At 42.8% G+C, this 144,179-nt stretch overlaps 2 protein-coding genes and 3 non-coding genes across 9 annotated transcripts; 3 read left to right on the forward strand and 2 right to left on the reverse strand.

Annotated features, from left to right (window-relative positions):
- Window positions 1–7,306: 7,306 nt before the first annotated feature.
- Window positions 7,307–7,455, forward strand: LOC150009789 (small nucleolar RNA SNORA57). Its single transcript, XR_016511542.1, has one exon. It is a non-coding gene; the product is annotated as a small nucleolar RNA SNORA57 (small nucleolar RNA).
- A 7,933-nt stretch (window positions 7,456–15,388) lies between these two features.
- On the forward strand, window positions 15,389–15,495 carry LOC150009790 (U6 spliceosomal RNA). Its single transcript, XR_016511452.1, has one exon. It is a non-coding gene; the product is annotated as a U6 spliceosomal RNA (small nuclear RNA).
- A 10,166-nt stretch (window positions 15,496–25,661) lies between these two features.
- On the forward strand, window positions 25,662–67,524 carry CDR2 (cerebellar degeneration related protein 2). Of its 5 annotated transcripts, none has more exons than XM_090277776.1 (5): window positions 25,662–25,961; window positions 36,091–36,236; window positions 58,011–58,159; window positions 58,681–58,842; window positions 65,709–67,524. In XM_090277776.1, the coding sequence occupies exons 1-5, from the start codon at window positions 25,883–25,885 to the stop codon at window positions 66,526–66,528; spliced, it is 1,356 nt and encodes a 451-aa protein (XP_090133902.1). In that variant the 5' UTR covers window positions 25,662–25,882; the 3' UTR covers window positions 66,529–67,524. The 5 variants fall into 5 exon arrangements, with proteins under 5 accessions (XP_090133902.1, XP_090133903.1, XP_090133900.1 ...); XM_090277777.1 differs by having other exon boundaries at window positions 36,091–36,203; XM_090277773.1 differs by lacking the exon at window positions 25,662–25,961 and adding an exon at window positions 53,937–54,143 and having other exon boundaries at window positions 36,144–36,203.
- A 23,674-nt stretch (window positions 67,525–91,198) lies between these two features.
- POLR3E (RNA polymerase III subunit E) lies at window positions 91,199–127,796 on the reverse strand. Its single transcript, XM_090277778.1, has 21 exons — window positions 127,648–127,796; window positions 112,799–112,872; window positions 111,508–111,558; window positions 109,802–109,879; window positions 108,988–109,103; window positions 108,507–108,589; window positions 106,696–106,803; window positions 106,300–106,349; window positions 104,441–104,560; window positions 103,331–103,416; window positions 103,011–103,055; window positions 102,844–102,935; window positions 101,836–101,956; window positions 99,019–99,100; window positions 97,783–97,842; window positions 97,544–97,701; window positions 97,166–97,227; window positions 95,838–96,346; window positions 93,718–93,795; window positions 92,361–92,486; window positions 91,199–91,262 (listed from the first exon to the last, which is right to left on the reverse strand). Exons 2-21 carry the CDS (start codon window positions 112,832–112,834, stop codon window positions 91,206–91,208), a joined length of 2,118 nt encoding a protein of 705 aa, XP_090133904.1. The 5' UTR covers window positions 112,835–112,872; window positions 127,648–127,796; the 3' UTR covers window positions 91,199–91,205.
- A 166-nt stretch (window positions 127,797–127,962) lies between these two features.
- On the reverse strand, window positions 127,963–128,044 carry TRNAL-AAG (transfer RNA leucine (anticodon AAG)). The gene has a single exon. It is a non-coding gene; the product is annotated as a tRNA-Leu (tRNA).
- Between the last annotated feature and the right edge of the window lie 16,135 nt (window positions 128,045–144,179).

The raw sequence follows: 144,179 nt of genomic DNA on the forward strand, positions 1-144,179 counted from the left end.
TGTAAACTCTGGACTTTGGTGATGATGATGTGTTAGTGTGGATTCATCAGTTGTAACAAATGTGTCACTCGGGGCGGGGTGTTGATAATGGGGGAAGCTGTACATTTGGAAGGGCGGAGAATATATGGGAACTCTGTGTACTTAATGCTCAATTTTGTTGTGACCCTAAAACTCCTCTAAAAAATAAAATCAAACAAACAAACCATCCACTGCCTCACTATCACCACTTACCACACCATGAAGCTAAAATAATAACAGAACAGGGCTGCAGAGATCTGAGATCCGGCCTCCCTCTTGTGTACCCTTCTCTGGCCACACTGGTGGTCCTCCACAGACCGAAAACGCCAGGCACACTGCACTTCAGTGCATTTGCACTTGCTTTCTGCCAGGAACCCTGCTCCCCCAGGGAGCTGCCGTGGTTCCCTCCCATCTTCTTTCCATCCTTTATTCAAATGTCATCTCCTCGACAGCCCTTCCTATTCTCTTTCTTGTTTTATTTTTCACCAGAAGACTTATCACCATTTAATATATTATGTATTATACTTATTTAATTACTTGTCTGTATCCCTGTCATTAGAACATAAGCTCTATAAGGGCTGAGATTTCACTGCTTTTCATGGTCCTGTCTCAGAGTGTAGGATGTGGGAGGCTCTAAATAACATCTGTCAAGTGAAGAAATGAATAGCTTATTGAGAGTTCTCTCCTGCTTACCATAATGTTTTCTCTATTGGAATGACATTCCTCGATGTTCAGGAGGGAAATCCAACTCAGCCTCCAATACTCATCTAAAGAGAACTCCTCTGTGATGTGCTCCCTGGCCCTAGGCAGACCTAAGAGCTCTTCTCTGGATTGCCACAGTGCCACATTATGCTTCTGGGGGACCCTCACTACACTCATTGGTAATTTGTGGGGCTCCCTATTCATCTGGAATCCCCTACACCTTTGAACCTGGAAGATAATAATAGCAGGCCTTAAGAAAAATTTGTGAAATAAAATAAGAAATGAATGAACAATTTAAAATAAAGCCATCAATATATAGCTTAGGAGACTTCTGGCCAAGATGGAGGCTTAGACGGACACGCTTGGTCTCCCTCTACAACTAAAGAGGATTACAACTACTTCAAAACAAAAGATAACTAGAAATTCCAGAAAATAAAGCTACACGGAAGCCCAACGTATGAAGTTATAAACCAGCGGCGCTCTTTGGGCAGGTAAGAGCGAAAGTAGGCGGTACTGTTTGCTGTCGCACCAGGAACAGCGGCAGGGAGGACAATCCCGGCTGCAGTCGAACCCCGGCAGCTCGCGACCCCAACGCTGGGGAAAGCAGCCACCACATCGCCTTGAACATTGAGGCACAGGGGGGCGGGAGGACGGATCCCGGTCTCCTAGCAGAATAACTGTGTGAATCCATCTTGGACCCCCGCCCCCAAAGAAAGCACCACAGGGCTGCGAAATAGGTTGCGGACAGGCGCCTGTCGCTGGGTTGTGACGACAAAGCACCACGGCGCAGCGAGAAAGGTTGCGGATTGCCTCCGGTCGCTGGGTCGAGAAGAGTACACAGGCACTGCCCCCTATAGCCGGCCCAAGAAAACAAAACGCATCTGTCAGAATGAGGCAGACAACTATAGAAATCCTGGTGGCGCAGCTCACCAGGCAACAGATGAGGAATCTGACAGATGAACAAATAAAAAACCTGTCAGAGGCTCAGTTCAGGGCCATTGTTATCAGGTGGCTTACAGAATTAACAAAAGATCTGGAAAAAGATGAGAAAGAAGCGAAAAACACTCATAACGAAAGGAACAAAACCACATACGAGACAGATTGTGAGGGAAAAAAATCCAGAGTTCATTTCAACAAACCAGAATATAGAGAAGGAACGGGAAGCAATGATGAGAGGATCAGAAACCTCTGGGACAGCTATAAAAGGCCCAACATAAGAATCATTGGCTTGCCAGAGAACGAAGAAGACGAACTAGAACTTGAAAAATTGAGTGAAAATATAATAAAGGAGAACTTCCCAGACTTGGGGAAGGAAATAGACTTGCAGGTCCAGGAAGCACAGAGAATTCCAAAAAAACTGGACCCAGGGAGAACCACTCCAAGACACATTATAATCAAAATGTCAAAAATTAAAGATAAAGAGAGAATCTTAAAAGCAGCAAGAGAGAAGAAAAGAATCATGTACAAAGGGGTCCCAATTAGACTCTCAGCTGAATTCTCAAGGGAGACCCTGCTGGCAAGAAGGGACTGGCAAGAAATATTCAAAGTAATGAAAAGCAAAAACCTACAACCACGAATACTCTATCCAGCGAAATTGTCATTCAGAATAGAAGGGCAGAGAAAGTGTTTCCAGGACAAAACAAAACTGAAAGAGTTCATTAGATCCAAACCACTGTTATATGAGATGTTAAAGGGACTGGTTTAGAAAAAGGAGGATCAAAACTATGAAATCTAAAATGAAAACTGCATCACAAGAAACAACAGAAGCTAGGGAATTGAAACAAAGGCGAACTAAACAGGCAATGAGAGTGGAAAAAGAACTATAGGTACGGGGAGCATATTGGGGGGAGGTCAACAGGGAGGGGGAACGGGGAGAGGGAGGGAGACGATATAGGAATTAAGGATCATGGTAGGAGGGAATGGAATAGACAGAGAGAGGTTGAGAAAAACTATATGCACAACTAATGGACATGGTCTAAAAGGGGGGGACAACTGGAGGGAGGGGGACCACAAGGTGGAGGGGAGCAGAGGGAAGGGAAATTGGGACAAATTAATATTATAATCAATAAAACACATTAAAAAATAATAAAAAAATAAAGCAGTCTGTAGAAGACAAAATATATATATATATATATAGCTTAGGGTGAATTACATAGACATTTGCAGTATACATAATTTAAAGAATACCCTTAAAGATACTCTTATTAAAGTTCCTTTGACACTAATAGTTTTTACTCTAGCTTACTCAAGATCTATGTGTTAATGACTAATAATACCAAAGTCCAAGACAATTGTTTATTAAGGTAAAAGGCTGAGTTTGCATTCATATTTCTTTCACATTATTTCAAAGGTTTCTTTACCTTTTGTTTGGGTTTCCATATCCATACTGGTTTAGCCTACAGCGTATTACCATGGGAGCTAAAGACTGATCAAGTTTGGTAAACAAAGCATTGGTGCCAAGAAAACATTGAGGAAAAGGGTGACCTAGAACAGAAAAAGTAACATGGATCTGTATCACACATAAATGACATGTCTGTGTATATATATGCATATACATATATATGTATCAAGGCCCTTAATGTCTATTAAGCACACCTTGACTCTATACTATTTCTATTATTGTCTAGTTAGGTTCAAGGGGGACTTAATAATACCTTTGTTATCTATTCATTATATATTTATTAACCCCTGAGTCATAAGAGGTTATAGAACTAGAACCTAACTCTTTAAATGAAACTAAGATCTAAAAATGATCTCTTAAATGCTGAGTGAGAGCTACCTGTGCCCAGCAGTGCAGAAAGTGTGCCACATGTATTATTAGGTTGGCCAAAAAGTCCATTACATTTTTAGGTAAAATAAAAGACACATTTTAAATTTTCACCAATAACTTCATTGATTTGGATATTTTGAGTATGCCGGCTATCTCTCACTAATGGCTTCTAGCTGTAGAGACCAGAGGTGTTGCTAAACATCTTCCAATGGAAAAGACAGCTCCACAGCACAGAATTATGTGGCCAAAATGTCAATGGTACCAAGAAACTTCACAAACAACCTTTTTAATGTATATTTTATTGATTATGCTATTACAGTTGCCTCAATGTTTTTCCCTTTCCTCCCTTCATACTGTACCCTCCTTCCCTCCAACATCTCCCCATTTAGTTCATGTCCATGGGTCATGCATATAAGTTCTTTGGCTTCTCCATTTTCTTTACTATTCTTAACTTCCCCCTGTCTATTTTGTACCAATTATGCTTCTTAATCCATGCACCATTTCCCCATTTCTCCTCCTTCCCCCTCCCAGCTGATAACCCTCCACATGATCCCCATACCTGTGATTCTGTTCCCATTCTGGTTTGCTTAGTTGGATTTTGTTTTTATTTTAGATGCAGTTATTGATAGTTGTGAGTTTGTTATCATTTTAATGTTAAGAGTTTTGATCTTCTTTTTCTTAAATAAGTCCCTTTAACATTTCACATAATAATGGCTTAGTGATGATGAACTCCTTTAGTTTTACCTTGTCTGGGAAGCACTTTATCTGCCCTTCCATTCTTCTAAGTGATAGATTCACTGGATAAAGTAATTTTGGTTGTAAGTCCTTGCTTTTCAGCTCATTAAATACTTCTTGCCAGTCCCTTCTTGTCTGCAAAATTTCTTTTGAGAAATCAGCTGATAGTCTTATAGACACCCCTCTGTAGGTAACTCTCTGCTTTTCTCCTGCTCCTTTTAAGGGTCTCTCTTTATCTTTAACTTTTGATATTTTAATTATGATGTGTCTTGGTGTGGTCCTCTTTGAGTCTAGCCTGATTGGGACTCTCTGTGCTTCCTGGACTTGTATGTCTATTTCCTTCACCAAATTTGGGAAGTTTTCCTTCATTATTTTTTCACATAAGCTTTCAGTTTCTTGCTTTTCCTCTTCTCCTTCTCGCACCCCTATAATTCAGTTGTTGGCACATTTAAAATTGTCCCAGAGGTTCCTAAGCCTCTCCTCATTTTTTTCAATTTCTGTTTTTTCCTTCTATATTGGTTGACGGTTTATTTCTTCCTTATGTTCCAAATCGTTGATTGAACCCCGTTTTCCTTTCCTTCACCATTGGTTTCATGTGCATTTGCCATTATTTCACTTAGCTTAGCCTTCATGTCTTCCCTTCTGCATTTGCCCTCTAGCATATCTGTCATGTCTGTGAGCATCTTTATCACCAGTGTTTTGAACTCTGCATTTGTTAGGTTGGCTATCTCCTTATCTATTAGGTTGCCTATCTCCTTGTAGCTTAGTTCTCCCAGTGGAACCTTGATCTGTTCCCTCTTTTGGGCCATACTTATCTTTCTCCTCAACTTGACAGCCTCCTGTGTTTACCTCTGTGTATTAGGTAGAGCTGTCACACCTGTTACATTTTAAGGGGTTGAGCCTTAGGTATTAGTGCAGGTCAACTGGCTTCACCACCTTGTGGCGCTGTATGTGAGGAAGGGGTCTGAGAGGAAACAATGCCACTTGCTCAGCACTTGCCTCTTTTCCAGGCACTTCTCCCACTTCCCATATGGGACTGGAGCCTCTCTAGCTGTTGTTTTGGCTGTGGTTCTCAGAGTAAGTGGGTCTGCAGACATTCTGGGACCAAGGGGGCCCTCTAAAAAAGCAAACTCTGCTGAGTGACTGACAGTTTCTTCCTCCACCCCAACCCCTATTGGTTTTCACAGTCTGAAGCAATGAGACTTTTGTTTTCCCCAGTGCTGGAACCATGAGTTGTGTGGTCTGGTGTGGTGCTGGGAGTGCTCCCCAGGTGTCCCTCCTGACTTTTTAAAATGTGTTAATTAATGCACCTTCCACCAGCCTGCCTCAACCGTTGCCACACCATGTCTTCTCTGCCCCAGCTCCACCCCTCCTACCTGTCTGGATGAATATTTCCTCTTTACATTTTAGTTTGTTGGACTTCCGTGCAACTCGATTTTCTGGAATTTCCAGTTGCCTCCAGTTTTAAGGTAGTTGTATTCCTTCTTAGTTGTGCAGGTGGACACAGCATGTCTACCTATACCTCCATCTTGGCAAGAAGTCCTCTAGGCACTATTCTTATTCTCATTTTATAGATGAGAAAACTGAGGCAGAGAGGCTGAATAATTACCCAGGGTCTCACAGCTAGTTAGAAGAGAGTCAGACTCCTTCCTCCCCAGCAGGCGCTACACTCTCTACCCATTTACTAATCTGCCTCGCTGAGGGGAGTGGGAGGTGGAAGAATCACAGATCTATTTAAACAGTTATTCGGAAGAGCACTTGTTCATTCTTTTCTCCTTTCATTTATTCATCTCCTCAAAAAGAAAGCTACTGAGAAGACAGACTGAGAATGAAAATACAGTGCTTACCCTTCAATACTATCCACAATTAAATAACATCAACAACATATTCCATGTTATTTTTCCCTAATAATTTATATGTGTCACTTCTCTAGAAATTAAAAATAAACTTCAAGTAACTTTGAATTTCCACTTTATAATGATTTTTTAAATTGAGATAAACAGATATCTATATGCTAGTGGGGGGCTTGAGAAAAAGGATGATTGAAATCTTTTGGCCATACTTCCCTTAAAATTTAATAGTCAAGAGAGACTGGAAGAAAATATTTGCTGAACATACAACCAACAAAGAACTGGTATCTACAATAAATAAAAAATTCTTACAACTCAAAAATATGAGGACATAAAACTATGAAAAAATAGTAAAAAATTTGAACAAATAATTCACAAAAATATGCGGATGGCAAGTAAGCACATCTAAAGTTGTTCAACATCATTAGTAGTCATTAGGAAAATGCAAATCAAAACCACAGTAAACCACTACCACTTCACATTTACTATTATGCTAAAACTAAAAAGACTGATCATAAGTACTGGTGAGAATGTGGAGCAACTTGAACACATACAATAATAGTAGGAATGTAAAATGGCTCAACCACTTTGGAAAACAATTTGGCCTCATCTTTAAAAGTTAAACATACACCTACCATGCAATCCAGCCAATCCACTCTTAGACACTTAGCTAAGAGAAAGGAAAACATATGTCCCTACAACAACACAAATGTTCATAGCAGCTTGCTTTGCAATAGCTGTAATACTGGAAACAATCCAAATGTTCATCTCAAAGTGGATAGCCAATTGTCTTATATCCATACAGTGGAATACTATTCAGAAACAACAAGGAATGAAATATTGATACTCACAACAACACAACTGAAAGAATCCAGACCAAAAAAATTACATATTGTATTATTTCATTTATATAAGAATCTAGAAAATACAAACTGTAGTGACAGAAAGCAGGTAGATGGTTCCCCGGGGATGAGGGAGGTTGGGAAAAGGCTAAAGAAGGAATTACCAAGGGGCACAAAGAAACTTTGAGGAGTGATAGGTTTGTTAACTATCTTGATTGTGGTGATGGCTTCATGGTGCATATATATGTCAAAATGTTTAATGTTGTACAGTTTCAATACATAACTCAATAAAACTATAACCAAAAAACTGCCTTTTTTCAACTATTATATTTTTTCCAAGTAGTTAATAAAGCATGAAAAACAAGACCAGGAGCCTTGTCAGCATTGACCCTCCTCTTCTTGGCGGGGGTCGGGCGTGCGGTCCTGGTCCCCGTAATGTACGGAGGCAGAGGGAAAGGGCTCTGGCCCCTTCGGCGTCATGTCCTCGGTGCCGATGGTTTCCAGTCCGCCAGTTCTATCCTCAAGCGCTGGGTTACAAGGAAAAACAAAAAAACAAAAAACTGTCAGCATTGCCCTAACTAGTGTGGCTCAGTTGGTTGGGCATAATCACATAAATTCAAAGGTCTCCAGTTTGACTCCTAGTCAGGGCACATGTCTGAGTTGCAGGTTTGGATCCCAGTCAGGGGACATATGAGAGGCAACTGATTAATGTTTCTCTCCCTCTTTTCTTCCTCTCTTCCCATCTCTCTAAAAATAAATAAATAATTTTTAAAAATACCTGTCAGCATTGTATGTAATAGAAAACTACTGGAAATAACCTCAGATTCATCAGTAAAATTCAGTTATAAAACACTGATATAATTTATCCCCAACACAACTATTTTTAAGAAGTAGATTTAGACATGGCATGGGAGTTCCATAACCTATTAAGTAGCAGTACTACCCCAAATGATTCACAGATTCAGTGCTGTCTCTATCAGTATCTTGGCTGTCATTTTTGTAGACATTGACAAGATAATTCTGAAATGCACATGGAAACACAAGGGACCCAGAATAGCCAAAACAATCTTGAAAAACAAGAACAAAGTAGTAGGGCACACATTTTCCAATTTCATCAAAAAAAAAAAAAGATAAAAAAGAAAGAAAGAAAGACAGCCCACAGAATAGAAAAAAAATTTGCCAATAATATATCTGATAACAAATTGTATCAAAATATGCAAAGAACTATTACAACTGAACAGTGAAAAGACAAATAACCCAATTAAAAACAGGACAAATGTAATGAATAGATATTTCTCCAGAGAACATATACAAAGCCCTGGCTGCTGTGGCTCAGTGGATTGAGCGTCGGCCTGTGAGCCAAGTGTCGCTGGTTCAATTCCCAGTCAGGGCACATTACCAGGTTGCACGTCATGTCCCCAGTTGGGGGCGCAAGTGAGAGGCAACCAGTGATGTTTCTTTCCCTCTTTTTCTCCTTTCCCCTCTCTCTAAAAATAAAATAAACAAACAATTAAATAAATAAATAAATTATACATATACAAATGGGCCATAGCATAAAAAAAGATGCTCAACAACATCATTAATCATTAAGGAAATGCAAATCGAAGCCACAATGGATGTTTTTCATGCACATAAGAATGGCTATTATCGGAGATCAAAGATGGCGGAGGAGTAAGTGGAAGCTACACTAACCTCCTCCCAGGACCAGTCTGGATTTGCAACTTAATTTTGAAGAAATCATCTGGAATAACCAACTGAACACTAGCTGGAGAGAAGTCCTATAACCACAGAGAGACAGAAAAGGCCGCTACATCACAATGTGACCGGAAGGGAGTGTGGAGATGCAGAAGGGCTGACTAGACTCCCACGAGTGGCAGCTGAAGAGACTGAGAAACAGCTCAGCAGCCAGGGGTTCCCCCTGAGAAGGGCAGGGTCTAGACCCTCAGCTGGGCTTCCCAGCCTACAGCAACAGAGTGGAAAGTAAAATAGTATCCAGCTGTGAAAAGAGAAAAGCCACAGGGTTTCTTGCTAGCTGGAGAGATACAGTGTCAGAAAAAAAGCTCTTAAGTGGATCACATACAAAAATATTTTGGCCCCCACTTACCCTGGGCTCAAGCAGAGGGAAGGCAGAGAGGACTGGAGACACTTGGGGAGAGTTTGGCGAGGTGGCTTTGAGGGGAGAACTGGGGGAGCAGCTGACCAGGTCCCAGTGCTGACTCATCCCCAGTGCTGCAGGCAGACCATTCCCCTCCAAGTGGCATCAGCCTGAGGGGAAGCAAAAGCCCTACCTACAGGAATTAAGCTGCCACACCCACGGTCCTTAAGCCTGACGGCTAATCACAGATTGAATAGACTAATAACTAAAGAAGACAGACAAAGGCAGTAGATCCCTAGAAGTCTCCAACAGGCTGCCTAGGGCCAGACTGGTACACGATCTGATGCCACCAGGAGCAGATCCAGGAAGTGCAGATCATTCTAAGAAGCACCAACAAACAATAGGAGTCACAAAAATGGGAAGACAGAGAAACAATCCCCCATCGAAAGGAAAGGTAGAATCCCCAGAAAGAGTGCTAAATGAAATAGAGAGGAGAAAACTATCAGATATGAAATTCAAAACATGGATTATGGAGAAGCTCAATGAACTCAGCGGAAACTACAAAGAACTCCAGGGAAACTACAAGGAACTTACTGAGAATTACACCAGCATGAAAAAGGACATAGAAGCTATCGATAAGAGCCAGGAAGAAATGAAGAATACAATCTCTGAATTGAAGAACACAGTAGAAGGAATTAAAAGCAGGCTAGAGGAAGCAGAAGATCAGATCAGTGAGCTGGAAGACAATGTAGACAAAACTCCCAGACAGTGCAACAAAATGAAAAAAGACTGAACAAACTGAAGAGGTTCTAAGACAGCTGCAGGACAACATGAAACCTAATAATATCCGTATCATAGGAATTCCAGAAGGAGAAGAAGAAGAGCAAGGGATAGAAAACCTCTTTGAGAAACTAATGACAGAAAACTTCCCTAATATGAGGACAGAAAGAGTCACGCAAGTCAAGGAAGCACAGAGGGTCCCAATGAAGATGAACCCCAACAGGCCCACTTCAAGACACATCATTATTAAAATGGCAACATTCAAAGACAAAGAGAGAATCCTAAAAGCAGCAAGAGAGAAACAACTAATAACATACAAGGGAGCTACAAAAAGGCTTTCACCAGGTTTCTCAGCAGAAACACTACAAGCCAGAAGGGAATGGTCAAAAATATTTCAAGCAATGAAAAACAAAGGCCTACAACCAAGAATACTCTACCCAGCAAGGCTCTCATTCAAAATGGAAGGTGAAATAAGGAGTTTCCAAGACAAAAGAAGGCTAAAAGAATACATCTCAACCAAACCAGCACTGCAAGAGATGCTAAAGGGTCTGTTTTAAGAAAATGAAGAAACAGAGAAAGACAGAGAGGAACACAGGTTCAAAGGGGGAAAATGACAATGAATAAGTACTTATTGGTAATAACCTTAAATGTAAATGGATTAAATGCTCCAATCAAAAGTCATAGGTTAGCTGAATGGATTAGAAAGTATGACCCACATATATGCTGTCTACAAGAGATCCACCTTAGAACAAACGATCTACACAGACTGAAAGTAAAGGGATGGAAAAAAGTATTTCAAGCAAATGGACATGAAAAAAAAGCTGGGGTAGCAATACTTATATCAGATAAAACAGATTTCACAGCAAAGGCCATAAAAAGAGACAAAGAAGGACATTTCATAATACTTAAGGGAAAAATCTATCAAGAAGATATAACCCTTATAAATATATATGCACTCAACTTAGGAGTGCCCAAATATGTAAGGAAATTTTTGAAAGACTCCAAGAAAGATATAGACAGCACACACTCATGGTAGAAGCCTGTAACACCCCATTGTCAACAATGGACAGATCTTCGAAGCAAAGAAACACCAAAGAAATTGAGGCACTGAACAACACTCTAGATCAAATGGACTTAGTCAATATATATAGAACTTTTCACCACAAAGAAGCAAAATATACATTCTTCTCAAGTGCACATGGAACATTTTCAAGGCTAGACCACATGGTAGGACACAAAACAAGCCTCAACAAATTCAAAAAAGTTGAAATTATATCAAGCATCTTCTTAGATCACAATGGCTTAAAATTGGAAATCAACCTCAAGGAAAAAACTCAAAAACATTCAAACTCATGGAGAATGTATAACATGCTATTAAATAATGAATGGGTTAACAATGACATCAAGGAAGAAATCAAAAGTTTCTGGAAACTAATGATAATGAACACACAACAACCCAAAACCTATGGGATACAGCGAAAGCAGTCCTGAGAGGAAAGTTCATAGCAATACAGGCCTACCTAAAAATGCTAGAAGAATCTCTAATAAAAATTTTAACCGTACAGCTACAAGAACTAGAGAAAGAACAACAAGCAATGCCTAGATCAAGTAGAAGGAAGGAAATCATCAAGATCAGAGCAGAATTAAATGACATAGAGACTAAACTAACAATTCAAAAGATCAACATAAATAGAAGCTGGCTCTTTGAAAAGACAAACAAAATTGATAAGCCCTTAACCAGGCTCATCAAGGAAAAAAGAGAGAGGACCCAAATAAATAAAATTAGAAACAAAAGAGGAGAAATCACAACCAATAACACAGAAATACAAAGGATTGTAAGAAATTATTATGGCAAGAAATTTGACAACCTAGAGGAAATGGACAAATTCCTGGAAACATATGGTCTTCCGAAACTGAATCAAGAAGAAGCAGAAATCCTTGAATAGACCAATAACAAAGAGTGAAATGAAACAGTAATAAAAAAACTCCCGGCACCAAAGCCCTGGACCGGATGGCTTCACAGGTGAATTCTACAAAACATTTAGGGAAGAACTAACTCCTATCCTCCTCAGACTATTCCAAAAGATCCAAGAAGAGGGAAGACTCCCAAACTCGTTCTATGAAGCCAGTATTACCCTAATTCCAAAACCAGGTCAAGACACAACAAAGAAAGAAAACTACAGGCCAATATCACTGATGAACATAGATGCTAAAATCCTCAACAAAATATTGACAATCTGCATCCAGCAACACATTAAAAAGATTATACACCATGATCAAGTGGGATTCATCCCAGGGGTGCAAGGATGGTTTAATATTCGCAAATCAATAAATGTAATACACCACATAGACAAAATGAAAGACAAAAACCACATGATCATATCAATAGATGCAGAAAAAGCATTTGATAAAGTACAACACCCATTTGTGATGAAAACTCTCAGCAAAATGGGAATAGAGGGGGCATACCTCATCATAGTAAAGGCCATATATGAGAAATCTGAAACCAACATCATACTCAATGGGCAAAAACTGAGAGCATTCCCCCTGAGGTCAGGAACAAGACAAGGATGTCCACTCTCTACACTCCTATTCAACATAGTCTTGGAAGTTCTAGCCACAGCAATCAGACAAGAAAGAGAAATAAAAGGCATCCAAATTGGAAAAGAGGAAGTAAAACTGTCATTATTTGCAGATGACATGATAGTGTACATAGAAAATCCTATAGACTCCACAAAAAAACTACTCGACCTAATAAGTGAATTTGGCAAAATAGCAGAGTACAAAGTCAATATTCAGAAATTGAAGGCATTTATGTACACCAACAATAAAATCTCAGAGACAGAAACTAAAAGAAAAATCCCATTTACCATAGCAACAAGAAAAATAAAGTACCTAGGAATAAACTTAACCAAGGAGGTAAAAGACCGGTACTCAGAAAACTACATAACACTGAAGAAAGAAATTAAGGAAGATACAAATAAATGGAAGCATATATCATGCTCATGGATGGGAAGAATCAACACCATTCAAATGTCCATACTACCCAAAGCAATTGATAGATTCAATGCAATCCCTATTAAAATACCAATGACATTTTTCACAGACCTAGAACAAATACTTCAAAAATTTATACAGAACCAAAAAAGAGCCCGAATAGCCATAGTAATTTTGAGGAAGAAGAACACAGTAGGAGAAATCACAATACCTTTTGAAGGTAATAAAAGCCCATGAGATGAAAGGCCTGGTACCGTGGTTGGTTGTGCGGTCCACAGCAATCTTTCCAGGGAAGGAATGGAGGTTGTTTTCCTAAAAGATGGCTAGAAGGGACCTTAAGGCACAATGGAAAACCAGAAGGACTTGGAAAAGACAGGTGTGTACAGGCAAGGCTGAATGCCAAGTATGTGGCTCAGCTTCTGTGCCCTGAAGGGCAGACTGAAGGTAACCCTAAATGTTCCTTGCATAAGTTCCAGCAAAGCAGAACTAAAGATCATAAGTGATCATTTGCTGCTCTTATGTTTATGCAAATGAACAGTATAAATTAAAAATGGGCTTAATGTAGTCCCTTTAATGACAAGGGGGGTAATCTTAGGGAGAAAAATCATTATTCAAGGAAAATCACAATGATCAGTGGCAGACTATAAAGTAGTGCAGCTAATCATCTTTAAAATTTCTTTTCATTTAAAATATGTTTTCATTTGAAAGTTAAACTATGTCTGTGGTATCATCAAAGATGTTTAATTTATAGACAAGAAGAATGTCAAATGCCTTGCAACTGGATGTCTTTCCAATAAGACAGTCTTACAGATTTAGAGACTTGTTTGTGGGTTATGTTACAGAAATTAACATGTGTTTTCTGTTTTCAGAGGGCATAAGCCTATGATCTCATTACCTGAGTGATTGTCTGTATGTATAGGCCTCACTTAATCCTGTCTGCATTGCTGCCTCCTGAGACTCAATGGTTTGGCTGAACTAAGTGGCTGGGTTGGTGAAGTATGGTGTGGTCTGTGGGCTTCACTTTAAAACTGGTTTCTCTTTTCTATCCTAATGGCTTGGACAGAAAGGGCCCAGAGGTCTGAGAGGGGGGAAACCTAAAATGTTTCCCTCAGCCCAAACTAAGCATAATGGGCAAAAGGGTTTTGGACAAGTGAGATGTGCCTGGCACACCTTCCTCCAAAGAAGCCCCTTTTTTCCCTAATGTGGGACATTGAAAAATTAATCCCTGCCTTCTGTCATCTAGTGGTTATGGATTGAATGATGTCTTTTAAACCTGTCGCCAAATCTGTTGCCCCCAGAATACAGGAAGGACACCAGCCTGTTAAACCAAGCACGCCGTAGTCCGGGGACAGCCAACTGACCTGGAGTCTGCACGATCCTTCCCCATGTGGGAAGGCCACCCTCCTCTCCACACCCCCACTCTTATTAGGGATTTCTGGACCCAAGGGTAGGTAGGACGACGACCATGTCCAGCTTGAAGCAGCTAGAGGAGCTCGAGACCTTCGCCCATTGTCCTTTATAAGATTATAAAGGGTCTTAAGTCTGAGAGGGTGGGATTGTTATTTTTTATTGTTAAAATGATTAATTAATCATTTACTTATTTTTAAAAAAAGAACAAGAATATATGAAAGGGTGAAGTGGAAGAGCTTGTATGTACAACCCATGGGCATAGACTTGGGACAGGATTGCTGGGGGCGGTGCTGGGTGGAGGGGAGCAAAGGGGAAAAAATTGGAACTATTGTAACAATATAATCAATAAAATATAATTAAAAAAACAATAAAAAATAAAATTTTAAAAAATGGCTGTTATCAAAAAGAGAGCTAATAGCAAGTGTTGGTAAAGATTTGAAGAAACTGGAACTTTTGTCACAGTGGGAATGTACAGTGGTGCAGTCACTTTGGAAAAGAGTCTGTTTCAAAATGTGAAAAATTTACCATATGACACAGATATTATACTCCTAGGTGGACCTCCAAAAGAAATAAAAATACATGTCCATGCAAAAACTTGTATGTTAAGGTTCACAGAAGCATTATTCCTTAATAGTCAAGAGGTGTAAACAACACAAATGTTCAACAAATGAATGGATAAACAAAATGTATATATCCATACAATGGATGACTATTTGGCTGTAAAAGGAATAAAGTACTGACACATGTAACATGCGTGAACCTTAAAAACATTATACTAAGTAAAAGAAGGCAGTCACAAAAGGCCACATATATATGATTCCACTCATATTAAAGTCCAGAATAGGGAATTCTATAAAGAAAAAAAAAAGTAGAAATGGTTGCTTAGAGCTGAGGGAGGGGATAGGGAAATAGTAGGGCAATAGTTAAAGGGCATGGTATTATTTTTAGGTGAGTAAAATGTTTTTAAATTGACTGTAGTGATGACTGCACATATATGTAAATATACTAAGAACCACTGAATTGTACACTTAAATGGGTGAATTGTATGGTATGTAAATTATATCTCAATGAAGCTGTTTAAAAATTTCTATTTTTTTAACATTCTTTTATATATCATTTTAACAAACTTACTTTGCCTGGAGAAGAGGAGATACTATATGCAAGTATGTGATTAAAAAGTGGGAAGATAGTGCTCACTTCGCCAGCACATGTACTAAAATTGGAATGATACAGAGAATATTAGCATAGTCCCTGCACAAGGATGGCCCACAAATTCATGAAGCATTCAATTTATTTTGAAAGAATGCTTAACATCACTAGCCATCAGGGAGATGCAAATTAAAACCACAATGAGATACAGTACCACCTCACACCCATCAGAATAGCCATCATTAATAAATCACAAACAAGTGTTGGTGAGGATGTGGAGAAAAGGGAACCCTAGTGCACTGATGTTGGGAACCAGACTGGTGAAGCCACTGTGGAAAACAGTATGGAATTTCCTCAAAAAACTAAAAATGGAACTGCGTTTTAATCCAGCTATTCCACTGCTAGGATTATATCCAAAGAATCCTGAAAAACCAATTCAGAAGAACCTATGCACCCCTATGTTCATAGCAGTACTATTTACAATAGCCAAGCATTGCAAACAGCCTAAGTGCCCATCAGTGGATGAGTGGATCAAAAAACTGTGGTACATTTACACAATGGAATACTATGTAGCAGAAAGAAAGAAGGAACTCCTGCATTCTGCAACAACATGGATGGAACTGAAGAGTGTTATGCTTAGTGAAATAAGCCAGGCAATGAAAGACAAACACCATATGCTCTCACCTGATACAGAGGCCTAATGGACAACACAAATGAGCAAAATAGAACCAGAGGCATGGAAACAAGGAACAGACTGACAGTGACCAGAGAGTGGGGGGAGAGGGAAAGGGGGGAAAGAAGGGGAAGGGTCTAGTCAAGGTACTAGTGTAAATGACCCATGGACCTGGACAACAGGGTGGAGATTGGCTGTGGTAGAAAGGGGAGGTGGGCAGGGCAGGGGAAATCAATGGGGGGGGGAGTGGGAAGATACAGCCTAGAATCTGATTGTAACAAGCAGAGATAGGAACTCAAACCTTCTATTCTGAGTCATTGAACACAGAAGCAAAGAGCTTCACAAACCTCAAACTGCCCTGAAGTGAGAGCATCACTTTCTTACACACACAGTGTACCTGGGACTATACAGCTAAGCCAAAAATGATATTCTACTTGGTATATTCTGTGAAATAAACCACATAAACACAGTGCTTTAGAGACAGAATCTTAAAGTACACAGCTCTGAAGGCAGATACCTAAAAGCCTCCCTTTTTCATCTGTAAGGATAAGAAAAAAGAGACTATTTGAGATTATGTGTACAATCCACTTGGCACAGTATGTGGCACATAATAAGCACTCAATACATGTGAGTTATCACTATTAAGGTATATATGGTAACGACACTATGATAAAGGGCCCAAACTAATGGAAGAAAAGCAAATTCTGTCCTGTACACTTTGCCTCAGAAAGTGTGGCAACACTTATATTTTAGAAATATTATTATCCTATAGGGTTTAAATATTTTTGAGGTTAATAAACAGTAAAAATCCTTCAATCTAGAATGACTTATTCTTAAGAGTATATATTACAGATTTTACTTATTTAATTATGAAAATATAAAAAACTCATATCATAGGTAGGTTAATAGTTTTGGGGGACTTAGGTTAAGGGGAGCAATTTGATTCACTTACTCTCCAGTGTAATAAACAGCAAGCTGGTATAATCTTTGAAGGTGGGCACACTGTCTACCATATAGTAATGACCATGGAATTTTAATAACATTCTGAAATTCCAGGACTCAGTCTTTGAGCCAAGTGTTTTGAACTTTAAGAATTCTTCATTGTAAAGGTCATAAAAATCTTAAATGCCAAAGCAAAGCAAGACTAAACTACACACTCACAGAAAGCCACTTATTTTCTCCCATAGCTCTGCTGAGGCTTAGATGAGAAAAGGTACAAAACTCAAAAGCTCAAATGTTTAAAATATCAAGTTGCTCAGCTCTCACTTTTTCCCTTTCATCTCTTATTTCATTATGTTTCTGCTGAATCTTTTATACTGTCTAGGACTCTAAATCTTTGTCTCTCTTAATAAATGGTGTCTTTTTCTTTTTTAACTACTGATATAGTCACGGTCTTCATTTCCTCATCCAGGAAAAAATTAAATCTTCAATCACTGCAGAGAACTATGGAGAACAATCACATACTTATGGGTAGATAAAGCCTGCCCTACACATGACACTCCTCATGAAAGAAGAAAGAAGATCCTTGGGAATGAGATCCTCTACAAAGGTCATCATGAAGTTACTGAAGAAGGTTAACTCAAAGACTTGGAAGAAATTCATTATCACAAAGAGACAAAAGTTCTTCTGGATCAAGATTTGTCTCATCAGTGAGATGACAGAGGTCCAAGGGGGATCCAGTTCACTTTCTGAAAAAAGGTTTTCCTTCTTCCGGCCAAGATGGAGGCTTAGACGGACACGCTCGGTCTCCCTCTACAACTAGAGAGGAATACAACTACTTCAAAACAAAAGATAACTAGAAATTCCAGAAAATAAAACTACACGGAAGCCCAACGTAAGAAGTTATAAACCAGCGGTGCCATTTGGGCAGGTAAGAGCGAAAGGGGGCGGAGCTGTTTGCGGTCGCACCAGGGACAGCGGCAGGGAGAGCAATCCCAGCAGCAGGGAGAACAATCCCAGCGGCAGGGAGAACCATCCCGGCTGCAGTCAAACCCCCGGCAGCTTGCAACCCCAACGCTGGGGAAAGCAGCCACCACATCGCCTTGAACAGTGAGGCCCAGAGGGCGGGAGGACGGATCCCGGTCTCCTAGCGGAATAACTGTGTGAATCCATCTTGGACCCCCGCCCCCAAAGAAAGCACCACAGCGCGGTGAGAAAGGCTGCAGAACGGCGCCGGTCGCTGGGTTGTGACGACAAAGGGCCACAGCGCAGTGAAAAAGGTTGCGGATTGCCTCCGGTCACTGGGTCGTGAGGAGTACACAGGCACTGCCCCCTATAGCCGGCCCAAGAAAACAAAACGCATCTGTCAAAATGAGGCAGACAACTATAGAAATCCCGGTGGCGCAGCTCACCAGGCAACAGATGAAGAATCTGACAGATGAACAAATAAAAAACCTGTCAGAGGCTCAGTTCAGGGCCATTGTTATCAGGTGGCTTACAGAATTAACAAAAGATCTGGAAAAAGATGAGAAAGAATCGAAAAACACTCATAATGAAAGGAACAAAACCACATACGAGACAGATGGTGAGGAAAAAAAATCCAGAGTTCATTTCAACAAACCAGAATATAGAGAAGGAACGGGAAGCAACGATGAGAGGATCAGAAACCTCTGGGACAGCTATAAAAGGCCCAACATAAGAATCATTGCTTTGCCAGAGGGCGAAGAAGATGAACTAGAAATTGAAAAATTACGTGAAAATATAATAAAGCAGAACTTCCCTACTTGGGGAATGAAATAGACGTACAGGTCCAGGAAGCACAGAGAGTTCCAAAAAAACTGGACCCAGGGAGAACCACTCCAAGACACATTATAATCAAAATGTCAAAAGTTAAAGATAAAGAGAGAATCTTAAAAGCAGCAAGAGAGAAGAAAAGAATCATGTACAAAGGGGTCCCAATTAGACTCTCAGCTGACTTCTCAAGGGAGACCCTGCTGGCAAGAAGGGACTGGCAAGAAATATTCAAAGTAATGAAAAGCAAAAACCTACAACCACGAATACTCTATCCAGCGAAATTGTCATTCAGAATAGAAGGGCAGAGAAAGTGTTTCCAGGACAAAACAAAACTGAAAGAGTTCATTAGATCCAAACCACTGTTATATGAGATGTTAAAGGGACTGGTTTAGAAAAAGGAGGATCAAAACTATGAAATCTAAAATGAAAACTGCATCACAAGAAACAACAACAGAAGCTAGGGAATTGAAACAAAGGCAAACTAAACAGGCAATGAGAGTGGAAAAAGAACTATAGGTATGGGGAACATACTGGGGGGAGGTCAACAGGGAGGGGGAATGGGGAGAGGGAGGGAGATGATATAGGAATTAAGGATCATGGTAGGAGGGAATGGAATAGACAGAGAGAGGCGGAGAAGAACTATATGCACAACTAATGGACATGGTCTAAAAGTGGGGGACAACTGGAGGGAGGGGGGCCACCGGGTGGAGGGGAGCAGAGGGAAGGGAAATTGGGACAAATGTAACATTATAATCAATAAAACACATTTAAAAAAAAAAAAAGGTTTTCCTTGGGGCTTCCTTTAGGTTTGAAGCAATACATCTGGTACATGCCAGTGTAAAGGCTGGCAGTGGAAAGGATGGGAAGGACAACAGCAATGGCTTGATAATTGAGCAAAATTTCCATGTTATCAGAAATGAGGCCACAGAAAAAGATGCTGGTAGATCCTACCAGTGCGGCCACTGGTTAATTTTAATAAGCTGAAGTCGACTTTCATGTTTAGTGAAAATCTCAACAAACAGGGTACACTAGGCTTGCTGAACAAAGGTAAGCATGCTACTAAAAGCACATAACGATACCACCAAGTGAAGTCCACTGAGCCAGTCACCTTCCTGATAGTATTTCCAAGGGAACCAAGGAAGCAGGAAGGCTATTGCATATAAAGCAGCACCACACAAAACACAAATGTGACGACTAAACAGCAGTTGATCTTCGAGTCATTGTGAAAATATGCAGTCAGGCCATTAAGAGTGTTCAAGATCATTGGCATTATCTAGAAGGAAAAAAACCACAGGATTATTTTAGGACCCCTGGATGTTTACTTTATGTGAAAAAACCAAAGCTGATCATTAAAGAAAGCTTATTGCTATAAAAATTAGCAGGGGGCACATCTGCTGACATAATAATGATTGTTAATACCACTCAAACAGCCAGTGTGCATTCACTTTGTGTTTAGGTACCATTGGACCAGTGTCTACATGAATTATTTTATTAAACCCTTAAAACAATCCTAAGGAGCAGTTACAATTATTATTCCTACAGAGAAGTTAGGCAACTTGCCTAGCGAATAAGTGACAGAGCTGGGTTTGAGCCACGGCAGATGGAAAGCACCCAGAGTCTATATTTCAGTGGCTATGCTAGACGGCCTCTCCACAAGGCACACAAGGCCATGCCTCAGCAGAGTGATGGCCTGTGTATATACTGTGGTATAGCTTCGCATAAGTTCATTAAGAAAGATTAAAATACCATTGTTGCTATCCAAGACCACGAACCATCTTATAGTACAATTTGTGGATACCATGGGACTTTCCAAGACATAGAATATCTTAACAATGATTATATAATTATTATACATAAGTGAATTTTCCAGGTGGCCAAAGCTTACCCTTTATACTCTATAGCTTCTGCACTAGCTGGTGTGTCTCATTGGATTGAGTGCCAGCCTACAAACTAAAGGGTCGCCAGTTTGATTCCCAGTCAGGGCACATGCCTGGGTTGTGGGCCAGATCCCCAGTTGGGGGGCATGCAAGAGGCAACCACACATTGATGTTTCTCTCCCCCTCTTTCTCCCTCTCTCTAAAAACAAATAAGTAAAATCTTAAAACAAACAAACAAACAAACTCTACAGCTTTTATGTTTTAAATGGCAATCCTTTACAAGTCTCTCTCTGCCCTCACACAAAGGAACTTGGACCTGGATAACCTTGACCTAGAATGTCTTTCAGATGCATAAGGAATCAACTCTTTGGAGAATCACAATAATGAACACCTGTGAGGAAGAGAAACTGTCCTAGTTGAAGGGACAGGAAGGGCTCCATCCTACCTGGGCTTGGTAATAGGCTACTTCTGAAATCTTGTGCAGATGTAAAAAAACTTCACATAGTAGAAACTGAAGACAGAATTTAGCATTTCAGTTCCTAATGTTATCATAGAATATGCCCAAGCAATGGACTTGGTACTTAAAAAGTGTCATTTTTCCATGCAGATTTCTTCTTCCTTTTGTTAAAAAAAAAAAAAAAGAAGGGTTAAAACTCACTGTCTGCATACAACAGCTGATGGGTGGCGCAATTCCACCTGACACTGGTTAATTAGGGTCCAACCACCTTAGCTGTGAATACAAAACCAGATTTAACACTTTACCCCTATTCACTAACTCAACAGTTTTTTGAGATGTTGCCAGGAATCCTAATTTACATACAGTATGACTCTCCTTGAATATATTTTTAATCTATCTTCTAATTTATAAAAGTAAGTTTTCTCCAAGAGTTCAGACATGCTTATCTTGTGGCCACAGAGAGGCATTTATGGCATTATTATTCTCCCTACTCTGGAGAGTGCAACAGAAAAGGAATAATGAGTTGACATCCTTTAGATAAAGTCAAAAAGAAGGAAATAGAAGCAAGCCCTTCATTTTAGTATAAAGTTCTCCATTCAGTAGTATAGACTTGCACTGGAAAATTTATCCTTTATTTTCTGACAGACTATATAACTTTGGCCCAAAGGACATACCTAAGATGGATATAGAAAAAACACTTTCTGGTCCTTACTGTAATTAATGTCTCCTATTAAATCTGGCCTATCTTCTTACCCTTTCAGTGACTTGATTTACCCAACTGGGAAACAGGAAAAGGTTGACCAAGCTAGAGGTAGGTGTAGATTCATCTTCCTTTTAATTTTGATGATAGTTTTAAGAGAACACCATGACTTTCCTATCTTATTCCTGTCTTAGTGGGATATTGGCCAGGTCTCCATACTATTTATTGAATCAGAAAACAGACAAAATATTCAGATCGCTTGAGAGCTGTAACTTGCTGGAATGAACTTTGGGAAATAAGACACTACAGTCTGTATTGGCCACTTTTTTAGGGAAAGTTCAAAGTGGGGAGAGGGCATTTGGCTCAAATGATCAAATACCTAAGTCCCTGAGCTTCACTTTGCATTAAGTTGATCCAAGAATGATTCCAATGCTATAGAAAGTAGGGCCCTCTAATTATCAAAAGAGGCTGTTAAACCCATATGCAGCTCTGACTGGTATGGCTCAGTTGTTTGGGCATTGTTCCACTAAGCAGAAGTTCACTAGTTTGATTCCTGGTCAGGACACATGCCTGGGTTTTGGATTCAGTCCTCAGATGTGGCATGTATGAGATGCAACTAATCAATGTTTCTCTCCCTCTCTTTTGCCCTCCCTTCCCCTCTAAAAATAAATAAAATCTTTTTTTAAAAACAAATATGCAGACCATGCATTGTCTGCAGACTGAATAAAGAATATTTTGCTCATATGTGGGCTAATATTCTTACAATGTTTGTAGATTTGGCAGTAATGAAAAAATACAAATCTGATTTTTTTTGTCACTAGGCAGTGTCAAACACTTGAAATACACAAGTACTATTATGTGGACATCAGCTGACATTTTTTGCTTTCAAGATAAATTTTCAATTTCTAAAAGATGGAAACTACTGAAGACCTCACACTTGGGAGTTACATATATAAGTGAGAAGAAAGATTGAGGTTAGAGGTTACTGGATTACTAAGAAGGCCAGAAACAAGGGAGTCAGAAAAAACAAAAGCCAAGATACAAGTTTAGCCCACCAAAATCTAGACTCTTCCTTAGTTTCACTTCAGGCATGCTAAAACAAGAACACCAGAACCTCTCAACAGATCTATCATTAAGTCAGAAGGCACGGATTTAGAAACTCTAAATTTTGTAAAGGGACATAAGCTTACTAAATCGAGATCAATTTTTTTAAAAAAGAATTTAAGCACCCATCCTGTCTGAAACATGTGAATATAAGGTTTTAATATTATGAAAACTCCACAATCTGAACTTCTCTTTGTTTTTATACGTTGAGAGAAGTAAAACCTTCCTTATTTCAACCTGCAAAAAAAACTATCAATATTTTGCTTTAAATTGTCATTCTAATAAATATTGTTCCTGTAAGTATCTAACTGAAAATCACCACTTACAATTTTTTAAAAACTACCACTGCTATCTAAAGACTCTCCTTACCTGATTTTACTATAGCAACAAAACAAAAAACAATAATATTTTATCTTTACAACCAAGGACAAAGGACTTCTGGTTCTTCTTTACCACAGTTTATCTTTTTTTTTTTTTTTTTAACGCTCACGCAAGGATATGTTTATTGATTTCAGAGAGAGAGAAACATCGATGGGTTGCCTCCCATATATGCCCCAACTGGAGATCGAACCCACAACCTAGGTATGTGCCCTGACAGGGGATTGAACCTGCCACCTTTTGGTGCATGGGAGGATGCTCCAACCAACTGAGCCACTCGGCCAGGGACACAAAGAGTTTAAAAGTAGCAAAATGGTGCCATGATTAGGCTGGACAGGGACACTAAATACCATCAGGGTTGTTATTCACTAACCTATTAGTAAAGCAAATATTTATGTTGCTGAAGAGGCTGCTCATGATTACTTCTAAGCTGTACCTGAGTAGACTCCAAAAGAATGCTAGTGATCCCTCCAAGGAAGGGTTTTTCTTTTAGCATTGAAAGTTAACATTTTTTTTCAATGCAGTTTTTGTTCACGCTTTTCTAGGAAAAAAACAAATAATCAAACTTTCCCTAAGTAGTGTCCTCTAAAAAGAACTAACACCAAAAGGCAGGAGAACTCACTAACACCAAAAGGCAGGAGAGAGAGAGAGAGAGAGAGAGAGAGAGAGAGAGAGAGAGAGAGAGAGAGAGAGAGAGAGAGAGAGAGAGAGAGAGAGAGAGAGAGAGAGAGAGAGAGAGAGAGAGATCCATTTGTTGTTACACTTATTTATGCATTTATTGGTTGCTCCTTGTGTGCCCTGACCGGAGATGGAACCTGCAACCTTGGTGCAGCGAATGATGCTCTAAACAACTGAGCGATCCAGGTCTTTCTTTCTTTTTGATAGAGAATGCTAAAGGATGTTTCAATACACTTTCCCATTTGATTTGGGGTCAAAATGAGCTATTTGCCATGAAGAAAAAAGCAGCACTTTCAGTTTTGCAGATCAGTGGTTATGGAAGATGAGTCTCTTGAAGATCAGATTCATGATTTTAGCCCTTCAGCTTCCACAAATCACCATCAGCAAATCCTACATCCAATCATCTTTTTCCAAAGAGCACTATCTCTAGTAACTTTGAAATTAAGATGGTTTTATTTTCTCTTGGTTCTGGACTAATATCTCTACCAGAATATTGACAATAGGGCAGCAAAGGCTTTACACGGGATCTAGCTTTCTTATTTTTCAACCTAACAATAAAAAGTAGATCGGCCCTGGCTGGTGTGGTCCAGTGTATTGAGTGCTGGCCTGCCAAGCAAAAGGTTGCCGGTTAGATTACCTGGTTAGATTCCTGTCAGGGCACAGAGCCAGGTCCCCAGTTTGGGGTGTTCAACAGGCAACTAATCAATGTATCTCTCGCACATCGAAATTTCTTTCTCCCTCCCTTCCCTTCTAAAAATAAATAAATAAAATCTTTAAAAATATATATATTTTTTAAGTAGATCAGTAATATGTTGCCTTTCAGAATACCTGGATTCAGAAGGAAGGGATTTGTGAGTTTACTATTCCTCTTTTATGATTATTACCTTCTAACACCCTTATTCCTTCCGCATGTATTTGTTCGCATTCTGCTCTAAAAAAGAGAGCACTGAATTCTCTTCTCTCCAGGTGCAATGTCGTGATCACACAGGTTTAACTTGGGGGGCTTCTGGACCTTTTAAAACTCGCATGCAACGTTGCTTACAATTTCTTCCTAAGCAGATAGCTTCTACTGCACTCCCACCGCCCCCGGGTTCCAAAGCGGGTCCGGGGCCCGCCGTTTTAACGGAAGTGAGTACAAGTCCCAGACGATAAGGAGAAAATGTGTGCCGGCCCTAAATTCCTGACCCCCCTTAATTTCCCCGTGTCAGGGAAAGAGAATCTGGGAGTCAGAAGACCAGAGGGCCTACGGAGACGCGGACTTCGGGTTTCCGGAACCCTCGGCGCCCCCGCCCGCACTAAGGACACCCCAAAACAACAGCCACGCTCAAGGCACGATCCCCGCCTTCCTGTCCACGAAGCCTGACTGCTGGCTGGCTGTCCCCCAAACCAGACAACCACCGTAGCGGCCGCGGAAGCCCCAACTCCACAGCGGGTCAACCGAGGGCGTTCCCGCCCGAGGGGACGGGGCCTCGGGCGTCATTCTTCGCTTTTCCCCGCCTTCTTTGTTTCCTTCAGAATTTCCACTGGCTGCTTGCCTTTGAGACCGGGCAACCCGCGGACCTTCACTGAAAATCTATTGGACAATCTAGGTGCCGCTCGGCCAGCGGCCCGCTCGCGATTGGTCAAGGGACCGCCGGGGTTTGAATAGCTGCCCTGGTCTGGGAGGGCTCGGCCGAAGTGCCACGTTGGGTCCCGCTGCGGCTTGAGGAGCCGCTTCCCGCCGCTGGCTGGGGCGTTCGGGCCAGGTTGCCGAGGTTGGGGCCGTTGGGACGCGCGAGGCGAGCCAGCAGGCGACTGTGGACAGGCGACGTGGCCGCGTGTCCCGCCCGAGGGCGGCTCTGGCTGAGGGCGGAGGGGCCGGCGGAGCGCCCGGGGCAGTGGGTGCGGAGGGACGGCGGCGGCGAGGGTCGCTGCCCCTGGGCGAACCGGCCGAGATGCTGGCGGAAAACCTGGTGGAGGAGTTCGAGGTAAAGGAAGACGAGTCGTGGTACGACCACCAGGACCTCCAGCAAGGTGAGGTCGTAGGCGGCGGGCTGGCGGCCTGGCCAGGGAGGCTCCGGGCGACGAAGCTGTTGACAGATTGCGTTTGCTTGCGACCCAGGGACGCCGGGTGCTGGAGTGCGCCGGGCTCACCTGACTTGGGGACCGGCCGCACCTGCCCATCCCTCCGCAGGATTCTCCGCGCCGGCTGGGCGGCTGCGCAGTCGTTACCATCATCACTTAGCGCGTGTGGACCGCTAGCTCTGCGCCCAGCCCCGTCTGCCGGGCTGTCCCGGGTCAGCCCTCCCCGCATTCCTCCAGGTTCTAAACTCTGGCGGGATCGCAGCGGCACGGGGAGGAGCAGCACTGCTGGTGCGGGCGGCGGTGCGCTGTGCGGGACCTGTGCCAAGCCCTAGGCACGCATGGGATCCGCACAATAACTGTGGGGGAGGGGTCCCTTTTTTGTGGTTAGCCTCATTTTCCAAGTGAGGAAAGCGGGGGCCAGAGCAACTAAGTGACTTCCCTCGAGTTAAGAGAGGAAACACGCTCAGAATGAGGAGTCGCACCGCACAGGCGCTGTCCAAACCCTGTCTCTTCGTTACCATCGGTATACAGCTTCTTTAGTGACAGGTTAGACTGTTGGGGGAAAAATTGCTTAGGCACAGTTGACCAGATGCCCGGAGATTACTTGAGGGTATTTCTCCCTCTGCCTTTTTTCACTATGAACTCTAGCTTGTTAGTTAAAAACTTGCAGATGGTGTGTTTCCAGAGAAGAACCTTGGTCCTCAATTTGGAACCAGCCCCCCACACCACCCCATCCTTTGCATATTAATGGCAGGAACCTGCGAGTGGGAGACGATTTTTTTGTGCCAGGTACTGACTGGCCCTTAAACTGGTGTCATTTAATCCTCCCAACAATTGTGGGGTAGAAGTAGATAATGTTATTAGGGGAGCTTAGATTCCACTCCAAACTCCAGAACAAACTTTCTTAACCACTGTACTGAATAATCCAAAGAAATTTATTTCAGGCATCTTCCTTTTCTGCAATTCTGTGTAAATCAACTTTTTCAACTTTAACTTGCATTGAAGATTAACATTTCATTTAGGTGGATATTAAATGACCATGCTAACCATTGAACTTGGTGGAGGGAGGGAATGTAGGCTTGAATGATTCATACTTAAGTAAAGTAAAATAAAACAAACATGGCTTCGGGGGAAGGTGATTTCTTAAATCAATAGGCTGTGGACAATCACTTAAACCAAAGTGGTTCACCATTACACTTGTGTCATAGAAGCCATTTAATGGCTGCAGTGCAGTATTGGCCATCATGTTCTCTTTGTCCACAAGACAAATTTGTCTTACATTTTAACAAGCCTGCTTTCAGAATTCCCCGTAAGGATTGATGGCCTAGTTTGGTACTTTCTCCAGAATTAATGTGACAACCACTGTGAAATTGCAACATTTCCTTATAATAAACTAAGCGGTTCGTATAATCAAAGCTGACTATTTTGCTTCCCTGCCTCTAAGAGGCACAGATCTGTGCAGGATTGTTTTTTGTTTTGTTTTGTTTTGTTTTGAATCTAGCATAATATGTAGCACATAATAAAAGCTCAATTTTAATATTTGTTGGACTGAACTGAGACACTCATCTAGGATTACTGTTTTCATGGCTCTCTCCTATCAGGTACCTTAGTCCACACAGCACTTCTTCTGTGGAAGGTTGTTAGGAACAACCATTTGTAATATTTTAATCTACTTGAGAAGCAAATGCAACTTGTTGCAGTTACATGTAGAACTCTAACCTCTGATCAGAAGGAAGTCATCAGGTGTTCAAGTTAATGAAACCTTAAAGAACATAGATCTGAACCTCCTTAATGCCATTTTGCATTTGGAATTTGTTCTGTGCTTCTCAAAGGACTTTTACATCCATTATCACAGTGGACTTTGACATAACCCTGTATATGTCATAACCAAGGGTGTGGGGATAAATGTGAAATTCCAATGATCATAACTTGTGAATATGCCTGTCCTGTTAAACAGATTGATAAGCAAATGTAGTGGGATTTTATCAAGGGCAGACATCTGTCTGTTCTTCTGTTAACATCCTCACTATCAGCAGACCTTGTTTTATCGCACGTGTTCACTTTAGTGCATTACACAAGTGTTGCATTTTTTAATGGGAGGCAAGACTTGCCACCAGCAAAAAGATTATGACTTGCTTTACTGTGATACCCACTTTATTACAGTGGTCTGGAACCAAACCCATATCTTTGAGGTCTGCCTGTATTAACGTTACTGAGCAAGCCTTGTTTGGAGAGAGCTACTAAAACAATTTTTTAAATTCCTATTCTCAGAGTCATAGAACTATAAGTTATTTTTTCCTTTAGCAATAGAAGCATTATTTAGGTAGATTTTTTTTTTTTTTTCCTATCAAGGTTTGCTGGGCATTCTTTTTTAAATTAAAATTATTGAGAAAAATTTAACATCAGAAGGCTCTGGGCTACTATTCATACCTTTTTAGAAACATGTAAAGCTGTGTGCAGGCAGGAGAAAACCCTTTGCTTTTACAAAACACTTTGATGAAGAGATTGTCTTTGTCAGAGGGCTGAGTTGGCACAGGATGAATACTGACAATGGTCTCTGTGGGTATTATCCTTTCTGGGACAGCAGGAGCTTTCTATACAGGTAATGGCGGTGCTTGCTTTGAAATGTGGCCCTCAGAGCAAGGTGAAAAGACTTCAGAGGCTGGTTTTTCTTTTAGACCAGTTGCTATTGTAATTGTCGTTTGGTGAGCTCTGGAAGCTTAGAATAAGGATTCAGGTTTCTACTGCATGGATCAGCAAATGAAAGCTTAGTTTAAAGGAATCCTAAGATTCCTACTTCTTTTCAAGATGAGTACATTTTTCTGGTGTGTAACTAACTTGCTGAATCACTGTTTGGAGGGTCATTAAAACTGACATCGTCGTTTTTCTTGATGTTTATATTCAATTTTTTGCTTTCCCAATAATAATAATGTTGGCAACAGGAGTTACACAGAAGCATCACCAAATGATGCATTTGACTTTGTAATAGGAAAAGCTTTCAACCTTAATATTATTGAATTACTGCTGCAGACCACAGCTAACATGGGATTATTTTGTCCTCATATGGTTTTGAAAAAACTGAGAAAACAAGAAGAATACAAGAGCAGTGAAATTTAAAGGCTTCCAAATTATGGAAGAAAGATCCTTTTTAAAAATTCACTCTGGCTGCTGGAGCTAATTTTTTTCTGCCTAGGCATAGGGCTGAGTGAAGTATATGTTTAAAACTAAGAGTGTACAGTGTTAAAATGAATAATTATCACTTGCAAAGGCTGATTAGTGAAAGACTATTAAACATGAAGGTATTGCTAGGCTGTGGTTCTCAAGCCTACAGTAAATCTGTGGTATTTTTAGTGCTGTCTAGGCCAATTCAATAGGATTTAGAAAAGATAACCTCTGAACGAAAATCCTTATTGGAAAATAGATGAACAGGTGCATACAGCTTCAAAACTGTATTGTTTCCTTTCCTTTTGTGCTTTACTTAAAAACAATAATAAAGAACATTGAATACTCTCCCATTTCCCCCACTAATTATTTAGAAAACCTTCTTGGGCTGACTGCCAGCTTTTGGCTCCATTTGGTTATGGAAGCCATGTGCTACTCGACAGGAAATGAAACCAAAAAGAGACCCTCCTCCTTAAACTAACAGATGAAGTAATCTTCCCCGTATACAGTGTGACTTCACAGGTGCTTTCTTGTAGTTGATATTTGTCTAGCTAGCACTTTATCCTAAACAAATTATGAAATATGTAGGAGACTGAGTCTTGAGGCTTGAGGTTACTGAGCGAGGTTGGGCTTTGTTTAACTGGAAATAAGGGCTGAGAGAGGACAAGTCTCAAGTTCTTTCTGGTTGCTGTTGACTAAGAGAGTGCTTTACTTGGCATCCCTCTTTCTGAAGCAACAGGAGAGCTCCTCCTGGCTGTGTATGAAGTAGCACAGGCGGTTCCATAACAGAACAGAAATAGGTGAGGGAAATGAAGTTAGTCTTGATTCAGGTTTTGACTTCTAGTTAAGACAGTCTTTGGTGAGCCTCTAGTCCTTCCCAGAGAGAAATGACTCAACTCCAAAACCAGGAGAGACTTAGTAATGTCTAGGTCATATTTGTAGGCTTTCAAATATAGTGTGGTGGCTTCTATGTAGCACTGTGTATACACATTACATACCCTATGAGTACAAAATAAGTATTTCTGGAGCATCTTTAGCTGTACATAGTTCTGTTTTCTCTTAGTGAGAACAAGATATTAATTTGTGTAGGGTTGTATGTACTTTCTATGTCAGAGCAGGCAGTATAAGCCAGATAGCTCAACTCTAGTTTCTCATTGGCATCTGTGCAAACAAGCAGAAAGATTAAGTACCAACTAGGGAAATTTGTACTCTTTACCTTGAAGTGCGTGGACACCCCTGTCAATAGTCTTAAAGCTGTGTAGATATGGATAATAAAGTAGAGAATGGTGATGAGAGTGAGAGTTAGAACCTGGAGACAGGAGTTCCTGTTTTACCTGTGACTTACATAGATTCAACCAGGTCAGTTAGCATCTTTGTGCTTAAAGTTGTCTCATCTGAAAAACTGGGCTAAATACCTTGAAAACATATACATATGAATGTCTCTTACATAATTTGAGCTGTTTGTAAAGGTTCTATGTCTTCTGAATACAAAATGTTATTTCATAGACTTGTTCTCTGAAGTCTTTAGTACATTAATAGGCATTATTAATATTTAAATCATGAGAGATTGTATTTTAACACCTGTCTACCAACAGTATACTGATTTATTTTAAATGGGAGTAAAATGTGTAATATGAGTTGGAGTGGTGTAAGGTCGATTTTGCTGCTGTGTGTTTTTTCCTAACGAGGGAAAACCAACCAGATAGAATACTAATTATACACTGGAATGAACAGTATCAAGTGGTAAAATGTATTGCTTTTCTGTTACCACTTATTCTAGGTTAAGTTTTAATTTTGGTAGTAATGAATACATGTAAGCCTTATTCGTCAACCTCTAAAAATTAAGTTTAAAAATCATATAATATGGTTTCCTGTTTTTATAACAAATGCTTTTTCATATTTTTATGATATTTATTTTATGATAATTAAGTAAAATTAATTCCCGTCATACGCAGAATTAAAGTAAAACTTTCTTTACCATGGCCTATAAAATCCTGTCATGATCTGATCCCTCCCTGCTTCTCCAGCTTCATCCCACACCATTCTTCCCCTCATGCTTCTGTCATACTGGTTTTTTATCAAGTTGTAGGATATGCCAAGTTCTCTCCTGTTGCAGTGCCTCTGCCTGGCTTTTACATGGTGAGATCCTCATCCTTCAAGCTTTAACTAAAATGTCTCCTCAGAGTGATTTTCCTTGTGACTGCCCTTTCTAAAGTAGATCCTTTATTTATTATCATCAAATCCAGTTTTTCTTTTTTCTCTCACGCTATATGCAGTTGGGTTAGCACATCCTTTTAGCTCTACTTTCGAAACATATCCAGAATCCTATCCCTTCTCTCCCTTTCCATCTCTGTCACCCTAGTCCAAGCCACCATAATCTCTCACCCAGATGACTGCAGTATCCATTTGTTACCTTGCTTTTACCTTTGTCCCTTTCAATCTATTTACATAGCAGCCAGGGTGATCCTGTCACTGAGTTACATTGCACTCAGTAAAAGTGAAAATCTTGACCTCCTTAGCTGGTTTCTACACAAGCTGGCCAATCTTAGAGCCCTCTGATTTGTCTCCTACTTCCCCCATCATCTCCCCCATTACACACAGACACACGCACACACACACACACACACACACTCTCTCTCACTCACTCACTTTGCTACAGCCTCATTGATGTCCTTCTTAGCTCTAGTGATGCTTCCTCCCAGGGTCTTTATACCTTTTTTGCCTCTGCCTGGAATGTAGGTAGATCTACATGTGTTATTTATTCTGTTTCTTCATATCTTAACCTGTCACCCTAGTTACATTATTAAATTTCAACCTCCCACGTGCATGCGCTTTCTGTCCCCCTTCCTTGTTTTATGTTTTCCTCTTTAGCACTTCCTACTGTCATACGTGTTATGCTATTTCTCCCTATAGAATATAAGCTCCATGAGGACAGGGAATTTTTAAGCTAAGTTCATTCTTATATCCTCTGTGTCCAGAATGGTACCTGGTGTCAAATGAACTCAAAAAGAGTATAGACCCATTGTTAGAAATAAATGATAAAGATTTTGACAGCTTTGGTTCCCACACCATTCCCCCGTCCCCCGCCTGCTTGCAGCTGCCTGGCAGATTCCCATGATAGTGGGGTGCATCAACCTGAGCTCCATTTGGCCTTGATCAGCCCTCAGATTCATAGCTGCGAGATAATGACTGAATTCAATAGTTTCTTTTTTCTTCCCCCCATCAAACCGACCCCTCCTTCCCTAGGGCCCTGGAGTCAGGCCATTCGCCGCATGGCTTCCTCCCTGCTTTTTAAATCCCTCAAATAAACTTCTTTTCTTCCGCTCGCTGCGTCCTCATGGTTCTCTGAGCGACACTGTTCTTACAGATTTATTCAAATGTCTTAGGGTTCACAAATGGAAAACATAACTACGCAAAACCCCAGAATGTTCTGAAGATGAAAGAAACACTAACAATTCTTATAGTAAAAAAACACATTCTTGAGAAAAATCAGTCTTGCATTCTTAACTTTTGGATTAGTCCAGGATGGTGGTCTGGATAATGGATGTCAGGTGGTCTGGATATGTGAACACTGTTTCAACCAGTGAGATCCAGGGAGTAATCAGCCCGTGAGACCCAGGCATTGACACAGGACTGGAAAGGTCAAAAGTTTAAGTTTCTACTGTGGTTTAAAAAGAATAGAATTGTTTTTCCTGGGGCCTCAGCCTAGTGGACTGTAGTAATTTGGCAGCTTGACTGTAGTGACTCCATATTTTCCTCACTATATCCCTCACTGGTATTATTGAATGTATGTATGCATGCATGCATGTATGAAGAGTGTTTATCAGCTTGCAAGTTTATCTACTTGCTTGCTGTCTGGTTAGTCTAGAGAAGCAGGAACTTCATCCATTGTATTAGCAATCCGTAGCCAAAGCTTAGTGTAGTGCCTAGCAATAAACACATTCATTCTTTGCCTTTGTATTGCAGTTTAGTTTGTAAAGTACTTCCTTCTGTGTTATTTCATTTGGTTTTACAGTCATTGTCTCTAGAAAAGAATACTAAGTGTAGGAACCTTTAAAGCCCCTTATTGTACCCAGTTGAGTGCATTTCCCACTATATTAAAGGACCTCTATGAAGTTTACTCTGCAGATAGTGACTTCAGTTAATTAACTATGTTAGAACTAGTGTCATTTTTGGAATCATTAAATTTTTATTTCTGGGATTGTGTATAATACAAACAAATCCTGTCTTATGTGCATATATGCCTAAGAAGAGAGTTGTAAAATTAGGTTTAAAATAGAAATATGATTCTGTGCTATATCGAAGTACTGTATGATCTACTGACATGTGATTACCTCAAAAACTGTAGCTGTGCTGCTTGTCTGGTTTGCTCATCTTGGAGAATGACATGAAAGAAGTAGGCAATATGAGAGACCTGGGGCAATGTTCATCTTACTGATGTAGTTTTTTGAGTTAATAATTTTTAGTCCCCTTTCAAGGCCAGGACCTGTAAAATCAAACTTTGCTTTGACAGTTGCAATAATACATTATTAACACATTTACAGCAGCCAGATTCTTTCTTTTTTTTTTTTTTTTTTTTTGAGTATATTTTATTGATGATGCTGTTACAGTTTTCCCAATTTCTTTTTTCCCTATGCACCCCTCTTCCTAATACCCCTCTTCCCTCTACTGGTACCACCCCATGTAGTTCATGTTCATGGGTCATGCATATAAGTCCTTTGGCTTCTCCTTTTCCTATACTGTTCTTAACATCCTTGTCTATCTTGTACCCACAAATTATGCTTCTTAATCCCTGCACCATTTCCCCATTTCTCCCCTTTCTCTCTCCCAGCTGATAACCCTCCAAATGATCCCCATTCCTGTGATTCTTTTTTGTTTTTTCAATTCTGTTGTTGATAGTTCTGAGTTTATTGTCATTTTAATGTTCATAGTTTTGATTTTCTTCTTTTTCTTAAATAAGTCCCTTTAACATTTCATATAATAAAGGCTTGGTGATGATGAACTCCCTTAGCTTTACCTTGTCTGGGAAGCACTTCATCTGCCCTTCCATTCTAAATGATAGCTTTGCTGGACAGAGTAATCTTGATTGTAGGTCCTTGCTTTTCATCATGTTAAATACTTCTTGCCAGTCCCTTCTTGCCTACAGAGGTTCTTTTGAGAAATCAGCTGACAGTCTTATAGGCATCCATTTGTAGGTAACTCTCTTCTTTTCTCTTGCTGCATTTAAGATTCTCTCTTTATCTTGTACCTTTGGCATTTTAATGATGATGTGTCTTGGTATGGTCCTCCTTGAGTCTAGCTTGTTTGGGACTCTCTGTGCTTCCTTGACTTGTATGTCTGTTTCCTTTGCCAAATTAGGGAAGTTTTCCTTTATTATTTTTGCACATAAGTTTTCAATTTCTTGCTCTTCCTCTTCTACTTCTGGCACTCCTTTGAGTTGGCTGTTGGTATATATAAAGTTGTCCCAGAGGTTCCTAAGCCTCTCCTTGTTTTTTTCAATTCTTGTTTCCGCCTCCTGTACTTGTTGACTGTTGTTCCAAATCATTGATTTGAACACTGGTTTCCTTCCCTTTACCACTGGTTTCATGTGGATTTTATTTCTTTTCACTTAGCATACACTTCATTTCTTCCCTTATGTATTTGTCATACTTAATCTTGTCTATCAAGTCTGTGAGCATTGTTATCAACAGTGTTTTGAACTCTGCATCTGTTAGGTTGGCTATCTCCTTGTAGCTTAGTTCTCCCACTAGAACCTTGATCTGCTCCCTCTTTTGGGCTATACTTCTCTGTCTCCTCAACTTGACAGCCTCCTGTGTCTGCCTGTGTCTTAGGTAGAGCCATCGCACCTATTATGTTGTAAGGGGCAGAGCCTTAGGTATTTGTCTGTGCAGGGCAACCTGTTTCACCACGTTGTGGTGCTGTATGTGGGGAAGGGATCTGAGAGAGAACAGTGTCAGTTCCTCAGCACTCCCCCTTTTCCAGGCAGTTCTCCCACTTCCTGTATGTGACTGGTGCCCCTCTAGCTGTTGCCCTGGTGAGAGTTCCCAGAGTGGGTGGGTCTGGGACCCTGGGGGCCTCTAAACAAGTGGACTCTGCTGAGAGACCAGCAGTTTTTTCCACTGCCCCAACCCCCACTCATTTTCACAGTCAGAAGCAATGAGGCTTTATTTTCCCTGGCACTGGAGCTGTGAGCTGTGCAATCTGGTCTGGGCCTGGATCGCTCCCCAGTGTCCCTCCAAACTTTTATAATGTATGACTGCTCTTTCCGCTGGCCAGCCACAGACACTGTCTTGCTGCCACCACCGCCGTCACGTCATGTTTTTTCCACTCCTTATCCATCCTTCCTACCTATCTGGATGAGTATTTCTTCTTTATCTCTTTGTTTGTTGGACTTCCATGCAGTTCAATTTTCTGGTAGTTCTGGTTATTTTTAGTTTTGAGGTAGTTGTATTTCTTCTTAGTGTTGTGGAGGGAGACGAAATGTGTCTACCTATGCCTCCATCTTGGCCAAAGTCAACTTTATGTGTGTCAGTGGCCAGATTTCTGAGGAACTTTAGAGACTTTAAATATCTGTCTGTACTTTGGTCAAGGCTTTGTCCAAAAACATTAATGATCAAGATATGAATAAGTTCAGTTCATTAGCAAACAGTTATAATATTGGAAATCACAATGCTAAATGATCATTCCTAGATTAATGAGTACATCTCCATAAAGTTCATCAGTCTTCTTCACATCTTACAAGTAGGGTTTTATAAGAGAGCACATTATAAGTAGAGGGCCCCAGTTCAACTGTATCTTAAGTATGACTCAGGTTTCATACTAGGCCATTGGGTTGGGTCGTGGTTCATTTTTATTTTAAGGATTGGGTTATATAAAATGTTGAAGTGAGATCATTTGCATTCTTCACTTGTTCTAGATCTCCAACTTGCTGCTGAGCTTGGGAAGACATTACTGGATCGGAACACAGAGTTGGAGGATTCTCTTCAGCAGATGTACACAACCAATCAGGAGCAGTTACAGGAAATTGAGGTAATTTACTCAGTGGAAGAGTTACACTTGGAGGTATGGCATGTTGCTGCTGTTATACCAATCAGATTCTGCTACAATGACACTTGCAATTAAAAGTAATGTTTGATTTCTGCTCTGGCTGGTGTGGCTCAGTGGATTGAGTCCCGGCCTGCAAAACAAAGGGTCACTAGTTTGATTTCCAGCTAAAGGCACATGCCTGGGTTGTGGGCCAGGTCCCCAGTTGGGGGTGCATGAGACACAGTCACACATTGATGTTTCTCTCCCTCTCTTTCTCCCTCCCTTTCCCTCTCTCTAAAAATTAATAATTTTTTTTTTAAAGTAATGCTTACTTTCTAACACAGATTTCATTGAGAAGAAAAACCATCTGAGAGGGCAGAGAGGTTGATTTTTACTTTTGTTAGGCTTTCCCAACACATTTCTCTCTGCACCTTTGGTGAAGTATATTGAAGTAAGTGATCCAGTATTTGCCACAAAATAAAGCTCTTAATATTATACTTAGTTTTTACTTAAAAAAAAAAAAAAGAATTATGCAAATATGTATGAGAAAATAAGTACAATGAACACCTGTGTGCCCACCACCCAGCTTAAGAAAGAAAACTACTCACACTGTTGAAGCTTCTTGCTTTCATCTGCCCTTCCCTTCTGACCCCACTCCTATCCCCACCTGAGATGGTACAGTAGAACCAGCTTGTGTCTACGTGCAAAAAAATGTAAAAGACCGTAGAAGAATGATAAGAACTTACCAAGCTCTGCTTATTATCAATATACTGAACCTGGTGCTGGAAATTCAGACAAATAGAATTGCACAGTCCTTGACTTCAAAGCAATCAGTTACACAAATTTCAGTTTTTAAATATAAACAAACCTATCATCAAAAGACAACTTTATAATCTCAAAATCCTTAATTTTACATAGTGGTGATAATTAAAGTACATGTAATAATCTTCATCAGGATTTATGAATATAGCCACTGATATGACTGAAATACACTTTTATAATTCTAGGAAGGTACATCTTGTAATGATACTGAAATCATCAGCTACCATTTTTACAATAGCACATTCAGCATCAAAAGAGCATAGATCATGCCATACATGAAATGAATTTAATTACTTCCACAGTTTTGCAGAAGTCAAAAAATGAAGGAAAAAAGGTGTTTTTATTTAAACTATTAACTAGCCAGATGTCATATGTGGTTAAGGAACTGATTCCTACTTTGGCTCATAGACTTGTTTTTCAGGTCACTGGAAGATTTCACACAGAGGTCCTAGTGTGTAAACCTGAATACATTATGTACCTGATATATATTTACTTGTATTTGGATTTGCATAGTCTTAATACATTGGGTTGTTGTTATTGTTGTTGTTGTTTTATCCTCACCTGAGGACATGCTTATTAATTTGAGAGAGAGAAACATCAATTTGAGAAACATCGATAGGTTGCCTGCCATACATGCCCGAGGGACAGAACCTGCAACCTAGGCATGTGCCCTGACCAGGAAACAAACCCACACAGCCTTTTGGTTTATAGGACAATGCTCCAACCAACTTTGCCACACTGACCAGGGTAGATTGATTTTTTTTTTAATGAAGGTACCTATAAATCACTATAACTGAATACTGTTACTGGTATTTTGGCAAATCTCCCAAGTATAGATGGAAAAAGCCCAAATATTTGCATAATTAAGAGAATGATGCCTATTTGTTCCTGTATGAGATAACAAATACAATTGCTTTATGAGCCAAGTTACCTGTCTTTCTACCTTTGTTTTCTGTGGTATTAAGGATGATTAAACAGTTAAGACAGGTGGTTGAAAAACTCCAAAGATCTTTGAAATTTTCCAAATCTACAAATAACACTTCATCATCTAATGTCTTCCATGAGATGTTGCAAAGTGTAATGAAAATGAAGTATCCAGTTTAGATCTTCATGATTAAATAAATATAAAATTAAATACATGTATGAGTTATTCAAGTAAATTTAGCCTGTAGTACTTCCAAAAACATTTTCACGAATCTCTCTTCTTTTTCTTAAAAAATATTTCAATTACAGTTGACATACAATATTATGTTAGTTTCAGGTGTACAACCTAGTGATTAGACATTATGTAACTTAAAACGTCATCCCCCATTAGGTCTAGTACCCACCTGACCCCATACATAGTTATTATAATATTATTAAACTATATTTCCTATGCTGTACTTTACAATCTCATGACTATTTGTAACTGCCAACTTGTACTTCTTTATTCCTTCACCTTTTTCACCCATTCCCCCCTCCACTACCACCCCATCCCCCACCTGGCAATCATCCCTTTGATCTCTGTTTCTGTTTTTGTTTTCTTTTGTTCGTTTGTACTTTTTTCTTAGATTCCACATATAACAGAAACCATATAGTATTTGTCTTTATCTGTCTGATTTATTTCACATAGATAATACCCTCCAGGTGCATCCTTGTCAGAAATGGTAACATTTCATTCTTTTTTATGGCTAAGTACTATTTCATTGCATATATGTACAATATGTTCTTTACCTTTTCATCTGTCAGTGGGCACTTAGGTTGTTTTTGTATCTTAGCTATTGTAAATAATTCTACAATGAACATAGTGATACATGTATATTTTCAAATTAGTGTTTTGGATTTCTTTGTATAAATACCCAGAAGTCAGATTGCTGGGTCATATGGTATTTCTATTTTTAATTTTTTGAGGAACCTCCAAACTGTTCTCCATAGATGCTGCACCAATCTGCATTCCCACCAACAGTGCACAAGGGTTCCCTTTTCTCCCCATTTCCCCAATGCTTGTTGCTCATTGATTTATTGATGGTAGCCATTCTGACAGGTGTGAGGGTACTATCTTATTGTGGTTTTATATTGCATGTCTCTGATGGTTAGTGATGTTGAGCATGTATGTGTTCATATGTCTGTTGGCCATTCATATGTCCTCTTTAGAGAAATGGCTATTCAGGTAGTCTGCCCATTTTTTAGTCAAACTATCTGTCTTTTTGCTGTTAAGTTGTATAAGTTATTTATATATTTTGAATATTAACACCTTATTAGACATATCATTGGTGAATATGTTCTCCCATTCAGTGGGTTGTCATTTTATTTTGTGTGTGGTTTTCTTTTCTGTGCAAAAACTTTTTATCTTCATATGTTCCCTTTTGTTTATTTTCTCTTTTGTTTCCCTTGCCCGAGGAGTCATATCCAAATAAATATCACTAACAGCAATGTCAGAGAGTTTATTGCCTGTGTTTTCTTCTAAAAATTTTATGGTTTTGAGTCTTACATGCTTGTTGGATTGATCCTTTCATCATTATGAAATGTCCTTCTTTGTCTCTTGTTATTGCCTTTGTTTTAGTCTATTTGGTCTGATATAAATATTGCCAGCCAGCTTTTTTTGAGTTTATTTTTGTATATGGTGTAAGAAAGTCTTTTAGTTTCTTTTTTGTTTCTTTTTTTTTTTTTTTGCATGTATCTGTTCAATTTTCCCAATACCATTTATTTAATATTTTTTAAAAAATTTATTTCTTTACTTTTTATTTTAAGAAAGGGAGGGAGAGAGACATCAATGTGTGAGAGATACATGGATCGGTTGCCTCTTACACTCCCCAACTGGGGACCTGGCCCACAGCCCAGGCATGTGCCCTGACTGGGAATCAAACCGGCAGCCTTTCAGTTCACAGGCCAGTGCTCAATCCATTGAATCATACCAGCCAGGGCTATTTTTAAGTTATTTATTTATTTTACTTTCCTTTATCTTTCTTTTTTCTTTTTAAGTATATTTTATCGATTATGTTGTTACAGTAGTCCCAATTTTTTTTCCCCTTTGCTCCCCTCTACCCAGTACCCCTCTTCCCTCCAGCAGTCCCACCTGCCTTAATTCATGTCCATGGGTCATGCATATAAGTTCTTTGGCTTCACCCTTTCCTGTATTATTCTTAACTTCCCCCTGTCTATTTTGTACCTACCAATTATGCTTCTTAATACCTGCTCCATTTCCCCATTTCTTCCCCTTCCACCTCCCAGCTGATAACCCTCCAAGTGATTACCATACCTATGATTCTGTTCCTATTCTTGTTTGATTAGTTGGATTTTGTTTTTCTTTTTTAGATTCAGTTACTGACAGTTGTGAGTTTGTTGTCATTTTAATGATCATAGTTTTGATCTTCTTTTTCTTAAATAAGTCCCTTTAACATTTCATATAATAATGGCTTGGTGATGATAAACTCCCTTAGCTTTACCTTGTCTGGGAAGCACTTTATCGGCCCTTCTATTCTAAATGATAGCTTTGTTGGACAGAGTACTATTAATTATGGGTCCTTGCTTTTCATCACATTAAATACTTCTTTGCAGTCCCTTCTTGTCTGCAAAATTTCTTTTAAGAGATCAGCTAGCTGATAGTCTTATAGGCACCCCTATGAAGGTAACTCTCTGCTTTTCTCTTGCTGCTCTTAAGAATCTCTCTTTATCTTTTACCTTTGGCATTTTAATGATGATGTGTCTTGGTATGGTCCTCCTTGGGTCTAGCTTGTGTGGGACTCTCTGTGCTTCCTGGACTTGTATGTCCATTTCCTTTGCCAAATTTGGGGAGTTTTCCTTCAGTATTTTTTTCACACAAGCTTTCCATTTCTTGCTCTTCCTCTTTTCCTTCTGGCACCCCTATGATTCGGATGTTAGCATGTTTAAAGTTGTCCCAGAGGTTCCTATGCCTCTCTTCATTTTTTTTTAAAATTCTGGTTTCCTCATTCTGTACTAGTTGACTGTTTATTTCTTCCTTATGTTACAAATCATTGATATGAACCCTGGTTTTCTTCCCTTCACCGTTGATTTCATGTGTATTTTCCTTTGTTTCATTTAGCATAGCCTTCACTTCTTTCCTTATGCCTTTGCCATACTTAAGCATATCTGTCAAGCCTGTGAACATCTTTGTCACCATTGTTTTAAACTCTGCATCTGTTAGGTTGGCTATCTCCTTGTCGCTTAATTCTCCCACTGGAACCTTGATCCGTTCCATCTTTTGGGCCATACTTCTCTGTCTCCTTATCTTGACAGGCTCCTGTGTTTGTTTGCCTCCGTGTCTTAGGTAGAGCTGTCACACCTGTTACATTGTAAGTGGTGGAACCTTAGGTATTCCTCAGTATATGAGACCTGTTTCACCACGTTGTGGCACTGTATGTGGGGGAGGGGTCTGAGAGGGAACAATGCCACTTGCTCAGCACTCACCCCCTTTCCAGTCACTGCTCCCACTTTTGTATGGCACTGGCATGTCTCTAGCTGTTGCCCTGGCTATCGTTACGAGAATGAGTGGGTTTGCGTACATGCTAGGACCATGGTGGCTCTTTAAACAAGCAGACTGCTGAGAGACCAGCAGTTTCTTCCTCTGCCCCAGCTCTCACAGAAGCAATGAGGGTTAATTTTCCTCAGCGCTGGGACCATGAACTGTTAGGTCTGGTCTGGTGCTGGAAGCACTCCCCAGGTGTCCCTTCCTACTTTTTGAAACATGTGACTGGACTTTCTACTGGCCTTCTGCTGCTGCTGCTGCTACCACATGGCATCCTCTCCGCCCAGGCTCTGCCCCTCCTACCTGTTTGGATGAGTATTTCTTCATTATAACTTTATTGTTGGACTTCCATGCAGCTCAGTTTTCTGTAACTTCCTGTTGTTTCTGTTTTGAGGTAGTTGTATTCCTTCTTAATTGTGGAGGGAGATACAGCGTGTCTGTCTAGGCCTCCATCTTGGCTGGAAGTCTCTAAAGTTGTCCCAGAGGTTCCTAAGCCTCTTCTCATTTTTTTGAATTGTTGTTTCTTCATTTTGTTCTGGTTGACTTTATTTCTTCCTTATGTTCCAAATCATTGATTAGGACCCCGGCTTCCTTCCCTTCATTATTGGTTTCATGTGGATTTTTCTTCATTTCACTTAGTGTAGCCTTCACTTCTTCCCTTATGCATTTGCCATACTCAGTCATTTCTGTGAGCATTGTTACCACCAGTGTTTTGAACTCTGTATCTATTAGGTTGGCTATGTCCTCATCACTTAGTTGTCCCACTAGAGTCTTGATCCATTTCCTCTTTTGGGCCATACTTCTCTGTCTCCTCAACTTGACAGCCTCCTGTGTTTGCCTCTGTGTCTTAGGTAGAGCTGTCGCCCTTGTTACATTGTAAGGGGCAGAGCCTTAGGTATTCATCAGTGCAGGACTACCGGTTTCACTACTTTGTGGCACTGTATGTGGGGGAGGCATCAGAAAGGAAACAATGCAGCTCATTTGGCACTCACCCTTTTTCCAGTCACTTCACACACTTCCCATATTTGACTGGCGCCCATCTAGCTGTTGCCCTGGTGGTGGTTCCAAGAGTGTGTGGGTTTGTGTATGTTCTGTGACCATGGGGCCCCCTAAGTGGACCCTTCTGAAAGACCAGCAGTTTCTTCCACCACCCTAACCTCCACTTCTTTTCACAGTCCGAAGCAATGAGGCTTTATTTTCCCAGTGCTGGAACCTTGAGCTGCACTGCCTGGCCTGTGACTGGGATCACTCCCCAGGTGTCCCTCTCAGCTTTTGTAATGTGTGGCTGCTTGTTCCTCCAGCCAGCTGCATCCACTGCCTTGCTGCCACTGCTGCCACACTGCATCCTCTCCGCCCCAGTTCCTGGTCTCCTCTCCTCCTACCTGTCTGGATGAGTATTACTTCTTTATATGTTTGTTTGTTGGACTTCCATGCAGTTCAGTTTTCTGGTAGTTCTGTTCATTTTTTTGTGTTAAGGTTGATTTAATTCTTCTTATGGTTGTGCAAGGAGGCAAACTGCATCTTATCTATGCTCCCATCTTGGCCAGAAGTCTAACATTTCTTGTAATAGTAGTATTCCTTTGGTGGTGATGAATTTCTTTAACTTTTTCTTTTCTGGGAAGCTCATTGTCTCTCCTTTCATTCTAAATTCTAGCTTTTCTGGGAGGAGTAATCTTGGTTGTAAGACATTTCTTTTCTTCAGTCTGACTATTTTGTGCCAGTCCTTTCTTGCCTGCAAAATTTCTGTTAAGAAATCAGCTGACAGTCTTATGGGAGTCCCTTGTACATAACTAACTGCTCTTCTCTTACTGCTTTTAAGATTCTCTCTCTTTTCCTTAACCTTTGCCATTTTGATTATGATGTGTTATCATCTGGGCTTCTTTGGGTTCATCTTTTTTGGCTCTCTCTAGGTTGCCTGGGCTTTTATGTCTAACCAGTTTAGGAAAATTTTTCATCATTATTTCTTCAAATAGGTTCTCAATCCCTTGCTCCCTCTTTTCCTTCTGGTTCCAGTATGATGTGAATGTTGTTATTCTTGATATTGTCCTGGAGGTCTCTTAAACTATTCTCATCTTTTAAAATTTCTTTTGTCGTTGTTTTTTCAATTTTGTCTTTTCCACTACCTTGTCTTCCAAATTTCTGATTTGATTTTCTGCTTCATCTAATCTACTGTTGATTCCTTCTAGTGTATTCTCATTTCAGATATTGTATTCTTTATTTCTGACTGGTTCTTTTTTGTGGTTTCTATCACTGAGTTTATCTGTTATTCCTCTAAGTTCACTGAAAATTCTTATAGCCAGCATTTTGACTTCTGTATCTGGTAGATTACTTGCCTCCATTTCATTTAGCTCTTTTTTTTCTGGAATTTTGATCTTTTCTTTCATTTGGACCATGTTTCTTTGGCTCCCCATTTAGGCTGCCTTCCAGTGTTTGTTTCTATGTATATGTTGATATGCTACATCTCCCATCTTGGCAGGGTGACCTTACATAGTAGGTGTCCTGTGGGGCTGGGTGGCACAGTCTTCCTGGTCACCTGAGCTGGGTGTTCCAGGGGTGTCCCTTATATGGGTTGTGTGTGCCCTCCTACTGTAGTTGAGCCTTGATTGCTCTTGGCACATTAGTGGGTGGTATTGACCCTCAGGCTTAGTGGCTGTGAGGACTGGTACAGTCCATGAGCTGTTGTGTGGGGGCTGACCCCACAGTGATATTTGCTTAGCTGGGCTCTAGTGCCTGCTGAATCCACCCTTTGGGTATATCGTTTGTGGAGAAATTGGTTGGCGCCCTGTTGTGTTCTGAAGCCAGCGACTGGGTGTGCTGGTTCTGGGGCCTGTTGGGTGGGCTTTTGGTGCAGGCCCAGATTAGCCACTGCCTATGCTGATCCTGGAGCCACCTGGTAGTAGCTACAAAGTAATCTGCAGTTTTTAGCTGCCTGTGCTGGGCTTGGAGGCTCCTGGAAGAGGCTCACCTATGAACCAAGGCCAGCTGCCACTTGTGCCAGGCTTGGGGCTGCTTAGAAAAAGGTACAGGGCACACTAAGGCCAGCCACTGCATATTTGGGGTTTGTGAACCTTTGAGAGGTTTTAGGAAAGTCCACAGCACAATCTGAAGCTGGTCACTTGTGAGGAACAACTGCTGAAAGAGGATCAAGCTGAGTGGGATGGGGCTTCAGGGAATCACTAGGGTGGAGTGAGTGGTGTTAGCCAGATTAGAAGCTCAGATTTTGTAACCTCCTCCCAGCTCTTTAGGGTGGAGGTCTCAACAAAGGAACAATGGCCTCTGTCAGCACTTCTGTCTTGGAGAAAACTGCCCCTCCAAGTCTTCACTCTGAAGCCAGACAATTCAGTTGCTCCCTGTATGTCCCTGATGCTTTTTCAGCTATCCCTTCTCTGGAACTGAGGGGAAGTGTTTGTGAGTGAGTCAGTTTATGCTCTTCCCTTTAGGAGTACAAGTGGGTTTCCAGGAGCCTTTCATCTCACCTAGATGGAATCTCTGATGATTTTCACAGCCAGCTATTGAGAGACTCCTCTTCCTGGCACTAGTGCTCCAGGCTGAGGAGCCTGCTGTGGGGTTGGGACCCCTTGCTACTCATGGGGGACTTCCGCATGTGAGATATCTCTATTAATTCTCAACCACTACATGTGGTTATAGGACCAGTCTTTTGAGTTTCCAGCCCTCCTATCAGCCTTGATGTGGCTTATTTATATCCTTAATTATAGGCGGTCTCCTCAGCTAATCTTCAGGTGGTTCTCAAGGGTGGTTGTTCTATACTTGTAATTGGATGTACCCGTGGGAGAAAGTGATCACAGCATTTTCTGATTCTCTCTCGTCTATAATAGAGTGTGTGCTACACTAGTTCAGAGATCAAAGTGTTCAACAGTCTACAGTTTATCCAAAGCTTTTTTTTTTTTTTATAAGAACAACACTGTCCTATATTTCTTCTCTGCCATTACAGTTGGCTTTCTTCTTTTTTTCTTCTTATGAATTGTTTCATGAAAGCCAGTAGAGATGGAATGAAATGGGGAAATAAAGTGGCAGTGCTGGCTAAGCCTACTTAGCAGCCAGAGGACTCCCAGAGACCAGCCTTACTGCCTGTCTGATTCATGTCTGTGTGTGGGCTGACTTACAAATCACAACACAGAATTTTAAGTTCTCACTAATAGTCTAAAAAAGGAAGGTCTGATGTTTGTGTAAAAGTACCCAGGCAGACAAAGCCTGTTCCTTACTAAAAGATGACCCTTGTATCATGTGCCTCTTATCACTTCAACCTTTGGGAGCCCCTTAATTTTATAAGGAACTTTTCCTTAATTCAAACCTTATGTCAGTTTTTTCCTATTTTTTATTAAAATAAATTACAGAGAAAACATACAAATCCTTAGTATATAATTCGATGAATTTTTATAAACATACCTGTGCAACCAACACCCAGATAAGAAATGGGAATTTTATCAGTTTTTCCAGTCTCCGCTCCCACGGACCAAGCAGTCCAACACTCTAGATTAGATTAGCCTGTTTTTGAACTTTACAGGAATGGAATCCCTTGTACAAGTTTTAAACTAATTTTTCAGAATGTTTATTGGGAGTTTTCCTGATTACAAATGTAATACATCATTATTTTTAAATTTAGGAAAAGATACAGCTGAAAACCAAGGTCAGTTTATATCCCACCAACCTAGAGAGATTTTAAATGAGACAGTTAAAAAAAATGGTCTTGGAGTACAGTACTCATGGTGAATGAAAAATCGTGCACTCCCTGACTGGTGTGGCTCAGTGGATTGAGTGCCAGCCTGCAAACCAAAGGGTCACCAGTTTGATTCCTGGGTGGAGCACATGTCTGGTTGCGGACCAGGTCCCCAGTTGGGGGTGTGCAAGAGGCAACCACACATTGATGATTCTCTCCTTTTCTTTCTCCCTCTCTTCCCCTCTATCTAAAAATAAATAAATAACATCTTTAAAAAGAAAGAAATAGTGCAGAACTTATGAAAATACCAGGAGACCGCTCCCCCCCCCCCAAAACTGTGACTCATTATGGAAATAGACAACTAGGAAACTAGTTGTCAAAGTGTATTTTCTAAATAGAACTACAAGTTTGCTTTCAAAGACTGTCACAGGGTTTCAAATAGTCCTCATAAAAATTGATCAGTATTATGTTGGACATAATTTTTAATACAAAAATGATTAAACTATCGAAAATAATGACTGACTTCAGAGAAGCCTATAGCCTTTGTCACTTTTATTTAGTGTTAATCTGAGCAGCTAATTTTTCAAGAACCCAGAGCAAAGTTTTTCCCCAGGTGAGGGGGAAGAAAGAAGCTTTGGAGAATAATGAGATCTGACACCCTCAGACAAAATCAGGCTCTCTTAAAGTGACAACAGTCATGGAAACAGCCTACAGCCTTGTATTTGTGTTGCTTTTCTTCTTGAAACATTCATTATCCCCACAGAAATTGAACCTCCCACTCAAAGTAGTCTGGCCTATTTAAAAAAAAAAGAAAGAAATCTTACCATTTTTGACAGGATGTATAAACCTAGAGGATATTATGCTCAGTGAAATAAGTTAGTCAGAGAAAAGACAAACCCCATATGATTTCACTTATATGTGGAATCTGAAGAACAGAATAAAAATAAACTAACAAAGTAGAAGCACAGGCATGGGAACAAGGAACAGACAGACAATGACCAGAGGGGCAGGGGAAGGGGAATAATGGTGGAAAGAAGGGGAAGGGTCTGGTCAAAACACATGTATGAATGACCCACAAACATGGACAATAGTGTGGGAATTGACTGTGGAAGAGAGAGTGGAATGGGTAGAGGAGGGCAAAGGGGGGAAGATTAGTACAGCTGTAATAGAATAACAATAAAAAATGATAAAAATAAATAAAAGCCGTTTCAAAAGGAAAAATGAACAAACAAAATTGAAACAGACTCATAGATAGATGGAGGGAAGTTGAAGGACTGGGTGAAAGGTGAAGGGATTAAGAAGTACAAATTGGCAGTTGCTAAATAGTCATGGGGATATAAAGTACAGCATGGGGAATATAGTCAATAATATTTTGTTAACTATGTATGGGGTCAGGTGGGTACTGAAATATTGGGGGAATATTTTGTAAAGTGTATGATTGTCTAACCACTAAGCTGTACACCTGAAACCAATACAAAATAATATTGAAAGTAAACTGTAATTCAAATATAATTAATTAAATTAAAAAAATTTTTAAAGAACAAAATAGTCTGGCCTTTCAGGGTGTCCTTTCAAGAGCTCATGTCTTTGGAAATTTTAAAGCATTTTATGCTTCCTTTACTACATTTATTAATATTTTACTGTATATTGCACTTGTTTTATTCTCTGCCCCACTTGCCCTATTTCCCACTACAACATTAAAAGCTGTTGCTGTGTTTATTCATGGTCTTTCAAACATAGTAGATAATCCGTAAATACTTAAAATCAGTATCTTAACAGAGACAGATAAATAGTTTACAAAGTACTTCCAATAATTCCTAAACTGTGGGTCTCCAGCTCTGTGGAAGAAGCTCTGGACTCAGTGTTAGAAGATTCAAGTTTAAGCTCTCCATTCTATATCAAAGAGCTCCAGACCTTAGGCTTATGAATTACCTCTCAGATCCTGTTTGCTCCGTGTGTAATAGTGATAAGAATGCTTGCACTACATTGGAACAGAGTTGTTCTGAGGGGAAGAGAATATGTACATACAGTATTCCCTCACTTATCGCGGGTATCACGTTCCAGACCCCCCTGCAAAGTAGCAACCTTACATTCATTCTACACTCTTAAACCTACGTAACTTGTATATATATTTTGGACAGTATAAATTGTTGCACAATTTATCTGTGTGTTAAGAATTTTAGTAATGAAAGAATCTTAATTCCTAGAAAGATAAATTCTTTTATATTACTGGAAAAACATCTTAAAACAAGCCTAGATTTTAATAGTGAGATTAGAGGTGGTTTTTATTTTCATATTCATACTTTATTTGCATAACCTGAACCTTGTGCTCATAGTTGAAGTGAACTTTTATGTAAATTTCAAGACATGTGAGAGATACAGGGTACTTAAACTTTGATACTATTGCCTATAAATTGGCATTTTTGCTACCCCATGTTCTCCTCCTCTCACTGTTTTCTTAAATTTCTCCCTTTACCCTGTTTAATATGGCACATAACTTTTGTACATAAAGTCTTTTTGACACTTGAATTTTAGGATCTTGACAATCCAATCAGATTCATTGAGACTGTGTATCAAAAGATTTGGAATTGAGGAAACCAGAACATTAGAAATATATCTGTGTACTTTTTTAAAGTATATTTTATTAATTATGCTATTACAATTGTCCCAATTTTTCCCCTTTTGCCCCCTCTCCCTGGTACCCCACTTCCCTCCAGCAATCCCCCCACCCCTTAGTTTATGTCCATGGATCCTACACATAACTTCTTTGGCTTCTCCATTTCCTTTACTATTCTTAACATCCCCTGTCTATGTTGTACCTACCAATTATGCTTCTTAATCCTCGTACCTTTCCCCCCATTTTCCCCCTTCCTTCTCCCAGCTGATAACCCTCCATAGATCTCCATATCTATGATTCTGTTCTTGTTCTAGTTGTTTGCTTAGTTTTTGCTTTTTGGAATCAGTTGTTGATGGCTGTGAGTTTGTTGTCATTTGAACGTTCATAGTTTTGATCTTCTTTTTCTTAAATAAGTCCCTTTAGCATTTCATATAATAAGGGCTTTACCTTGTCTAGGAAGCACTTTATCAGCCCTTCCATTCTAAATGATAACTTTTCTGGATAGAGTAATATTGGTTGTAGGTCCTTGCTTTTCATCACTTTGAATACTTCTTGCCAGCCTCTTCTTGCCTGCAAAGTTTCTTTTGAGAAATCAGCTGATAGTCTTATGGGAACTCCTTTGTAGGTAACTATGCTTTTCTCTAGCTACTTTTAAGATTCTCTCTTTATCTTTTACATTTGGTTTTTTAATTATGATGTGTTTTGGTGTGTTCCTCTGTGCTTCCTGGACTTGTAAGTCTATTTCCTTCATAAAATTAGGAAAGTTTTATTTCATTATTTTTTCAAATAAATTTTCAATTTCTTACTGTTCCTCATCTCCTTCTGGCATCCTTGTGATTCAGATGTTGGCACTTTTGGAGATGTCCCAGAGTCTTCTTATTCCCACCCCATTATTTTTGTTTTTTTGTTTGTTCATTTGTTTGTTTATGAATTCTTGTTTCTTCGTTTTGTTCTGGTTGACTGTTTATTTCTTCCTTATATTTCAGTTCATTGACTGAAACCCTGGCTTCCTTCCCTTCACTGTTGGTCCCCTGTGGATTTTTCTTTATTTCACTTAATGTAGCCTTCATTTCTTCCCTTATGCTTTTGCATACTCATCGAGTTCTCTGAGCATCCTTATCACAAGTATCTCAAACTCTACATCTGGTAGGTTGGCTGTCTCCATTTTGCTTAAGTATTTTTCTGGGGTTTCATTGTGTTCTTTCATTTGAGCCATATTTCTTTGTCTCCTCAATTTGGTAGCCTCCCTGTGTTTGTCTCTGTTTATTAGGTAAAGCTGCTTTGACTCTATGTGTCTTAATGTACCTCTTATATAATTGCCAGGGTGGGGCAACCTGCTTCACTGCTTTGTGGCTCTGTATGTAGGGGAGGAGCTGGAGAGGGAACAATGCAGCTGCCTGGCTGCTGTAGGCTTGCTTGGCACTTGCCTTGTTTCCAGTCACTTCACCCACTTCCCATATGTGACTGGGGCCCCTATAGCTGTTGTCCTGGTGGTGGTTCCCAGAGTGGGTGCGTTTGCATACATTCTAGGTCTGTGCGAGCCCTTTATTTGGGCTCTCCTGAGAGAACAGCAGTTTCTTCCACTGCCCCAACCCCCACTGGTTTTTACAGCCAGAAGTTATGAGGCTTTATTTTCCCAGCACTGGCATCCTGGGCTGCGCAGTCTGGCCTGGGGCTGGGATCACTGGATCCACCACACATGAATGTGGGACCGCCCATTCTGCTGACTGCCAGCACCACAGCACGTCTTCTCTGCCTCAGAGCCCCAGCTCCACCTCCCCTTCCCATCTGGATGAATATGTCTTTTTTAAATGCTGTCGTTGGACATCCATCCAGTTTGATTTTATGGCAGTTCTGGGTGGTTTTTTTGTTTTGTTCTGTTTTGTTTTTTGAGGTTAGTTGTTATCCTTATGGTTGTGCAAGGAGGTGAAACGTGTCTACCTACACCTTCATCTTGACCAGAAGTCTACATATCTATGTACTTTTAAATGAAGGGTAGAAATAAGCTAATAATTGATAAGTGCTAATTGAAAGCATCAGAAGTCCAGTCTGTATAGAGTTCTGAGTCTATGGACTTAAGTCAGTACTTGCTGAAAGTTTTAATAATTTCTCTTTTAAGTTGCTGACCATTTTGGACTCCTTTGCTAGGTAACCTATCACAAATTCCTGGAGAAGTGAAAGGTTTTCTGATTAGTTTTAATAATAATAAAATTAAACTCTTAGCATGTGAAAACAAGCTCCCTGGCATTCTTTGGATTATCCTTAAAGCCAAGTCCTAAGAGACCAAAATATCCACAAGGTCTTCCTAAAATGTTCCATTGTGTTTTTATTACAGGCTTTATTTATTTTTTTAGTTTTTATGTATTTGATTTAGAGACAGAGGGAGAGAAAGAGAGAGATTGATTTGTTGTTCTACTTATTTGTGCATTCATTGGTTGCTTCTTTTATGTGCCCTGACCGGGGGTTGAACCCACAACCTTGGTATATTGGGACGACACTCAACCAATTGAGCTACCTGGTCAGGGCTCACAGACTTTTATATATCAAACAAGGGGGACTTACTTAAGTTTTTAAAATAACCTCTTTGTGCTTAGTTGCATATTGATTTGTTTCCTTTATATTGGCCACAATTCTAACTTGAACATTATATCTTGAAAAAGGAGCAACAACTTGCAACTAGCATAATAGCTAGTAGGAATTATAAGTGACTGTCTTTGAGATTACTGGGGAGTATCCATGCCAGGGGAATAAATACGGAGAAATAATCTGTAAATGGGGCAAGAGGGGAGAGAATTAGTAGCTAATAGGGCCTTTTCCCATGAGGGCTAAAGCCCTTCTCAAAACCTTTGAGTCCAGTCTCTAGACATGTCACAGTCTGACTTTTATAAAGCACAACAAGCTATTGTGAACAGAAGTCTAGAAATGGCCATTCAGCCAGTATTTTTTAGGTCCTTACTATGTGTCAGGAATTCTGCTAAATGGACCAGATATATGAGAAGAGGGTTAGAAAGACTATGATATTAACAAGTAAGCAGTTCAGTTGTTTATTATTGTGTTTTGAGGGAGAAGAGGTCTGAAAAGGCTTTGGAGTAGGTTGTTGGAACAGAGGCCTAAATGGCAATTGGGGCTATTGACTATTTTTGTACCATGCATCCCTTTGGATGTCTACTGAGGTCTGTAATGTTCCCCTTAGAATATATAGTATTACACAGGGAATCTATCATTGAATGCCTATCGAAATATTGAAAAAATAAATGTGTGGTTAGTAATATAGTTGTTTCTTTATGAAATGTATTAAATACCAAGATCTAATGGCAATCTAAAAACCACTGTAATTTCAGATAGTGATGGCTGAAACCATTATGGTGAGATATGAAAATATCTGTGATTTCTATTGGTGATGAATTCCTAAATACCCTTCCTAATACTGGTGGTTTGTTGCCACCATTCATAACCTAAGGAAATACTAAATTTCAATTTGAAGTTGCTGAAGATGAAGATGTAACTCTCCCCACATTGTAGTTTACAAGACCCTCTCAATTCTATCCATTGACACCAGGTTAACTCCTGGAATAAATGGAGCCACTGGGAGAGGGGATAGTAGGGCAAAGGCCTTAAAGAAGGAGGGATAGTGAGTGAGGCATTTACAAAATGTTAGGGTAAACATACTCCCTGAGTGTGAAATAAGAAAGATAATAGCTAACAGATAAAGTTGGAAAACCCATTTAAGAGACCGTTGGAAAAGTATTAACACTGAAACAAAAGAGATGACATTAAGGAATTATTGGGGGGTTTTAGGTATAATTGGAATTGTAGTTAAAATTAAAAGTGTTATCTTTTAGAAATATGTAAATATGTATAGTTCAATTAGATGTCTTGGATTTGCTTTAGAAATGAAGATGAAGAATGTGGAAGAGATGAGACAAAATTGACTGTTGAAAATTATTGAAACTGGGTGATGGGTAGATGGGGATTCATTAAACTATTTTCTCTGCATTTATATATGTTTGAAATTACCCATAATAGAAAGTTTTAAAATGTAGTAGATAAGATTAGCCATCTGTAGAGAGTCAGTATTTGAGAGGACTGAGAAGTTAGGAAGAAGCACTTGAGGTTAAGGTAACTGGTATGTAATTTCAGGGGATTATGATTCTAAAAACATATCAAAATACAACATGGTAGAGAATGCTACTGTGATACAGTTAATATATAGTCTAATCTTAGTGAATTACTGCAACTAAACTAAGTCCTAAGAAGGGAAATGGTAAGGTCAAGCCTAAGAATTATTGTTTATCCAAATGAATGCTTCTATCTCCCAGACCCAAGAGAAGGACATTGGGGGAAGGGAGACTTTCAGGATTTTCCACATCCAGGATCCACATTTCTCCGATAAGTGTGATCCATGGACCACTTGTAGTAACATCACCTTAGTTTTGGCTAAAAATGCAGAATCCTGGCTTTACCCCAGTCTCACTGAATGAGAATTCTAAGGCAAAGGGCCCAGATTCCTGTATGTACTTCAGTAAATCCTCAGATGAATCTTAGCACATGTAAAGTTTGAAAAGTGGAACTGTAGATAAAGATGACAATAGCTACCTCTTAACTCTCTTATTGAACAGTTTTTTCATATGCTAGATACCATGCTGAATCCTTTACATCAGTTAATCTCACAGCACTCTTATGAGTTAGTGACAAGTTAATCTCACTTTAGAAAAATTAACTTACTTGCTGAGAGTCACCCAGTTAGAAATTGCAAAGCAGAACCTCAAACCAAATTCTGATCCAAAAGCCTGTGCTCTTGCTACTCTACCACTGCCTCCCATCAAGCCATCTCTTCTGTGAGCCTTTGCCCACCCAAAGGCTTCTGTGGGAATTGGCCTCTCACCTGCTCTCTATGGGGTAGATGTGTCCTACAGAGGACAGGAATATTTCAGTCACTGGGCAAGAACAGCTCCTGTTGTAAATTAATCTTTAGTGTATGGACATGCATTAGCCTTCTTTTATGTTGTTGTGGATTGGTCCCAAAGAGTACTTGAGACCTTATACTTGATATAAAGTGGCTTGGAAAAGTTCTGCAACCATTATATATTTTCCTGTGATTCTAAACTTTTTTCCCAATCCAGTTTTCCTAAGAGATTAACACATTCCTGTCAGTTACAGGAATCTGCTATGACATTGCTAGCCAGAGGACAAGATTAAGGGCACCTTCCTGCAGTTCTGAAAAGGCTTCTCTCAGGAGACTCAATGGTTGGTGTCCCAGGGACCAGGACAGCTGGTGGGGCCGAGGGAGTGAAAAGGAAGCGCAGACTTCTCAGGGGCCATGTGCTGTGCTGCTTACCTCATTTTATTAGCACCTACAAGGTCAGTGCAAACTGATCCACAACCTCTTTTGTTCAATTCTGAATTCAAAACGCTTATAAAACAAGATTTTATTTAAGTATGCAGCAAAAATTTGGGGGCAAGCAAATCCTGATCTGAACTGATATGAGACTGTTTATAATTTCCATTCATACTTTTTGATACAGAAATATTAATGCTTAATTACAGGGTGCTACCCAGACCTCACTGGGGTGTTATAAAGTGTGTGTGGTGTGTGCCGTGTTGTCTTTCTAAAGTTTAAAAGAATTTTCCAAAACACTTTTGGCCCCAAGAGTTTAGATGAGAAAGTTGAGATTGTGAGAGCGGTTTTCTCAACACATTGCTCCCAAGTTATGTAACCAGATTTGAAAAAAAGTCCATGTGTGTTTTTTCAGCTCTGCCATACTGCCATTTAAAGAGCTCAAAGTCAAGGACTTCCGGCCAAGATGGAGGCATAGACCAACACGCTCTGTCTCCCTCCACAACTAAGAAGGACCTACAGCTACCACAAAACCAAAAATAATAAGAAGTTTCAGAAAATAAAGCTACATGGAAGTCCAGTGTATGAAGTCATAAGCAAGTGGTATTCGTCCGGATGGGTAGGAAGGGCGAAACCGCGGATGAATGAACTGTGCTGGAGGCAGCAGCCGCAGCAGCGAACAGCGGGACCCGGTAAGCAGACACCCGTATTTGGAGGGAGGAGAGAAGCGCCTGGGAGCCGGCCCTGGCTGCAGACCAGACCCTTTGGCTCGCAATTCCAACGCCAGGGAAGGCAGACCCCATTGTCTTGGACTGTGGGAACGGAGGAGGCTCCCGGTTCCTTAGCAGAGAGTAACAGCAGGAATCCATCTTGGACCCCCGCCTCCACGCAAAGCGTCACAGTGTGGTGAGAAAGGTCGCCAGGTTGTGATGAGCACACGGGGCTCCGCCCAGTATAGCGTAGGAAGTGTGACAGCACCCTGCCCAAGAAGGAAAGATAAACAAAATGGTCAAAATGGCAGAATTAATGATTGAAATACCAATCAGACAGCTAACAAAAAAACAAAGGCCTTGACTGATGAACAAATAGCAAATCTTTCTGAGGCTCAGTTCAGAGCTATAGTCATAAGGCAGCTTACAGACCCAACAGCGGGGCTGAATCAAGACAGGGACGGAATGAAGGCTAGTCCTGCTGAAGTGAACAAAAATACATAAAGACAAGTGGTGAGGAAGGGAAAGCCGTGGATCAAATCAACAAATCGGAACATAGGGAGAGAACAAACAAAACCAGTGCAGAAAGAGTTAACAAAAAGTGAGGAAAATGAGGAGAGGCTCAGAAACCTATGGGACAGCTATAAGCAAACGAATATTCGAATTATAGGATTGCCAGAGGGTGAAGAAGACCTAGAAATTGAAAAATTATGTGAAAAAATAATGAAGCCAAACTTCCCTAACTTGGGGGAGGAAATGAACTTACAGGTCCAGGAAGCATAGGGAGTTCCAGATAGGCTGGACTCAAGGAGGACCACACCAAGACACATTATCATCAAAATGTCAAAAATTCAAGATAAAGAGAGAATCTTAAAAGCAGCAAGAAAGAAGAGAAGAATTATGTACAAAGGGGTCCCAATTAGACTATCAGCGGATTTCTCAAAGGAGACTTTACATGCAAGAAGGAACTGACAAGAAATATTCAAAGTAATGAAAATCAAAAACCTACAACCACGATAACTCTATCCAATGAAGCTGTCATTCAGGATAGAAGGGCAGAGGAAGTGCTTCCAGGACAAAGTAAAACTGAAGGAGTTTGTTAGATCCAAACCACTGTTATATGAGATGTTAAAGGGACTTGTTTAGAAGAAGGAGGATCAAAACTATGAACATTAAAATGAAAAGTGTATCACAACAACCAACAGCAGAAGCTAGGGAATCGAAACAAAAGTAAACTAAGTAGGCAACAAGAGGGGAAAAAATTATAGGTACGGGGAACATATTGGGGGAAGGTCAGCGGGGAGGAGGAAGGGGGAAAGGGAGGGATATGGTACAGGAATTAAGAAGCATAGTAGGAGGGAGTGAAATAGACAGGAAGAGGTTGAGAAGAACTATGTGCACAACCAATGGGCATGGAATGAGGTGGGAGGACAACTGGAGGAGGGGTCACAGGGTAGAGGGGATCAGGGGGAAACGAAATTGGGACAACTGTAACAGCATAATCAATAAAATAAAATGTAAAAAAAAGAGCTCAAAGTCAGTTAGCTTTGCGAATACTTGTATAGTTGTATGAAAGTCCTCAAGAAGCCCTGGCCGGCTGGCTCAGTTGATTGGAGTGTCATCCCATACATCAAAAGGTTGCAAGTTTGATCCCTCGTCAGGGCACATAACTGGGTTGCGGGTTCAATCTCTGGTTGGGGCGCGTACGGGAGGCAACCTATCAATGTTTCTCTCTCTCGCAAATCAATAAACATATCCTCAGGTGAGGATTTTTTTTTAAAGCCTCAAGAAAGGTATTTTTAAAGTTATATCTTTGGTCTGTTACCATCTGGTCATTGGTGATGCCTCAGACTTACCTTTTCTCTTCTTTCCAGAGAAATACTATGAATATTTCATTCAGGTGGAGTTGAATAGGGAATCAAAATAACTAAACACTGACACATTAGGTTGCGATTATTCTCTTTGTCCTTGGCCATTCAGAAAGCAGTATTAACAGCACAAAAATAATCTGGCACATTTTTCACTAATACAGATTATGGTGATAACATTCTCACAGAATTAAAAATAACAAGAGTCTTTGAATAATAAACTAAAATATCTCTTTCTGGTTAAATCAATATTATCCCCCCCACCTTTTTTTCACCACAACGGCTCACTTAAAGAAAAGTGATATTTTCAAGTGAAAATCATCTGAAATACTCCCCTTTAGGCTTTCTTCTTTCAGTAAAACATTCAGTTTGTGCTTAAACATAGTGTGTTCCATGCTTTTTCTCTTGTGGGATCATTATCTCTCACTAGGTTTTCCTATTGAATGCTAATTTTATTCATGTTATGTGCTTTGTAGGATTTGACCAACCTCAGTGATACAGAGAGTATTGGTAAGCACTAGGGGAACTAAGCATATGAAGCATGGCCTGTACTCACTTCCTATTAAGAAAAGTAGTTTATTTGGGATATAAAGTTCTTTTCATAAAATAAACCTGTGGTATTGTGGGTATAATAAAAATTATATATTTGCTCTTTGTCCCCAGTTCCTGGCACAGAGCTCATAAAAGCCTTGGAATTTCCTGACTGATAGGGTGGGAACTAGTTGCCAGGAGAAAGCTAGAACTCTCAGCTCCGCTCCAGCTTCTGGAGAGGGGACAGGGACTGGAGATTGAGCTCAAGCACCAGTGGCAATGATTTAATCAGTCATCCCTATGTACTGAGGCTTCAGTAAAACTGAAATGAGGCCAAGTGATTTTCTGCGAGGGTGGTGTGTCTGGAGACGGCATGCATGGAAGCTCTCTGCCATCCCCCAGCCCCACACCTTGCCCAGTGCGTCTTTTCCAGTTAGCTGTTCCTGAGTTGATTCCTTTATAAATAAACCAGTAAATGTAAGTAAAGCAATTTCCTGAATTTTGTGAGTTGCCATAGCAAATTACTGAACCTGGGTGAGGGGAGGTCATGGGAACCCCCAAGTTATAGCCAGTTATCTGGAAGCACAGGCGGCCCCTGGGACTTGCAACTGGCATCTAAAGTGGGAGCAGTTTTGTGGGACTGAGCCCTCAGGGGCTGCGGGGTTACTAACTTCAGGGAGTTTGTGTCAGAATTGCGTTGCATGATACCCAGTGGTGCTGGAATGCAGCAGGTGTTTTATCTGTTCACTGTGTAACTGATTGCAACCACCTTCTCTTACAGTACCTGAACAAGCAGGTGGAGCTTCTGCGGCAGATGAATGAGCAGCATGCAAAGGTTTATGAGCAGTTAGATGTCACAGCAAGGGAACTGGAAGAAACAAATCAAAAGCTTGTTGCTGACAGCAAGGCCTCACAGCAAAAGATTTTGAGGTAAACTTTCTAGTCTCCAAGAAGGAGTCCCTGGGCAGGACTCATTCAGTATAAACTAGAATAGAGCATAGCTATCATGGGTTTGGGTCAGTACGGGATAAGGTTTAATTTAATTCTTTATGAATAATGGAGATTAGGTAGCAATCCTTTACAATGTAGAAAGCCCAGTTTGCCCTGGCTGGTGTGGCTCAGTACATTGAGCATAGGCCTGTGGAGTAAAGGGTCACCAGTTTGATTCCTGGTCAGGGCACATGCCTGGGTTGCCGGCCAGGTCCCCCAGTGGGGACATGCAAGAGGCAGCTGATCTGTGTTTCTCTTGCACGTGTTTCTCTCCCCCTCTTTCTCCCTCCTTTCCCCTCTATCTAAAGTAAATAAATAAGTAAAATCTTTAAAACTGCAGAAACCTTTCATTTATTTTTTTTTAAAGCCCAGTTTGAGAGGTTGACAGCTAATCTCTCCTCACTGCTATGCCCTCAATTTCATATGACAAGCAGCAGTCAGCCTCTGTCTGTCCCTCACAGTCTGACTGAAACAATCGAGTGCCTGCAAGCCAACATTGATCACCTCCAGAGCCAAGTGGAGGAATTGAAGTCGTCTGGCCAAGAGAGGAGGAGCCAGGGGAAATGTGACCAGAAGTCCGTACCCAGCTTCTCACGTCTGAAAGAGCTCTACGACCTGCGCCAGTAAGAGCCCACCTTCCATGGCATGTCGTGCCTGGGATGTGTCTCCACACAGATGCCGTCTGCATTCCTGTAGCTTCAAATACATTTAAGAAATGCCATTTGGCTATCAGAGCATCAGGGGTTGAACAAAACCACTTAAACATGCAAAATATACAATTCTTAGGTATTAGTAATTCCATTAAAATTCATTTTCTGAAGCCTTAGAGCATTTATTTCTATGTTTTTAATGTGTTAGATCTTAGTTTAAAATAAGATGCAGTACTTCATTTTTTTTTTTTAATATCTTTTTTTTCTTTTATTTTTTGGTTTTTCAATTACAGTTGTCCCATTTTTCCCCCATTGCTCCCCCAACCCAGCCCATCCCTTCTCCCGCAATCATATCCCTCCCCTATGTCCATGTCCATGACTCATTTATACACATTCCTTGACTGGACCCTTCCCTTACTTATCCCCCTTCTCCCCCTCCCCCTCTCCCCTGTTGACTGCTGTTCTGCTCTTTGTCCTATTTAGTTCGTTTGTTTATGTTGTTCTTTAGTTCCCTGTATTAGGTGATATCATATGGTATTTTGCTTTCTTTGCCTGACTTATTTCACTAAGCATAATTCTCTCTAGTTCCATCCATGTGGTCGCCAATGGCAGGAGTTCCTTCTTTCTTTCTGCTACATAGTATTCCATCGTGTAAATGTACCAGTTTTTTGATCCACTCATCTATAGATGGGCACTTAGACTGTTTCCAGCACTTAGCTATTGTAAACAGTGCTGCTATGAACATAGGGGTGCATAAGTTCTTTTGAATTAGGGTTTTTGGATTTGTTGGGCATAATCCTAGCAGTGGAATCACTGGTTCAAAAGGCAGTTCCATTTTTAGTTTTTTGAGGTAATTCCATACTGTTTTCCATAGTGGCTTCACCGGTCTGCATTCCCACCAACAGTGCAGTAGGGTTCCCTTTTCTCCACATCCTCGCCAGCACCTGTTGTTTGTTGATTTGTTGATGATGGCCCTTCTGACTGGTGTAAAGTGGTATCTCATTGTGGTTTTTATTTGCATCTCTCTGATGTCTAGTGATGTTGAGCATTTTTTCATGTGTCTATGGACCTTCTGTATGTCCTCTCTGGAGAAGTGTTTGTTCAGGTCCTTTGCCCATTTTTAAATTGGGTTGTTTGTTTTCTTGATGTTGAGTCCTATAAGCTCTTTATATATTTTGGAGATCAGTCCCCTGTCTGAGAGATCATTGGCAAGTATGTTTTCCCATATGGTTGGTTTCCTTTTCATCTTGCTGATGTTTTCTTTTGCTGAGCAGAAACTCTTTAGTTTGATGTAGTCCCAATTGTGTATTTTTTACTTCATTTCTCTTACCTTAGGAGATGTATCCGTGAAGATATCTGAAATTTTTCTGCCTATGTTTCCCTCTAGGACTTTTATGGTGTCACAGCTTACATTTAAGTCTTTAATCCATCTTGAGTTTATTCTCGTGTGTGGTGTAAGTTGGTGGTCTAGTTTCATTTTTATGAACGTCCCTGTCCAGTTCTCCCAGCATCATTTGTTAAAGAGGCTCTTCTCACTCCATTCTATGTTCCTTCCTCCTGGGTTTATTTCTGGGCTCTCTATTCTGTTCCACTGATCTATATGTCTGTTCTTATGACAGTACCAGACTGTTTTGATCACAGTGGCTTTGTAGTATCGTTTGATGTCTGGTATTGTGATTCCTCCTGCTGTGTTCTTCTGTCTCAAGATTGCTTTTGCTATTCGGGGTCTTTTGGTTCCATATGAATTTTTGGAGTATTTCTCCTAGGTCTGTGAAATATGTCATTGGTATTTTAATAAGGATTGCATTGAATCTGTAAATTGCTTTGGGTAGTATGGCCATTTTGATGATGCTGATTCTTCCCATCCAAGAACATGGTATTTGCATCCATTTATTTGTACTTTCCTTAATTTCTTTCTTCAATGTTACATAATTTTCAGAGTACAGGTCTTTTATCTCTTTGGTTAAGGTTATTCCTAGGTACTTTATTTTTCTTGTTGCTATAGTAAATGGTATTTTCTTTTTTGTCTCTGTCTCTGATATTTTATTGTTGGTGTACAGAAATGCCTTAGATTTCCGTATATTTTTTTTGTACTCTGCTATTTTGCCAAATTCACTTATTATATCGAGTAGTGTTTTAGTGGAGTTTATAGGGTTTTCTAGGTATACTATCATGTCGTCTGCAAATAGTGATAGTTTTACTTCTTCTTTCCCAATTTGGATGCCTTTTATTTCTTTTTCTTGTCTGATTGCTGTGGCTAGGACTTCCAAGGCTATGTTGAATAGGAGTGGAGAGAGTGTCCTGATTTCAGAGGGAATGCTTTCAGTTTTTGCCCATTGAATATGATGTTGGCTTCAGGTTTCTCATATATAGCCTTAATTATGTTAAGGTATGCTTCCTCTATTCCCATTTTGCTGAGTGTTTTCATCATAAATGGGTGTTGTACTTTATCAAATGCTTTTTCTGCATCTATTGATATGATCATGTGATTTTTGTCTTTCATTTTGTTTAGGTGGTGTATTATAATTATTGATTTGCGTATATTAAACCATCCTTGTATCCCTGGGATGAATCCCACTTGATCCTGGTGTATGATCTTTTTGATACATTGCTGGATCCTGTTTGCCAATATTTTATTGAGGATTTTAGCATGTATGTTCATCAGTGATATTGGCCTGTAGCTTTCTTTCTTTGTTCTGTCTTGACCTGGTTTTGGAATTAGGGTAATACTGGCTTCATAGAGTTTGGGATTTTTCCCTCTTCTTGGATTTTTTGGAATAGTTTGAATAGGGTAGGAGTTAGTTCTTCCCTAAATGTTTTGTAAAATTCAACTGTGAAGCCATCCGGTCCAGGGCTTTTGTGTACAGGGAGATTTTTGATTACTGTTTCAATTTCCTTCTTTGTTATTGGTCTGTTGGGACTTTCTACTTCTTCTTGGTTCAGTTTTGGAAGGTTATATGTTTCTAGAAATTTGTCCACTTCTAGGTTGTCAAATTTCTTGCCATACAGTTGTTTGTAGTAATTTCTCATAATCCTTTATATTTCTGTGTTATCAGTCGTGATTTCTCCTTTTTCATTTCATATTTGTTTATTTGGGTCTTCTCTATTTTTTTCTTGATGAGCCTGGTTAAAGGGTTGTCGATTTTGTTTATTTTTTCAAAAAACCAGCTCCTAGTTTCGTTGATCTTTTGCATTGTTTGTTTGGTGTCTATGTCATTTAATTCTGTTCTGATCTTGATGATTTCCTTCCTTCTTCTTGCCCTAGGCTTTGATTTTTGTTGTTGTTCTAGTTCTTGTAGCTGTAGGGTTAGATTTTTTATTTGAGATTCTTCTATCCTTTTCAGGTATGCCTGTATTGCTATGAACTTCCCTCTTAGGAATGCTTTCGCTGTGTCCCATAGGTTTTGGGCTGTTGTGTGTTCATTATCATTAGTTTCCAGAAATTTCTTGATTTCTTCTTTGATGTCATTCTTAACCCATTCATTATTTAATAGCATGTTATTCATTCTCCATGAGTTTGGATGTCTTTAATTATTTTTCTCTGAGGTTGATTTTTAGTTTCAAGGCATCATGGTCTGAAAAGGTGCTTGATATGATTTCAATTTTCTTGAATTTGTTGAGGCTTGTTTTGTGTCCTACCATGTGGTCTATCTTTGAAAATGTCCCATGTGCATTTGAAAAGAATGTATATTTTGCTTCTTTTGGGTGAAAAGTTCCATATATATCAGTTAAATTCATGTGGTTTAGTGTGTTGTTCAATGCCTGTATATTCTTGGTGTTTCTTTGATTCGAAGATCTGTCTATTGTTGATAGTGGAGTGTTAAAGGCCCCTACTATGAGTGTGTTGCTGTTAATATCCTTCTTGTGGTCTTCTAGTATTTTCTTTATGTATTTGGGTGCTCCTATGTTGGGTGCATATATGTTTATCAGTGTTATATCTTCTTGATGGATTGTTCCTTTAAGTATTATGAAATTTTCTTCATTATCTCTTTTTATTGCCCTTGCTTTGAAATCCGTTTTGTCTGATATGAGGACTGCTACCCCAGCTTTATTTTTATGTCCATTTGCTTGGAATACTTTTTTGTATCCCTTTACTTTCAGTCTATATAAATCTTTTGTTTTGAGGTGTGTTACTCGTAGACAGCAAATATGTGGGTCCTGTTTTCTTATCCATTCCGTTATCCTATGTCTTTTAATTGGAGCATTTAATCCATTTACATTTAAGGTTATTATTGACATGTATTTATTCGTTTCCCTTTGTACCTATGTTTCTCTCCTCTTTTTTTTTTTTCTTCTTTTTCTTAAAATATTCCCTTTAGCATCTCTTGCAATGCTGGTTTGGTGGAGATGTATTCTTTTAGTCTGCCTTTGTCTGTGAAACTCCTTATTTCACCTTACATTATGAATGAGAGCCTTGCTGGGTAGAGTATTCTTGGTTGTAGGCCTTTGTTTTTCATTGCTTGAAATATTTTTGACCATTCCCTTCTGGCTTGTAGTGTTTCTGTTGAGAAATCGGTCGATAGCCTTATCAGAGCTCTCGTGTATGTTATTTGCTGTTTTTCTCTTGCTGCTTTTAGCATTCTCTCTTTATCTTTGAATGTTGCCATTTTGATTATGATGTGCCTTGGAGTGGGTTTTTTGGTGTTCCTCTTCATTGGGACTCTCTGTGCTTCCTGAACTTGCATAACTTTTTCTCTCATCAGGTTGGGAAAATTTTCTGTCATTATTTCTCCAATCAGCTTTTCTGTTCCTCGTTCCTCTTCTTCTCCCTCTTTTATTCCAATGACTCGGATGTTGTTTTTCCTAATGCTCTCCTGTAATTCCCTTACATCTTCTTCGTACTTTTTCAGTCTTTTTTCATTTTGTTCTATTGTCTTGGAATTTTTTTCTACATTGTCCTCTAACTCACTGATCCGATCCTCTGCTTCGTTTAGCCTGATTTTCATTGATTGTACTGTGTTTTTCAGTTCAGAGATTGTATTCTTCATTTCTTCCTGGTTCTTGTTAATAGTTTCTATGTCCTTTTTTATGCTGGTATAGTTCTCTGTAAGTTCCCTGTAATTTTCTTGGAGCTGCTGGTAACTTTCTTGGAGGTTGTCATAATTGTTTTTGAGGTTGTCAAGTATATTGAGCTTCTTCACCACCATTGTTTTGAATTCTATGTCTGACATTTGGGCTATGTCTATTCCATCTACCTCTCTTTCTGGGAATTCCTCTTTTCATTGAGAGGTTGTTTCTGCGTCTTACCATGTTGGATTCTTCTTGTTTGTTTTTGTTTTTTGGGTTTGTCTGCTTTGACTTCCCACCTTTGTGGTTTGAGATTCTTTATAGGAGATCTGGGGTTTCAGCGGTGCAGTCTCTTTGATCTCCTGAGCCTGATATTCTTGGGATACCCTTTATGTCATTTGTTTATGCTGTCTGGTTGTATTTCAGATGCTCTTTTGTGGGATCTTCCCTCTGGCTAGTTGACAGAGTCACTCTGTCCACTTTGTCTTGAGTTGTTTTGTGGAGATGATGCACAATAGTACACTGTTTCTTGTCTTTCAGCACCAGATGCCACCTGGTCCTCTCCTGTTTCTGCCAGCGGGCAGAGATCCACTCTTCTCCCGATTCTGGGGAAGCCTGTGGTCGCTAGAAAGCCTTTGTGTACTTCCAGCCACAGCTCAGGGAGCCGCCCCAATCAGGAATCCCGTTTCATCCCCTTTTCCTCCGCTATCCTCACCAAACAGGTCGCTCCCAGATGGTTTTCTCTAATCCAGCAGTGCCAAGGCTCGATTCTTGCCAGTGCCCAGCTGCTCACCGAGATGTTCGGTCTGCAATTAGCCCAAACTACAGACGGGTCTTGGACCCTGAAAGCACAGCCTCCCCTCACTCCTCTGCCATCTTCTGCAGTACTTCTGATAAACCTCAGGTCTGGGGGTTGTATTTCATATTAGAGTGAAGAAAAAATTGAAATTTCAGTAAAACAAAAATCCTGGCAAATGGTTTTTGTGCCTATAGAAATGCCTTTAAAATTTAGTTATGAGATTTAATTTCTATTTAAGAACTATTTATTGAGCACCTGTTGTGTGTCAGGTGCTGTGCTGGACATGAGGAGTACTGAGGAAGACAGACACAGCTCCTACCCTCCCTCATGGGGCCTTCCTACCTGTGAAAGGCAGGTGCACACATTGTCACACAGGACCCTGAATAGGAGAGAGGCCAGCTCTGCATTTGCTGGTTCTCCTCCTTGGCTTGCTTGGTTCATCAACTCACCTGTGGAGTTTTTCCAACTGCAATACAAAGGATTCCCTCAGGCCTACATTAGAATCACTGGGTGTGGATAAAAACCTGCCAGGTCATTTTGATGTGCTTTCCTGGTTAAAAATCACTGCAGCGATGGTTCTCAACCTTGGTTGCATATTATAAACCACATGGAGAGTTTGGAAAACCCCCAAGTCCACGTGGCACCTGAGCTAGGTCAGAATTGGGGGGAAGGGGACCCAGGTATCAGTTTTTAAGACTACCCTGGAGAGTCTAATCTAACTAAGGTCGGGGACCTCTGGCCACTCTGATTCCTTGGAGAGATCGCAGTCAGACTTTTGGTCTTTGGGAATGGGTGTTCTGGAACACGTCTAATGTTTAAAAAGTTAGTCTCAAAAATTACATTTTCAAACATGTTTTATTTGCCTACTTCACACAATTTATTTTTAGCTACTGCTCTAGTGAGGAATAGGCAAAAATTGGGTCCCTGTCACAGCTCCTAGAAAACACTTAGCTAAAAAAAAAAAAAATCACTACTCTTCTGCTCTTTATTCTCAGTTGCCCTGTGTAATACATTCTGTCTACATTTTTTCTAGACACTTTGTGTATGACCACGTGTTTGCAGAGAAGATCACTTCCTTGCCAAGTCAGCCAAGCCCCGAGGAAGAGGAAAATAAGCACTTGAAGAAGGCGGTGAGGACACTGCAAGTGCAGCTGAGCCTGGAGCAGCAGAGGCGGGGGGGCCTGGAGGAGGAGTATGGGTTCATGCTGAAGGAGAACGATGAGCTGCAGCAGCAGCTGGGGGCTGCCAGCGCCTACCGGGCCCGGGTGCTGGAGCTGGAGGCTGAGGTGGCTGAAATGCGGCAGGTGCTGCAGTCTGAGCATCCTTTCGTGAATGGGGTCGAGAAACTGGTGCCAGACTCCCTATTCCTGCCTTTCAAGGAACCTGACCAGAGCCTGCTGGAGGAGATGCTGATGATGCCCGAGGCCCAGCGAAGGTCCCTGAAGCGCAGCAGCAGTGATACAGTGCTCAGCAGCTTGGCAGGTGGTGACATTATGAAAGGCCATGAAGAGACCTGCATCCGGAAGGCCAAGGCTGTGAAGCAGAGGGGTGTATCCCTGCTGCATGAAGTGGACACTCAATATAGTGCCCTGAAGGCCAAGTACGAGGAGCTGCTGAGGAAGTGTCAGCAGGAGGGGGACTCACTGTCCCACAAGGCTGTGCAGACTGCCAGGGCTACGGCCAGAGACCCGGCTGCCAATGGCACTCCTGAGGCTGTCGGCTCCCCCACCAGCACGCTGCAACCTCCTGAATACAAAGCACTCTTTAAGGAGATATTCAGCTGCATCCAAAAGTCGAAGCAGGAGATCCAGGAACAGAGAATGAAATTTCACTCTCTCCCCTCTCCTTCCTAATAGGCCCTTCAGCTCCCCTGCTCATTTCCTGTCTCCTGTCACCCCTCTCCCAATCAGACAAGCGTTTGTAGACCCCAAAGCCTGAAGCTGCTCACGATGCTTTGCTCACTTAGCAAGTGTGTATGTACAGTGAGGAAAGAGGATGGCTTCTGGTATCAGTTCCCTAACCCAGTTCACTTAAGCCCCTCAGGAAGTCCTATGACAAACTGGCCTCTGGCTGGTGCGCTGATTAGGCTGCCATTCCATGCGATGTCCCAGAAGCAGTGGGGGCAGAATTGTGCTCCTGGAGAGGTAGACCTGGTGTTTGCATAGGCTGCAGTTATATCTACAGTGCATAGTATACCCCAGAAAGAGTGAGGTTGAAACTAAGCTAAGGCAATCAATCCCTGCTGCCTTGCTTAACTTCTTGAAACTTTAGAAGTCAGCTGCCACCTGAACTGTCTTCATAAACACTGTTGAATACTGTGAATTCATTAAGACCATTCAGTAAAAAGTAGGGGTCTAATCCAAAGAAGCAGTATTAACAAATACTCTACACCTTTGAGTTTTGTTTGCTACCAGTTGACTGTGACAGGTAATCCTAACAGATCTAAACCCACTGAGCATCCCCTAGAACGGTGAGCTCTGCTTGAACAGAGTTAGCCTGTTGGCTCCAAAGGCCTGCACCCTACATCCAGATGTCTTCATGCAAAGTACATAGCTGGTTAGGATAGCTGAATACACACACTTTTTCTTTCTTAAAATTCAAACAAAGGAGACAAACCTCTCCTGTACTGTCTGACCCCAATGACTTGCCAGTTCTTGCTGCTCCTATTAATGGTTGGACTTGGCTTCCAGAATTCCTGTCTGCTGCTTTCTTGAACAGTATTGGCATTCTAACTGTGGAAATAGACTCCTTGCACTTGTATATGTTGATTTAAAACTATTTAAGGGAACTGAGGATCCAGTAATTGTATATATTTTTCTAAAAACTAAATAAAGCTACCTATGAAAATGAACAAATGGATCTATTGCTTATTATTTTAAGTTTGTTTTATTGATTATGCTCTTACAGTTGCCCCCATTTTTTTCCCTTTGCCCCCCTCCATCTGGTATCCACCTTCCCTCCAGCAATTGCCACCCTTCCCCTTAGTTCATGTCCATGGGTCATGCATGTAGGTTCTTTGGCTTCACCCTTTCCTATACAGTTCCTAACATCTCCTGTTTATTTTGTTCTTACCAGTTATTCTTCTTAATCCCTGCACCTTTCCCCCATTCTCCCCCTGCCCCCTCCCAGCAGATAACCCTCCAAATGATCTCCATACCTATGATTCTGTTCCTGTTCTAGTTGTTTGTTTAGTTTTGGTTTTTGTTTTTTAGATTCATTTGTTGGTAGTTCTGAGTTTCTTGTCATTTTAATGTTCATAGTTTTGATCCTTTTTTTAAAATAAGTCCCTTTATCATTTCATATAATAATGCCTTGGTGATAACTCCTTTAGCTTTACCTTGTCTTAGAAGCACTTTATCTGCTTTTCCATTCTAAATGATTGCTTTGCTGATAGAGTAGTCTTTGTTGTAGGTCCTTGCTTTTCACCACTTTGAATACTTCTTGCCAGTCCCTTCTTGCCTGCAAAGTTTCTTTTGAGAAATCAGCTGATAGTGTTATGGGAACTCCTTTGTAGGTACTCTTTTCTCTTGTTGCTTTTAAGATTCTTTATCTTTAATCTTTGGCATTTTAATTATGATGTGTGTTGGTGTGGTCCTCTTTGAATCTTGTTTGGGACTCTCTATGCTTTCTGCACTTGTATGTCTATTTCCTTCACCAAATTAGGAAAGTTTTCTTTCACCATTTCTTCAAACAGGTTTTTAATTTCTTGCTCTTCCTCTTCTCCTTCTGGTGCCCCTATGATTTGGATGTTGGTATGTTTAAAGTTCTCCCAGAAGTTCCTAAGCCTCTCCTTGTGTTTAGTTAATTTCTTTTTCAATTCTTGTTTCTTCTTCCTGTTCTGGGTGATTGTTTATTTCTTCCTTTTGTTTTCAATCACTGATTTAAATCCAGTCTTACTTCCCATCACTGTTGGTTCCCTGTATATTTTTCCTTTCACTTTGTATAAACACTTCTTCCTTTATTTTGTTGCCATACTCAATCATGTCTGAGCATCCTGATCAGCAGTGTTTTGAATTCTGCATCTGATAGGTTGGCTATCTTAGTTTTGTTTAGTTCTTTTTCTGGGGGGGGGTTTCTGTTCTTTCATTTGGACCATATTTATTTGGCGCCTCAATTTGGCAGGCTCCCTGTGTTTGTTTCTGTGTATTATGTACAGCTGCTTTGACTATGTGTCTTGGTAGTATGGCCTAAGGTAGTAGGTGTCCTGTACAGTCCAGTGGCACAGCCTCCCCTATCACCCAAGATGGGTATTCGAGGTGCACCCTTGTGTGGGCCGAGTACACCCTCCTCTTGTAGTTGAGCCTTGGTTGCTGTTGGCAGGTCAATGGGAGGGATTTACCCAGGCCAGTCAGCTTCAGGGACTGGCTATGACCACTGACCACCAACCTTTGCCCTCTGTGGAGGATGAACTGTGCAGGGGCAGGGTGGTGGTGCATCAGCGTGGTCTGTAGCTGTCCACTGGATGTGCTGGTCGTAGGGTTTTTTGGGTGGTGCAAGCCAAGCTCAGCCTCCACTTGTGTTTTGCCTGGGGTACCCTGCCTCAGCTATAAAGCAGTCTGAATGACTGATGCTTGTGCTGGCCTTGGAGATTCCCAGGTGAAGCCAAGCTGTGAATCTAAGTTGGCTGCTGCTAGAGCCTGGCCTGGAGTTCTCTGAGGCCAGCTGTTGCTTGTTTGAGAGGATTTAGGAAGATGTGAAGCATGAGCCAAGGCCAGCCATTCCTATGGGAAAGCAGCTTGGGTGGACCAGTAAGTTGGGTGGGGCAGAGCCTCTGGGGATCTCCAAGGCAGGTCAAACAGTGTTAGCCAAGTTGATGGAGTCTCAGATATGGCACCAGGTTGTAAGCTCTGTTGGGGGAGGGTTTAGAAAAGAGACAGTGGCCTCTGCTGGCCTTGATGCCAGTCAATTCAGTTCCTTCCTATGTCACTGGTGCCTTTCAAGCTGCTCCCCCAGTGCTGGAGCTAAGAAGGAGTTAGTATGAAAATGTGAGTCCATGTGTGGGTTTTTTAAGAGGAACTACTTGGGGATCCAGCAGTTTCTTCCACCGACTCAATCCCCACTGGGTTTTGCAGCCAGACATTATGGGCACTTATCTTCCTGGCACTGGACTCCTGAGCGGGGGGCCTGGTGTGGGGCTGAAACTCCTCACTCCTGAGATAGCCCTCTCAAGTTTTTATCCACCACACATGGGTGAGAGACTAGCCCATTCTGCATCTGCTCCCCTCCTACCTATCTGGATGGATGTGGTACTTTAATTTTGTAGTTGTTAGACTTCCATTCAACTCTATTTCTGAAGGTTCTGGCTGATGGTTGATCTATATTTTAGTTGTAATTTTGATTGGTTTTACAAAGAGGTGATCCACATCTGCCTACACCACCATCTTGACTGGATCCTCTATTGCTTATTATTCTAAGTTTAAGCCATTTCACTGTTATAACTAACTCTTCTTCCAACAATATCTCTAGGAGACTTGATAGTAATTCTTTTTTCCATTTCTTTTAAGTAGGTCCTTGCTGTTGTGTAAATAGCACCAATTCTCACATGGACAGTGTTGGTTAAAATTACTGTATGATTGAAAAACATTGAATTTATATACGGTAATTTTTCACTATTTTAGGACTTTCAGACTTGGTTTTGAATTAATAGCATTTGCCTAGTCGGTTATCAAATATTTGCTCATTCAATTATAGGAAAGAAACTTCACAATATTCAAACATTAAATGAACATTGAATTAGTTTGCTTTTGGATTAAGTTTTAAAAATGTGGGTTAAGATATTTTTTTCAAACAGTTTGTAAAGTTAGTTATCTTGTCCTCCCAACCCAACCCATGTATGTTTCTTGTGTATTCTTACAAAATATTCTGTGTATACATTAGTACATGAGTATGTTTATATGACCCATATATTAAACAAATGAATATACTATAAGCAGTCTTCTGTACTGCATCTGCCATTTTTACTGAACCATGTATCTTTGAAATCATATATCTTTATCTGACCATCTACGTTCTTTTTTATTTTTTTTAGTATATTTTATTGATTATGCTGTTACAGTTTCCCAATTGCTTTTCCCTTTGCTCTCCTCTGCCCAGTACTTCCCTTCCCTCCAGCAATCCCACCCCCTTAGTTCATGTCCATGGGTTGTGCATACAGGTTCTTTGATTTCACCCTCTCCTATATTATTCTCAACATCCTCCTGCCTATTTTGTACCAACCAATTATGCTTCTTAGTCCCTGCACTATTTCCCCATTTCTTCCCCTTCCCCCTCCCAGCTGATAACCCTCCGAATGATCCGCATGCCTATGATTCTGTTCCTATTCTGATTGTTTGCTTAGTCTGTTTTCTTGTTGTTATAGTTGTTAGGTTCTATTGTTGACAGTTTTGAGTTTGTTGTCAAATTTTAAGTATATTTTATTGTGTTGTTACAGTAGTTCCAATTTTTTCCCCTTTGCTCCCCCCTGCCCAGTACCCCTCTTCCCTCAGCAATCCTCTCCCCCCCCCCCACTTAGTTCATGTCCATGGGTCGTGCATATAAGTCCTTTGGTTTCACCCTTTGCTATATTATACTTAGCATCCCCCTGTCTATTTTGTACAAAACAATTATGCTTCTTAGTCCCTGCATTATTTCCCCATTTCTCCCCCTCCCTCCTCCCAGCTGATAATCCTCCACATGATCTGTTCCTATTCTGGTTTGCTTAGTTGGATTTTGTTCTTATTTTTTAGATTCAGTTGTTGATAGTTGTGAGTTTGTTGTCATTTTAGTGTTCATAGTTTTGATCTTTTTCTTAAATAAGTCCCTGTAACATTTCATATAATAAGAACTTGGTGGCGATGAGCTTACCTTGTCTGGGAAGCACTTTATCTGCCCTTCCATTCTTCTAAGTGATAGCTTCACTGGATAGAGTAATTTTGGTTGCTTTTCATCACTTTGAATACCTTGTGCCAGTCCCTTCTTGCCCGCAAAGTTTATTTTGAGAAATCAGCTGATAGTCTTATAGGAACCAGTTTGTAGGTAACGCTCTTCTTTTCTCTTGCTGCTTTTAAGATTCTCTCTTTATCTTTAACCTTTGTCATTTTAATTATGATGTGTCTTGGTGTGGTCCTCTTTGGGTCTAGCTTGTTTGGGACTCTGTGTTTCCTGGACCTGCATGTCTACTTCCTTTGCCAAATTTGGGAAGTTTTCCTTCATTATTTTTTTACATAAGTTTTCAATTTTTTGCTCTTCCTCTTATCCTTCTGGCACCCCTATTATTTGGATGTTGGCACGTTTAAAGTTGTTCCAGAGGTTCCTATGTCTCTCCTTATTTTTTTTCAATTATGGTTTCCTCCTTCTGTACTGATTGTTTATTTCTTCCTTATGTTCCAAATCATTGATATGAACCCCGGTTTCCTTCTCTTCACCATTGATTTCATGTGGATTTTCCTTTGTCTCACTTAGCATGGCCTTCACTTCTTCCCTTCTGCATTTGCCATACTCAAGTATATCTGTCAAATCTGTGAGCATCTTTATCACCATTGTTTTAAACTCTGCATCTGTTAGATTGGCTGTCTCCTCATCATGTAGTTCTCCCACTGGAACCTTGATCTGCTCCCTCTTTTGAGCCATACCTCTCTGTCTCCTCAACTTCACAGGCCTCTGTGTCTTAGGTAGAGCTGTCACACCTGTTATGTTGTAAGGGGCAGAGCCTTAGGTATTCGTCAGTATGGAGCGACCCATTTGACCATGTTGTGGTGCTGTATGTGGGAGGAGGGGTCTGAGAGGGAACAAGGCTTTTTGCTCAGCACTTGCTCCTTTTCCAGGCACTTCCACTTCCAATCTGGGACTGGCACTCCTCCAGCTGTTGCTCTGTTTGTGGTTCCCAGGTTGGGTGGGTCTGCGGACGTTCAAGGACCGTGGGGGCCCTCTAAACAAATGGACTCTTCTAAGAGAGGCAGTTTCTTCCTCCGCCTCAACTGGTTTTCACAGTCAGAAGAAATGAGGCATTTTCCCTGACACTGGAGCCAGAAGCTGTGCAGTCTGGTGTGGTGCTGGGAGCGCTCCCCTGGTGTCCCTCCCTACTTTTTAAAATGTGTGACAGCACTTTCCGCTGGCTGGCAATAGCTGCTGTTGCCACCTCCATACAGCATCCTCTCCATCTCGGCTCCATTCCTCCTACCTGTCTGGATGAGTATTTCATCGTTATATCTTTATTGTTGAACTTCCAGCAGCTCAATTTTCTGGAACTTCTGGTTTCTCCAATTTTGAGGTAGTTGTTTTCCTTCTTACTTGTGGAGGGAGATGCAGTGTATCTACCTATGCCTCCATCTTGGCCAGAAGTCCTGACCATCTACTTTCTTTATGATAGCTGGATAGTATTCCAGTTTATACACACACACACACACACACACACACACACACACATATGAATACATATGAATATATATGTGGATATATATTCATTTAAATATTCCCTGGTAGGTAGATTGCTTCTAGTCTTTGCTACTGTGAAAAAAAACTGTAATGAAATATCTTTGTTCTTTTTTGTCCTTGACAATTCTTTGATCCATCTGAGTTCATTTTTTGTATTATTATGGGAGAAATACACATAGTATAATAACAATCTTAATTACTTCTAAGTGTACAGATCAGTGGTAGTAAATAATCACACTTTTGTGCCACCATAACCGCCATCCACCCCCATAATTCTCATCTTTAAAACTGAAACTCTTTCCCCATTAAACAGTAGCTTCCCATTCTCCCCTTTCTCAGTCCCTGGCAACTATCATTATACTTTCTGTCTTTATGAATTTGACTACTCTTAAGTACCTCATGTAGTGGAATAAAACAGTATTTGTCTTTTTGTGATTGCTTTATTTTACTTAGCATAATAACCTTGAAGTTCACTCATGTATCATATTGCAGAATTTTCTTTTTTAAGGCTGAATAATATTCCATTGTATGTTTATACCACATATTGTTTATTCATCCATCAGTGGATACTTGAGTTGCTTCCATGTTTTAGCTATTGTGAATGTGTGTACAAATATTTCTTTGAGAATCTGCTTTCAGTTTTTTTGAGTATATACCCAGAAGTGGAATTACAGGATCATATAGTAGTTCTTTTTTTAACTTTTTGAGGAATCTCCATGCTGTTTTCCACATTGACTGTACCACCTTACATTCCCACCAACAGTGCACAAGGATTCTAATTTCTCCACAACCTTGCCAATACATTTTCTGTTTTTTTGATAGTAGTCATTCTAATGTGTGTGAGATGGCATCTCATTGTATTTTTGACTTACATTCCCCTAATGATTAGTGAGGTTGAACATCTTTTCATGTGCTTTTTGGCCATTTGTATCTCTTCTTTGGATAAATATCTGTTCAAATCCTTTTCTGTTTTTGAATCAAGTTGGTTTCTTGTTGAGTTTTAGTTCTCTATATAGTCTGGATAATAATCCCTTATCTGATATGATTGGCAAATATTTTCTTCCCTTCTGTGGGTGACCTGTTTACTCTGTTGATAGTGTCCTTTTCATGCATAGTCTTTTTTTAATTGTAAAAGTTTCATTGTTTTAGGTCTTATTGAGGTCCTTGATACACTTTAATTTTTTTTTTTATATGATGTTAAGTAAGGGTCCAACTTGATTCTTTAGTATATGGACATCAGTTTTCCCAGCATCATTTGTTGAAATGACTATTCTTTTGGGACCCTTGTCAAAAATCATTTGACAATATATGCGAGGATTTATTTCTGGCCTCTATTCCATTGGTCTGTATTCCAGTACCACACTGTTTTTGTTAATGTAGCTTTGTAATACATTTTGAAAAAGGAAGGGTGAGTCCTCCAGTTCTGTTTTTCTTTTTCAAGATTGTTTTGTCACCTGACCAGTGTGACTTGGTTGGCATTGTCCCGCAAAATCAAAAGGTCGCCAGTTCGATTTCCTGGTTGGGGTGCACACCAGAAACAACTGTCAGTGTTTTACTCCCTCTCTTTCTCCATTCCCCTCTCTCTAAAACTAAATATTTTTTTAAAAGAAACTAAAAAAAGATTGTTTTGGACTCCCAGTCAAGATGGAGGCATAGGTAAACATGGCCCACACCCTCGAACAACCACGTCAAAATTACAACTAAACTATAGAACAACCATAACTCAGAACTGTCAGAAATAGAGTTGAATGTAAGTCTGACAACTATGGAATTAAAGAAACCACATCCATCCAGTCTGGTAGGAAAGTAGAGACGCCGAATGGGCTGGTCCCACATCTATATGTGGTGGATAAAAATTTGGGAGGGATATTTGGGAATGAGGAGTTTCAGCCCAACACCAGGCCTCCCAGCTTAGGGTTCCAGTGCCAGGAACATAAGTCCCCATTACTTCTGGCTGCAAAAACCAGCAGGGACTGAGTGAGTAGAAGAAACTATTGGAGCCCCAAGCAGTTCCTCTTAAAGACATACAGACTTAGTCTCACTCTCTCTGAGCTCCAGTACCAGAGTAGCAGCTTGAAAGGCACTAGTGACATACAGTGAGGAACTGAAGTGTCTGGCATCAAACAAGAGTTGAGGGACAGCTTTCTTCCAGACAAAGGCAGGCAGAGGTCATTGTCCCTTTTCTGAACCCTTCTCCCCACAGAGCCAGCAGGCAGGTGCCATATCTGAGACTCCCATCAACCTGATTACCACTGTTTACCTGCCTTGGAGATTCCCTGAGGCTCTTTCACACCCAAATATGTGCCTACTCAAGCTGTTAACAGTCACTTTTCCATATGAGTAGCTGGTCTTGGCTCATGCTTCTTAACATCCTAAAGCCTCTCATACAAGCAACAGATGTCTCAGTGAGCTGCCAGCCCCCATACCTCTTGCTAAATGGTCCCAGACCTGGCACTGGCAGCATCCAGCCTAGATTCACAGCTTGGCTTTGCCTGGGAACCTCTAAGCCCAGCACATGTAGCAGCCATCTCAGATTGCTTTGTATCTCATGCAGGGTGGCCCAGGGCAGAACACAGGTGGTGGCTGACCGTGGTCTGCACCACCCAGGAAGCCCCAGAGCCTGTACACCCAGTGGACAGCTACAGGCCACATCAGAGCACCACCACCCTACTGTACAGCTGATCCTCCATGGGGGTGGAGGTTGATGGTTAGTGGCCACAGCCAGTCCTTGCAGCTGACTGGGCTGGACAAATCCCTCCCATTGATCTGCCAACAGCAACGAAGGCTCAACCACAAGAGGAGGTTGTACTCAGCCCATATGAAGGGTACACTTCAGGTACCCAGCCTGGATGATAGGGGAGGCTGTGCCACTGGACCCTGCAGGACACCTACTACATTAGGCCATACTATCAAGACAACGGAGTCAAAGCAGCCCTACCTAATACACAGAAACAAAGACAGGGAGCCTGCCAGAATGAGAAGACAGAAACATGGCATAAATGAAAGAACAGATCAAAAATCCAGATAGAGAACTAAACAAAATGGAAATAAGCAATCTCTCAGATGCAGATTCAAAACTCTGGTTAAGGGATACTCAAGGATCTTAGTGCGGACCTCAACAGCATAAAAAGGATATGGTCAGAAACGAAGGATACATTAATTGAAATAAAGAACAATTTACAGGGCAACAACAGTAAAGTGGATGAAAATGAGAAGCAAATCAATGATTTGCAACAAAAGGAAGCAAAAAACAACCAATCAGAACAACAAAAAGATAAGAGAATTCCCCTCTCCCAAAAGAAAGGATAGTGTAAGCAGCCTCTGGTACAACTTCAAACATTCCAACATTCACATCATATGGGGTACCAGAAGAAGAAAAAGAGCAGGAAATAGGAAATCTACTTGAAAAAAGAATGAAAGAAAACTTCCCTAATTTGATGAAGGATATAGACATGCAAGTCGAGGAAGCACAGAAAGTCCCAAACAAGATGGATACAAAGAAACCCACTCAGAGATACATCATAATTAAAATGCCAAAGGTTAAAGATAAAGAGAGAATCTTAAAAGTAGCAAGAGAAAAGAGGTTAGTTTCCTACAGGGGAGTTCCCATAATACTATCAGCTGATTTTTCAAAAGAGACATGCATGTTAGAATGGATTGGCAAGAAATATCCAAAGTCATGAAAAGTGGGTACCTACATCCAAGGTTGCTCTACCCAGCAAAGCTATCATTTAGAATGGAAGGGCAGATAAAGAGCTTCCCAAACAAGAAAAAGCTAAAGGAGTTCATCATCACCGAACCATTATTATATGAAATATTAAAGGGACTTGTTTAAGAAAAAGGCGGCCAAAACTATGAACAATATAATGGCAATAAATACATATCTATCAACATTGGATATAAAAAACTAAGCAAACAGGAACAGAGGCTAGATCATGGATACAGAGAGGAGTTTGATGGTTTCCAGATGGGAGGAGCTGTGGTGAAGAGATGAAGGAATTAAGAAGTACAAGTAGATAGTTACAGAATAGCCATGGGGATGTAAAGTACAGTATAGGAAATGGAGTAACCAAGAACTTATTATACACATGACCCATTGGTATGAACAATGATGGGGAGATTGCCTGAGAGAGTGGGGGTTGATGTGTGGAGGGGGGCAAAGGGGAAAATTGGGACAACTGTACTAGCATAATCAGTAAAATATAATTTCAAAAAAGATTGTTTTGTGTATGTGGGGTCCCATAATAGTCCATATGAATTTTAGGATTGGTTTTTCTATTTCTGAAATAAATGTCATTGGGATTTTGATAGGGTTGCATTGACTCTGTAGATCTCCTTGGGTAATACTATTGATGTTTTAGCAATACGCCTTCCAATTCATGAAATGAGATGTGTTTTCATTTATGTCTTCTTTAATTTCAGTAATTTTTGTATTTCTTTAATTTTTGTAGTTCTTTAATTTTTGTAGTTTTTATTGCATGACTCTTTCACCTCCTTGGTTAAGTTCTAAGTATAAATATTTTTGACACGATTGTTAATAGGATTGTTTTTGTAGTTTCCTTCTCAGGTTGTTCATTGTTAGAATACAGAAATACAATTTATTGTGTGTTGATTTTATATCCTGCTACTTTGCGAAATTCATTTCTTCTAATAGTTTTTTAGTGGAATCTTTAATTTTGTACATATACCATCTGCAAAAAGGTTATTTTATTTCTTCCTTTCCAATTTGGATTCTTTTTTTCATATTGCTCTGGCTAGAACTTCCAGTACTATGTTAAATAGAAGTGATTAAAGTGGGTGTCCCTGCCTTGTTCCTGATCTTAGGAGAACTGCTTTCAGTCTTTCAACATTGAGTATTATGTTCACTGTATTTTTCACATGTGACATTTATTATATTCTCTTCCTAGTTTGTTGAGTGTTTTTATCATAAAAGGTATTGATTTTGTCCATACTTTATCTACATCAATTGAAATAATTATGTGTTATTTTTCTCCCTCATTCTGTTGATATGGTATGTACATTGATTGGTCTTCATGTGCTGAACCATCTTTGCATTCCAGGAATAAATCCCTATTGGTCATGGTATATCATTTTTCTAATGTGCTGCCAAATTTTGGGAGTTTTTTGTGCACCACTGTACATAAGGGATGTAAACGTGTCATTTCTTGTAGTTTTTCTGGTTTTAATATCAGGGTAATGCTGGCCTTATAGACTGAGTTAGGAAGTGTTCCCTCAATTTTTTATGAAAAGGCTGGGGAGGATTGGATTTAGTTCTTATTTAAATATTTGGTCAGATTCATTGGTTAAGCTATCAGGTCCAGAGATATTCTTTGTTGGAAGTTTTTTTTATTACTGATTCAGCCTTGTTACTAGTTATAGGTCTATTCAGATTTTCTATTTCTTTGTGATTTAGTCTTGGTAGGTTTTGTGTTTCTAGGAATTTGCCCATTTTATCCATGTTATCCAGTTTGGCACATAATTGTTTATAGTATTCTCTAAAGTCTTTTTTTATTTCTGTGGAATTGGAAGCAATGACCCCACTTTCACTTCTTATTATAGTAATTTAAGTTTTCTCTATGTATTCCCTAGACCATGCAGCTAAAGATTTGTTAATTTTGTTGATCTTATCAAAGAACAACTTTTGGCTTCATTGATTTTTTCTTTTTCTATTTTTCTATTTTCTTTTTCATTGATCTCTCTTCTAATCTGTATTATTTCCTCCTGCTAGCTTTGGGTTTAGTTCCTTTTATAGTTTCTTAAATTGTAAAATTAGGTGGTAGAGTTTATATTTCTTTTTATTTTTACATATTTTATTTTTTTTAGAGAGAGGAAAGGAAAAAGAGGGAAAGAAACATCAATTGATTGCCTCCTGCACACACCCTGGCCAAGGACTGAGCCAGAAACCCAGGCATATGCCCCAACCCAGAAGCAAACTGGTGATCCCTCGCTTTGTTGGGTGATGCCCAACCAAATGAACCACACCAATCAGAGCTTATATCTTTCTTTCTAAATATAAGCATTGAAAACTATAAACTTAACCTTTAGCACCGCTTTTGTTGTGTCATGTGTTTTAGTTATTGTGTTTTCCTTTTCATTCATCTCAAATATTTTCTAATTTCCCCATGATTTCTTCTTTGATCCATCATTGACTGTTTAAAAGTGTTACTTAATTTCTACAATTTTATAAATTTTCTAGATTTCTTATTGATTTCTAACTTTACCTCGTTGTGACCAGCGAAGGGGACTGGTAGAGGGGTGAAGTAGGGAAAATGGGTGCATTTGTAATCGTGTCAACAATATGAATAAAAAATTTTTTTAAGTCATCTAAAGATTTAAAACTAGACTTCTGGTCAAGATGGAGGCATAAGTAAACACACTTTGCCTCCTCAAGCAACCACAGACTGAATTACAACTAGACCTCAAAACCAATAACACCCAGGACCATTAGAAAATCGAGCTGTATGGAAATCTGACAACCAAGGATTTAAAGAAGCCCCATTTATGCAGACAGGTAGGAGGGGTGGAGATGAGAAGGGTGGAGTGGTGCCAAGTTGTATTGTGGTGTAGAGAGGTGGTGATAGGTGAATTCGCAGTCCCACATTCACATGTGGTGGATAAAAACTGGGATGGGTAAAAATCTGGAGGGATACCTTGGGATCGAGCAATCCCGGCTCCAGGCAAGACCGCTCAACCTAGGGTTCCAGTGCCAGGAAGATAAATCCCCATAACTGCGAGCTGTAAAAATGAGCAGGAGTTGGGGTGATGGAAGAAACTGCTGGATTTTCAGGAGACTCCTTTTAAAGGGCCCACATGGACTTAGAACATATGCAAACCTGCCCCCTCTGGGATTCAGCACCAGGGCAACAATTGGAAGGGCACCAGTTGCATATAGGGAATAAGAGAAGTGATTGGAAAATACAGAAACAGAGGGAGGCTGCCAAATTGAAAAGACACAGAAATGTGGCCCAAATGAAAGAACAGGACAAAACCACGGAAAAAGAACTAAATGAAACTGAGATAACCAGCTTCAGATGCAGAGTTCAAAACATTGGTGAACAGGATGCACAAAGAACTCATCGAGTATGGCAACATAAAAACGACCCAGAAAGAAATGAAGGTTACACAAAGTGAAATAAAGAAAAATCTACAGGGAACCAACAATAGAGGGGAGAAGCCAGTATTCAAATCAATAGCAACAAATAGCAACAAATTCACAACTATCAACAACTGAATCTAAAAAAACAAACTAGTCTGGGGCAGCGGGCCGGACATCGCGGCTGCCTAGTTCCTCCCCACGTCCATTCCCACAGTCCCATGGCCATGGGGTCTGTTCTGAGAAGGCCGGTCCAGAAATGTCTGAGCTGAAGGGCAGCTTTAGTGAGCTCTGGTGTCTGGGACCGCTCCATGGAGCCTTTCACCAGCGCCCTGCCCCACACAGGGGGCGGGGGGAGGCTCGGGTCTCTGTTCCTGGACCATTCATGGTTGTGATGGCGGAACCCAGGCTGGATAGAGCAGCCTCACGCATTAGGACTGAAACCAGCTAAGATGCAGGAGGGACAGGAGGCATCCCCCTCCTCGGCATGCATCTTGCATCCTGCATACCTCCGGCAGGTGCAGGGAGCGGGGAAGAGAGGCTTTCAGGGGATGTTCCAGAAAAGCGGGGTGAGCGGGCCGGAGGGCTCTTCGCCTAGCCAAGTGTGGTTGGAAAGGGGCCCCTTGTTAAACCTGACAAGCTCTAGAGAGGCCTGCCTGGCGGCCTTACACACTCAGAGACCTCGAGTAACCACACGCGGTGGTCTGAAATTAAAACAGCTAGAAACAAATTGCGGCAGGTAGGGACGTCCTGGGTGGGTATGTTCCCTGACAAAGGTCAGTGTGTACTGTACCTGAACCTGTCGTCTTTGTGCACGTGTGATAACATACCTTTGGAATGTCAGGGCATGTCAGAGCAATCCCCTTTTTCCCAGATCCCTCCGGGTACAGTCTCCCACTAGAGATTTGTTCCCCGACATATCATCCCTATGCACTGTAAATACTGACTTACCGTCCTGCACCCACCGATGTAAGAGAAGTACGTGTCTCTCCGGTTTACTTTCTATCCAATCTCAGACTTCCCTTTTTGCTTTCTGCTACCTCCCTAAACTGCCACCAATGGATTTCATGTAACCCCGTTACATACCCACAAGCGTCAGAGCTACCCCCAGCACCTGGCACATAACAGGTGCTCACATATATTGGTTAGGTGAATGAATGAATAAATGAATAGATAAATGTGTCCAATTTTGGTGCTCCAAGGAAAGGACACAGCCTTCCTACCTCAGGAGTGTCAGGAAAGATAGAGCCAAGATTGGTCCTTCTGGGCCCTTGCTCAGGACTGCCCGAAGGAGATCCATTAGTTTGCACTTAGAAAATGAGCATGGCCCTAGCCAGTGTGGCTCAGTGGACTGAGCGTTGGCCTACAGACTGAAAGGCCGACAGTTCGATTCCCAGTCAGGGCACAGGCCTGGGTTGCAAGCCAGGTCCCCAGTTGGGGGCATACGAGAGGCAACCACACATGGATGTTTCCCTCCCTTCCTCCCTTCTTCTCTCTAAAAATAAAATCTTTAAATTAGAAAGAGGAAAAAAACAAACTAAGCAAATAACCAGAATATGAACAGAATTGTGGTTATGGGGATCATTTGGAGGAGTATCAGATGAGAGGGAGAAGGGAGGGAATTAGGGAAAAGGTGCAGGGATTAAGAAGCATAATTGGTACAAAATAGACAGGGGATGTTAAGAGTAGTAAAGGAAATGGAGAAGCCAAAGAACTTATAGGCATGACTCATGAACATGAACTAAGGGGGAAGTAGTTGCTGCAGGGAATGGGGGCACCAGGTGCAAGGGGGACAAAGGGAAAAAAATTGGGAAAACCATAATTACATAATAAAATATATTTTTAAAAAAATTTAAAACTAAAGTTGTAGAAATATACTACATGAATGGGACTTTATAGTAATCTAGATAGCCATTAAGATCATTGTTTTTAAAAATTCTGTTGAGACTAAATTCATGGCCTAACACATGGTCTCTCCTGGAAAATTTCCCACATATACTTGAAGAGAATGTATATTGTTGTTAGGTAATGTGTCATAGTATCGTGCCACTTAACAATCGTTATAAACTCTGGGAACTGCATTGTTAGGTGATTTTGTAATTGTGCACACATCAGAGTGGACTTAACAAACCTAGATGGTATAGCCCACTACACACCTAAGCTATATGGTATAGCCTATTACTCCTGGTCTACAAATCTGTACAGCATATTACTGTACTGAATATTGTAGGCAGCTGTAATGTGGGAGACAGGCAGGCATGGTTCAAAAGACTTTGATGACCGCTGTGTGGAGCCTGAAGACAGGAACCTGGGTCTTAACCGGCTGGTTTTTGTCCTTCATGCTTGTTATGAATCCCACCCTCTGTGGGCGGTTTAAAGATAGAATGGAAATGCAAAGTGGCTTTTAAGGAAAAGGGAACTTGGTCTGTTTTTCTCTGAATAGCCCCAAATTTTTGTCAGGAGAATGTGAAGAACAGAACGATTAAGTAAGAGGAAATGTTTTTGAACTTGTGTAAAATACCTGTGTGTTTCAACCCTGTATTGATTGATCTGCATTTCCCTTTGTTATTACTCCCAACCATTTGGTGAAGGGTTGCATGTTTTTCTTATGCATTTCTGCATGTAGAAAGTAGATAAAAACCCTGGCTAATAAACAGGGGCCATTTTCCTCAGAAAAGTCCCCCTCCCTTCCTTCCTTAGATGGTGAGTGTCTGAGTAGTTTCTTCATCCTTTCTGAGGGACCCAGTCTCTCTCACTGTAACACAATGGTATCTATACATAGAAAAAGTACAGTAAAAATAAGGTAAAAAAGATAGTGTGTGTGCACGTGCCTTGAATTGGTGAGGGAAGAGCTGTGGAGGGAGGTGCTCTCAGAGGAAGAGTAGACATGAGGAGGACAGAGGGAGGAAGAAAGGGGAGAAAGGGAGCACAGAAGTCAAAAGACACCCACAGATAAAACCTGAGAAGTAATAAAAAAGAGAGAAAAGAGGTAGAGGGAGAGAAATGGCTGAGAGGAAAGAGAAACAGGGAGTTTGGTGTCATGTGTGTGTGTGTATGTGCCGGGGCAGGTGTGGGTGTGTAGGCTATCTTCCTTCCCAGCCCTCTTCCCTTGCTCCCTCAGCAACACTGGGGCCCCAGCCATGAAGGCAGCATGTGAGCCTTATCTAATTAAACCACTTAGAGCTTAACAGTAAATTCAACATTAATCAGGTCCAGCCTTTTCTTTCAACACTGGAAAGAAACTTTTTCCTTATAATCCTTTGTAATCTTATGGAACTACTGTTGTTGTATGTGTGGTCTGACATTGACTGAAATATCATTATGCAGAGCATGACTCTCTGTTGGATCTAGCTGATTTATTGTATTAAGTCCTGTGTTTCCTTAATTATTTTCTGATGGCTCTGTCCATTACTATGATTGGGGTATTGAAGTCTCCAGCTATTAACTATAGAATGTCTGTTTCTCATCTTCTGTCCGTTTTTGCTTCATATATTTTGATGTCTGTCATTAAGTGCATAAATGCTCACAATTGTTTTATGTTATTGCTGTATTGATCCTTTTATGGTCATGTCTTGTAACCTTTGTTGATTTAAAGTCTATTCTGTCTAATGTTAGTATAACCACCCCTTCCTTCTTCCTTTTGGTTACCATTTCCCTGGGCTATCATTTTCCATTCTTTCAACCTGTTTGTGTCTTTGAACACCAAGTCTCTTGTGCACAGCATCTAGTTGGATCATGTGCTTTTATCCACTCTGCCCATCTCTTTTGATTGGAAAGTTTAATCCACTTACATTTCAAGTAATTACTAATGAGGGACTTCAGTCTTTGTGCTATATGCCTTATAGCTTTTTTTTGTCTTCCATTTCTTGCTTTTCTGTCTTCCTTTTTATTTAGTTGATTTTTTTGTAGTGAAATGTTTACATTTCTTATTTTCTTTTGTATATTTCTAAAGCTATTTTCTTTGTGGCTACCATGGGGGTTACATTTAACAACCTAAAGTTGTAACACTAATTTGGATTGGTAGCAGCTTAAAACTTAGATAACATAAAAATTCTGATCCTTTACAGATACATCTCCATCCCTTTCATTGTTGTCACAAAATTACCTTTTTTATGTTGTGTACCCCAAAACATAAACTGACAATTTTATAAAATAGATCTTTTAAATTATGTAGAAAACAAGATTTTGAGTTACTAATCAAAGTTGCAGTAAATACTACCTTTCACACTAATAATTGTAGAAACCAAAAAGTACTGTAACAAACTGTTGTTAATAACACAGGGCAACAATTTTTAACATAATTCCTGTTGAGTTCAATTTTTTAGCTGTTTTAGACTTAAACAGGCATGCTGATTTCAAAACTGCAGTTAATTTTCTTCTATCACGTCGTTTTTTCTAATCATCTTATCTTAATGCGACCACTCTACACTGGATCAAGCTTGGATTCAGGGAAGTACTAGTGCTCTCCTATTGGCTGAGAGCAAACCTCCCTTGAGTGGAGACCAGCAACAGGTTCATACTTGTCTAGGCTATGCAGTTACACATGAGACAGTGGGGGTGAGAGGTTGTGTGCCACTCTATATAGTGAATCGTATTCCAAAAGTGCAGTCGGAGTTCTTGTCTGTATACAAGAAGTTAGCAGGATTTATTTATTTACATACGTACTTATTTCCTTTTCTTCAGATCATGTCTGCCTCTGCTATTTCTTGTGGTAAGTGCCTAAACAATCCTGATTCATTTTGTTAAAGGACAAACATCAGTGCATTTATCAGGCAAGCCTATTTTGCATATTTTAAAGTAAAACTTGGTGATCAGTATAAGTCTTGGGCCCCTCACAAGGTGTGCAGTGTGTCAAGAGTTTACAGATGTGGTCAGAGGGAACACACGATAAACTGCCATTTGGATACCTATGGTTTGGTGAGAGCCCAGAGATCATTCAAGTGACTGTTACTTTTGTATAGTGAAAACGTCAGGCTATACCAAGAAAAATAAATGTAAAACAGAGTATCTTAGTCTACCATCAGCTATACGTCCAGTACCTCATTCAGCTGAAATCACAGTGCCAGTTTTCATTGAACTACCCTCTTTCGAAAAACAGGAGTATCGTGAAGAACTATGTGACAGCAATGATGAAGATTTTGAAATTGAAGATGACTCAGCTAGTAAGGGATTTGATCAGAATGAGTTGAATGATTTGGCATGAGATTTGGGACTATCCAAAGAGGCTTCAGAAGTTCTAACATCAAGACTTCACAAGAAAAACTTGCTTGAAAAAGGAGAGAAGGCATCCTACTTCCGATCAAGAGAAAGTGCATTTCTGCAGTACTTTCAAAGTGATGGTGGCTTTGTGTATTGCCATAACATACATGGTTTAATGGAGGAATTGGGAATTCCAATATATAACACAACTGAATGACAACTGTTCATTAATAGCTCAAAGCAGAGCTTGAAGTGTGTCCTTCTCCATAATGGCAATTTATTTGGTGCAGTCCCAATTGGCCAGTTTGTTTTTGTGAAGAATATGAAGATATAGTCATTGATCTGTTGCACTATCAAAAGCACAATTGGATCATCTGTGTTGACCTTAAAATTAAAATGGTCTGCTTCCTTCTTGGTCAGCAACAGGGATACAGCAAGTATCCCTGTTTTCTGTGTATGTGGGACAGCAGAGCTCATGAGAAACACTGGGTGGAATTGAATTGGCTTCCAAGATCTGACCTCAAACCTGCTGATCCAAACATTCTATATGAGCCACTTGTTGACAGAAAGAACATTATATTCCCACCTCTGCACATAAAACTGGGTCTCATGAAGCAATTTGTTAAAGCTTTGACACCTGAAGGAGACTGTTTCAAGTATTTCATTTTGGCATTTCCTAGCCTGTCGTTGGAAAAGATAAAATACCTTAATATGTATGTTTGGTAGCAGAACTTCACTACTTGTACACAATTTGACTTACAGTAATAATACATAGCCTTTATATGAATAAAATAACTCTAAATAAACAGTATATTCAGGTAATTTTTTATTTTCCTTTGTATGTGCATTTTGTATGATTTTTGGGAAAAGGGAGGGTATCCTGTACCTTAAAAAGTTGACGTGATAAGAGAAAAACGGGTCATTTTTGGACTCAGATGCCAAAAGTTAGTAAAAAACAAGTGTCAGATCTAACTCAAGGAAAATTGTCTTCCTCAGTGTAATACTAACTTTTATAATTTTCCATGTATTTGCCTTTATTGCCTGGTGTCCTTTTATTTAACCCTGCAGGACTCCCTTGAGTATTTCTTTCAGAGCAGGTCTAATGACCACAAATTCCGTCAGCTTCAGTTATCTGGGAATGTCTAAATTTCTCCCCCATTTTTGAAGGACCGTTTTGCTGGACATAGGATTCTTGGTTGAATCTTTTATTTCTTTGAATATACTAGCCCAGTCTTCTGGCCTCCAAAATTTCTAGTGGAAAATCTGTTATCTTATCGTAGATCCTTTGTATGTGACAATTCACTTCTCTTGCTGCTTTCAGGATTATGCTTGGCTCTTGAAAATTTGATTATGTTTCAGTGGATCTCTGAATGTATTTTATTTGGAGTTTATTGAGCTTCTTGCATGTTTTATATTCATATTTTTCATGACATTTGAGAAGTTTTCAGCCATTATTTCTTCAAATAGTCTCTCTACCCCTCTCTCCCTTCCTCTGGGACTCCCCCGATATGGCTGTTCATTTGATGTGGACCCACAGGTCCCTTAGGCTCTGTTCACTTTTCTTCAATTTTTTTTCTTTGTTTCTCACTCAGTTTCCACTGTCCTGTCTTCAAGTGCACTGATTCTTCTGCCTGCTCGAATTTGCCTTTGAATCCCTCTAGTGAATTTTTTATTTTCACTTTTCAGCTTCAGAACTTATTTTTGGTTTCTTTTTAGGTCTCTCTCTATATATTGATATTTTGTTCACACATTGTTTTCTCAACTTCCTCCACATCCTCCTTAAGTTCTCTGAATATCTTTAAAATGGCTGTCTTGAAGTCTGCCTAGTATATGTGCGATTGTTTTTAGGGACATTTTCTGTTGATTTTTTTCTTCTTAATGAGCCACACGTTCCTATTTTTGTTCGCCTTGATTTTTTTGTTGAACACTGGACATTGGAATCTGGTTATGTAGTAACTCTGGAAATCAAATTGTTCCCTTTCCCCGGGGTTTACTTTGTTTGTTTGTTTGTTTGTTTGTTTGGAGGTAATTGTAGGCTGTGCCTGTGCTGAGAGTGTCTGAAGTGTAAACTTAAGGTCTTCTCCAATCCTTCCTGGGCCTTTTAACTTGGTATGCAAGGGCACTTTCTTAATTTTCCTCATACATGCAGTTGCTTTTTAATGTCTGGATCCCCAAAGGGGAAAATGTGAAAAATGATGGGGGGAAGTATGCCAGACTTTTAAACCCACTGGTATCACATCATAGGGGGAAGAGTTTGCAGCAACGGGGTAGGTACAACAATGGCTGCCCACCTTTTGTCTGCACCTCTCATCAGAATCAGCAATCAGAGCACGGGTTGCTGTATTGGAACAGAGTCCTTAGCTCCAGGAACCCTGGTTCCTACAATGTGGAGCAAGCTGCTCCAGAAATGTGACTAGGGGTGGGAATGGATAGTTGCTACTGTGCTGTTAGCTGAAATTGACCAAAATTAACTGCAAGTTAGTCCAAATTTTCCCTTGGGAAGATGCAAGCCTTCTTGGACTTGAGTTCAGTTATATTAGACAGATTCTATCAATGCAATTGTATAGGCGGAGAAAGAGATTTGTGGTACTTCCTGTTCTACCATCTTTGCAGAATCATCTTAAACATCATTTCAAATTATTCTCCAACACTTGAAATAGTACTAAATTTCTACATGAATCTGAACTTATTTCTGTGCTAGGATCTCATTTTCATGCACCTACAACTAATTGCTATATAGCTTCATATTGTATTTTCTTATTTGGCAAAGGGAAGTTACTCTCATTGCTCATTCACAATTTTCCTGGATCATTTTGCTTTTTTTTCCAATATGAACTTTAAAATTAGTTTAACTGGTTCTATCAAATTCATGTTAAATTGAGAGCAGGCTATGATAGAGACTTCAATCCAAAAATATGGTTTATATGCCTTCCTATTCAAATTATTTTCTCTCAAAGTTTCAAATTTTTATCATTCAGGTCCATATATTTTAAAAGATTCATCTCTTCAATGTTGCAAGTAAGATCTTTGTTATATTTTCTAACTAGTTGCATGCAGAAAAGTTATGATTCCAGCGATTTTACTGAATTCCGAGAACAGTTTTTAGTTGATTCTATTGATGTATCTGAAAAAAATGTTAATTTTGGCTCCTTCATTTTTATGCCTTTTTCCTTATTAGACCAGCATCCCCAGAATATTAAATAATTAATGGTGAGTCAATATGCCTGTCTCAACCGTAAGGATTATGTCCAATGTTTGATTTAGGAAGTTAGCTTTCCACCCTGGCTGATGTGGCTCAGTGGATTGAGCACTGGCCTGCAAACCAGGTCACTGGTTTGATTCCCAGTCAGGGAACATGCCTGGGTTGCAGGCCAGATCCTTACTTGGGGCTGCGTGAGAGGCAACCACACATCAATGTTTCTCTCCTCATCTTTCTCCCTCCCTTCCCCTCTCTCTAAAAATAAATAATTTAAAAAAAAATGTTGGCTTTCCTTTATTTAAGCATTTTAATAAAAGTATCTACTCATATTTTAAGAACTTGTATCTGGAGTAATTGTACATTTTTGATCCCTGAGATGGTTGTTTTTTCTCATTTGGACTGTTTTAGTGTGAGCTGTTAGTGGGTATCCTGATATCATCCGTGCATTTGTTTCCGTAGTTGTTGAGCATTATCACCCTTGCACAGATGGAATTTGGTAGTTATTTAAATGGCCCTGGAATTCACTATTAGGATTTTTTTTTTTTTTTTTAAGATTTTACTTATTTATTCTTAGAGGGGGAGGGAGAGAGAGAGAGAAACATCAATGTGTGGTTGTCTCTTGCACATCCCCAACTGGGGACCCTTTTTGCAACCCAAGCATGTGCCCTGACTGGGAACCAAACTGGCGACCCTTTGGCTCGTGCTTGCAGGCCAGCGTTCAATCCATTGAGCCACACCAGCCAGGGCTTAGAATTTTTATTCAGATCATGCTGCCTTTGTAAGGTTTTTAATCAGTGCTTCATAAGAATTTGGAGGCTTGTTACACAATGAAATTTAACCGTTTTTTGTTTAAAATTTGATATAATTCAACTGTGTTACCTGAGCCTTTTCTCCTCTTAAGAATTGGTCTATTGCATTTTTTCTTCTAGCCAGTTTTAATAATTCATAGTTTGCTTATAAATTGTCTAATTCCTCTGTAACATTTTCCATTTCACCATATATTTGGGTTTGTGTCACTTTCATTGGTTAATTGTTGATATTTTATTTTATATTCATTTTTACTTCAAATTGTTTTTAATTATTATTTCCTCCTATATCTCTTATGTTTATTTTTCTGTTTGACTTCAATGCTTAATTCATCCCTCTTTGTCTATCAGTGTAAATATTTAAGGCTAGGCCTGAGCACAACACCCCAGGTTTTGCTCTGAAGTCATGCTGTTTCTCCTGCCCTTTGTAATGTGCTAATAACAATAGCTGGACATACTTCAGAGTAAGTTGAATAATTTTTTATTCCTTCAAGCTCATGTACATTAACAACTAGAACTAAGAACATAATATACAACCAACCTGTTAAACTGTATTACCAAATATTAGATGTGTTTCCTTTTTTGATGGTTGGGGTGGGGAGATGCATAGACCACCTAAACCTTCAAACAGTGGTGTCTGTTCCCCCAAATATATATTGGCAAAAGGTAATCAAATTTCACATCTTGCCCAACCCAACTTACTCTTACTTTTTCATAATCCTCTGGTGCTGCACTGTCCAGTAAGGTTGCCATATGTGGCAACTGGACACTTCATTTGTGGCTAGTAAATTGGGAATGTTGTAAGATACCAGATTTTGAAAATATAATACAAAACAAATAAAAAATTTTTATTACATCTTACTGTTTTAGCTATATTGGGCTAAAATATTAAGTTTAACTGGTTTCTTTTTAGGATCTTAATGTGTCTACTAAAAAATTTTTACATGTGTGATGGCACAGCTGTACTGAGTTGGGCTGCTCCCTGGAGCATTCCCCCGCCCCCCAACCCCCAACATATACATACGGGGCTTAGCACAGAGAAAACACTCCTTCCTGTCGCCAGGGGAAGACAGCAGGACCATAATGCCAGGTTAGTGTCAACATTTATTTTAAAAATACACAAAATATAAATTTTTTACATTAAATTGTGATAACCTCACTTATACATTTTTCCATACTTACCTGATTTTGTTTGCATCCTTTTGCAAACATTAAGAATAGATGAATTTGATTCTGATTTTTTTGCTATGGTTCATGTAAACAGTTGAGACTGCTACATAAAGTAGGTTGTTTTACAAGGTAAAGTGGCCACAGAAACCCAGCAGTAAAACAATTCAATTTGGTTTAATGAAATTGGCAGAAGTCTTAGCAGATAATCAAAGACTAAATATTGGCTGCTAAGCATTTTAAATATTAAAAACCTTGAGGTTTTCTTCATCTTGTAAACATAACTTAGACCTTGTTGGCATTACATATGAAAAGTAAAATATTAAATCACGATTTTCATCTTCTTGCCCAAGTCAGAATATACTCTATTATGAGAATAAAACCAAATAATAAGCAAAATACATCAGGAATTTCAAATTGTACTGCTAAGAAGATCCGATGGTTTCTCCTGGGAGCGATGAAACTTTAGGTGATCCTACCATGGCAGAGTGCAATCCCCTCTGTCCACTGGACAGTGCAATGCCACAGGCCATGGAATGGTCAGTCCCTCTTGCTCTATGTCTTTTGAAGCAACCGAGACTACTTCCACCTCTACTGGATCTGCTATCCTTCCTGGGGCTTAGATTCACTGGGGTCATGGTTTGTTAACAATTGTCAAGATTGTACTGTCCCTTTAAGGTACCACATGCCACCATAGCTTACACAGCAGTCCTACAGAGAAAAAGAAAGAGAAGCATGTTAACAGCAGACTTCAGCAGAAAAGGTAACTACTAGATTCCGTGCAGAACTTCACAACTTGACCTAGGAATGGATAGAACACAAAAAGGAAATCAAGAACTGCCTTCAGTGTTTAGGCCTCAGGCCCCCTTCCTCTCTTCACAGGGGTCTCAAAAGTGAGGAACTATAAATGAATGTGCTTTGCAGACACAAAATACAAAACCATCAATAAGCTGACCAGAACAAAGGTGATTTATAAATAGTGTCACTATGTATGGTGTTGGACATTTAAGATACTAGATTAGAATATAAGGTAACTGTCATCAGCTTTCCATGTTCCAATGCTTCTGCAAATATGGTATCTGGAGGGCAGTAATTCATGAAAGCATTATAAATGGCAGTACACTTAAGTACTTTAACATACTGAACAAATACATTTAGTTTAAAAAGGAATGTATTAGCCCTGGTCAGGCAGCTCAGCTGGCTAGAGTGCTGTCCCAATATGCCAAGGTTGGGGGTTCGATTTCTAGTCAGGAGTATATACAAGAATCAACCAATGAATGCATAAATAAGTGGAACAACAGACTGATGCTCGTCTATCTCTCTCTCTCGCTCTCTCAAATCAATCAATAAAAAAAATTTTTTAAGGAATATATTAAAATTAATTCTACTGAAAGTTAAGTAGTATAAGAGTTAGTATGTAGCTATGGCAGAAACCAAGGAAGTGGTACAAGGTTCAAAGGGGGAATGGAGTCAGGACTCTAAAGGGTGAAGACCCACTAGACTACATTTTTTGAGGTGGAGTCTACATCTTATTTAATTTAGACCTTCTGCACACAACCCTCCCAGCACCCCCCAACACACACACACACACACACACACACACACACACACACTTGCGAATAACTATCAGTTGCCAAGGACCTGATTTTATATTCACAGAGTGGCAAGAAAGGCACCAGACTAGAGTTCTTTCCACACACTGCCAGCCTCCATCTAAGACAGGGAAGACCCTGCCCTGGGTACCCTGATTCTTTAACTTATAGTCAGAGCAGAAGACTCTGGATGTCGTTATACACAAGATGGACATACCTTTAGCACTTTATCCACCTCCTGTTTACTTAGATCTTCTCCACACTCTTGAGACAACCGAGACTGGATCATGTTCCGGCGTACCCGGTAATTTTTGGAGAAAATTTCAAGCAAAACCTGTCGATGCTTTAGTAGCAGAAACATGTTATTTTGGGAAGCAATCACCTAAAAAGAGAAACATCCCAAACCAGAAATCTAAAGCTATGACCCTAACCCCACACTGCAGTCTGTGATAAAAGTCCTTGCTCAGGGATTCTGGTTAAAGATGAACATGTCTGGCAATTTGTCTTCTTGAGACCCCCCAAAACAAGAATAACAGTAAAGGTATATGCCCAAAAGAGCTGGTGAGGAGGAGGCAGAGCACAAGCAGTTTCAACATACTCTTGCATAATAAATAGGAGAAAGATGATGTAGCAGGTGGGTAAAGCCACCATCTAAACTACATGAAGACAAAGGGGTAAGGAGAGCACGGCTGAAAGTGTTGGCATACAAACATAACAGGGTATTACACCCCAAAATAAAAATAGGATAGAAGGTAACTGAAATCCCCTCCAAAGGCAGAAAAGGTGTTCAATGAGAAAGAAAATCTGATCCAGTATGTCCAACATGGGACATACGACTTCTGAAATAATAGCAATAAAGAGGTAGATTATCAAATCTATCACAGAACTTCCTAAGCATGACCTATTTGGTACATTACTGACCCACCCCAGGATTCACCTGGAATTGCACTGATGTACACAATACAGAATAAAGAAAAAAAGATCTTAAGTTTGGGATAAAGGGAAGGATTGGGTCCAATTTAAAAGTTCATGATTTAGGGAAAACTTGTAGACCTCAAGGGTCCATGACTGTACAAATAGTCTGCTGGTTTAATTCCTGTTTTATTCACTGGACCCCCACAGCCATTCCAATTTCTACAGGAAAAAAACTATCAATTTCTCTAACTTAAAAATCCAGCAGCACTGAAGACCTGAGAAGAAATCCTTGTGATCCCTACTGCCAGAAGTCCCTGAGCAGTGGGGTCCGTCAGTTTGCCAGCCAGCTGGGCGTCAGAATCACCCATGAAGCTTCGTAGAAATTGAAGTACCTAGGACACTACCCCATTCCTGGTGAACTGAATTCAATGCCTGGGGATCAGTCCTGGGAATCAACATGGTTTTCTAAAAGGCTGTTTTCACACAGCTGGCCCACAGGTTGGCATTTGAGAACCACTGACTTAGGCTCAAACTACTGGCACCTCCAGCCTGTTTGACAGTAAACAGAATATTCAGAATTGGGAGGGGCTGGAAAATCTGAACCATGACTGCACTCTAGGTCCCCCAAACACCTCACCCCTTCAGGAACACCGCCTCACCTGGTCACTCATGTCTCCAGACTCCCAGAGGGCAAACACTTTCTGCTCATCCGGGGAAGCAGCCGTCTGTGGGGGAAACTGACCAAGGCCCAGGCATGAGCTGGGTGCTCGTCTAACACATGGACCCGCCCTCCCTGCCCCATCTCCCCGCATTGCCTGCACCAGCCCAGTTCTTGGGGAGGAGTCAGCAAACCCCGCCAGGGCCTCAGAGGGCTACAACGACAGAAGCATGACACACCTGGCTTTAAGCCCACGGTATGCTCATTAAGGTGAGGACTTGGGCTCTTCCCATTAGCTCACCTCTCTGCTTTAGCATCAGAGTTCTTCTTTCCTATATACCAACCCTCAGATGTGTCCTGAGAAGCCTCTCCCATAACTCCCTGGGACATCTGGTCTCCTTTTAGTCCTTTCCCACAAGGGCTGTGTCAGTGATGGGTTTGTGGCCCTGCCTGCCTCCCAAGCAATCTAATGCACTGGGTTCAGTAGGGACTGGAGATGACCCAGTCTCTGGGTGCTTGGAGATGGGGAGCAAGGAAGATGGCACCTGGCATAGTTGGTTCCAGTCTTGGTGCAACAACATAGGTAACAGTAATGGTTACTACCCCATATATAGTCTCATTTGATCATTAAAAACCAGGGAGACAGTGAAGTATTATGCCCCCATTCTCTATGAGAAAAATCCAGATCAGAGAGGTTTACTTATTGCCCATGGTCACACAGCTATTAAGAAGCAGAACCAGAAGCTAAACTCAAGTCTGTGCAAGTCTACTTGTCTCACTGGGCCTCAGCAACTTGTGTAAAAAACACGAGGCTGGACAGACCTGAGGTCTTTCTATCTTGGACATGACCATGATCTGGTACCCACATCAGGATCACAGGGAGGGAAGGCAACGGGCATGCAGCAGAGAGGGCCAGTGTCCCACAGACACCAACCCCACCAGGAGGAAAGAGCATATCAAGAGCAGGTCCTGGAGGCTGAAGCAGGGTGTCTGAGGGCAGCTGGCTTCATGTCCCTCACCTTGTTCTCAAGACAGCCTGGCCAACATCAGGCAGGCACCACTCTCCTGCCAGGCCAAGCTCAGAGAAAGGGGACCCTGAGGATAAGTGGACCCATTTGCTAGGGGCTTCCCAGCAGGGCAGGGCCCCAAACCCAGTACCTTCTTTAAGAGACCTCACCAAGGAGATTCCCTGCAACAGCCCAGCCAGCCTGGCTTCCAGCACATGGCCTCTTGTTCTAGTATCTATTCCTCACATACCCAGGGATGGGCCTTTGCCTCAGCTCACCCAAAGCTGCAGATGCTTCTGAACTTGGACTGCTAACATCAATGCTCCCTTGTTAAGAGGTAGCTGCAGCCCACCTCACCATGTTGCTGCTAGGCCTGGGCAGAGCCTGGGAGGAAAGAATAACCAGCACAGCCTCCCTGAGGGCACAGCCTGGCACTCTCCACCCTCAGCTAAGGGAAACGGTCTCCGACATATCCTCTGCGCCTACATTTCCTGCACTCTGGGGCCCTTGCCAATAGCAGAACAAGAAGCCTGGCCCCAGAAATGCTAACCTAGCCTCTATGGACAGGGCCCAGGTACAAGCTGGGAGTCCTGGGGAAAAGCTCAGCTCATCTTACTTGAAGCAAAAAGGACTTAAGAGTTGGAACCACTATGCTGACATTCAGAACCCAGCTATCACTTCCTGGGCACTTGAATTTTAAACAGGTTCACCCCACTTCTCTGAAACTCGGTTTCTTCATCTACAGGCTGCAAAGATCAATGGTACTAGAAATCATCCTAAAAATGGCCATGCTGACAGGAATGAACTCAGGTGCCGGGGGGGTGCTCGGCCCTTACCCGACTTCTATGATACAAAAATGAACATTCACTCACTTCAGAAGGTGCAGAGCCCAAGGCTGGCTGGACCAAGGTCACTCACAGCCACCACATGACAGCCAAGGCTCCAACCCAGGTCAGTGGCCTTCTCAAGTCCCCACACATCTCGTGCTGGCTCCCCAAACGCTAGCAGGACTCAGGCCACTGTAGAGTGCCCCAGCTCCTTCCTGCTGCCCACGCCCAGCCCAGGGCAGAGAACAGTCCCGTGCCGACGCCCCCACGGCACAGGCCCCACTTACAGGCACCAGTATCTGCTTGCAGCCAGCGGCCAGCACCGTGTCCTGCAGCATTCGGTCGGAGATGCCGCTGAAGAGCGTGTGGCCTGGGGGCAGGCTAGCCAGGTGCAGGTTGAAGAGGCGCTTGAGCTCGCTCAGTGTGAGCACGAACTGTCTCTGGAAGGTGGCTTCCACGAAGGCCCGCAGCTCCTGGGCCACTGGGGTGCTGGCACAGCCAGGGGACAGGAGTCCATTAAAGCTGTCCCCACCTGCAGCCCACCCAGCAGGCAGCCCATTAGTCAGCCTGCTGTGGAGGCCACCACTGGGGGCGGTGTCCATGGGCTCGCCTTCCTCCTCTTCCTCTCCCTCCTCACTCAGGGGCTCCTCCTTGATCCGCACACCAGACAGGACCCCAGACGCCCAGACCTGCTCCTTCCTCTGCTGCAGCTCCTGAGACAGCAGCATGGGGTTCTGCTGGGCCCTGCTCTTGGCCGCTTGGACCCGCTGCTCCCCAGAGACCAGCCCTGCAGGCCCTGTGGAAAGAGGGCTGCTCAGGAGGGCATAGAGATTGAGCAGCAGAGGTCCTGCGATGAAGGCCCATGGCCCCTCCACCCCAAGGAACAATCTCTTCCAACCCAACAGAGGACATTCTACTGTCTAGAGCAGCGGTTCTCAACCTGTGGGTTGCGACCCCTTTGGTGGTCGAACAACCCTTTCACAGGGGTCACCTAAGACCATTGGAAAACACACATATTGTTTTTGTGATTAATCACTATGCTTAATGTTCAATTTGTAACAATGAAAATACATCCTGCATATCAGATATTTACATTACGATTCATAACAGAAGCAAAATTACAGTTATGAAGTAGCAACGAAAATAATTTTATGGCTGGGAGTCACCACAACATGAGGAACTGTATTAAAGGGTCGCAGCCTTAGGAAGGTTGAGAACCACTGATCTAGAGCAAGGGGACAGAAACAATGCAGGCCAGCTGTAGCTGCAGCATGTGGCCCTGTCTTGCCTTACCCCAACCTTACCTTGGAGGGTTTAGCTACCTGAGCGATGAGGGAAGAAAGAACTGGGAAAAGCAGCTTCCCATGCTTAGAGATCTAAGCCAGGATGGTTACTGCTGAGCTCCTGCCAATTTCTCCTGTCCTCCCTGCCCCCCATCTCCTGCCAACCCAAGAGAACAAGCAGGTCTCAGGGGCCTGTGGCCAAACACAGTCCCAAGTACAGAAGTGCTCAATCGCTGCAGCTGCAGTCAGTGGGAAGGACAGCCACACACTCCGTCCCTAGGCCAAGCCATGCTGAGCCAGGTGAGGGCCTGCCTGGCCGACAGCCTGCACACCTGATTGTCCATCCGGCTTCTTTGGCATGGTTTCATTCACAAGGTTATAGGCTTTTTCTAATCTGAAAAGAAGAGTAAACACTCAGTTCTAAACCATGTCTCCATCATGTGGGCCACCCTTCAGACGCTGTGTGCTGGGAGCTCTGGCAGCCCTATCTGTAGGGCACAGGCCCATCCACCCAGGCTCTTGCTCCTGAGTGCCCTGCTTCCTCCTTCATAAGATAGATATGGCAAGATCTTGCCTCCCATAACGCTCTGACCAGCAGGGAGTGGCTGTTGTCAGGGCTCCACTGGGATTCTGGGTCAGCCAGCAGTGTCCACCTGAGTGGAAGAGGGACATGTGGCCCCAAATCTGCCTCACACCCAGTGAGCCCTTACTTGGCCTGGATGCCTGCCCACAGCATGTGCTGCCGCTGGACCACATCTGGGTGCTTGCTGATGAACTCCCCATCAGGTGGCAGGACGAACTCCCAGCCTCTGTTGATCCTCACCACAGCCATGTGTTCAAGAAAATCCTTCACATCCTCTGCACAGAGCTGGGCATAGGCAAGGGTAAGGCTGGCCAGCCTCTAATCCCTCTCCACCCAACCCCCTCCCTCCAGATTGACATCACTTACTTTTGTCACAGTTGCCACCTCTTTCCTTACCACCCACCGACTCTGCGTGAACTTCCACATCTGAGGGAGAAAGAAGCATATTTCCAGGAAGCAGAGATAGTACTCCTGAGACTATCCCCAAACCCATGCCACTGTCCTGGGAGCCTGGGGTCAGGCAGACCTGGGTGTGGATCTGACCGCAGGTAATCACTTCAATACTGAGTCCCTGTTTTTCTCCCTTGCAAAGAACCCCCAGGGCTGTCTCCTCCAAGAAGGCAGCTGGGCCCCACACACCCCCACCTAGACCACAACCCTGGTCAGGGACATCTTGCCCATTTGTCACCTATAATAACTCCGATTTGATCAGCCCCTCTCCCAGGCACCCAGACTGGACGTCATCTGCGTGAACAGAGAAGGGCTGGAAGGCAGCGACGGGCAAATGGTACACGTGCAGAGTGGGTGAGCCTGGGAGTGAATATGCACTGCACTCTGACACCCAAAGACAAAGATAAAGCACACAGGCACCCGGACAGTGACCGCCACGGAGCTGGACCAGCCAGTCAGAAAGAGAAAAATGCAGACACACTCTTCAACTTTAGATTGCCCCATGCCACTAGGTCTGCACGTAAGCACACCACAGCCACAGTGGGCACTCTAAGGAGACAGACTGTGCAAACCCAAGAAAGCTACCAAAGCAGGAACTGAAGCTCTGGATATGGGCAAAGGGCGGGTGGGTGGTGGGATTAAGGATGACCTAGGTCTGGAGTTGCAAAGGCCCACTGCAACAACACCAAGAACACGCGTGAGGGAAGCAGACGTGCCCAGCACTCTGTGAACTGGGAATCGCCAGCCCCGTCCAAAGTCAGTGCGGTTCAGGGCTATGAGCCAGTCATACCAGACTCCAATTATTCATAATGAACTAGAAATCTGGTCTGCATCATAATTTTGATTTATTTTAAAAACACCACTCAAGCCAAATGAAACATGCTCCTTGCCCAGAATTCACCTATAAGCCTCCAATTCGCAACTCGCAGCAAGAGAAACTCAAAGGTTTGTATAAAGCCAAGACTCCAGGATTCTGAGAGGAAAAAGGAGAACGGCAGAGTCCAGAGCCTCCCACCCTGCCCTGCCCACACACTCTTGCCCTTTGCCCATGGCTCCCACCAAGGTCCTGGAAGCCCTGTGCTGTCCTCATCTTCCTCCCATGGCCAACTTCCCCGCCCCCAACCCTGGAGGCCAGAGCGCCTGGGCACTTACAACAAAGTCTCGGCCCCTGCAGAGCACCTCGGCGGGCACACCACTGTGAGGACTGGAAGAGTCCTTGGGATACAGGATATCACTGCCAATGAGAGCAGGGGTGGCATGTCAGTCCTGTCCTCAGCCCCGTCTGACTCCTGTCCACTGCCCAGGCTCCAAGTGAAAGCCCAGGCCTCAGTCTGTGTACTAGCCCAGCCCATGACTCTTTCCAATATGGGCTGGTACAGACCTGGACCCGACCACTCTCCTCTGAGACCCTGCTTTCCCCCAGGAGCCTGGCTCTCGTGAACATATAAAGAAGCTCCCTCCCCACACAACCCCCACTTGACCCACCCCCCCCTTACAACTGGCCCAGCCCCAAGGCCCACTGCCAAGTCATGAAGGGGCCAGGGGCTTAAAGACGGACATGGCCAGCCCAGGACTCTGGGAAACCAGTGGGTCCCGCATGGAAAGCAGGTGCAATCCCAAAATCCCAAGAGAGACTGTGATAGCGGGGGTGGGGTTGCAGGGTGGAGGGCTGGGACCTGAATAGGCCCTGAGCATGAGTTGGGTTGAACCCTTGAGAGAATGGGGCCAGCACTAGGCTCAGAGAACTTCAGGGCCCAAAGGTGAATGAGCAAGGACTGGGGCTTACTACACCCCTTTCCACAGCACAACCCTGACCCCCTGGCCAGCACAGACCTATTGCCCAGGAGCACACATACCATCCCCAGACACGCCACACTGGTGGGACCTCTGCTCATTCTGTCCTGCTTCCCTCCTCTCATTACTACCTGGCCACCAACTACTACCCGTCCTTCAAGGCCAAGCTCTGTGTCCACCCCTTCCCATAAAGACACTCTGGGGATGAGGACCTGGCCTATGTTACCCATTGCTACCACAGAGAGAGGAGTTAGCTGCTAAGCAGGAGCTGAATGAATGTGACCCAGGCCCTTAACCTCTACGTTCAATGTGCCTGCTCCTACCTCTAAATCTGAGGACAGGGACAGTGTCTGAATGAGAGTACCCCCAGGGCACAGGATAAGCAATTAGACACACTGAACAAATACATGAATTTTGCATCATCTCCTCACAGGGACACAAAGGGACAGGGCAAGGAACTGGCATTATAGGCTTTGGTGTGGCAGTGAGGGCAGTCAGGGCAGAGATCACAGCAGGACCCAAAGAACGTGACAGGTTCAGGAGGCCCGACCTTCAAGTCACAGGGACAGACCCCTCCACAGCATGAGCACATGTGGCACTGGGCAAAGCTTCAACCCAGCTGTGGCAGTCTCACTGCCAGGTTTCAGCAAGTGTCTGCCTCTCTGGGCCAGTGTCCTCTGGTGTATAATGGGATGGCCCCTGGTTTTCGTTCATGTGTAACATAAATATACACAGGGCCCCATCTAATGAGTGATGTGCCATCATGAATGTCTTCCATAATCAGATACCAACCAGGTACTCTGAGGCCTGTGCTTCCCAGTGAAAGGGTGCTGCCATGTGCCCCTTGACACGAATATACTTTACAACTTACTTAGCCAACCAACTGGGAAATGATGGACTTTCTGCAGTGAGTTACTTTCTTAAAAATTTGTTAACAATTCATTTCTTGACAGATTTTTCACCTTACACCGTACTTTATTAAAAGTGAGTACTTTAGCCCTGGCTGGTGTGGACTAAGTGCTGGACTGTGAACCAAAAGGTTGTGTGTTTGATTCCATGTCAGGGAACTTGTCTGGGTAGTGTGCCAGGTTCCCAGTTGGGGGTGTGAGAGAAGTAACTGATCAATGTTCCTCTTCCACATCAGTGTTTATCTCCTACTCTTTTTCCCTCCCACTCCCTTCCTAAAAGTAAATTTTAAAAAATATTTTTTAAAAAAGTACTTTATAGTATACCATTTAGAACTAATATAATTCGTGTATGCATAAAATGTAGCTAACCACACTATATTTACCAAGGGTCTACCTTGTGCCAGGCATTATAGTGAGTACCAGGGACGTAAGGGAATCAACACAGTCACTACCCCTTGAAACTGACAGTCTAGTGCTGGAGACAGAAACACTAGTGGAGGAATCCCAGGAAAGAGAAACTGCAAGTCACAAATTCAAGATCCATGAACCCCAACAGGACACAACAAGAGAAAATCTTAAAAGTAGCCAGAGGGATACAAAAGCAGAATACCTCCAAAGTAACAAGTGTTATGTGGTCTTGGAAGTCAGAAAATGATCTACCTAGAATTTACACCCAGTAGAAAATATCCTTCAAAGCTGAAATAGACATTTCCAGATAAACAAACGCCAAGGAAATTCATTCAGCCCCTGCAGACTTCATTAAAGGAAATGCCACAGCATTCTTTAGCAGAAGGAAACATCCCAGATAGAAACTTGGAGACACAGAAAAGAATAATGAACAAAATCAAAAAGCAAATGTGTGAGATTGAAAGAATACTGACCAGATAATAAAATGTCTTCTGGGGTTTAAAGCAGAGAGAATTACAATATACAAATACAACACCATGTGAGATGGAATTAAATATAAAACATTTTGAATTCTTTGAATTAGCCTGGATGAAGGTAAAGAGCAGCAATTAATATAAACTGAGACAAGTCATGAATACATGTTGAAATCTATAGGGAATCACTAAAACAGGAAAGGAAAACTTCCAAATTAACAGGAAAAATGGCATAGTAAAAGAATCCAGTAGAAAGTAAAAATGAATATAAAATGCAATGTAGGCAGGACAAACAGAAAGCATTATGGTAGATTTCAACCCAAATACCAGCAATCACATTAAATTTAGGTGGATTAAGCCCCATTAAGGGGCTTACAGGATCTTACCTCTTTACCACCCAATTTCCTTGGACTAACATCGCCACCTTCTGGATGCCACGCAAAACAGCCACAGAGTCAATGGAGGGGCCCAGGAGGCTCATCAAGTTGGCAAAAGGCATAACCTTCACTGAGGACGAAGAGATGTCAAACAAGGGAAGAAGAGCCCTGGGCTTCCCCTGTCCCCCACCAGGTCTGCAGTGTCAAGTTCAAATAGCAACCCCAGCACATGCATGACAAGCAGGATACCAGTGCAGTAACAGCCCACTGGATCCTGGGGGAAATCCCCATGAAAAACTGCATATAAGGAGGTGCACCCCCATGATCATCTGGTGAGTAAGTGGCAGAGCCAAGACTGGACTCCAGGCCACCAGGTCCATAGTCAATGCACTTAACCATTGTTCTCTGCTAACCCCAACCACCTGAGCCCCCCTGCCCTCAGCCCACTGCTGCCCCAGCAGGGAGCTCCCCTCTGCTCACACCTGAGACTCCTGAGTGAACAACTCAGAAGGGCCCAGAGCCTGGGACAGGTCGAAGGGTCAAGTCTCAGGTTGGCCAGTCACCAGCTCCAGGTCCCTACAGGTTCTGGCCCTCAAAGAGTTCTCCGAGAAAAAGCCCAGTCCCTTCTGTGTGGGCGCCACAACACAGCACAAGCGAATATGTTAAGACTACACCTCATGTCCACATGCAGGGCTCAGTATTAGCCCTTACAGCCTCACCTCTCTGAACCCTCCCCGCAGCCCCCAGGAGCTATCTTGGTCCCTTTTTATAGATAAGCAAACTAAGGGTCAGGAAAGGGGTGACCTGCCCAAGCTCACACAGCAGGGGAGTAATGTGGGTGGCAGGGGAAGTCTGACCCCTGAGGGACACCAGGCTGCTGGAGCACCCTTCACAGATCGGGATGCAGATGAGAAGCTGGAGAGCTCAGGTACAGGGAGCCTCTGGCCTCAAACTTGGTCCTCAGTCTGTCCCAGGCTCAGGAGACAGAGGGTACGATGAGCACCCATGAGCACCCACCGTTCTTCATCAGGATCTTGATCTGATCGGCCAGGGGCAGGGTGCGAAGCTGGGCCATGGACAGGATGTTGCTGGGGGCCACAGGTTTGTCTCTGTTAGAAATAAAGGCACTGGGTCAGAGGCGGCAGGCAGGGAGCTGTGGCGGGTTATCCAGCGCCTCTACTCACTTCTCCTCCTCCTGGCTGGGTGGCATCAACATCATGAGGTACTCACTGCGGAAGGGGGGAGAGGGGAGGGTCAGCGGCCCCGGTGTGTCTCCAACTCACCCAGCCTGTGAACCCACACATTCCCAGGCTGAAGCCTCCTTGCCTACAGTCTGTCAGAGGCCCATCCCCATCCCACCCCCAGCTAAAGAAAGGAGGACCACTCTCTTCCACAAAGGGCAGTCGAAGACATGAGACCCCTCCCATAGCCCTCCCTCAGGCTACAGAAGGGGCCACCGTCCCAAGGCAGGACCCAAACCAGTGTCAGTCCCAGCCAGGCCCACCTGGGTGACTTGACGAGCTCCGTATTCTCGACCCCACTGGAGCCCTGGCACAACAAGTACTGGTGCTCATGCTCAGAATGGCTGTCCTGTTGGGGGAAGACCCTCAGCTGAAGCCCTAGGCCCGGCAGCACCCATGCAATCCGCCATCCACAATTTGTACCCATGCACCACTGTGCTCCAGCTGCCCAATGTGCTGGCCCAAGGTTGGCCACGGGGTCACATGCAACCCCCTGGGTTTGCCACTCCAGACCTGTGATACTATGGCCTCAGCCTACCTTCCAGGCTTTATAGCCGCTCAGCCCCAGCGCGGTGCTCAATGCCCTGTGACACAGGGACACTAGGAGTGGTGACAAAAATGACAGCTGACATTCAGTGAGCACCTACTGTGCACCAGGCTCTGCACTAATGGCTGCATGTGTACCAACTCACCTATTCTCAAAATGCCACCAAGTTAGAGCCTACTATTATTCCCATAACAAAGAGATTTAAAGAGATTAGGTAACTTGCCCAAGATCACACACCAGGAAATAGCAGAGCTTTAGGACGTCTGACCCTTAGTCAAAGACTGTCAACACATCTCTCTCCCAGGAAGATTCCAAAACTCAGAACTCCACCCTGAGAAAAACGCTGGGGAGCCCTAGCCTGTGGTGTGTTGGGAGCTAATAATCAATTAATTTCCTCCCTCCACATATTTTCAGACACTGGGTTCTCAAGTCAATGCATGAGGTGAAAACCAAGCATAGTAAGTCACCCTTAGCAGGTAACACAGTGATCTTGGCCATGTGATAAATGAAAAATACATAACCAAATTCCACCAAGATGCTCAGGCTGGGGAAAGCCTGGGGCTGCACCCAGGACCAGAAGCGGCAGACCCACCCCAACCTCACACTCCCTCCCTCTCGGGACAGAGTGGATCAGCTAGAGTGGAAGACGCTCTGCCCACAGGACTTAATCCCCTCTCCCTGTGGTCTTACCAAGTAGCCACAACTGAATCTGAAGTAAGGCAGAGGTGAAACCAATGAGGCCATGCTACCATACTTCCTGAGCACCGGGCTCTTCCCCTAGAAGCCCATCCCCAGAGGATCAACAGCGCCTGGGAACCCAGCTCACCCTCAGGCCATAGTAGTGCAGGTGGACCCAGGGCTCCTCAGCATGCTTCTTCTGCAGGAACTCATAGGACTGCACGCGGCGTTGGCGAGCCTGCTCGGACTCGGGTCGAGAAAACCGTACCTGAGGGGTGAGAGGCAGCATGGCCTCAGACCTCAGCCCGACCAGGAAGCCAGAGGACCCCACATCTGGGGCATTTTCCACTCCTACCTTCCCCTCCTTTCTTGCCACAGGTCTTTTAAATTCAGTTCTAACCATGTCCCTCTCTGTGACCTGCCAACACAGGCCAGGGAACAGCTTTCTCATGATACTGCCTGCCCAGCACCCAATCAGTTTCCACTCTCACTGGTGGCAGCACCCCCATTTTCCTATGAGAAACACCAGTTCCTCTTTAGTTCCTACCTAAGAACCCTCTCCACAAAACACATATTCCCAGCTACAGGAGTGTGCAGGTGACTCAGACCTGGATAATATGAGCACCAAATCCTCTTAGCCACAGGGACTGGTTCCAAGTTGGCAAACCTATGAGTCTTGTCTGTAACTTTACTTAGAAGTAATGAGAAAAAAGTTTCTTTTTCCCTGGGGCCTTGGAAGCTAGGAGGAGGTAAGACTCTCAGAGCTGGGACAACTCTACCACTTGGGACAGACACCTTGCCTAAGAAAGATGCCAGAAAGGAAAACAAAACCTAAAGAGGGAGAAACCAGGTCTCAATGACAGACTCTGAGCACCTGAATTCAGCCATATCTAAAGCTACCCTTCATTTTTTCAGTAACAAGGACCAATATATCCCCCCCCCCCTTTTTTTTACCTGTGCCATTTAGATCTGGTTATCTGTTATGCCGAGTCACCTCTCTGTGAATGGATTATAGAGTTCTGGGATTCCACAGGGGGCCTTGAAGGCACACAGGACTAACACTCGCTTATTAAAAAGGGCCAGAGCACTCTGACTGGGCAAAATTGTGGCTTGGTTGGTTGGGTGCTGTCCAGCAAAACAGAAAGGTAGCAGGTTTGATTCCCAGTCAGGGCACATGCTTGGGTTGTGGGTTCAGTCTCTGGTTAGGGTGTGTATGAGAGGCAACCAATTGATGTTTCTCTCCATTTTCCCCCCTGCTTCACCTCTCTCTACAAAGAAATTTTTAAAAAAATAATTTTAAGGGGGGGGGGGGGATACAGAGAGTCCCCAAGAAGGGAAAGAGTTATCTAAAGTCATCCAATAAGCTACTGAGAGAACAGATGGGTCCCCCGATTGGTTATACGAGAATTCACTAGTCTTCAAGAATATGCAAACATTCACAACTTTCGCCACACTATGTACCATCTACATTACTTGTGCAGTGTTTTTCTTTAAAAACTTAGTCATTTTAATCTAAATATACTTAAATGGGGGAGACTCTATAAGCCATAAGTGGAAGATCAATTCTTCTAACAATCTTTAAAATATATGAATAACTATTAAGATAGAAACTCTACAAACATGCACCAACGAAGAGACAGAACCATATGGTTAGTTAAGACGGGGCTGTGGCCCTGTTAAACAAGGCAATGTCTGCATGTGTGCTGGGCCGCTGGGCCGCTGGGCTCTGGGGCCGTGGCTTCCTCTTCCAAGCAATCCCAGGCAAAGCCAAGATCCCATGTCTCACACACACCCAGGGCTGCCGTCCTGTTTACGGCTGGGACAGCTAGGCTAGGCAGAGGTTAAGGCTCTCTCCAGGCAGCCCAGGAGGAAGGCTCCGATTCACCCCAGACTGTGCATTCTATGCTCTACATAAGACCCTCCTGCGCCTTGCTCTCCTGACTGCTAAGCTACAAAACTGGCCTTGCTGCCTCCTGTCCACACCCTCCCTCTTGGGCCAGAGCTCACCGTGATCTGCTTCACATCTTCTTCTGCCTCATCCTGTGAAGAGTCCCCTGCTGCAAGACAAACCAAGCCTGTTTGCAGCCGTGGTGGAACCCCTATTCCCGCTCTCACCCTCATCCCCATGGAGGCCCCAAGTAGCGGTGCCTGTGAATTTTCATTCTAGACAAAGGTAGATGCATGACAGTGGTTCTCAAGTAGGTGCAATTTTGCCCCACCCCACCCCAGGGGACATCTGGAAATGCATGGAGACATTTTGGCGGATGAGGGCCACTGGCACCCAGTGGGTAGAGGCCAGGGAGCCTGCTAAATCTAAAATTCATCCGTTTAATACTTTCTAAATGGCCAACCCATCCTGTCAAGTCATAGACAGACAGCAGAGCTGGAGGAGCCAGAGCTCACCCTCATTGGCTGCCTCCCTCTCTCGGTGCTTGGCATCTGCCTTATCCAAGTAGGAGAAGCTAGGCCGCAGCTGCAGGATGCCGTGTAAAGGTGTCAGGTGGAGCTCACCTGGCAGAGGAAGAAGCAGTTGGATCTGACTCTAGGAATTGAGCCCGCCCACCCAGCCTGGCTCAAGGCAGTCAGTCACCGAGGGCCCCAGACTTCCCTGAAGACCTTGGCCAATGCCAAACCACTCGCCAACTCTGATCCTAGAGCTTTGGGACCACCAGGATGACCCACCTGGCCCTGTTGGACACAGCAAACACACAACTGGGATCAGGACACAAATCCAGACTCAAAGCCACTTCCTTAATGCGCCTGCCTACAAACCCTCCTGACCCTGGCCCCACTGCCCTCCCTCCAACTAGTTGCTCGGACCACAGCAGGCAAGTAATCAACAAACATACCCGCTCTTTCCCAGCCAGGCCTCAGTCAGAGCACCCTCACTGACTCCCTGACCCCATATACACCCAGAGCTTCTCCCTCTCTCATCCTCCCACTGCCTCTTCCTTTCAGAACCCCACCTGTCCCACTGAGAAGTCAGCTACTACAAATATGGCCAGGGAAGTAGCTCCCTGGAGGTGAAGGAGTATCTACAGCCTCTGATGAAGGTCATGGCTTTTCCCTCTGAACCAGACTGTGCCCTGGGAGGCAGTGGCATAAAATCATTTTACAGATGAATGTGGGCTTCAAAGAGAAGGAATCAGAGGCTAGGGCCCCATGGAAGCTGTCTGGAACCCAGAGGGAACAGAACGCTCCAGATAAGGAGTAAATACATGGATGGTTTGGCTGCCAGAATGGGGTGTTAAAAAACTACTTCAAAAAGTGTAATTACTTGCTGCTACTTTTGATTCTATTCTGTTTCCTATGTGTTCAAATTTATTTCACTGATTACTTTATAAACGCAATTTCTAGGGCCTTGTACTTTGAACAGTTTTGAGATATAGCACATGCTGTAAAATTCATCCACTTAAACCATACAATTCAATGTATTGTAACATTCGGAATTGTACAAGCAGCACCATAATCAATTTAAGGATGTTTCATTGTGCCCCCTCCACAAAAACCCTGTATGCTTCAGCAGTCACTCCCCAGCCCCTTGCAACCACTCCTGTGCTTTCTATCTCTGTGGATTGGTCTGTTCTGGACATTTCATAGGGGTAGAATCACAAAACGTGGCCTTTGTGACTGGCCACTTTCACAAGGCCCACTGCTCTCCAGGCTCATCTGTGCAACATGTGTCTGGTCCCTCACCCTTTGAGATGACTAAGATTCTACTAAAGGGCTACACCACATTGTCATCCAGGCATTACCTCATGGACAGACAGTTGGACCTTCCCTTTTTTCATTATCATGAACAATGCTGCTGTGAGCATCTGTGTATAAATTTTGATGTGGACATAGCTTTTATTTCCCTTGGGTAGATGTTGTCTAGGAACAAAATTGCTGGATCGTAAGTACCTTGTATTTAAAACAAAAATCTATCACCTGTCTCAAAAGTTGTTGTGTGTGTCTGTGCCCCAGGAGGACAATGACCTTGGAACCCCACCTTACCAGGATGAGGGTTGGCTAGCCAGAAGTCCCGTAAGATAGCCAACTCTGATCCCCTGACACTCTGTTATTTGAACAAGCTGCCTGGCCCTGCCGGTGTCTAGCATTTGGGGGAGGAGGGGCTGGACACCAGACTGGGGGAGGCCTCTTCACATCCCAGTCCCCACCCCACTTCACTCCGCCATAGCACCACAGCAGCCCAGGGTGCCCAGCCGAGGTACCTTGCCTGTAGAGTGCAGCAGCATAGCGGGATGTGTGACTGGTAGTCTGGGAGGAGCAGAATGTCTGCTTATCCATCAGCTTCCTGAGAGCATAGGGAAAAAAGGAGGAAGCACCTAACCCAGGCCTGTAGTCACAGCCTCTGCCACCCCAGACACCTTCTGAACTCAAGAGCCAGGGACCAAGTGCTGCAGGAGAGAAGATGGGGTGACAGAACTCAAGGCATGTATGAGCTCCCAAGAGACGAGCAGGAGGTGGGAGCCCCCACTCTTGAGTGTCAAGGGGCCTGGGAAGAAATTGGTGGGAGCAGGCATTTCACAGAAGATGTTTCCTGCAGGATAGGATCTGCATTAGGCTCAGCCACTCCAGTGTGGATGCCAGTGGGGAGCACAGCTATGGGGCACAAGGCCACAGTATTTAAAGGCCTTTGTAAGGCTCACTTTTGAACACAACGAAGCTGGAAGCCCGGGGCTGGGGACTCACGAGCAATATGTGCTGGTCTCGTCCACGCAGGCACCATCCACGTTCAGGGCGATCTGCTCCCCTTTGCTGCGGCAGTAGTTGGGGTTCAGGGTGTCGATCGCCATCTCAAGCTCTACCTGGAGATAGTAAGTGCCCCCCCCACCAGCTATGAGGATCCCTGACCATGCCAATCCTGGCCCTGCCCAGAAGCAGGACAGACACATGTCCCTTCCCAGGGGCCTCTAGGCTTCAGTCTACACCATAGAACACAAACCCCGATTCCAACAGAAAAGGCTAGAGTGGCTTTTTTGTACAATAATTTTGTTTGCCCCTTCCTCCCAGCTCCACACCCAGAGCTCTGTATCTGGGATTAAACACCAAATTTCTCATAAAAATCTTACTTCCACTTTCTCTTTTAAAGTCAGTGGCACTGGCAATACTGGAAAGACATGTCTCTGTGGTGACAGACCTAGTACTGAAGCCAGCCCAGAACTGGGTCTCCAGCTGTCCTGGTCCCTACCACCCCACCCCTTCAAGCCACGGGATTGCTCACACCAGGACTGCTTCACACTGGCCCCTGCTGTACCTTGTGAACATGAGCCCCCAGTGCCGTCGTTAACTGGAGTCTCACTCTTCCTGGCCTCTCTGGAGCTATCTACCCTCCTTTTATTTCTGGAAACTCCTTCCTTCCTCAGTTTTCAAGGCCCTGCAAGTTTCTGGTTCTCCTAACTCTCCAGTCACTCCTTCTCTTAGCTTAGTCACCAAAGGGCCCATATCCTCACCTCCACTAGCTCCCACCCAAACCACCTACTTCCATCACAGAGGGCACCCCCACCTTCTGCTGCTTGGGCTTGATCTTGGCTGAGAGGTGTGGAATGTCATCGTAGGTCATCGAGGCTGGACGCACAGGGTACTGGGGAGGGGAAGGGATCCATCAATACACCTTGCCTAGCCCCAACCAGAGCCCCTCAGGGGACTCTGGCCAAGAAACCCCACTGTCACCCCACCCCTACTGAGCCCAGAGGCCCCTGTTCTCCACCTGGCCTCCTTCCAAAGAACTACTTTAGATATCTCTGACTTTTCAAAGGACACACCCAAGTCTCAGGAACCTAAAGCCCACACACATCACCTTATGGGCTCTGGCACCCACAGAATCACTGCCATGAGAGTTGGAAGTGAAATCTAAGGTCAAACTAGCAGTCTATAGGTCACCAGGTAGGGGAGGACAAGGGAAACAGACAAGGGAGCAAAGAGGGAAACCAAGACCGGCCAAGTGCTGAAGCCAGACGAGGCCACGTGGGAGTTCATTACCCCAGTCTCTCTCCTGCTTCTATGTGACTTTCCTATCACGGAAAATTAAAGACAGAAAAGGTCTGCATGCTGCTGGGTGGACAGATGAGGCAAGGTTTGGCCCCACTCTCAAACAGCACCATGACAGCCTCAGGAGTGAGCCTGAGGATGTGTGGCAGTATAAGAAGTTAGCACTCCTCTGGGAGCCACTTTAGCTCAGTACATTCTAGCCAAGGAAATGGCGGTTTCCTAAAAGTTCATTTCAGTGGTAGCACAGTGGCCCTTCCCTACTTTCTGGGCTGAGCTTGGGGCAGGAACTTGGAGTGTAGGTGCAGGAACAGCCTGGTGTCCAGCCCATCTGGCTGGAGCCCCTACAAAGGGCCTGGGCTGGGAAGAGTGCCAGTGAAGGGCACAGGTCCTGCAATTAAACAGTCGGTTCCGGTCCTAACTCTGCCACTAGCTACTTATGGACTTGGGCAAGCTCATCGCCTCCACCCAGCACACATATCCTCACCACGAAGGGTGTGGCACACCCTGAACACACACAGGGTCACTGCCACCAGCACCAGTCCCACTATCACTGCACAGTCAGGGAAACAGGTGCAGAAGTCCCAAATGAGGGTCCCCAGCCCCAAAGCCTATAAAAGCAGAGCCCAGGGGACAGACAGCAACCCTCATTCCAGCACACGCTTACACCACTGCTGCGGCCACCCTGTCCCAGACCCCATGCACAAGTTACCAGCCTCCCTGTGCCTCATTTTCTCATATGCAAAATAGGGACAAAAAAAATACTTAGCACAATAACCTGATTGTTAGGAATGCAAAATGGTACAAAACAGTCTGGCAGTTCCTCAAAATGCTGAGTTTCCATGTGACCCAGCAAACCCATTCCTAGGGATACACTCAAGAGCAATGAAAACACATATCCACTCAAACACTGGTACAGGAATGTTCATAGCAGCATTCATTCCTTGTAAGAGCCAAAAAGTGGAAAAAAACTAATACCCATTAATGGATGCATACATAGGCAAAACGTGGTGTGTATATGTCCATACTATGGGCTTATTCCCCCATGGCTGCCTCAGCTTCCTGTCCTAGAAATAAGACACTATTTAACCCACCCACAAGAATGAAGAGAACTGTCCTATCACACACTCTGAGGTCTCCCATTATTCTTGGTCCCCCACTTATTGCATTTCTATCACCCCAACACCTGCATTCCCCTCTTTATCTTCCATGTCCCACAATTACCTGAAACAGATAGAGCTTCTCTGCCAGACTTTTGGCCAAGTAGACGTCAATCTGGGAACAAGGGAAAAAGACTTAACCAGGAGACAGAACCCTGAGCCTGGTCTGCCCCGCTCACATGAGGTGTACTGGGCCCAAAGCAATCTGGGGATCTAGGGAAGAGCTCAGCTATTGCTAAACAAAAGGGAACCAAGTCTCCAATGTGGATATATCCGGGCCCTTCCCCCTATAGCTCCCAGGGGTCCAGTACAAGAGTCCACCTGTCCCCCTACCCAGGTTCACTGTAATCCCATAAAATGCCTCTTCCCTGGGGCTGCCCAGACCAGGCAACATCCTGGAGCTAGAGTAAATGCTCTTCTGATGTAGATGAGGCAGGGAAGGGTGTCTTCCCTGTGCCTTCCACCACCCACCCAGCCTGGATCAGCCTATCACTCTATCTAGGGTGGTCTACAAGCCCCTCAGAGACTGACCGGCCCTACTTCCTTTTATCTCAACACTAACCACCTTGCCCCACCACGCACTAGTTGACCTTCCTGCCTACCAGTTCTTCATAGGAACCATGTATTCTCCCACACCCAGGCCTCAACGACTAGTGAAGGGTCATCAGGCACAGGGAGGCACGTGTAAGGGGCCTACGGCATGTGCAAAGGCCCAGAGGCTCTAGAATGTGTCCTGATCTGGTTGACTGAAAATGCCTTCCCACTGTCAGCTTCTTAAGACTCCTCCCCCCCTCAGTCACGCCCCAGAGATCCTAAGTTGCCTGAGGGGAGGGGAGAAACACTGTATCTCACTGGTGTCACAGCCCTAGGTGGATCCAGTAAATAACTGCTGAATGAGTAAAGTGAAGGGGAGATGTCAGACCCACTCATTAATTCAACAAATAATGCTATTACTACTATGTCCAAGGAACTGAACCTGGCTACTCTGTAGATACAATGAACAGAAAAAAAACTTTTCTCCACGCTTACATTCTAGCAGAAGGATACTTAGGTCTAGTAAGCATTGTGGTTAGTGCACGACAAGGCCAAAGGGACTATAGTGCTGGGGGGGTGAAGGGCAGTGTGCAAGAGGAGAATGCCACACGAACACAAGGGTGGTCAGGGGAGCTGTTCTAACAAGGAGACACTGGATCAGAGACCTTAGGGGAGTGAGGGGCTCAGCCAGGCAGGTACCTGGGAAAAGAGGCTTCCAGGCTGGCCTGAGGATGGATGAAAAGAATCCAGCCCCACTGCCTGCAGCCCTGGGAACAGGCACTTCTTGGCAGCCCGGGCAAAGGGTGGGGAGCAGCAGTTACCTCCTGTATGACTGGGTCATCCTCTTCATTGGCCATACTAGGGGAGAGCCAGCTGTGAGATCCTCAGACTCAATCTGTAAGGAAGATTGAAACACTTGGCCTGTCAGTCCATTGTTCAGCTGTCACTCCGCAGTTCCCACTCAGGGACGATGCTGTTCTAGGAGGGAAGAGCCCAAGACGAAACAGAAGTTGATCTTCTTTCTAAATGTATCCTGAAGTCAACAGTGAATAGCCAATTAAATAATCCATCACCCCCTCAAAAAGAGGGAAACAACTAAACAATGGGTACAAACAGGTGGATGCAAGCTGTACCTGTGGGAAAGAATGACCAGTTTAAGGGTTTTTTAACCGCCCATGAAGAATTCACCACCAGTCAGAAGAATGGAGGCTGGCTGACCCACAGCCATGATTACAACACTCCAGAACTGATTGGAAGCCATGGGGAAGTTTTAAAAAAGAGTCAGAGACTTCCGATCAAGATGGCAGAGTAGGAAACCACAGTGCTTGCCTCCTCCCATAGCCACATCAAAATTACAACTAAATTATAGTACAAACACCCTTGAGAACCACCTGAAAACTAGAACAGAATTCCCACAACTAAGAATATAATGAAGAAGCCACAATGAAGAGGGGCAGAGACTGAAATAGGCTGGTCCCACACCTATGTGTGGACGTTAAGAATTGGGAAGGATAGCGTGGCTGCAGAGCTCCCCCTTGATGAGAAAGGGGTCCCAGCCTCACAACAGACAACCCTGCCTGTAGCACAGTGCCAGGAAGAGTAGCCCCCACAACAGCTCGCTGTGAAAATCAGCAGGGACTCCGAGCAAGTTAGATGAAGGGCTACTGGAAACCAATTATACTGTTAAAGGGCTGAGCACAGACTCACTCAAAAACACACTCGCTCTGGACTGAAAAGGGACATAGAGTGAACGTGAATTCACTAGCTTCAGGACAGGGGCTGGAGGAGTAGAGTTAGAGGAAGTTCTCTTTGGGGACAAAGTGCTGGCAGGTGCCACTGTTCCCTTGTTGAGCCCGCCCCAACCCAGCCAGGACATAGTGGGATGTTAAATCTGAGCTCTCCATTAACCTGGCTAACATCTTTCATCCCACTGAGGTGATTCCCTCAGACCCTGTCCCAACCAACACAGATGTCCAGCCAGAGCCTCCTTCAGCAGCTCCTTCACATAAGCAGCCTGCCTTAAGCTCATGCTGAAGACTTTCCTAAAATATCTCTAAGGCCCACAAACCTCAAACAAGCAGTACCTGGCCTCGGTGTACCCTATACCTCTTACTAAGTGGCCTCAAGCCCAACACAAGCAGTAATGGATCCCAACTTGCACTGCAATTTCCATCATATGGCCCCAAACCTGGCATAAGCTACATTCAGTATTGACTTGGAATGTAACTTCAACTAAAAGGCCAGATGCCCAGCACAAGCGGCAGCTGGCCTCAGCTCAAATCATGGTACCCACCAAAGGGTCCCAAAACGGGCATTAGTGGCAGCCAGTCTGGGTTCTCAGCATAGCCTTTCCCAAGTACCACCAAGCCCAGCACAACTGGTAACCAAAAGCAGATCACTTTGTAGCTTCTACCAAGGGACCCCAAGCCAGTCACAAATGGTGCCTACCTTGACTTACACCAGAGCCCCTCCAGAGGCCTCAGAAACAACAAACCCAGTGGCCAGCTTCAGACCACAGCAGAGCACCACCAAATTAACTCCACAAACAACATACCCAAAGGATGAACTCAGTGGGCACCAGAGCCCCACTGAAGCAAATCCATTCTGTGAGGTCAACCCCTGAAAAACAGCTTGTCCGCTGAAGTCACACTCAGCCACCAGAACCATTCAACCAGAGGGTCAGTCCCACCCCCTGATGTGCCAACAGCAATAAAGACTCAATTAAAATAGGAGGACAACCCTGGCTGGTGTAGCTCAGTGGACTGAGTGCTGGCCTGTGAACAGAAAGGTTGCAGGTTCAATTCCCAGTCAGGGCACATGCCTGGGTTGCGGGCCAGGTCCGCAGTTGGAGGCCTGCGAGAGGCAACCGATCAATGTTTCTCTCCCTCTCTTTCTCCCTTCCTTCCCTCTCTATAAAAATAAATAATTTTAAAAAATAAAATAGGAAAAAATGCACAACCCACATAAGGGACACCTGTGGAGCACCAGACTCAGGTGACCAAGAAGACTGCACCACTGGGCCCCACAGGACACCTACTACATTAGGCCACTATATCAAGACTGGGAGATACAGCAGCTCTACCTAATACACAGAAACAAAAACAAACACAGACAGACAGCCACAATAAAGTGACAAAGAAACATGTCCAAAACCAAAGAACAAAATAAAGCTACAGAAAAAAACTAAACAAAATGGAGGTAAAAATCGATCAGATGCAGAGTTCAAAACACTGGTTATAAGGATGCTCAATGAACTTAGGGGGAAAGTATTAATAGATGAACTCAGTGAGAACTTACACAGAAATAGAAAACATGAAGAAAAGTCACAAATTAAGAATATCTAAAATAAAGAATACAGTAGAAGGATTCAATAGCATATTCATAAAGCAGATAATTAAATCAGCAATTTGAAAGACAAGGTAATACATGGGACTTCTGGCCAAGATGGAGGTCTAGACTGACACGCTCTGTCTCCCTCCACAACTAAGAAGGAATATAACTACCACAAAACCAGAAATAACCAGAAGTTCCACAAAATAAAGCTACATGGAAGTCCATGTATAAAGTTATAAAGAAATGGTGCTCGTCGGATGGGTAGGAGGGGCGAAGCCGGGGCAGAGAGCTCAAGCTGTGCTGGCGACAGCAGTGGGACAGTGGTAAGCACAGACACCCATATTTAAGGGGAGGTGAGAAGCACCTGGGGAGCACCCCCGGCTCCAGACCAAACCCATCAGCTCACGATTCCAACGCCGGGGAAGGCAGACCCCCATTGCCTTGGACTGTGAGGGCCAGAGGGGGTGGGGATGGAGGAGGAGGCTCCCAGTCTCTCAGCGGAGAGTGAATGGCAGGAATCCATCTTGGACCCCAGCCCCTACACTAAGTGCTACAGTGTGGTGAGAAGGGGCGCCCGGTAGTGACGTGTACAGGGTTCCGCCCCCTACAGCATAAGAGTTGTGACAGCTCCGCCCAGGAAGCAAAGGTAAACACAAAACTGTCAGGATGGCACAGATCATGATAGAGATCCCCGTGACCCACTTGACCAGAGAGCAAATAACTAATCTAATGGCTCAGCAGACAGGAAATCTTTCTGAGGCACAGTTCAAAGCTTTGGTTATACGAATGTTTACAGACCTAACAGCAGATCTGAAGACGGGGAAGGAATGAAGGCTAGTCCTGCTGAAATGAACAAAAACACATGAAACTAGGAGCGAGGGAAAGAAAACCAGGGATGAAATCAACATATTGGAACAGAGGGAAGGAACAAATAGTCAACCAGTACAGAAAGAAGGAAGGAAAAGCGAGGAAAATGAGGAGAGGCTCAGAAACCTATGGGACAGCTATAAGTGGGCCAACATCCGAATCATAGGGTTGCCAGAAGGTGAAGAACAAGAAATTGAAAAATTATGTGAAAAAGTAATCAAGCAGAACTTCCCTGACTTGGGGAAGGAAATAAGACTTACAGGTCCAGGAAGCACAGAGAGTTCCATAAAAATCAGACCCAGGGAGAACCACACCAAGACACATTATAATCAAAATGTCAAAAATAGCCCTGGCTGCTATGGCTCAGTGGATTGAGCCAAGTGTTGCTGGTTTGATTCCCAGTCAGGGCACGTTACTAGATTGCATGTCAGGTCCCCAGTCAGGGACGCGAGTGAGAGGCAACCACACAGTGATGCTTCTCTCCCTTTCTCCTTTCCCCCCTCTCTAATAATAAAATAAACAAACCAACAAACAAATAATATTTTTTTAAGTGTCAAAAATTGAGGATAAAGAGAGAATCTTAAAAGCAGCAAGAGAGAAGAAGAGAATTACATACAAAGGGGTCCCAATAAGACTCTCAGCTGATTTCTCAAAAGAAACTCTGCAGGCAACAAGGGATTGGCAAGAAATAATCAAGGTAATGAAAAGCAAAAACCTACAACCATGATTACTCTATCCAGCGAAGCTGTCATTCAGAATAGAAGGGCAGAGAAAGTGCTTCCAGGACAAAGTAAAACTGAAGGAGTTCATCAGATCCAAACCACTGTTATATGAAATGTTAAAAGGGACTTGTTTGGAGAAAGAGGGTCAAAACTATTAACATTAAAATGAAGTGTATCACAACAACAGAAGCTAGGGAATCGAAAAAAAGGCAAACTAAGTAGGCAACGAGTGGGAAAAGAATTATAGGTATGGGGAACATTTTGGGGGAGGTCAGTGGGGAGGGGGAAGGGAAGAAAGGGAGGGAGATGGTCCAGGAATTAAGAAGCATAGTAGGAGGGAGTGGAGTAGATAGGAAGATGTTGAGAAGAACTATATGCACAACCAATGGGTATGGACTAATGTGGTGGGGGGGAGACAACTGGGGGTGGGGCACTGGGTGGAGGGGAACAAAGGGAAAAGAAATTGGGACAATTATAACAGCATAATCACTAAAGCATATTAAAAAATAAAAGAAAAGAAAGATAAGGTAGTAAAAAATGCCCAATTAAAACAGCAAAAAGATGTCCTGGCTGGTGTGGCTCAGTGGACTGAGCACCAGCTAGCAAAGCAAAAGGCTGCCCATTCGATTCCTGGCCAAGGCACTTGCCTGAGTTGAGAGCTACGTCCCTAGTTGGGGTCATGAAAAGGCAACTGATTAATGTTTCTCTCATCATCAATGTTTCTTTTCTCTGCTCTTCTCCCTCCCTTCCCCGCTCTCTCTAAAAATAAATAAATAAAATCTTTAAAACAAGCAAAAAGAAAAAAGAATCCAAAACTTTTTTAAAATGAGGATAGTTTAATGGACCTCTTGGACAACATCAAGATAACAAAATTTACATCATACAGCTCCCAAGAGTGAGGGCAAGGGATTATAAACCTATTTGAAGAAATAATGACGCAAAGCTTCCCTAACCTGTTCAAGGAAACAGACATACAAGCCCAGAAACCCAAACAAGATGAACCCAAAGAGGCCCACACCGAGACACATAACTAAAATGCCAAAAGATTAAAAACAAAGCAAGAATCTTAAAAGTAACAACAGAAAAGCAGTTAGTTATGTACAACTAATTTCTCAACAGAAACTCTGCAGACTCCAGAGGGAACTGGCATGAAATATTCAAAGTGATGAAAAGAAGTGTCTTGGTGGAAAGATGGTGGCAGAGTAGCTAGCAGCCCTGTCTACTTGCTCCCATTGCGGACCAGACTTGGAGTAAAAACACAGAGCGGAGAGTGAGAGCGGCTGTGAGTGAGCGCGAACACAGATGAGAGCGTGGGAACTGCTCGGGAGTGGCCAAAAACTGGCAGCCTGTGCTTTCTAAGCAGAACTGCCAGGGCTGCCCAGCTCGGCACTTCTAGATGCACAGTGTAGGGGCAGCTGCAGATCAGCTCAGGAGCCACAAGCTACCAGTGCAGAGAGAGAAGGCCTGGGAGGTGTGGGTCCTAGAAACTGCACAGCAGAAGCAGGCCTGCTGTAGGATGATGATCTCTGCAGGGACCAGGGTCAGCACTCCACCACTGCCCAGTGTTACTATATCACTGCAGGATCCTTCCCAGCGCCATCCAGGAAGGATCCAGTGAGAAACTGTGTATGAAACTGTCAAGAGGATTGGGAAGGTAGAGGCTATCCCTGACTGAGAGACTGTGTGATTTTGGGGAAGGAGAAGTGCATGGGGAAAGGGGTCCCCAGGGACCAGTGCTGCAGCATGAGGGCCATACAGACTCTTTTGAAAGAAGAGCTGAGGCAAGACCCAAGACTTGGCAGGGACTCTGGGCTTGCATGCCTGTGCATAGGCACAGCAGCTCTGCTAAACAAAAACTGAGAAGGCTAGAGTGCACTGCAGGACCAGTGGGACGGACCTGACACAGCACGGCTCAGAACAGAGGGCTGTTATAAGAGGAGAGTTTGGCTGAGCTGCCAGCGAGAGAGCAGCAGCCTCAGGACTGGGAGGCAGGAGTCAAATGCCAAAATTCTGAAGCACCCAGCTAAATCTTCTCACAGACAGGGAAGCCCACACTCCACCTGTGGGATTGCAGGCTCAGGAGTATCCTGCTGGGAACATTTCCACAGGGGAAAAAAGAAAAAGCTCTGAAAAGGCCCTTTGCCAGACACCAGGAGTTACACAGTTCCTTGGACCATAATCTACTAAACCCAGTAGAGAAGAAAAAATAAGAGACAGGCACAACAAAGCACAAACCTCTCCTGCACAGCTTTTTAACATTTATATATTGTCCTTTAAGTTTGGGCCTAACGTCACCAGGTTTTATATTATAGTTTATTTCAAACCTTATATATTGCTCTTCCCTTCTCATACTCCATTTTACCTTCTTCCTTTCTCTTATCTTGAATTTAAATTCTATTTTCTCTCCAGCTACAACTTGTTTCCATTCTGCACTCTTACAATTTCTCCCCACTCCAGACTCTCAAAACCAGCTGTAATTATTAACCATCTTACATTCTTTTCCCCATTCTTAAAATACCCTTATTCTCTTTCCACCTTAATCAACCTTTGCTCAATAGATGCATATAGGGGACCGGTTCGCATGGCAATGGCGAATGTAGCTCAGCCCTGATTCGGAAAACCGACAGGCACGAGGCAGCACACAGGAGCCAGGCTCACAGACCGGCTTTCCGGTGGAAACCAGGCTTGCATTGTATCTTGATTCCTTAAAAGCTTGCTTTTGGTAAAACTCTCTCACCCTGAGCTAAGAACAACAGATGTTTAGCGTATAACCTTGAAGTAACTTCTTAAGGTCTATTCTGAGCTGTTTCAAGGACAGGATGTGGCCAGCTCACCATCCTTATCATCCCCTTGCATGCACAACATTCTCTTCTTTTTTATATGTAAGTAATAACCATTTAAAGTAACTTTAGTATGATAATTCATGACTCTCTTGGATGTAATCCACCGAGAAAGGAATAAAAGCCTGCTTAGGCAGGGGTCGATGCCTCTCTCACATAGAGTAGCCACTCTGTCCCTTTTCTCCACAGGATTCATAAGAATCCATGTGAATTTGTTCACCCTCATCCGCAACACTGTGGACACCGCTGGCCAGAGTCTGCGACAGATATGGATAAGGTGATTACTGATACATTTCTTCAAGCTCCTACCTAGATAGCCACTATTTTTGTATTTCAAATCTCAAGTTTTATATTTCCCCTCTCCTACTCCATCTTGCCTTCCTCCTGCCCTTTCTATTTTTCGTTTTAAATATACATTTTCCCCTGTCTTAGCCTGGTTTTCATTCCTCACTCTCAGTATTCCTTCTCCCTCTGTCCTCTCTTCCCTCATATCCCCAACCCACTGGTGTAAATCTTAGCCCATTTGTTGTTGAGTGTTGTAGTGGATCTTTTTCTCCAATTAGGTCCTTATTAATTGTTAAATAATTCGTTACTTTTTTCCTTCTTTTTCTCCCACTATACACACACACACACACACACACACACACACACACACAGATTTTTTATGATATGGTTTAAACTTAATACTATATGCTTCCCTTCTCTTATTCCCTTTTGTACTTTGGATGTAAATTTTACTTTCTTTTTTTCTGTGCCTCGTGTCTATTCCCTGCTATTATTCTTTCTCCCTCTACAATTGCAAAATCACTTTTCTCTCAGTTAGTCATTTCATATTTGTTTTTCCTTTCTTATAATAGTCTTAATCTCTTTACATGTTTATTAATATTGGCTTACATGCAGCTGATAAGGTGGTTTGGGTGCGGTTATTTTTCCAGGTGTGGGTCTCTTTCCTGGCCTGTTGGTTTTATTCTGGCAGCATCTATACAGCATTATATAAGACGTAATGGGAAGAGTGAATCTCAAGTCAGCAAGCTAGAGGGAAGGACCCACCAAAGAACAACTCAACAAACAAAAACCCAGTTACAACCAGAGCCCACATAAATGGCATAAAGAGCAGCCCAAGGGCATCAAACTCAGGAACTCAGAGAGACTGCACCACTGAGTCCCACAGGACTCCTAACAGAAGGTCACACCACAAAGACAGACCCCATTCTAATATGCAGAAACAAACAAGAAGAATCACCTAAAATGGGGAGACAAACACCACTCAAAAGGAAAGGAGGAATCCCCAGAAGACTGCTAAATGAAATTAAGGCAAGCAAACTATTACACCGTGAGTTCAAAATCATGGTTATAAGGAAGCTCAACGAACTAAATGAGAACTACAAAGAACTCCAGGGAAGCTACAAGGAATTAACTGCAAACTACACCAGCATGAAAAAGGACACAGAAAATAACAATAAGAGACAGGAGTAAATGAATAATACAATTGTCAAAACGAAGAACACAGTAGAAGGAATTAAAAGCTGGCTAGATGAAGCAGAGGATCAAATCATTGAGCTGGAAGACAAAGTAGAAAAAAATTCCCAGACACAGTAACAAAATGAACAAAGGCTTGAAAAGAACGAAGAGAGTTTAAGGGAGATGCAGGACAGCATGAAATGTGATAATATCCATATAATAGGGATACTAGCAGGAGGAGGAGAAGAAGAGCAAAGAATAGAAAATCTGTTTGAAAAAGTAATGACAAAAACTTCCCCAACTTTATGAGAGAAAAAGTCATACAAGTCCAGGAAGCACAAAGGGTTCCAATCAAGCTGAACCCGAAGAGGCCCACTCCAAGACACATCATAATTAAAATGGCAAAATTCAAAGACAAAGAGAGAATCCTAAAGGCAGCAAGAGAGAAAGAGCTAATAACATACAAGGGAGCTCCGATAGGCTATCAACTGATTTCTCAACAGAAAAACTATCAGCCAGAAGGGAAAGGCAAAAAATATTTGAAGCAATGAAAAATGAAGGTCTGCAAACAACACTACTCTACCCAGCAAGGTTCTCAATCAAAATAGAAGGCTAAATAAGGAGTTTCCCAGACAAATGACTAAAAGGAGACACCTTCACCAAACCAGCACTGCAAGACAAGCTAAAGGGGCTGCTTTAAGAAGATGAAGAAAGAGAGAATACAGGTACAAAGGGAAAAATGGCAATGAATAACTACCTATCAATAATAACTTTCAATGTGAATGGATTAAATGCTCCAATCAAAAGACAGAGAGTAGCTGAATGGATAAGAAAACCTGACCTGCATATATGCTGTCTACAAGAGACCAACCTCAGAACAAAAGATCTACACAGACTGAAAGTGAAGAAATAGAAAAAAATATTCCAAGCAAATGGACATGAAAGAAAAGCTGGTGTAGCAATACTTATAGCAGACAAAATAAGACTTCAAAACAAAGGCCATCAAAAGAGACAAAGAAGGACACTTCATAATACTTAAGGGAACAATCCATCAAGAAGATATAACCATTGTAAACATATATGCACCCAACACAGGAGCACCCAAATATATAAGGAAAATCTTGTAGGCCTTCAAGACTGCAACACACTTATAATAAGGGACTTTAACACCTCACTGTCAACAATGGATAGATCTTCCAAACAAAGAATGAACAAGGTTATTGTGGCACTGAATGACACTCTAGATCAAAAGGACTAATTGATATATACAAAACCTTTGCCCCGAAGAACCAAAGTATGCACTCTTTTCAAATGCACATGGAACATTTTCAAAAATAAGTACATGATAGGACATGAAACAAGCCTCAACAAATTCAAGAAAACTCAAATCATATCAAGCATTCTCTTGGATCATAATGCCTTGAAACTAGAAACCAACCTCAAGGAAAAAACATTAGGATTCATGGAGACTGAATAGCATGCTATTAAAGAATGAATGGGTTAATAGTGAGATCAAGGAAGAAATCAAAAAGTATCTGGAAACAAATGAAAATGAACATACAACAGCCTAAAATCTATGGGACCCAGCGAAGGCAGTCTGGAGAGGGAAGTTCATAGCAATACAGGCCATACCTAAAAAAGATTTAAAAAATCTCAAATAAACCTAACCCTACATCTACAAGAACCAGAGGAACACAACAAACAAAGCCCAGAGCAAATACAAGGAAGGAAATAATCAAGATCAGAGCAAGATTAAATGATACAGAGACTAAAAGAAAAATTCAAAGAATCAATAAACCCAGAAGCAGAGTTCTTTGAGAAGATAAAATCAACAAGCCTTTAACCAGACTCACCAAGGAACTGTTCCTATAGCCCCTCCTTCCAACTCAAATCCTCCCAGGAACAGCCAGAATAGTACTTGTAAAAACAGTAAATCACATCATCCCCCTGCTGAAAACCCATCAACTGTCACACACACAAAATCCAAACTCCCTCCTGTGGCCCCAGGCACCGTATGATTTTGCCCCTGCCTTTCCCTCACCATCCACTTGGCCAGGAAGCCACTTGCTGAGACACCAGGAAGAGACAGGTTCCCTGACCACCCCATCTTAAAGCACTGCTGTTACAGAAACAGGGGAGTCCAAAAATCCCCAGAGTTTGCTGCTGGGGGATGGGGAGAAGTAAGCAGCTTTTCAAATGCTTCCACATGCCTGAGGCTGGTGGCTACTGTCTTTCTTATGCAAATGGCTTTAATGCATCCAAAGCCTCAGGCAGATGGGAGGAGTCTTGAACCAGGGGACGGTATGGAAAGCACACAGAGCCTACGTAAGGTTCTGTGAATGGTCAGAACTGTTTGCAACGCCCACTGCGTCAGATGACGCAGTCAGGGATATATAAGCAGCTGCAGACATTTTAGTTCAGACTCTCGGAGACTCTCTCAGACTCTCGCTCTGACTCTCTCTGGCGCTCGGACTTTCTCTGGCTCGTGCTCTCACTCTGGGACTCTCGCTCTCTGGCTCGCGCTCTCGCTCTCTGGCTCGCGCTCTCGCTCTGGCGCTCTGACTCTCTCTGGCTCTCGCTCATGCTCTCACTCTGGGACTCTCGCTCTCTCGCTCTCCCGTGTGCTCCCTCCACATGGCTTGGTGAAGGGGCCTTCTCCATGTGGCTTGGAGAAGGGGTCTCCAGGCTGCGTTAAGAGGCTCTCGCCATGCAGTTTTGAGAAGGAGAGAAGATCCACGCAGTTTGCAGAAAGAAGGCAGTTTGCAAGGAGGCTGAGAATCCAGGTGGTTCTGCATTGAGAGCTGGAGGGCACCACAGCACAGAAAGGACCTCCCCAATCAGATTGAATGATTGGCAGCTGCTGGTAAAGCTGAACTGTGTTTGGAAAGTAGGGAAACAGTTTCTCTGACTTTCCTAAAACTAGCCTGGTTTGGAAGGGGGGGAGGCAAGGATATGTGTTTGTGGGTATTTTAAAGAGCATAAGACTTAACAACAGAAATCCGCAAATAACTAAATCTATATAACTGTTAAATAAACAATTCTTTTTCTTTTCACCAAACTCTGGTATTGAGAGTTATAATTTTGGCGGCGGGCAATCGGGCCCCTAACTAAAGAGCCCATGGGTTTGTTTTCAACTGGAGCAGCCCAGGGGTTCTGTAACACTGCCACCCAAAACCCCTTCCCAGTCACCACCACCTCTTTCTGTTCTACTTCCTTCGTGGTTCTTCTCACAACCTGGAACTATCTAGTCTATTTGCTTATGTGTTTTCTATCTTTTGCACTAGAATATAAACTCCATCAGGGCCTCTGTGCTTCAACCAGAAAGTGAAGAGAATTATAATACATTTATTTCATCAAGTTGTTTATTCTGTCTTTTTAAATTCACACTGTTCTCCCAATACCTGGAACAGTGCCAGGCATGAAGTAGACATAATATAGTACAAAGAATAACCAAGTGACTGAGCACATGAAAGGAGTCAGTCACAAAACCTGAACCCAGTGCACTTAACTCAGCCCCCACCAAAGGGCCAGACTCACAGTTTGGGCCTCATGGACTCTTGCAAACAGACAAGGGCTGTGACCGAGGCAGGAGCAAGCTTCCAGCCAGCAGAAGCCAAGCTGTGCCACAGCAACAGTGACCACCTTGGCCTCAATAGGGAGTCCTGTGGTCACAAGGGTACTGTGGAAGTGGCTCCATGGCTTTGGCACAGGAAACGTCCCCCAACAGTGAACAGCTCAACAAATGTAGAGGACAAGGACACTATGTTACTAAATAGCAATTGGGGTCCCGGTGCACACTGCCACCCTTTAGGCAAAATTCCAGAGGCGAAGGTTTGGTGACAAAGGAGTCTTTAATCAAAAGTAGTCACTTAAGCCTATCAAGTCACAGCTTTAATCACGTAAACCTATTAAGGTTAAACTCTAACTGTAGTCCCTCTCTATATCGCGGTTCACTGTATCGCAGGACTTTTTAAAATATTATATTTAATTATTTATCGCGGATTTTTCACTATATCATGGGATTTTGCGGTATATATATGTTGTTAAAGTTACGTAGGTTTAAGAGTGTAGAATATGTTTAAGAACATAAGTAGTATTTATAAAAGTGTGGAAAAGGTTAATAAAGGAGTGGGAAAGGTTAAAAAGGGACTGGGAATGGTTTATAAGTGTGTGGGAAGAATTTATAAAGCCTTAAAATATATATAAATACTAAAATAAATGTAAGGTTCCTACTTGGCGGATTTTCACTTATCGCGGTGGCGGGGGTAGGTCTAGAACGTTATATCCGCGATAAGAGGGAATACCGTACTGGGTTCCCTTGTCTTTCCCCCTGTTAGCTTTAATTATCTTATTTCTATAGGGTTAGTTTCAAAACTAAAACAATGTAAGATACAAGTCATCCCCTCTAGAACACTCAAAAAAGAATAACCCTGCCACCCTCTGCCAGGCCAGCCTGACTCCAGGCTGAGCCAGGAGTTTCTTCCCATCCAAAATACCATTGTGCAACTGCAGCACAATTATCCAGACATCCATAAAAGAAGAAAGCCAGAGAACCAGAGAGCCAGAAAGTGCTTGTTTTATTTCAAATCTTCTTGCCCATAATTCCATATGCTCTGGAGGCAATCAGCTTTTCAGCCAGTCCCGTCCTAGATTGTTTGCCATTGCCTCAGTAAACTCCTCCTACTTCTCCACTGTGATCTGATCAGATTTCTCAGTATCAAACAGGTGGAGCTAAGAGGTGGTCCACAGCAGAAGAGGTACCTGAAGTGACAGTTGGGTCCATCTATGCTGTACCCAGGAATCTAACCTGTCAACCAATCAAAAAAGCAGAGGCAATTCCAAAAGCTCTCCAGCTACCAGAGGGTGTGAGAGAGGTCTAAGTTGATAAAAGACAATGCAGTAAAAGGGGCAAGGGCCCCAGGGCCCCAGGGCCCATGGTCTCAAGGCGAGGCTTCTAGTTGGCATCTCCCTTCTCTGAGTCACCTGTTTTCCACTTTGTTAGAGGCAGAGCTGGCCTAGGAGACAAGAACTAATTAGCGCTAAATGTAAGTCAGTCCTTTCTCTACAGAGTTCATATACATTTTCATTTAATCATCTCAACAGCTCTACAAATCAAGATTTATCATTCCAGCCTTGGCCAGCTATCTCACTTGGTTAGAGCGAGCGCTGGGTGATTCTGCAAGGTTGCAGGTTTGCTCTCTGGTCAGGACACATGTAAGAATCAACCAATGAATGCATAAGTAAGGGGAACAACGAATCGATGTTTCTTTCTCTCTCTCAAATCAATAAAGTTTTTTAAGTTTGTTGTTACTGTTGTTTTTAATTTATCATCCCCAAATAAGGAATGAGGAAACGGGCTGAGGAACTTGCCAAGGTCATAGCATTGAATGGCAGAGCCTGTACAGAAACCTGGGTCTAGCTGATGTCAAAGATCCTTCTTCTCATACTTACCACTGCATTGCACCCATCCTCAAGAACAGGCAGTATGGGACAGTGGGCGAAAACCTGGGCTCCAGAGAATAACTGCACAGGTTCAAACCCCGCGTTTGCTGCTGAACACCCTAACCCATCAGGTCTTCGGGTCCTCCATTTAATTTTCACCTCCAAAATTCTGATAACAAATACAGACCTCTAGAGGACCACGATGAGGGCTAAATACTGTAATAAATGTAACCTGGGGTAAGGTCTATCACTACTTGGCAATGTTTTCCTTCACCGTTAAAAGGGTCTGAGACGTAGCAACGCGTCACAAGCCGAAGGTTGGGGCTCCCCTGCCGGATCTTATTCTATTCCTCCCTCACCACAACCCCAAGAGATAGGAAAGGCCTCTAAGCCCACTTCACAGATGAAGAACTGGAGCCACTGCTGAGACTCCGGAGCAAACAGAAGAGAAGGACCGTCCATACTTAAGGTTTACCGAAGTGGTCACTAGCACCACCTCCCACCGAACGGTCAAGGCCGCGTCAGCGCACACCGCGGGCTCCCCAGGAACGCAGAATCCGGGCCGGGAAGGGCTGATGTGAACCAGCTCGAGGACAGCAGGCTGGTACCCTCCCCCTGCCGTCAGGGTTGGCCGCGGCCCGAAGGCCCCGACGTGAGCGGTCAGGCCCGCCAAGCAGCCACTGCCTCGGGCCGCCACGCCGGCGGGACACCAGCTGCCTCCGGAGAGGTGCTCCGGGAGGAGGTCCTAGCCGGACGGGGCAAGGGGGCTGGGCCCTGAGTCACCACCGGCGGGCGCGGCCTCCCCTATTCCCGTGCCGATGTCGGCGTGCGCGGCCGGCTCCGTCTCCTGAGGCAGGCTTGCCTGTCCGCCAGCCCGAATCCGCGGCGGTCCCAAGCCCCTGAACACAGCGCGGGCCTCTCGGCCTACTCAGCGGCCCAGTCCCAGCCTGTCGCGCGAGTGCGCACAGGTTCCGGAGCGGAGGACGCTGCCACCTCAGCACTCACCACTGCGCGGCGGCCGCGCGCGGGCGGCGGCAACGGCCCAAGTTCCCACAGTCTGCAGAGGTGGCGGTGGCCGAGTTCTCCGTTCAGGCAGCAGCCATGTTACTAATGGAGAATCTCCAGCGGACACGTGGTGAGAGTAGGGCCGGGCCTCGCATTTCCTTTTACCCACACTGCCTCGCGCCGGCGCGCTTGGCCCGCCCCCTCCGCCGCTCTATTCACGCGGGCTGGGCAGCCAGCTACGCCTGGCGGTAAGGAGGTGGTGCAGAACAGTGAAAAATGGCGCGATGTGAAAGGGCAAAAAGATGCGCTTAATCTTGGCAGCGGTGGGATTCGAACCCACGCCCCCGAAGAGACTGGAGCCTTAATCCAGCGCCTTAGACCGCTCGGCCACGCTACCTAGATGGCATAGAAACTCCCTAGAGAACTACTTAGTACCTTTATAAGAAATTGCAACATGATTTCATTATGTATGTATTTTGTTTGTGCCAGAAATAGTTACAATATGCCATGTAATTAAAAGAAAATATTTGCTCAGATATTTAAATCAAGAGTTGTTCCAAATGGGTTTTAGAACGAAAAACATTTTAAGAATCTATTCCGAGTCAGGCGTTTAACCAGGAGACCTTAGGTCGACTCGCACAATTTAAGAATCTCAGGGAGAAATGATGGATCCCCGCGGTAACTGTCCCCCTCCACCAAACCCCATGAGCTCGTTAGGGTCTAGGCACAAATAATATATGAATTTTTGCAAAATAGTAAAACTTTGGACCCCGAACCTAAGCCCCTCCACAAAGGTAACAATTATTATCAGCTTAGTATGTGTCCTGTATCGTTTGGCTGTGAATTTATATGGATATATGTATCCGTAGTAAATAGATGTTTTGTTTTTATTATTTTTTTAACGTATGATCATAGTATTATCTACTTGACTGTTTTGTCACTTTATTTAAAAATAATCACCTATTATTTAACAATATCCATTTTAATGTATATAGATATTTAAAATATGGAAAAGGTATTAAAAAATAATATTCTCACCACCAATTCTTTTCCTATATGTAAACTTTTTATTAAAAGTTATAGGGGGAGTTATATGACTATGTTATGTTTTTAAAATCCATTAAAATTTATATTAGACAATTTCAAATAAAAAGAAAGCCCCCTTCCCAAACATCCTCCCCTGGTTATAACTATTATCGTAAATTTGATGTGTATCCTTCCAATCCAGTTCTTATACTTCCATGTGTATTTATATGGAGAATGTATAGTATGGTCTTTAATACGTGTTTCATTTACATAAACATGACTACATTACACCAATTTCATTCTGCAGCTTGTTTTTCTACTCCAACATTATCTTTTTGAGGTTTATTATAACACATATAGATCTAATCTATCACATGCTATGAAAGTGGACATTTAAAATGTTTATATTAAAATGTTATATGCAAAAAAATAAAATAAAGAACAAGAAGGTGCTATATTGAAGTTTCTGGTTAATATCCAGTTGGCATACACCCTAACATTTGGGGATTCTGTATTTCTCCTTCTCTTCAGCTCCTCTTTAAGCTATTTTATTTCTCCACTTACCTTCACCCTAGGTGTTGATATGCAAATATTTCACTGTACTAGCAGAGTCTATTGCTTTTAAAGGAATTTTTTTAAATACAGAAGCAACCAGCTATTGGACATACAGGCTAGGTATTGTGAGGGGGTTTAAAGCTAAATGAGGAACAGCCATTGAGATCAATGGAAACATTCATTGATCTAGTAGTCATGGTGCTCTAGTACCGGGAAGGACTGTACTTGTTTGCGAGTTGTGTTAGGGTGATAGGTGATGCGAGCTGTGAAAGAATTCACAAAGAGAAGAAAGTGTAGAAAATAAAGTTTTTATTCTCCCTCCAAGAAAGAAAGGAGAGGGGTATGGTGTGGAGAGATACACCAGCATTGAGGGATAAGGGTTTTGAGCTTTTATTGGATTATAATTGGATTTTTAAAGGGTGGGTTGTTGTGTGGCCCCTGGGATGTTGGGGCATTTTTAAACTGAGGCTGCAGTTTGTTCCAGTGTTATCTTCTGCCTGTGGCTGTAGGGAGGTTAGTTCTGTTCTTGCTTTCCAGTAATCTTCAATCCTGGGGACATGAGCTCAGAAGAATAAAATGTGTAAGAAACAAGGAAATAGTGACTCCCAAACCTGTAGAAAACCATTAGTAACAAAGGGCAATTGTAATTAGTGGATCTCTGAGAAGGAAGTTGACAGCATTAGCATATTTACAAATCACAAAAGGGGCATTTAGATAATCGCATTAGATTGTAACTCCGGAGTATCCAGCATGGAGAAATGGGGAAGGAAAGGGAGAGGGAGGGGGGCTTTAGATGCGTTAGAGATAAAAGCAGCCAGCTCCCTCTTTTGGTGTGCACATTCTCCTGGCTGAGGGTGCGCCTGACTCTGCAGATTTGTGAATAAAAGCCTTGCTTTGCTGCTCAAGCCCTGTGTCCCGGTTTTTTATTGTGAGCATTTCTCACAAATAGCAGTCATGTTTAACAAGGTCAGAGGGCTGCTCAGCAAATGGCGCATGCTGGGTTTTCTAAAAGTAAATATCCCCATAGTGAAAGATAATTGCTGGAGTTGTAACAGAGCAGGGGGCACTCCCCAAAAGTCCCAGCAGCTCATGCTTTTGGGGATGGGGAAAGGAGATAATACAGCTTTTAAGGTACTTTGCGTATCTATGGCAAGTTGGTAACTAGGTAATAACTGTGCTGCAGCCCAGGGCAAAAGTGTGGATGATAGGCTTAAGATACTTTAAATAACAATGATGTAAGGTGCTCTCATCATATAAAATTAGGGAGAGCCATGAGGATAAAAGGAGAGAAGCCAAGCAGTCTGAAAAGGGCATAAACGGGAGTCACCTGGGAGGTCTGGTGTGTAGAGAGAGAAACATGATGTACCAGGCAGGCAGTTTGTAGGAGAGCTGGTCCACCATAGGAGAGGGCCATGTGAGTAGAGTGAGTGTAGAGGAAAAGAGAAGTAGCCGTGAGGAAGGAGCCATGAGCTGGAAGGGGGTTCAGTCATGCTCCCTGTAGAGAAGCAGCAGCTATGCAGTTTGTAGTAAGTGGGCTAGTAAGTGTGAAAAACGCTCAGAATAAAACACTAGGACACAGGACTTGAGCTGCAAAGCCAGGCGTTTATTGACGAGTCTGCGGAGTCCGGTGCACAGCCAGCCAGAGGCATGTGTACTCAAAGTAGACAAAGTAAACTGTATTTATACTAATTCGATTAGCTCCCCCTCCCTAACACAATTAGTGCCCCCTCCCTTACCTTCCCTCATTTCTCCATTACTGGTTAATCTGGGTTCACAATCTACTGCGATTAACTACTTAACTCAGGATGTGATTAACTAAGGGTAATCTAGTTAAAGGTCTATCTCCAATTTATTTGCAACGTTATCTAGCTACATCTTCCCATGTCTCTGTTTGGTGACAAAAATCTTCCTTTTTTTTTTTTAATTTATTTTTAGAGAGAGAAGAAAGGAGAAAGAGAGGAAGAGAAACATCACTGTGTGGTTGCCTCTCACTCGCACCTCCAACTGGGGACCTGACATACAACCTAGTTAGGTGCCCTGACTGGGAACTGAACCAGCAACGCTTGGTTTGCAGGCCACAATCTTCCTCCTTTTGATCCCAGAGATATGTGTGAGGAGCTTCGGAATGTCATTTCCTCACCCCTTTTCCATGATTCATCTGTTAATTATCTCCTGGTTTGAGAGTCACTGGCTTCTTTATCCCTAACATAAAAAAGCAGGCATGCTGCTGCATTGATCATGCCTGTGCCAGCTGACTCTAAAGCCACCAAGGACTCTGCCTTGCAGTCTTGGACTCTATTGAACTCTTGGAACTCTGGATATATGGAGAGGACAGTCTGTCTTAGGACTTGTGCATTTCCGAGACTTTACCATGATCCAGTGTAACATTGTTACAGAACCCCTGGGCTGCTCCAGTTGAAAACAAACCCATGGGCTCTTTAGTTAGGGGCCCGATTGCCCGCCGCCAAAATTATAACTCTCAATACCAGAGTTTGGTGAAAAGAAAAAGAATTGTTTATTTAACAGTTATATAGATTTAGTTATTTGTGGATTTCTGTTATTAAGTCTTATGCTCTTTAAAATAACCACAAACGCATATCCTTGCCTCCCCCCCTTCCAAACCAGGCTAGTTTTAGGAAAGTCAGAGAAACTGTTTCCCTACTTTCCCAACACAGTTCAGCTTTACCAGCAGCTGCCAATCATTCAATCCTGATTGGGGAGGTCCTTTCTGTGCTGTGGTGCCCTCCAGCTCTCAATGCAGAACCACCTGGATTCTCAGCCTCCTTGCAAAACTGCCTTCTTCTTGCAAACCGTGTGGATCTTCTCTCCTTCTCAAAACTGCATGGCGAGAGCCTCTTAACGCAGCCTGGAGACCCCTTCTCCAAGCCACATGGAGAAGGCCCCTTCACCAAGCCATGTGGAGGGAGCACACACGAGAGAGCGAGAGCGAGAGAGCCCGAGAGCTAGAGTGAGAGCCCGAGTCAGAGCGCGAGAGTCTCAGAGTGAGAGCACGAGCGAGAGCCAGAGAGAGTCCGAGTCCGAGCGCCAGAGCGAGAGCCAGAGTGCCAGTGAGAGCCAGAGCCGGAACGAGAGCTTGAGAGACCCCGCTAAAATGTCTGCAGCTGCTTATATATCCCTGACTGCGTCATCTGACGCAGTGGGCGTTGCAAACAGTTCTGACCATTCACAGACCCTTACGTAGGCTCTGTGTGCTTTCCATACCATCCCCTGGTTCAAGACTCCTCCCATCTGCCTGAGGCTTTGGATGCATTAAAGCCATTTGCATAAGAAAGACAGTAGCCACCAGCCTCAGGCATGTGGAAGCATTTGAAAAGCTGCTTACTTCTCCCCATCCCCCAGCAGCAAACTCTGGGGATTTTTGGACTCCCCTGTTTCTGTAACAGTTTCCCCCCTTTCAGACTAAGACCCTTTATAATCTTATAAAGGACAATGGGCGAAGGTCTCATGCTCCTCTAACTGCTTCCTGCTGAACGTGGTCGTCGTCCTACCTACCCTTGGGTCTAGAAATCCCTAATAAGAGTGGGGATGTAGGGGAGGGTGCTCTTCCCACATGGGGAAGAATCTTGCAGAGTCCAGGTCAGTTGGCTATTCCTGGGTAGCAGCATGCTTGGTTTCCAAGGGCTGGTACTGCTGGACAAGCTGGCATTCTTGTCATATTCTGAGGGCAACAGACTTGGCAACAAGGTTAAAAAAACACAATTCAACCTATAACCTCTATATACAAAAGGCAGGGATTAATTTTTCAATGTCCCACGTTAGGAAAAAAAATGGCTTCTTTGGAGGAAGGTGTGCAGGGCATGTCACACCTGTCGAAAGCCCTTTTGCCCACCATACTTAGTTTGGGCTGAGGGGTATAAATTTTGGATTTCCCCCCCTCTCAGACCTCTGGGCCCTTTCTGTCCAAGCCATTAGGACAGAAAAGAAACCGGTTTTAAAGTGAAGCCTGCAGACCACCCCATACTTCACCAACTCAGCCACTTAGTTCAGCCAAACCGTTGAGTCTCAGGAGGTGGCAATGCAAATGGGCTTCTTAAGTGAGGCCTATATGTATAGATAATTACTCAGGTAGAGATCATAGGCTTATGCCCTATGAAAACAGAAAGAACATGCATGTTAAATCGCACAACACAATTGACAAACCAGTCTTCAAATCTGAGAGACTGTCTTATTGTTAAGACATCCAGTTGCAAGGCACTTGACATTCTTCTTGCCTGTAAATAAAGCATCCTTTATAATGTCACAGACTTGGTTTAACTTTCAAATGAAAAACAAACTTTATAGACAGTTAGCTGCACTGAGCATTGCAATTTTCCTTAAGTCATGATTTTTCTCCTTAAGATTACCCTCCTTGCCAGTAAAGGGACTGCATTAAGTCCAGTTTTAATTTAGCCTGTTCATTTGCATAAACACAACAAGAGCAGTGGTTGATCACATATGATCTTTAAGTCTACTATGCTGGAACTTACACAAGGAACCTTCATGTTGACTTTTAGTTTGCCCATTAGGGCACAGAAGCTGAGCCACACACCTGCCATTCAGCCTTGCCTGCAAACACCTGCTTTCCCAAGTCCTTTGGGTTTTCCATTGTGCCTTAAGGTTCTTTCTAGCCATCTTTCAGGAAAGCAACCTTCATTCCTTCCCTGGAAAGACTGCCATGAACCGCACAACCAACCAAGGTGTCAGGCCTTTTTCCTTCTGGGCTTTCCTTAGCTTCAAAAGTCAAGTTCAGTTCTTCAGGGCTTTCTGGTAACAACCAGAGCCTAAGCATGCCTCCTTCAGGCATGTCATTCCAGTCAAAGTCTTGGTTAACAATACCTTTATTAACAACTGGTCTTTTTAGTTTTATGCAAAGAAACCTTATGTCATTTCTTACTCCTTTAAATTGCCAAATTCTGGAGGGATCAGGTAAGGAGAAAAATACACAGTGTGAAGGAAAATCCTTGTCCTTCTAATATTCCCAAAATTGCATTTCCATGCCTTATACTTTCTTTTGTTCACTTTCCTACATGTGAAGTTTTTTTAACTTTCTCTGGGAAACCTCAATTTTCCTTTCAGATTATATGACCAGTACCAATACAGAGAATTCCAGACACTTCCTAGGTCTCAGAGAATTCTAGACCTTACATAGGTCTCCAGTGGCTAATGCCAAACCAATACAGGGAATTCCAAATGACCTTTCATAGGTCCCCAATGGCTAAATGCCAATCCCAACACAGGGAATTCCAAATAACCTTTTATAGGTCCCAAGGCTAAATGCCAACACAGGGAATTCCAAATGACCTTGCCTAGGTCCCCAATGGCTAAATGCCAACACAGGGAATTCCAAATGACCTTTCATAGGTCCCAAGGCTAAATGCCAATACAGAGGTACAGTAACCATACAATTAGACCACAAGTAGTTGAGGTTTCCCTTTTCCCAGGTTTAAAAACTTTCACAACATTTCTATATATTTACCCATTCAGATTTAACCATAACCCATTTCCAATTCTTTTCCACACTGTAAAGGACTCTACCCAAACTCAGTATTTAGCAGCTAAAATTTCCTAGATTTGCAAGCACATGCCTAAAGCAAAAGAAACACTTTTAATCTGTGTTTCAGTTCACTGTCCTTTTTTTCGAAAGAGTAATTTCAAATCTTCTTCTGGAGTGCAGGTCCAACTTTCCCTTTCGGTGTCAGTCACAGCAGCAGGGTCTGTGTCCTCCTCAGGCGGTGCTCGTTTTACCCATGTGTGGTGTATCCAGGGCTTGATTCCTACCAGCTTCAGCGAAGAATGTGTTGTTAGCAAAACATCATAGGGACCAGTCCATTGTTCAGCCAGCTGCTGTTCAGGACCTTGCGTCTTCCAGGTCTTCAGTAAGACTCTGTCCCCAGGTCCGAATGGGTGCAAGGGTTCATCGGATGGATATACTAATCTGCGATGAGCAAACTTGTGCAAAGTGTTCAGTGTTTGCCCTAAATGTTGTACATATTGCTTAATTCTTGCCTCGTGTTCCAAATCCAGAGGGGGTGTTCCTAAACTGGAGATTTGGAGGGGTCTCCCATAAACAATTTCAAAGGGGCTCAGTTTAAGCCCACTTCTGGGTGCCACCCTAACTCGGAGCAGAGCAATGGAAAGTATCTGGTCCCATTGTAAATGTGTTTCTTGACATATTTTTGCCAGAGTTTTCTTTATTGTATGGTTCATTTTTTCAGTCTTTCCTGTAGATTGAGGTCTCCAAGATGCATGTAATTTCCACTGTATTTGTAATGCCTGTCCAACTTTCTGGGAGATTTCCGAAGTAAACGATGGTCCGTTGTCACTTTGAATGCTGCGAGGAAGTCCAAACCTAGGAATTATTTCTTTAAGTAACAGTTTTGCTACCTCAGTTGCCTTTTCAGTTCTAGTTGGGTATGCCTCTACCCATCCAGAGAAGGTATCTACAAAAACTAACAGAAATTTGAAATTGCCCCTGGTCTTAGGCATTTGTGTGAAGTCCACCTGCCAGTCCTCAAATGGGCACTTCCCTTTATATTGTATGCCCTTTTCCATTGGGACACGCTCTGTTTTAGGATTGTTCTTGGCACATATTTGACAGGCGTGTGTGATCCTCTGAACAGTCCTTTGTAAATATGGGCCACTTAGATAGGGCCTAATAAAGTTCATTAAAGCATCCCTTCCATAATGGGTCCCTTCATGCAAGTGTTTAAGGACAGGATACACTAGAGCTTCAGGGAGTAAAATCATACCATGGTTGTTGACCTTCCACACAGAATTGGGGTCCGTGTTAGTGAATCCCCATTCACGAGCCCGTTCCTCATCCCGTTCTGTGTAATGAGGTTTAAACTCTGATAAGTCTAGATGTGGAACTAAAGCCCCTAGGCATGGCGGCTCTCTGGCTGCTTGTCTGGCTGCTTTATCTGCAGCTTGGTTTCCCTGGCTCATTTGGGATCCATCTCTCTGGTGTCCTGGGCAGTGCATTATGGCGACCTGGTCTGGTAGATTCACTGCCTCCAGCAGCTGCAAGATTTCTTCTGCATGCTTAACATCCTTGTTACCTGCAGTTAAAAGTCCCCTTTCCCTCCATATTGCTCCATGGGCATGAACTACCATGAAGGCATATCTGGAGTCTGTGTATATGTTAGCCTTCTTTCCTTGGGACAGCATTAAAGCTCTGGCGAGGGCTATTAGTTCAGCCTTTTGTGCTGAAGTTCCTGGTGCCAGGGCTTGGGCTTCGATTACCTTGTCAATGGTGACCACTGCATATCCAGCTCGTCGCTGGCCATTGTCCATGAAGCTGCTCCCATCTGTATACAGCTCCCAGTCTGGTGCTGCCAGCGGCTGGTCCAGCAGATCTGGCCTGCTGGAATAAACTTGCTCAATAACTTCTAAGCAATTATGCTGAAGGGCTGAGTCCTCCTCTACATCTGGAAGTAGAGTGGCTGGGTTCAGGGTTGTGGTAACCTGTAAGGTGACATTCGGATTGTCCAGCAGAATGGCCTGATATTTCCCCATGCGCCCTGCTGTCAGCCAGTACCCTCCTTTTTGTTCCAACAGAGTTAATACCTGATGTGGTACCAGTACTGTAGTGGGCTGTCCCAAAGTAAATTTCTCAGCTTCCTGTAGCATGTCACAAGTAGCTGCTACTGCCCTGAGGCATGGTGGCCATCCCTTTGTTGTATGATCCAACTTCTTTGAGAGATAAGCTATGGGTTGGGGTATACTTCCCAGAGTCTGGGTTAGTACCCCTAGTCCAATTCCCTGCCTTTCATGAACATACAACTTGAAAGGCTTCTGTAAGTTAGGCAATCCTAGTGCCGGGGATGAAACCAGCTTTTCCTTCAAGGTATCAAATGCTACCTGACAATCCCCTGTCCATTTTAGGGGTTCAGAGTCCAGTCCCTTCAAGGAATTATACAGTGGTTTCGCTATGAGTCCAAAGTTTGGAATCCAAATCCGACAAAACCCTGTGATTCCTAAGAACCCACGAAGCTGCCTTCTGTTTTCTGGGACTTTTAACATAGCGATGGCTTGCTTTCTATCTGCCATTAGGCTTCTGGTACCCTGTTTTAGTTGAAATCCCAGGTATGCCACCTCCTGTCTGCAGATCTGGGCCTTGTGAGGTGATACCTTGTATCCTTTTTCTGCCAAATGGTTTAGGACTGTAATGGTATTGTGCAAACAGTCCTCATAGCTGCTGCTGGTTATTAATAGGTCATCCACATATTGTAAAAGGACTCCTGACTTCAATTGAACATCCCTTAGGTCCTTCGCCAACACTTCCCCAAATATAGTTGGGGAGTTTTTAAATCCTTGTGGCAGCACAGTCCAGCAGTATTGGAGTGTGGCTTTAGTTTCTGGGTTTTGCCATTCAAAGGCAAATAGTTGCTGAGCCTGTTCATCTATTGGGATGCAGAAGAAGGCATCCTTCAAGTCTAGGACTGAAAACCATTTGCTGTCCCCAGGCACCATGGTCAACAGGGTGTAAGGATTAGGCACTGTAGGATGGATATCCTGTACAATATCATTAATGGCTCTCAGATCCTGTACAAACCGATACTCATCAGAATGTGGCTTCTTAACTGGCAAAATGGGGGTGTTGTAGGGTGACTGACATGGCCGAATTAGTCCTGATTTTAAAAACTTTTGCAACACTGGCTGGATTCCTTCTAATGCCTCCTTCTTGAGGGGGTACTGCTTCTTTCGTGGGACCTTTGCCCCTTCTTTTAGATTAATCTTAATAGGTTGTACATTAACTGCTTTACCTGGGGTTCCATCAGCCCAAACAGTTTTGTTAACCTGCTCATGGATCTCAGGTGGGAATGGTTCACCTTTGGGATCTTTTGGATAGGTCAAAACTGCCTGTAGTCGAAAAGCGTGCTCCAGCGGAACTTCTACACATAGCTGCTGTTTTTCAGGAGAAAATGTTATCTGTGCATGTAATTTACAAAGTAAATCTCGGCCCAGTAATGGAATGGGACAATCTGGCATATAGAGAAAACTATGTATTAATTTTTTATCCCCAAGCTGGCATTCCAAGGGTTGCAGGAATGTTTGTTTTTGTAACTGGCCAGTCACCCCAGTAACTGTTACTTCATCCAGACCTTTTTTTGCTAATTTTGTATTCAATACTGAATATGTTGCTCCTGTATCTACAAGAAAGTCAACTTGCTTATTCCCCACTTTCATCTTTACCCGGGGCTCCCATGGGGAAATAGTAATAGGTTGAGAGATGTCCAATGGAGCCCCTGGGCCTCCTCATTCGTCATTGTCCTGCTTTCTCCTTCCCAGCATTGCCTGGCCAGAATGTTCATTTCTACTTCCCTTCTTAAGATCTGGACACTCATTTTTCCAATGGCCCTTCTTTCTGCAATAGGCACACTGGTCCTTGCCCAATGGCGCTTTCCTCCTCTCTTTAGGGTCCTGTTTCTTCCTTTGGCCTCTCCAGCCTGTTTTAACGAACATTAAGTTCTGTCTTCTCTTTTCTACTCCCCTTGCATGGTAAACTCTAAATGCGATGTCCACTAACTGAGAGGGGCTCATTCCTAATACTCCATCTATACGCTGGAGTTTCCGTCTAATATCTGGGGCACTCTGCCCAATAAATGTCATGTTCACCATTCTTAAGTTCTCTTGTGCCTGTGGATCAACATCAGTGTACTTTCTATAGGCTTGATAGATCCTCTCTAAGAACTCAGAAGGATCCTCATCTGGTTTTTGCTGAATAGTCTGTACCATATTCAGGCTTTTTGGCTTGGGTACCCCGTTTCTAAGTCCTTCCAATATACACTTCCTGTAGTGTTTCAAAGGAACTAGGCCTCCACCATTTGGGTCCCAGTTAGGCTCTGTCCAAGGAATTGCCACAGTTGGGTCGGGGGTCCCATGGGGATCCTCTCCATGGAGACGCTGAGCCTCTTCATTAGCCTTACTTGTAACCAGTCGCTTCTCATCCCCAGTTAGCAGAATATTTAGGAGAGCCTGTACATCTGCCCAGTTCGGGTTATGAGTGGCAAAAATGGAGGCAACAAGCTCTGCCATTTTCTGAGGATCTTCCCTATATGAGGGGTTAGAATTCTTCCAATTTAGCAAATCTGAAGTGGAAAACGGAGTATGGGCCCAATAGTAGCCAGAGGGCTGGCCTTGCTGATTTATTCCACCTATTGGGTACTGCCGTAGAGGGAATTGGCTTGCTCCAAATTGGGAGGCCCCCTGACTATACTGAGTTCCTTGGCGGGTTCTGGCGGGGGAGACCCACTCCTCGTCCTGTAAGGGTGGAGTCATTGACTTTGCAGTCACTTCAGAGGCTGGCTCCAAAAAGGGTGGTGCGAGAGAAGTCCCTTGAGTTTGCAAAAGGGCGGGCACCACGGAAGCCACTTCCATCTCTGGAGGTGGTATGGTGGAAGCAACCTCCACCTGCAGAGGGCGCTGCGCCACAGGAACCGCCGCCCCGGAAGCCTGGGCCTCCTGCAGAGGAGGTGGAGCCACTGCTGCGGAAGCTATGGCCTCCTGAACCGCCCCCACCTGTGCCTGGCTTGGTACCAAATTAGGGCCTTTGTCTCCCGGATTTAGAGAATTAAAGAGGGCTACGTCCTCATTTTCCCTTTCTTCCGGCGTTTGACTCTCAGGAAAAGGCTTTGAGACCTCTTTTTTCCTCTGCACCATTATTTGGGCCTCCATTTCTGCTAAGGTCTTATTATGCAACTCTACAAATGCATTTAGATAATAAACATCTTCCCAATTTCCTGATTGCAGGCAGTACCTTTTCAATTGCTTAATGACATGATAATTCAGGGTACCATTCACAGGCCACCTTTTCTTACCACCCAGAACATACTCAGGCCAAACGGTGTTACAATAATAAATTAATATTTTTCTAGTCATAGGATAACGACAGTATATATCCCAATTTTCCAAAATTCTCTCCAGTGGGCTGCCATCAGGGACTTGCCCAGAACTGCTCTTATTAACCCAGACATACATGCTAATGGCTATAACCAAAACAATCCCAAGGACTAGAAAACATATATACCACTCCGGCATCCATAATTCTTTTACGTCCAGGAATTCTCCTAATCGGACAAACAAATCTAGTATCCACGATGCCATTATTTTAGAAATACTTCAGAAATACGTTTTAGCAAACAATCTTACTTCTCTAATCCCTTCTCAGTTCTATTTTCTTTTCACCACACTGGCGTGCTTAGGCGGTCGGCGCCCTCAGAAGGTGTCTCTCAAGGGGGTCGACCTGCCACGGGCAATTATTAATGTCCCACCTGGGGTGCCAAATTGTTACAGAACCCCTGGGCTGCTCCAGTTGAAAACAAACCCATGGGCTCTTTAGTTAGGGGCCCGATTGCCCGCCGCCAAAATTATAACTCTCAATACCAGAGTTTGGTGAAAAGAAAAAGAATTGTTTATTTAACAGTTATATAGATTTAGTTATTTGTGGATTTCTGTTATTAAGTCTTATGCTCTTTAAAATAACCACAAACGCATATCCTTGCCTCCCCCCCTTCCAAACCAGGCTAGTTTTAGGGAAGTCAGAGAAACCGTTTCCCTACTTTCCCAACACAGTTCAGCTTTACCAGCAGCTGCCAATCATTCAATCCTGATTGGGGAGGTCCTTTCTGTGCTGTGGTGCCCTCCAGCTCTCAATGCAGAACCACCTGGATTCTCAGCCTCCTTGCAAAACTGCCTTCTTCTTGCAAACCGTGTGGATCTCCTCTCCTTCTCAAAACTGCATGGCGAGAGCCTCTTAACGCAGCCTGGAGACCCCTTCTCCAAGCCACATGGAGAAGGCCCCTTCACCAAGCCATGTGGAGGGAGCACACACGAGAGAGCGAGAGCGAGAGAGCCCGAGAGCTAGAGTGAGAGCCCGAGTCAGAGCGCGAGAGTCTCAGAGTGAGAGCACGAGCGAGAGCCAGAGAGAGTCCGAGTCCGAGCGCCAGAGCGAGAGCCAGAGTGCCAGTGAGAGCCAGAGCCGGAACGAGAGCTTGAGAGACCCCGCTAAAATGTCTGCAGCTGCTTATATATCCCTGACTGCGTCATCTGACGCAGTGGGCGTTGCAAACAGTTCTGACCATTCACAGACCCTTACGTAGGCTCTGTGTGCTTTCCATACCATCCCCTGGTTCAAGACTCCTCCCATCTGCCTGAGGCTTTGGATGCATTAAAGCCATTTGCATAAGAAAGACAGTAGCCACCAGCCTCAGGCATGTGGAAGCATTTGAAAAGCTGCTTACTTCTCCCCATCCCCCAGCAGCAAACTCTGGGGATTTTTGGACTCCCCTGTTTCTGTAACAACATGACACATTTTCGTTGACTATTATATGAAGACTGAAGACAATGTGCCCCAGATCCTGAAGGAGAGAGCTGGCAGATAAGGAATGGGGAACTATTGAGCTTGGTTTTTATTTATAGCCTTTTGGCGAGCAAGGGAAGGGCTGGGTCTCAGTGAAGAACAGGGCTCTGAGCTGAAGTGCTCCCAGCCCCCGCACAGTTGGAATATTGTAAATAAAGACCTGTTTTTCTCAACTCTAATTGTTGGGTCATATGCCAAGGCGCCACGTGAACAAGCCCTGCTTTGTTCGGTAACAGTCTCTGCCTAATCCCACTTTTCTAGGAATTTCCTTACCAGCTCAGAGAATGGGTCCCTGGAAGGCACCTTTGTGCATACCTGCCTCCACACCATAGTCTTGTGGGAGACAAATAAGTCAAGTTGTGAAACTAAAAAGGTTGGTGTTCTTGCTGCCTGTCACCTACTAGACCCAATAAGCAGAGACAGGGATTGAATCTTTACGGGTGCTTTATTCAGATGGTTGGCAATCTGAGAAGATGGCTGGTTTGTACCCTAACAGACCATCTTAAATTCCATTTTGAACAGAAGAAAAGTGTAGGTAAGGGTCGGAGTCCAGGAGAAAAATTAATCATATAAAAGCTGCAGCATTCTTTCATCTGAATACAATGGCTCAGATACCATCTTGATTGCTTGCAAGTCCTCCTGAGGCACAAAGGTGGAACTGCTTGTGGTCTCCTGGAGCCAAGGTGGGTCGTACCTTCAGTTCCTGAAACAATAGCTTTTTACATACATTGATTACTAAGCTCATTGGCTATTACCTGAAACTAAATTTTCCCAACATTTGAGTCACCCATCAGTTGGGAATATTTCCTCAGATTGAATCTGAGCTGAAACTTGGTAAATTCCTGATTTGTTAATTTGACTGCTTTGTTTGACTCTGAGACTGACTGAAACAAGGAGAAAAGGGAGACTTGGGGTGGCCACAATCTGAGGGGTTGGAGGAGAGAAAGCCAGTGCATGGAAAAAGGAAAAATGATAAACTGAAAAGAAGAGCAGGGTCATAGAGAAATCAGATGGTTTACTGGCTCCCATATCAAGACCCTTCCCAGGGCCCCGTGGGATTCACATTCTTGCAGATATCCCTGTATCACTGTAATTGTCAGAACATGAATGCAGCTAGAATGCACAACTGGACTTTTGGTGTATGCTAATCAACCTGGCCCTGGATTTAGCCATTCCCAAAGATATGCTGATGGATTTAGTGTTACAGAACCCCTGGGCTGCTCCAATTGAAAACAAACCCACGGGCTCTTTAGTTAGGGGCCCGATTGCCTGCCGCCAAAATTATAACTCTCAATACCAGAGTTTAGTGAAAAGAAAAAGAATTGTTTATTTAACAGTTATATAGATTTAGTTATCTGCGGATTTCTGTTGTTAAGTCTTATGTTTTTTAAAACACCCATAAACACATATCCTTGCCTCCCCCCACTACCAAACCAGGCTAGTTTTAGAAAAGTCAGAGAAACCCTTTCCCTACTTTCCAAACACAGTTCAGCTTTACCAGTAGCTGCCAGTCATTCAATCCTGATCGGGGAGACCTCGTCTGTGTCATGGGGTCCACCAGCTTTTAATCCAGAACCTCGTGGATTCTCAGCCTCCTCGTAAACTGTATAGTTAGTCCTGTTGTAATCCGCACAGTCAGTCTCAGCCTCAGTCAAATGCACATAGTCAGCCTCAGCCTTAGTCAAATCCGCACAGTCAGCCTTAATCTTAGTCAAACGCACATAGTCAGCCTCAGCCTTAGTTAAATCCGCACAGTCAGCCTGCCTAAAATGTCTGCCACTTATTTTTAAATTCCTGACTACGTCCTCTGATGCAGTGGGTGCAGTAACAAGTTCTGACCATTCGCAGAACCTCACGCAGGCTCTGTGTGCTTTCTCCACACCGTCCCCTGGTTCAAGACTCCTCCCATCCACCTGAAGCCTTGGATTCTTTAAAGCCATTTTGCATAAAAAAGACACCAGCCACCAGCCTCAGGCATGTGGAGGCATTCTAAAAGCTGCTTCCTTCTCCCCATCCCCCAGTCGCAAACTCTGGGGTTTTTTGGAACATCCCTGTTTCTGTAACATTTAGCAGTTCCCGAAAGATGTGTTGATGGACTGAAACCATTCCCAGGGGAAATGGTAATGAACCTAGCCCAATGTGTTAACTAACCAGGGGGGGGGGGGGAGCAATCAGATGTAAATGACCTACTGAATATGTTGATAACCAAACTCACCCTCACCAAAATGTGTGGTCGACATGTATGAAAAAGTGTTACAGAAACGGGAGTCCAAAAATCCCCAGAGTTTGCGGCTGGGGGATGGGGAGAAGGAAGCAGCTTTCAGAATGCCTCCACATGCCTGAGGCTGGTGGCTAGTGTCTTTCTTATGCAAAATTGCTTGGATGCTTCCAAGGCCTCAGGTAGATGGGAGGGGTCTTGAACCAAGGGATGGTATGGAAAAAGCAGACAGAGCCTACATAAGGTTCTGTGAATGGTCAGAACTGTTTGCAACATCCACTGCGTCAGAGGACACAGTCAGGGATATATAAGCAGCTGTGGACATTTTAGCTCTCTCTTGCTCTCGTGTGCTCCCTACATGTGGCTTGGAGA

Source organism: Furipterus horrens, unplaced genomic scaffold (genome assembly GCF_987537825.1).
Source record: "Furipterus horrens unplaced genomic scaffold, mFurHor1.1.pri manual_scaffold_5, whole genome shotgun sequence".
In the NCBI taxonomy this organism is placed as follows: domain Eukaryota; kingdom Metazoa; phylum Chordata; class Mammalia; order Chiroptera; family Furipteridae; genus Furipterus; species Furipterus horrens.

Bases quoted from the DNA above. Each gene is read 5' to 3' on its own strand.
- CDR2 (XM_090277776.1), top strand. From the start codon at position 25,883: ATGCTGGCGGAAAACCTGGTGGAGGAGTTCGAGGTAAAGGAAGACGAG. The intron at 25,962-36,090 runs GTGAGGTCGTAG...CACTTGTTCTAG, and splicing joins CCACCAGGACCTCCAGCAAG to ATCTCCAACTTGCTGCTGAG. The intron at 58,160-58,680 runs GTAAACTTTCTA...TGTCCCTCACAG, and splicing joins TCACAGCAAAAGATTTTGAG to TCTGACTGAAACAATCGAGT.
- POLR3E (XM_090277778.1), bottom strand. From the start codon at position 112,834: ATGGCCAATGAAGAGGATGACCCAGTCATACAGGAG. The intron at 106,804-108,506 runs GTACCTCGGCTG...TTCCTCTGCCAG, and splicing joins TGCTGCACTCTACAGGCAAG to GTGAGCTCCACCTGACACCT. The intron at 99,101-101,835 runs GTAAGATCCTGT...TCTCATTGGCAG, and splicing joins GGAAATTGGGTGGTAAAGAG to TGATATCCTGTATCCCAAGG.